The following is a 140,903-nucleotide window of genomic DNA, read 5'->3' as shown; positions in this document are numbered from 1 at the left end:
ACATCACTGAATGTAAAAACCTGACCGACTCTCATCATGCTCATTTCCCAAAAAATAATCCCATGTCTGTCTTGCAACTGAGAAAGTTGGTTCAACTTTAATACTCCGACTGCATTAATAAAAGGTCTGTGGATCACCAGCTGGGGGAAAAGTGGAGGAATGCCGAGGTAGTCTACCGTGTCTCGTCTCCCAAAAACAAGCCAGTGACTCAGAAATAGAGAGTCTCCGATCACTATGTCTTTGAGAATTAAATACTTATGTTCACATTGGAATCAGCTCAACGAGGAAAAACCTGAGGATAGTTAAAGAATGCTGGTCACACCAAAACCCCGCCTTGTCCTGCCCAGTCCTGAAGCAATTAGTGGTTGACTTTTGGTGGCTAAGCATCAGATGTAGTATTGCATTGGATGATGATGAATCAAGAAACACCATTAGAGTGAATCTAGTGTGAAGTTTCTTAGGTGAAGTAACCTAGGGCATGGGGAGGATAGTCAAGGGCATGACCACGGTGCAAATTACAGGGGAGCTCCCCTATAAGGAGAAAATAATGATCATTTGAGTATTGGTGATGTAGTCTATTGTTATTTTACCCTATTGAAGTTGATATTTGATCAGATGTATTTATCTGAAGCCTGTATGTGTTCATGTGTAAGCCTACCGGTGGTCAAAGTCAATTGTGATTAACATTGTAGTCTAGTAGGTTGACCCTTTGTGTTATTAGGGTGACCATATATCCTGTTTTTTCACAGGACAGTCCTGTTTTTCAGCCACTTTTCAGGTGTCCTGACTTAGTCACAAAAAATGTACATTTCTTCAGTTTTTCTAGTGGTGTAAAGTAAAAATACTTTAAAGACCTACTTAAGTATATTTTTTGTACTTTATACACCATACATTTTACCTGACACCCAAAAGTACGTGTTTCATTTTGAATGCTTAGGGCAGGAAAATGGTCCAATTCAAGCACTTATCAAAAGAACATCCCTGGTCATCCCTACTGCCTCAGATCTGGACTCACTAAACACAAATGCTTTGTTTGTAAATTATGTCGGTGTTAGAGTGTGCTCTTGGCTATCCATAATATGTATTACATTTTATTTAAATTGTGGAGGGTTTGGCCCGGCTGGGATGTCCTTGTCCCATCGTGCTCTAGCAAGTCCTTGTGGCGGGCCGGGCGCCTGCAAGCTGACTTCCGCCACCAGTTGTTTCCTCCGACACATTGGTGTGGCTGGCTTTTGGGTTAAGCGAGCAGTGTATCAAGAAGCAGTGCGGCTTGGCAGGGTCTTGTTTCAGAGGACGCATGGCTCTCGACTTTTGCCTCTCCCGAGTCCGCACGGGAGTTGCAGCGATGGGAAAGACTGTAACTACCAATTGGATATCACGAAAATGGTTTTGTCTGATTTGCTTAATAAGGAATTTGAAATGATTTATACTTTTACTTTTGATACGTTTTAGCAATTATATTTGATACTTAAATATCTTTAAAACCTTTAATACATTTTTTTACTCAAGTAGTATTTTACTGGGTGACTTTCACTTTAACTTGAGTCATTTTCTATTAAGGCATCTTTACTTTTACTCAAGTATGAAAATGTAGTACTTTTTCCACCACTGCGTATTTCAATTTAGAGTTCCCATTCATTTGATCAGAATTGACATTGATTGCATTCCAACCCGACAAAACGTAGGGTATAGGCTAGCGAGCCAATGTGTCATATCGTCAACCAATCACATTGGGTCAAATTCTGCTGGGCCCAGTTCCAGCGAGCTTCTAATGGAGAGCTACAAAAGTAAGTTAATATATAACTATTTCAGTCCAATAGTTAGTCTAAGGTATTTTGGCAAACTTGTGTAACTTTGGCAAACAGTTACATTCTCCTGACGTCAACCAGGAATGTTTCCATGGCCAAATATTCCCAGATTATTATAATTTAGCTTGCCCGGTGTGACGGAGGGGGACTTTTTTGGGGGGAGGGGAATTTTTGGGGGGTGTTGTACATCTAGAAAAACATACCAGATCATGTATTTTTCCATAAAGCAAGCATTATCTGAATATATACACAGATAATTCCCTAGACCAAGACGGGAAGACAAGTTTTATACTACAGATCAATATTCAATATCAAGGGTCAAAGGTCAAAGTGTGTGGAGGGGTCAATTAAAGGGGGGTTGAGGAAGGCACATCCCCTCTTCTCCCTCAGGGTAGAGAAACTGTATATCATCCAGGGGCTCCAAGTGCTTACTGTGACAAATAGAAAGAAGAAGAAACATTTGACATAAATACACAGTGTATCAAGACTGGTGCATGACAGACCAGACAGACAAAAGTTACACAAGTAAGTAGGCATCTATTCACCAGCAAAAAAAAAACCTTACAGGTTCAGGTTAGACTCTGTTACACTACACACACAAAGGAAAATGTTGCTTGCTAATATCTTAGAGAAGTGACTACAGGAGGCGACTGTAGTAAAGCTCTGTACCTGTCAGGTGGTTCTACTGCATCTGCATCCTAAGCAGCCGTCGCTTGCCCTGAAGACAGACGGTGAGATCACATTAGATCACAATACTATGACTAGCACTGAAGTGACAGTATCCTATTAACCTAGATTTCTAAATGTGAGATACAACTCCCAGTACTGCCGCCACGGCTGTTGCATCATCATCATTCGTGATTTTGTAATTGAAAATGATCTATTTGAACAAAATATACAACAATCTGTGCATTTATAGACAGTGTTAGTCCTATTTTTCATCTACTATTCCAACTAATCAAACATTCTATTGATCAGTTGCATGCTGTTAGTTGTCAAATTACCTTTTACCTCAGCAGCAGGGGCCTCATCATCGTCTGGAGATGGGATGATCCTGCCGGTCATGGGGCCGACCCCCAGGACTTTGGGCCTCTTATCAGTCTTGGCTGCTCCCTCCAGCACCACTACAATGTACTCCTTCTTGGGCGCCTCCACAGGTGCCACCACCACAACTGGGGCAGCCTCCACTGCAGCTGGGGTCTCTTCCATCGCAGCCTCTTCTACGGGTGGGGACTCTTCTACGGATGGGGCAGCTGGGGCCTCCTCCACTGCATCTGGGGCCTCCTCCACTGCAGCCTCCTCCACCTCAGGTGGGGTCTCTTCTATGGTTGGGGCCTCTTCTACGGGTGTGGCCTCAAGTGGGGCAGCTGGGGCCTCCTCCACTGTAGCCTCCTCCACTGCAGCTGGGTCCTCCTTCACTGCAGCCTCTTCAATGAGTTCAGCCTCAAGTGGGGCAGCCGGGGCCTCTTCCACTGCAGCCGGGGCCTCTTCCACTGCAGCCGGGGCCTCTTCCACTGCAGCCGGGGCCTCCTCCACTGCAGCCGGGGCCTCCTCCACTGCAGCCGGGGCCTCTTCTACAGGTGCAGCCTCAAGTTGAGCAGCTGTTGCCTCCTCCACTGCAGCTGGGGCCTCTTCTACAGGTGCAGCTGGGGCCTCTTCTACAGGTGCAGCTGGGGCCTCCTCCACTGCAGCTGGGGCCTCCTCCACTGCAGCTGGGGCCTCCTCCACTGCAGCTGGGGCCTCCTCCACTGCAGCTGGGGCCTCCTCCACTGCAGCCTCCTCCACTGCAGCCTCCTCCACTGCAGCTGTGGCCTCCTCCACTGCAGCTGTGGCCTCCTCCACTGCAGCTGTGGCCTCCTCCACTGCAGCTGGGGCCTCCTCCACTGCAGCTGGGGACTCCACTGGGGCGGCCTCCTCGACTTCTTCTACAATAGGCACAACCACTTCTTTGACCACTTCAGCGACTATCGTCACCTCCAAAGCAGAGGCTGCTGCCAGAATGACTGGTTCCACTGCAAGACAGAACCCAGCCCCCAAACATCACTCACACTCATGTTACAAAAAGACTGACTCACAATTTATCTCCAACTCAAATCAACATAGCACATATGCACCCAGTGTGACAGAAGAAAGGAGATCCAGGAAAACAGAGTGAGTTAGACATGCCAACGTGAACATTGTAGAAGTCTGTGCACAATTCCCAAGAGATGGTGAAAGACGCATTCTTGTTTAAATAGTACAGTTTGACCAAAACCCTTACGGTCTCAGCCCACTGTGTGGGTTAGGGAGAATACACAGACCAACACGTAGCCATTAGCCAGACAGAGGTCACGGGGAGAAGACCGACAAGGCAGCCTGCCATGTAAAAACGGGACATTAGTTAGAAAAAAATGACGATTTGTACAGACATAGGTGTTAGCTTGTGCTTCTTCAGATAGAAAGGCAATCCGAATGTGTTGAGACAACTTTTAGGTCACCCGTGCATTTTTGTTGCGTTTGCATCAACATTGTACAGATCAAAGTGTACTTTAACCATGCATTGACCTCTATTGCATGCATCACTTGCTCCCCAAAAGTCCCATTTCTAAAAGTTCAGCTGGACCAGTCATTAAAACCTCTATTTGTTGCACATGTTGGTGAATGATGCAAAGCAGAAATGCATTGGACCAATGCAGACTGTCAGGCTATGGCAAGAATGTACCCGCCAGAGCATTGAGTGACCGCAAATTAATGGGTGGTTTCGAGAGAGTTAGGATGGAGCCTACTGTTGCAGAACTTCAGCATACAGGGTAGCAGTGGCATGGGTGTAGATGGCATCGAAATAAAGGTGCGGTGACAGGAAAAGCATTGAATGGAAGAGGGCACAGGAAGCAGTAGAAGTAATGAAGGAACAGTGTGTGGAATAGCAGTTAACTGTACATGACCATTCCCCATATGGTGCACGTATGCAACACAACATGCCTTTTAAGTGTGAAGAAGTAATTTCTAATGTGAATAGAAGACATTCCAAAATAAGTCCTCAGAACATACAGCAAAGACAGTACTTTTGCATGTTGTCCACCATCCTTCATAAAAAAAAGAGGCCACCTCAAATAAAATAAAATGCCTTCCTGAAAAATATCACAAAGGAACACACACCAAATGGGATAATGGTTTGATATCAAACATTTGTCTTGAACTAGGGAGCTTTTCTGATATGTGTCCTGGGCTAAAGTAAATTGTTTGTTGACTCATGGGGTAACAGTGCAGAGGTGAATGAACTCTAGTGTCAGTGTGGTGGATTTATCCCTAGGTTCTTCATGGTACAACCCGCATAATATTAGATCGGAAGTGTATTGTCTTGTCATTTGTCCTCGTGATGGAAGCCATTGCTGCTTTGGAAAGACCTTGCAGGACACCCGAAAACCCTACAAGCATAGCGTATTAGCACAAGCAAACCAAACCCAGACAAACTCAACACGGGAGGGGATCTTTCCAGTCATTTTATTGTATGGCTCGATGAATTCCCTGAATCACTTACACGACGACTCACTACGTTAGCTGGTTAAAAAAAAGAGAAAATCTGAATGACCACACATGGTTGATTTCCTCACATTTTAACCTTGCGAGGTCATTCCCTCCAAGTTCCACTTTTACAGTTAAGAATGAAAACACACGGCAACCGTTTGTTTTGTTACAGCTACAGAGCTCGCACAGGTTTCAGCGTTGTCTGTGCGAGCAGAAGCCATCACGCGGCTACAGCGGGTTTAGTTAAACAAAGTTAAAGTTACATCGGCATGTACCAACTCCGTGATATCTGGCTTATTAAGAGGCTTAGAAATGTACAGTTATCCATGTAATATCTCCGCAAAAAAGCCTGAGTATTAGTGGTTGGTTGGCCGTGGACTGGTCTTACGCATTACAAAACAAAATAAGGTAATCAAATGGCGCATTTGAGGTGTTTCCCTGTTTGTGTTTGCATGCGGCATCGGGCCTTTGAGGGAAGGCAGGGGAGAGGTTAAAGGGCATTGATACGTGGGGTCAGTGGAGCTTTGTAAACAGTGTTTGAGAGGGAGAGAGGGAAGGGGTGAATAAAGGTAGTTTGGAGCGGGAAAGGGGAAATAAGCAGGTTTTGCGTCACATTTCACTATTGGGGGGAGGGGGCACAGTGATTTGCACTATTGTGTATTTCCATCCTTACTGTGATATGAGGTTGAGATGGATGACATCACTGCCACTTTCTAAAAAGGTCTCACAGCGGTGATCTGCTGTTCTGGCTGAATTCACTTGTAAAAGCTGTTTCAGCACTTTTACCATCTGCTGGACTCACAACAAATATACTGTACATAGTCAGGAGATTTTGAAATACAGAAAATCAAACCCCACACAAAAACCGTGAAGCTTCTGTCTTCTAGCTTTAAACACTTTCACTTACAAAACCAGCCATACCATTATTTACTCTCTGCCCTCTAAGTAAACTCTAATAAACTAGTAAATAAAGTGTTCTCTTCGAGAGAATAACCTTCACGGCAGAGGAGTCTAGCTCTACAGTGGTTTTAGAACCAGGTGAGATCAGTGTTAGACGCTGTAGTGGTACTCTATGGTGTAGGAACAGTGTACACATAATCTCCCTGTTGTTGCTGGCCTATCGGAGTGAGTGTTCGGGCTGGTGGTGAAGGACAGCGTGTGCCTCCCTGTGGTGTGTGTGCGTTACTCAGCAGCAACAGCAGCCTTTGGGACTGCCTTTTCCTCTGGGCCCGTACCGTTGATCTCCTCCTCCGGCTCTTCCACGGCAACTGCCTCCTCAGCAGCCTCCACTTCATTTGCCACCTCGATGACCTCTTCTGCGACCTCAGCAACAGCCTCTGCAATCTCCTCCACCACAGTCTCCGCTTCCGCTGGTGCCACCTCTGCCTCTACTGCCGCTGCCTCCACAGCAGGTTCTTCAGAGACTGCCTCGGCCGCTGCTTCTGCCTCGACTGAGGCCTCTTCCGCGGGTTCTGCTCCGTTTTCCGCCGCTACAGCCTCCTCAACTGCAGCCTCCACTCCAGCCTCCTCTGCTGCTGCCTCCTCCTCTCCTCCCTCCTCAGCCGCCTCCTCTGCTTCCTCCTCTCCTCCCCAGGCTGCTGCTTCCTCACCTGAAATAAATTTAAAAAAGAGAGAGAGACAGAAAAATATATGAATCAGTAAAGATGGCATGGGCCTTTGAAACACTGCCTGAGTAAGCTTTACAACACGAAATAAGTAAGAGTATATAAGAGTATTCGCAGGGCATGTGAATTACACTACTCACGCCTACATAACACTAGCCTGTAATATAACAGAATATTCCGATAAAGTACTACTTCTATGTTTTTATCTTAAATCATATTTACATTCATTACTTATCATTTAGATGCCGTGTACACAACCACACACTGAAACAATCACACACGCCCATGCCACTCATCTTACCACACCTCCGGCTCATACCACACTCCACAGAAGAGAATTCACTCCACTACAGAAGAGAATTCACTGCAGAACCACATGCAAAGCCCAACGAGACAAGAGAGAAAAGGAGGGGAGAAAGGGAGAAAAACAACAAAAGGAGAGGAGCAAAATGAAAGTGACATAGGGGAGGTATACAGGATCAAGGGTTAGAGGTCAGAGGGTGGACTAAGGAGTGAGGGGATAAAGATGGTGAATCTTACCATCCCATCAAAGCAACCAATACCTGGAAATTCCAACATTAACAGAAAAGCCAGATGATTTGTGTGCATTTAATTTTAAATTGAGCCAGTCTGTCTGTTTACACATTTATCCATCAACACGATTCCATCCTGGAAGACGCCACAAAAACAGTTCATCAAATAAATACAAAATTGGGGCAATACATAGAACGAAGTGTCCAGAGGAGAAACGTTCAGAAACAGACAGAAGTTGAATGTATGGGACATAAGCAGGACTTGTTCGGTCATACAGGAGAAGGAGGAAAGTAGGAGATTTCCCCCTTTTCAGATTCATCCAAAGAGTCCAGCAGGCTATAAAGTCCCCTGACGTATAGCCAATTTAGTTTTACACTGAAAAGAGTAAAAATAGGAGAGCGTTAGCGCAAAAAGGAGGAAGAGAACCTTTAACCCAAAAAAGGACTTAAAATCAGATTACAATTTCACCATTATCAAATACGCAAATTTAACATCAAAGACTATGATCATCAAATCCCTACAGGCTTATCTCATCAAAATGACTGATAATGCCAACAGTGAATTAGCATTCTAGGTGTAAAGGGGCACTAAGATGACATCACCTGTTTCAGTTTGACGAGTGGCGTCAGTGTGGACATGAGTTTGATAGGGAATAAAGACTCTTTAATAAAGAGGTACGGGTTTACGAGAGGTTGGGGGGGTTAACAGTGAGAGAAGAGGGTTTGAAGGGTGGGCACGTTTTGGGGTGGATCGTACAGTAGGAAAGGAGTAGTGTCAAGGAGGGGAGCCCCCTGTTCTGATTAACAGGTATTTCAGCCAATAGGATCAGGTTAGGGTCAGACGGGAGAAGCTGGGTGGGGTGGGGCCAGAAAGGAGAGGCTGAGTTTTCTAGTTTCAGAATCACTCCGATAAAAATGTCTATATCAAAGTCATCAACAGGAGTAGGCCATCTAGAGTTTACCATCTAGAGAAACCAAGACATTGTGTACAGGGAACAGGTCCTCCCAAATATTACCGTCAACAGAAAGTGTTCCATCAACTACATGCTTTGGGTCCCCTAACAATATTTTTTCTGCCAATGACAGAAAGCTAAGGCATTGGGTTGTGAAACTTCCAAAACTAAGTCCAGAAAATCAGATAAATGGTATTCTGTCTCAGACCGTTATGCCAGTTCTACTATATGTAAATAGAAAGCATTTAAGGCCAGAAGGTTGGAAGCACTCATTGCTGATAAATTGGCTGAATTGTTTTGCAGATGAGACAAATGGCTCAGGCAGTTATTAACCAGAACAGGGAGATCTCAGAGTGGGCGTAAGAAGCTATGTGATTGGTGCTCTGCAGTGACTAACCAATGAGGATTTAGGAACCCTACAATGATTGGAGACATCACTACTAACTATACTGTAGATTATCATCATGGCATTTCACAGCATTTGGCTCAATCATTGAAATAAAATACATGAAGACTCCACTCATTTCAGAGCCCATGAATCCACTCCTTTTCCCCAACATTGGTCCTCAGAATTCTGTGAAATGCAGTTTTGTGGATGTATCTAGAGAAAAATCTAGGTGTGAGTGCACCAATAGAGAAACATACATTTCAAGGCAATCAGTGAGAGAATAATCAAATCCATGCCAAGGTACCCTTAGTCTAAGACAAAGTTTCATTGGTCATTCAGAAAGAGTCATTTAACAGGCTGTGAGTTATTATAAAAGTGAAAGACATTAGCCAGTAGAGCCACACATAGGCACTCACCCTCCTCTTCCTCATCCCTGCCTGAAAACAGACACAGAGAAGCACAGTGTCACAGATTTACAGGGTTTTATATGGATTATATACTGAACAAAAATATAAACGCAACATGTAATGTGTTGGTCCCATGTGTCATGAGCTGAAATAAAATAATCCAGAAATATATATGCACAAAAAGCTTATTTCTCTCAAATTTGTTTATATCCCTGTTAGTGAGCATTTCTCTTTTGCCAAGATAATCCATCCACTTGACAGGTGTGGCATATCAAGAAGGTGATTAAACAGCATGATCATTACACAGGTGCACCTTGTGCTGGGGACAATAAAAGGCCTTGCTCCCCAGTGGGTGGGACTACGCCCTCCCAGGCCCACCCATGGCTGCACCCCTGCCCAGCCATGTGCAATCCATAGATTTGGGCCTAATAAATTTATTTCAACTGACTGATTTCCTTATATGAACTGTAACTCAGTGAAATCGTTGAAATTGATGCATGTTGCGTTTAGATTTTTGTTCAGTGTAATATAGGCTATGGAGTATATGGATGAGAGATCTACACAATGATACTGCTGCATGTAAAATCAGCAAAAAAAGAAATGTCCCTTTTTCAGGACCCTGTCTTTCAAAGATAATTCGTAAAAATCCAAATAACATCAGAGATCTTCATTGTAAAGGGTTTAAATTCTATTTCCCATGCTTGTTCAATGAACCATAAACAATTAATGAACATGCACCTGTGGAACGGTCGTTAAGACACTAACAACTTACAGACGGTAGGCAATTAAGGTCACAGTTATGACAACTTACGATACTAAAGAGGCCTTTGTACGGACTCTGAAAAACACCAAAAGAAAGATGCCCAGGATCCCTGCTTATCTGCTTGAACGTGCCATAGACATGCTGCAAGGAGGCATGAGGACTGCAGATGTGGCCAGGGCAATAAATTGCTATGTCCGTACTGTGAGACGCCTAAGACATCGCTACAGGGAGACAGCTGATCGTCCTCGCAGTGGCAGACCACGTGTAACAACACCTGCACAGGATCTGTACATCTGAACATCACACCTGCGGGACAGGTACAGGATGGCAACAACAACTCCCCGAGTTACACCAGGAACGCACAATCCCTCCATCAGTGCTCAGACTGTCCGAAATGTGCTGAGAGAGGCTGGACTAATGGCTTGTAGGCCTGTTGTAAGGCAGGTCCTCACCAGACATCACTGGCAACAACGTCGCCCATGGGCACAAACCTACCGTCCCTGGACCAGAAAGGACTGACAAAACGTGCTCTTCACTGACGAGTCGCGGTTTTGTCTCACCAGGGGTGATGGTCGGATTCGTGTTTATCGTCGAAGGAATGAGCGTTACACCGAGGCCTGTACTCTGGAGCGGGATCGATTTGGAGGTGGAGGGTCAGGTCTGGGGCGGTGTGTCACAGCATCATAGGACTGAGCTTGTTGTCATTGCAGGCAATCTCAACGCTGTGCATTATAGGGAAGACATCCTCCTCCCTCATGTACCCTTCCTGCAGGCTCATCCTGACATGACCATCCAGCATGACAATGTCACCAGCCATACTGCTCGTTCTGTGCGTGATTTCCTGCAAGACAGGAATGTCAGTGTTCTGCCATGTCCAGCGAAGAGCCCGGATCTCAATCCCATTGAGCACGTCTGGGACCTGTTGGATCGGAGGGTGAGGGCTAGGGCCATTCCCCCCAGAAATGTCCGGGAACTTGCAGGTGCCTTGGTGGAAGACTGGGGTAAAATCTCACAGCAAGACCTGGTAAATCTGGTGCAGTCCATGAGGAGGAGATGCACTGCAGTACTTAATGCAGCTGGTGGCCACACCAGATACTGACTGTTACTTTTGATCCCCCCCTTTGTTCAGGGACACATTATTCCATTTATGTTAGTCACATGTCTGTGGAATTTGTTCAGTTTATGTCTCAGTTGTGGAATCTTGTTATGTTCATACAAATATTTACACATGTTAAGTTTGCTGAAAATAAACGCAGTTGACAGTGAGAGGAGTTTTTCTTTTTTTGCTGAGTTTATATGAATGAGGTTGCCGTAGTATATCTGTCTGATCTGTACTCAGTTATGATATTGGCATGGTGTTTTATTGTCCCCCACAATGAAATCAGGGAGGGGACTGTGGATCTGTCTCCATACGTCCTTTTGTTCGTCATTCACATGTGATATCTCAGACAGCACTGGGCCGATTTGGACAAAAGTTGGGTGAATGATGAGTCTTGCCATAGAGATCAGTCATTTACAAAATTACACTGATTGGCCCAAGTCGGGAGCTATAGCAATTAACTGGAATGTGTTAGTCACATGCAATCTCAGTTGGCCCCATGGGGGGGGGGGGGGGGGCGCTGCATCATTCGTGTTGCCTTGTTTATCTTTTCACACGTGCATGAGCGTTTATGGGTGAGATAGCCGTGCGCTTGTGTGATGATATCTGTGTAGTTGAAGTTTAGCGTCACGGTGAAGTCTGCCAAAATAAACATCCATTACAAGTGGACAATAAAAGCTAGTTGTATATCTAATCTCATGTTTATACAGCACCAGTAGAACGATATGGTCCTCCCCCAGTGTCAATAAATAACCAACTCCCTAGCCACTGTTGGATGACATAATAGCTGCAAGCATAAATAGAATAGTCTTGGACGGGAGAGTGTTTTTGTTAGCAGGAAGTGATTTTGGCAGAGACGAAAAGGAGTGATAGTGGGATACGCAGGTCTCCGACAGCTGCCTGGACACTGAATAGCAATGACTTGGTTCGGCCAGAGAATGTGAGGGGGGCTGGCCTGCTTGGCTAGAAGTTCATTGTGGTCTGGCCAAAACTGCTGACCACTTGTTATTTCCACACACACACTGATGTGTTCTCCTGTAGATCGGGCTGGGCTGTCCTGACCCGCGGGCTGGCCTGTCTGTGTCAGAGTTAATAATACATCATGACAGGAGACACCCTCAGTGTGTGTGTGTGTCTATTCTAATGAACTCAGCAGGATTTCCACTGCAGAAGGAAGGCTCTCCCAGAGGAGAAAATAGGGCACACACACACACTGAATAGCCATGCTACGGCTTTAGGCACAGGAGCGTGTGTGTGTGGTCCTTCAGTGACATTCCTCGGACATGGTGAAATAAGTCAAGGATTATCCAGGCCTCCTGTCCCACAATCTCTAGCGTGGATCACATCCCTCTTTCTCTCACACACAGACAGGACAGAGCTACTGTGCCAACCATGACTCACGAATGGAGGGCTTAGGCCACTGTACTGAGAGGGGGGTTATGGGGTGGGTTGGCAGCTGGTGGGAGTGTAGCAGGTTTCTATTTTTTATGCGCCAATTGAGAATGCATTGCAACAGTGGACAATGAATAGTTACAATTGAAGTCAGAAGTTTACATACACTTAGGTTGGAGTCATTAAAACTTGTTTTTCGACCACTCCACAAATATCTTGTTTACAAACTGTAGTTTCGGTAAGTCGGTTAGGACATCTGCTTTGTGCATGACACAAGTAATTTTTCCGACAATTGTTTACAGACAGATTATTTCACTTATAATTTACTGTATCACAATTCCAGTGGGTCAGAAGTATACATACACTAAATTGACTATGCCTTTAAACAGCTTGGAAAATTCCAGAAAATTTTGTCATGGCTTTAGAAGCTTCTGATAGGCTAATTGACACAATTTGTGTCAATTGGAGGTGTACCTGAGGATGTATTTCAAGGCCTACCTTCAAACTCAGTGACTCTTTGGTTGACATCATGGGAAAATCAAAGGAAATCAGCCAAGACCTCAGAAAACAAATTGTAGACCTCCACAAGTCTGGTTCATCCTTGGGAGCAATTTCCATCTGTACAAAACAATAGTACGCAAGTATAAACACCATGGGACAATGCAGCCGTCATACCGCTCAGGAAGGAGATGCGTTCTGTCTCCTAGAGATGAACGTACTTTGGTGCGAAAAGTGCAAATCAATCCCAGAACAACAGCAAAGGACCTTGTGAAGATGCTGGAGGAAACAGGTACAAAAGTATCTATATACAAAGTAAAATGAGTCCTATATCAACATAACCTGAAAGGCCGCTCAGCAAGGAAGAAGTCACTGCTCCAAAACCACCATAAAAAAGCCAGACTACGGTTTGCAATTGCACATGGGGACAAAGATCATACTTTTTGGAGAAATCTCCTCTACTCTGATGAAACAAAAATAGAACTGTTTGCCCATAATGACCATCGTTATGTTTGGAGGATAAAGGGGGAGGCTTGCAAGCCAAAGAACACCATCCCAACCATGAAGCACGGGGGTGGCAGCATCATGTTGTGGGGGTGCTTTGCTGCAGGAGGGACTGGTGCACTTCACAAAATAGATGGCATCATGTGGAATGAAAATTATGTGGATATATTGAAGCAACATCTCAAGACATCAGTCAGGAAGTTAAAGCTTGGTCACAAATGGGTCTTCCAATTGGACAATGACCCCAAGCATACTTCCAAAGTTGTGGAAAATGGCTTAAGGACAACAAAGTCAAGGTATTGGAGTGGCCATCACAAAGCCCTGACCTCATCTTATAGAAAATGTATGGGCAGAACTGAAAAAGCGTGTGCAAGCAAGGAGGCCTAAAAACCTGACTCAGTTACACCAGCTCTGTCAGGAGGAATGGGCCAAAATTCACTCAACTTATTGTGGGAAGCTTGTGGAAGGCTCACCGAAACGTTTGGTCCAAGTTAAACAATTTAAAGGCAATGCTAACAAATACTAAATGAGTGTATGCAAACTTCTGACCCATTGAGAATGTGATGAAAGAAATAAAAGCTGAAAGAAATCATTCTCTACTATTACTCTGACATTTAACACTCTTAAAATAAAGTAGTGATCCTAACTGACCTAAGACCGGGAATTTTTACTTGGATTAAATGTCAGGAATTGTGAAAACTGAGTTTAAATGTATTTGGCTGAGGTGTATGTAAACTTCCGACTCCAACTGTATTTACAGTGAGTGTGTCACAGTCCTTAGTGTCAGGACCAAACCCAAACCGTGTCTTATTCAACAACCTGTCATGACATGATGGGTTAGTTGAGATTGGGAGGTAATATTGTGGGTGAGATTGTGAGGTAAGATGCTGGGTGAGGTTGTGCGGTAAGATGGTAGGTGAAGTTGTGAGGTAAGATGGTGGGTGAAGTTGTGAGGTAAGATGGTGGGTGAAGTTGTGCGGTAAGATGGTGGGTGAGGTTGTGCGTTAAGATGGTGGGTGAGGTTGTGCGGTAAGACGGTGGGTGAGGTTGTGCGGTAAGACGGTGGGTGAGGTTGTGCGGTAGACGGTGGGTGAGGTTGTGCGGTAAGACGGTGGGTGAGGTTGTGCGGTAAGATGGTGGGTGAGGTTGTGCGATAAGACGGTGGGTGAGGTTGTGCGGTAAGATGGTGGTTGAGGTTATGCAGTAAGATGGTGGGTGAGCTGAGACTGACTCTTGGGAGGCCATGGTTTGGGCGACCACACAGTCTTGGGACGAGCGTTGATATCCGCTACACGGTCATTGAATCTGGCGTGGTCTGTGGTCACAGTGCTGTATGTCTGTTGGAAGAAACACAAAGAACATTTTAAACGCTCAAAATAGTAATATCTTCACCTCCACCAGAGAAATCTATAAAATTATTTTGGAGGGCAACTTTAGCCATGTTGACCCAGCCCGGCTGCGACCGGGAGACCCATGGGGCAGCGCACAATTGGCGCAGCGTCGCCCGGGTTAGGGGAGGGTTTTGCCAGCAGGGATGTCCTTGTCCCATCGCGCACTAGCGACTCCTGTGGCGGGCTGGGCGCAGCGCACGCTGACACAGTCACCAGGTGCACAGTGTTTCCTCCGACACATTGGTGTGGCTGGCTTCCGGGTTAAGTGACTGCGGCTTGGTTGTGTTTCGGAGGACGCACGGCTCTCGACCTTCGCCTCTCCTGAGTCCGTACAGGAGTTTCAGCGATGAGACAAGACAGTAACTACCAATTGGATACCATGAAATTGGGGAGAAAAACAATTTGAAAAAATTAAAAGACCTAAAATAATAATAATAACTTTAGCCATGTCACATAATAAAACAGAGCACATTCTAGAGTTGTAAAGGTTTATGAAATCAGCCAGTCTGGTATTATAGTTTATCTCTAAACTACGTCATCTGAACTCAGGCAGATCAAATTAAAATGGCCAGGCGTAGACTCACGTATGCGATGGCTCCAGCGAAGGCCCCGCCACACAGCAGGGCGTAGACGATGTTATCACCAGTACCACCGGGGACTGATGACATTTGTCGTCGTGGCAACACTACAAAAAAAAAAAAGGTCATAGCACAACTCACCCGGCCTTCAGAGTGGTCATCAGTGAGAAGGAAACATGGTAGATGTAAACAGGATATTCGACATTTGATCTTGATCCCGCTCTATAACCCTGACTCCCTATTAGATTGACGTAGACCTAATGCATCAAAACAATCCTCAGAAAGAGCGAGACAGAAGCGTGAGGACAGAGGCTTTGTTGAAGCACAATCCCTGGCTGTTTATTGGATTGGGTGGAATGCGTTTAGGTGTCCAGGAATGTGCCTGTCAGAGCTCATTTGCCTCCAACTGAAATAGACTTCAGTGATCCTCTGGTAGACCTTCAACCAGAGTAACACTGGGCAGCTTTTTTAAATAGTCTATTGTAAAATAAAATAAAGTCAAATACAAATTGAATCAAATTCTACTTAAAGTAATTTTCCTAGCAGGTCAGCGCAATAGCAACATTCAAAAGCAGGTGAAATGACCCACCACTAATATTCAAGTAAAAAAAATAAAAATAATTAAACACTCTCTCCAGACGCATATTTTTTTTTGATGATACTCCGCACAAGGTGGTGTTGTGTCATTTGACGTAGTTCTTTCACTTTTATTGTGTTTTGCCTGAGTGCCATTACATCAGCAGGAGAACACTGCAGCCAGGCACTTTGTTTACAACTTCAAGACTTCGGCCATAGTCACAGATTCCTGCTAATGCTGTTGTAGGTTTGTGCCATGCCCTCACTGCAGACAGGCACACAAAAACTAGACATCTTCACAACACACAAAGACGGACACAATCGTACGCACACACTTACCACACAACAAGCATGCAAGTTTAGAACACAGACAGGATTCAAACACACAAAAATTCACGAAGACAGAAATCTACCGTACAGACAGACTGTCACAGAAACGGACTTCCGGCTTTGCCACAGTACAAATAAATCTGTCAAGTAGCTACAGTGGAGAAAACTACCACGAATCACAATTGTCCAGTTTCACTTGTACAGTAAACAAGCAGTCTAAACTAACAGGAGAGCCTGCATGCCTTTCACAATCCGTGTGCAAAGTGGGGGACCAGTTATTTTAGGCCCAAATAAAGTTGACAATTAAATGGGGGAAAAGGCAATAGGATTTTATTTTAGACATAACTAGTCCCCGTTGGTGTCAATTTCCTCTTGATCCTGATAATTAGGAAATAACAGTGTCGCTGATTATAAATGGGTTCTAACTACATAGTACGTGAGTTTCTCCATTCAAAACATCAACATAGGGATTGTCACTGTACCCTGTTATTTATACCAACTAATCTGTTAAAAACCCTCACAGGAGTTGCAGGGTTAAGGTGGTGTGGGATTGAGAGAGTATGAGGGGTTGTGGGTCATAAGATTAAACTATGATACTCTGTGTGCCTAAGTACTGGTCAAGGGAGGAGAGTGGGCAGGGAGGGCCCCACTGCCATGAGAAGAGGCCCCTTCTTGCATGTAGATGTAGAAATGTATCAAATATTTTTTTATTTTTATATAACTAACCCAAAATAGACCACAGCCTGTTGTTTCCAAAGGGAGCAAATGGATAATAGTGGGCAGAACAAGCAAGGGGGTGGGGCAGAGCCAAGCATGAGCTAGCGAGATCCTATTGGCATGTTCTAGTATGTATCTGTATATTTCTGTTAGGGAACTGAAGTGTGTGTGTGTAATAACTAAATTCGCCCTTGCAATCCTAAACATCGCACTTTTAAAAAAAAAACTTTGGCAAAGGGTAAAGTCTACATTACTTAATCCACCTTGTTTGTAACAGATTCTAGTTTTGGGAACAAACAACTATTGAGATCAAATGTTTCATCGGTAAGAAAATTAACAGAATGTCAGCCAAAATACATCTTGCTCCATCTTCTCCCACTCCCGGCCACTGGGCTTCATCTCATCACTAATTTGGTGGCAAATATAAATGGCAACCGGATGCTTCATAGTTACACATCCGATGAAACATCTGGCTCATTGTTCCATCTGTGGTTGTATACTGCACAGACGCAAAGCAGGGGCCGGTGTTGTTGCGTAATCTCATAAGAGGCCACCAATGGTGTCTGACAGCAGGACACCGGACAAGCTCGACTTTGAGTGTGTGTGGCAATGGAGAGAACGCTGTGCCAAAAGCTCACGGCACGTCATGTTGCTATCGTTGCCTAGCCCTTGGGCATTTGTCTAAGAGCAGTAAAACCACGTTCTGCAGGGGCTACAGCAAATTACGAGCAATACCATGTAAGCAAAAGGTGTGGACATTCTACTAAAATGTGAAGGCACATAGTGTAAGGTAAAGCTTTTGACAATTTAATAAAGGTCCAAATATTAAAATGGACCTTCTCAGAAGCTGACGTTATGTCAGCCTAAATATATGTGTGAGTACAGCATATGGTTGCCTGAACTACTGAACTATGCCCATGGTAAATATTTAAAATTAATGCTGACTCCGGCTTTGAAACACTGATTAGGTCAACCATTTTTTTGTTCAGAGAATGCAAGTTCATTGGTGCGCGCTCCCGTGGAGGCAGCTGTATGGCGAGAAACGCGTGCCTCTGTCCGCAGTCTATACATTGAGACCATGATCACACCACGTGAGCAAAAGCATGAACCCTATTTCTATGCCATCTTTGACATAATGAAGGTCACATATTATTAGTGTTTAAAACCACAGACGTTATGTAACGAGCTTCAATTAATTGATACATTCCCTTTCAAATTGCGTGTTTCGTAACTGGTTAAAATGGATCATGTGAACACCTAGGCCGTGCAATCGCCCTTAATACGAAGTGACAAGCTGCCATAATCTAATGATTGGAGAGGATTTCAACGATTTATTGGCACAGTAGGCCATCGCTGAGTCTGTATAGTAACACCGAATTCATTTCGGAACAAAATTGTTAGGATACTTTGAGCATGAGATTACTTGAACATGGAGAAAACAGGACTTTCCCTTTAAAATGTAGCAATGCTCCAATAAAATGATCAACATAAATACAATGAAAAGATTCAGAGCATCATTGGTCAACATTCCAATTGACCTTCACTTCCCTTGTCCTGTAACACCGGTGCCATCTTTCATATGTGGGATGCGACTGTTTCAAAAGCCAAAACACATGAGAACAAAATGTTCTCTTCTGAAATGCATGCATATTCTTCTGCCCGTAGCCTATCCTACAGAGGAATGAAAAACCAACAGGCATACACATTTGCCATCTTGTATCATGTATAAATGTAATTTAATTAGATCTCTCCATATTTTGAACCCATCATGTAAATACTCACCATCTCTAGATAACTGTTGGGCTACCTTCCTTGCCAAAGGCCCATATCTTTGCCAAGCCGCTCTGCAGAGAAACATCGCCGCTCGCTATCCAAAAACTACGGTAGGAATGCAGCGTGTGCCGGAGCAAGGGAGGGCAGAATGAATGGCGTAAGCTGGTCGTGTGTGCGAGGAGCGAAGGAGAGCCCTATCTAGCTTGCGCTCAGCGCTGGATGTGTGTCTTCTCAAACGGTTCTTCACCTCCCCCTTTTCTCACGCACAAGGGAAACGGTCAAACGTCAAGCACGTGGAACCTAAACATAAACATATATTTTGTTTTATCGGTGTGTCTTTCATTTTTGGAATGTCTTTCCTGTACGTTTGTTATGAGTGCATCCATTTTACGAGTTCAGTGTACGCACCCAAACCCCTTAGTCGATTGACACACCGTTACATCAACCTAAGTAACATAATTTTAAAACTCCCGATCAAAATCCGTCAATTTCAAGTAGAGATACCGTATCTGACAGGACGGAAATTGATTCAGAGGAGCAAGAGGAGGCGAGCCTGATAAGGTCTCACCCCATTCATGTACAAAGGACCGAAGACAGCCTTTTAACAAAGTTACTTTTTAACATGTTTTTCATGTCTTAAAAATGTTTTACTTTTGTTAAATAATTTATACACATTTTAAATGGCTTTTACAGAATTGGATGTTTTATATAAAAAAATACTTTTATTTATGGTTGTTTTTATTGGTTTTAACATGTAATTTTTAACAAACTTAATTGTAATATTCAAATGCTGTTTTTATGCTTTTATGCCGTTTTTATATGTAAAAAATTAGGTACATAATATGTTTTAGCTGTTTTAAAGGAAATGCGATAATAAAACTTTTCCAGAAGAAAAAAAATCTGTTTTTTTTGCATTGGATACGTCTTAATCTTTCGATGTCGTACTTTCATATCGGCGGTGAAAGGCGACAGAACTTGAGCGGTGTTTGTCAAACCATGAGTCATCCCGAAAATGGGTTTTCTCACAAAAACGTCTGTAGCTTTCGAACGGTTTGACCAACAAATTCTTATGACCACTCTATGGAAAGGGGAGACTCTCACAAGTAGTGTCACATGACTCGTCTGACTTAAAAAAAAAAAATCGAAGTATGAAGGAAGTTTTCCTTAACTGTCTTATATCTTATAGGACAAAAACTTTAAAACCTTTGATGTATTTTTTACTCTATTTTTTTGCCATTTATGAATGTGTTATTCAATGCTTTCCTCTGGGCTATTGTAGTAAAGGTCAAATTAAATGTTTATACCTAAAGCGGTCCTAAAATTCAAAATCAAATATCTCAATGGTCCATAGTATGAACATCTTAACCTTCCTGTTGTGTTCCGGTCGAATTGGACTGATTTACAAGTTTTCTTTCTGAAAAATGTCGTTCATTTAATCTGATTGTCATAGGGCTCCATGACATGTTGATGATTTTCATTACATTTTGGGTGTTTTATTTAACTTTTGTGTTCCTGTGGTGTTCATGGTCAAAAATGACCGGCCATTAGAAATTAATGGGTGAGACTACAATTAGTGTATGAAATTGAGTTCAGGCACATGCCCATTCATCAGATGGACACACTTCCTCTCCCAGACACCCACATGCATGTGTGTTTGAGCACACACACACACCTCACTCCCCTTCTTGGCTTCCATGTCAACCCCCACGGGAACCTTTCCCCCAATATAATCTTTCCCCCACGGGAACCACACCTGTTGGCATTCTCACAAACAATCGCAACATTGTTTCAATAATATATAGAACTTTTCTCGCTAATCTGGTATATAAAGCTTTTTTTGAGGCCTTGTTAATAATTCATTATGTGGCAGCACAATAACCAAACGATATACTGTTTGTGAGGCTCTTGGTCATATCTTTGATCATGACACCGGTGAGGAGGAAAGAGGCCAGGAAACGGACAGTGAAGTAGTCTGTGACAAATAGCACAATATGTTTAATCTGAGTATGTGTTATAGTCAAAATAATCCATACATTATGCTTTTTTGCTTAAAAACGAGTTGTATGAGCTCAGATTAATGAAGCCCACAGGCCATAAATAGCAAATAGAAGTTAAAAACTTGTAATTTTCACAAGAACTTAAATTGATAGAAAAAGATCTAACACAACATTAGGTGATAATATATGTATTGTTATGGATTTATAATCAGCTATAATGGGGCGGTCATTTAGGACCGGGAACACGTAATTAATTAACAAGAAACAAACACAACAGGAGGGTTAAAACAATTCCATGTCAGTTTAGAACCCCACTTTAAACCAATTTAGGCAGACACTCTGTTCAGGTATTTGGGCATTGCATTACACATTGCCAGGGGCGCCGTATGGGGGAAGCTAGGACGATTCTAAGGGCCTGTGACTGACAGGGGCCCTAAAAAATATTAGAACATTAGGTACATTTTTTTCAATATTAAATTATTAACCTATCATCATTAATATAATATTTTATTTACAACGTACTAATACAACTAACGTTGTATTTCTTGTTTTCTTGGCTAAAAGTAAGCATCCAGAGAGCCCCCCCCCCCTCCCCCCTCTATTTACATGAAATGGTTCGGTCCTACCCCCAAACCAGGCCCGAACGATACTTTTCAGCAGTGAATTGCGTGCGAGTGAGGAGTGCCAGTGGAGCATCATGTCTCAGCTTCCTAAAGAGAAATCTGTATTCAAAAAACAAAAAGAAAGAAAAGATAGAGAGAAGTGATAAAAGAAAATGCGAAGGTATGTCACCCAATTTTTCACAAAGGAAGGTGGGTGTAGTCTGTTAGTGGTGGAAATGAACCTGTTAGCTTAGTCCATAGTGAAATAGGCTACTTTTGCTCCCCTAACATGAGTTACTTAATATCTTCACAGACAATTCTGAGTGTTTACATTTCGCTCCTCTTTTTGCCGACATTTAATCAATGAAGGCAAACGTTTAGCAAGCTATTGATACTAAATCAGTTGTCCCTGCCCCTGCCTGGTGCCAGGCCCAACAGATGCAGCTTCAGGCATAGCAGCCCTGTCTCCCCATCCCCATCCCCCTGAACCAGCCCTGTCTCCCCATCCCCATACCCCTGAACCAGTCCTGTCTCCCCATACCCCTGAACCAGCCCTGTCTCCCCATCCCCATACCCCTGAACCAGCCCTGTCTCCCCATCCCCATACCCCTGAACCAGCCCTGTCTCCCCATCCCCATAACCCTGAACCAGCCCTACTCCCAACTGAAGAAGGAGGTGAGCAGCATTGTGTTGAATGACATGTCGGTTGGCATAATTGCAGGTACTGCAATGCATTGAGGACAGGAATGTGATTGTCCAGTCAGGAAAAATGTCTCATGACACAGAGGCAGTCAATATCAGCCTTAAATGAAGAGATGCAGGCTCTTAGAGAAGGATGGGAGTCTCTCCTGTCTGAGGCAACACTGATTGCTACACAAATGGATGTTGCACCTCAATTTAGCAAGGAACACAGCCACCAGAGGAAAGGGAAGAGATTCCATGGTGAGACCTCTCAAGAGGAGACAGCTCAGCAACGGTGTTTCAGAACACAGTGTTTTTTACTGCTATAGACAACATCATAAGTGACTTGGACACTAAGTTCCACACCAATGCAACAATTGTAGAAGAATTTTCTGCTGTTCTGAAAGTTGGGCAGATTAGTGAGGGTAAAGTCCCTTCTGTGTACCATCCACTGATCATTAAGTATTCCAGAGATCTTACACCTGAGTTTCAAAATGAAGTAAGACTCCTGAACACTGTATATGCTGCCACTTTCCCCCCTAACTTGTCCCATCTTGGTCTACTGAAGGCAATTAGTAAGATGCAGCTGCAGAGCATTTTTGGAGAAGTGTGCATTGCTTTACGTATATTTTGCACACTGCCTTTGACTGTTGCTGGTGGCAAGAGAGCTTTCAGTAAGCTAAAACTGATAGAAAAAAAAAACATTTGAGGTCCACTATGTCCCAGGACAGGCTTTGCAGTCTTGCCATGCTGTCCATTGAAAGTCGGTTAGCTAGAAAGCTGGACTTGAAAGACTTGATCAGTGACTTTGTTAGCAGGAAGGCTCAGAGCTGGGCTCTTGGTGAGTAAGGCTGAGCAAGGGCCAGTGATAACTGTTAAATGGCATGGCTATGGATATCAGATCACTACACACATGATGCCTACAGGCTGAGAACAAGACTGAGAACAAGATATATCTCAAGGTAATGGCTGGATTACCATAAAATTGGTTGTGCACAATCAAGACCCCAAGTGGAAGAAACCTATTGATTTGATGACCTCTTGACCTTTCCTCTAGCGCCACCATCAGGCCTTTTCATTTCCATTTTGTTTTTCATTTCCACTTTTACAGCTGCTTATTTTCTAGTTGGTATTTGTACTTAGTTCAAAAATCTGCTACTGATTTTATTATTTTGTTTGTTATATCATTCTATAAATGATTATGTTAATTTATTTTAATTTAAGAGGTTAATGTATATTTAAGTAATATTTATTTTAAGTTATACATTGATGTTAAGAGAATTTTCCATTCAAGAATTTGACCATTAAAATGACATTTAGACTGTAAAAGATGGCCTTTAGCACATTTCTTATAGAGGGTGTCAGTCTTGCATCAAATAGTGAATTCCTGTGCAGAGATGCTGCATGCATGTCTGCACAGTGTTATATCTTCACAGCTCACTGTCAGTGAATATTGTACAGTAAATATTGGACTACAAGAGAGTTGAAAGCCTGCAAAGGTAGAGATATTTAAAGTTTTGAATGGGTCGATTGGGTTCTGGAGGTGCGTGGTTACAGCAATTGCGCGGGGTTGGTGTGGCCTGTGTTGGTGGGGCCCAATGTGATGTCTTTTCATGGGGACCAAAATTCCTGGCGGCGCCCCTGCACATAGCCTACCATTGGCAAACATGTCTCAATAACGTATAGCCTAGGCAATTTACGGTAGTCTTTTTAATGACATTTTTCAACATTATCTGAAGGGGAGTTTGTTCACCACGTGCGCAATGCGCGTTCCACAATCGATCGATTCCTCCATGTGCGCAGATTACCCCAAGAAAGGGTTAAGGTAGGAAATGGGGTGCCAAACCCCAGTGGGTTAAATATGATCCACAGAGAAGTATCAACTCATTTACCGTTAGAATTGGTCTAGCAGTGGTCTTTTATATATGTTCAAAGCTGTCAATTTGATTTATAGAGGATGGGCAGGTGGCTTTTCATAAACCACGGGCTATGCTACAGTTCCTTAATTGCTGGAATGTTCTAGAAATGTCCGAAGACAGGCGCGTACTGGGACTAGAAATCGTCTCTGGTATTTCTAACACACTGACACATTTTTCCCCTTGAGGCCCCCATTATTAGCCAGATAATTATCGTTTTACATTTAATTATATTTTACAGGTGTAAATATTGGACTATAAATTGTGCCTTCCTATGTTATACTTATGCCATTTTTTTTATTCCATTCTACTGAGCCATTTGCTATATGTTCATATTCTTACCTTTTATTTCTTATTGTTGTTTCATTGTCGAGAAGGAACCTGCAAGTAAGCATTTAGTTGGACGGTGTATACTGTATGTATGTATCCTGCACCTACGACATAAAAGCTTGGGACTTGTTTTGCACAACAACAAAAAACTAGTTTTGCAGGCCCACAGTGGTGGAAAAAGTACTCATAATCATACTTGAGCAAAAATAAAAAATACCGTAATGGAATATGACTGAAGTAAACGTGACAGTAAAATACTATCCGAGTAAAAGTCTAAAAGTATATGGTTTTAAATGTACTTATGTACAGTGGTGGAAAAAGTATTCAATTACCAGTAAAAGTACAAAGTAAATTCTATAAATGTAATTTCTTATATTAAGCAAACCAGACGCATGATTTTCTTGTAAAAAAAATGTTTTAACGGACAGCCAGGGGCACACTCTTAATACTCTGACATCATTTACAAATGCAGTATTTGTGTTTAGAGTCCACTAGATCAGATGCGGTAGGGATGACAACACATTATATTGATAAGTGTGTAAATTGGACCATATTACTGCCCTGACTGAGCATTCGAAATGTAATGAGTACTTTTAGGTGTCAGGGAAAATGTAAAAAAGTACATGTTTTCTTTAGGAATGTAGTGGAGTCAAAGTAAAAGTATTCAAAAACATAAATACTCAAGTAAAGTACAGATACCCCAAAAATCTACTTAAGTAGTACTTCAAAGTATTTTTATTTAGTAACTTTACACCACTGCAGGCCCACTCAGGTAAAAATGGACCAGCCCATCTGGCATTTGCCCGAAATGCCTGATGGCCAGTCTGGCCCTGTCCAAAGGTCATTGTCATAGCCTATGAGATGATATCTTAACATGAGGGGGGAAAACTCAGGGGGGGGGCGTTGACTGTCAAAATTGACCACAATTTTACAAATTAGTTTTATTGGCAAATAAAGGTGAACGTATATCATGTCCTGGCTATCAGACACACAGTAGAGTTCCATAATATAAGGGACAAATATCTGCAGTGCCACTGGAGAGCACAACATTAGCTAGCATTCTCTGTAATCAAATTAACGAATGATGCAATGCTGAAGATCTGTTTACAACAGGGAGGTATGGGGACTGGCTTTTCTCTCCCTCCACATCGTTATCTGGCAAGTGTCTGAACTAGAGGTGCCTAGACCAGTGGCGGAAAAAGTACCCAATTGTCAGATACCTTAATAGAAAGTTACTCAAGTAAAAGTCAGCCAGTAAAATACGACTTGAGTAAAAGTAATTGGTTTTAAATATACTTTCACCTTTATTTAACCAGGTAAGCTAGTTGAGAACAAGTTCTCATTTACAACTAAGACCTGGCCAAGATAAAGCAAAGCAGTACGACACAAACAACAACACAGAGTTACACATGGAATAAACAAGCGTACAGTCAATAACACAATAGAAAAAAAAGAAAGTCTATATACAGTGTGTGCAAATGGCGTGAGGAGGTAGGCAATAAATAGGCCATAGTAGCGGAGTAATTACAATTTAGCGAATTAACACTGGAGCGATAAATGAGCAGATGATGATGTGCAAGTAAAGATACTGGTGTGCAAAAGAGCAGAAAAGTAAATAAAAACAATATGGGGATGAGGTAGGTAGATTGGGTGGACTATGTACAGCTGCAGCGATCTGTTAGCTGCTCAGATATCTGATGTTTAAAGTTAGTGAGGGAAATGTAAGTTTCCAGCTTGGGGGATGACCAGTGAGATATACCTGCTGGAGCGAGTGCTATGGGTGGGTGTTGTTATCGTGACCAGTGAGCTGAGATAAGGCAGAGCTTTACCTAGCATAGACTTATAGATGACTTGGAGCCAGTGGGTCTGGCGACGAATATGTAGCAAGGGCCAGCAGACTAGAGCATACAGGTCGCAGTGGTGGGTGGTATAAGGGGCTTTGGTAACAAAACGGATGGCACTGTGATGACTGCATCCTGTTTGCTGAGTAGAGTATTGGAAGCTATTTTGCAGATGACATCGCCAAAGTCGAGGATCGGTAGGATAGTCAGTTTTACTAGGTTAAGTTTGGCGGCATGAGTGAAGGAGGCTTTGTTGCAAAATAGAAAGCTGATACTAGATTTGATTTTGGATTGGAGGTGTTTAATATGAGTCTGGAAGGAGAGTTTACAGTCTAGCCAGACACCTAGGTATTTGTAGTTGTCCACATATTCTAGGTCAGAACCGTCCAGGGTCGTGATGCTAGTCGGGCGGGCGGATGCGGGCAGCGAATGGTTGAAAAGCATGCATTTGGTTTTACTAGCATTTAAGAGCAGTTGGAGGCCATGGAAGGAGAGTTGTGTGGCATCGAAGCTCGTTTGGAGGTTAGTTAACACAGTGTCCAAAGAAGGGCCAGAAGTGGATCAGGGAATCACCCGCAGCAAGAGCGACATCATTGATATATACAGAGAAAAGAGTTGGCCCGAGAATTGAACCCTGTGGTACCCCCATAGTATGAAAAGTAAATGTGATTGCTAAAATATACTTAAGTATCAAAAGTAAAAGTAGAAATAATGATGATAATAACTCCAACACATTATTTACAAAAGATGAATTTGTGTTTACCGAGTCCGCCAGGCCAGAGGCAGTAGGGATGACCACATGTTCTCTTGATAAGTGCGTGAATTTGACAATTTTCCTGTCCTGTTAAGCATTCAAAATGTAATGAGCACTTTGTGTGTCAGGGAAAATGTATGGAGTAAAAAGTACAATATTTTCTTTAGGACTGTAGTGAAGTAAAAGTTTTCCAAAATTTAAATAGTAAAGTACAGATACTCCAAAAAACGACTTAAGTAGTACTCTATAGTATTTTTACTTAAGTACTTTACACCACTGGCCTAGACACCGTCTACTGATGTGAGACACATGCATGCAAGCATCCGCACCATGAATACAGCAGGTTTTACAGAGCTGCCATCTACAGTATTCTCGAGCACCATATCAATAAGGCATCTATTTCCTGTATTTCAATGATCACCCTGATGGTGTACGTATCTGTGTATTGGTCTCCAGCCAGAGGTGGCAGGTAGCCTAGTGGTTAGAGCATTGGACTAGTAACCGAAAGGTTGCAAGATCGAATCCGAGCTGACAAGGTAAAAGCTGTCATTCTGCCCCTGAACAAGGCAGTTAACCCACTGTTCCTAGACCGTCATTGAAAATAAGAATTTGTTCTTAACTGACTTGCCTAGTTAAATAAAGGTAAAATACAAATCAATTGGTATCCAGCCAGAGACCAGCCAGTGGTTGAACATCTCTAGAGACATTAACTGAGAGAAAATAACTGTAGCAATGCTCCCCATCCAATCTGACAGAGCTTGAGAGGATCTGCAGAGAAGAATGGGAAAAACTCCCCAAATACATGTGTGCCATGCATGTAGCATCATACTCAAGAAGACTTGAGGCTGAGATGGCTGCCAAAGGTGCTTCAACAAAGTACTGTGTAAAGGGTCTGAATACTTAGGAAAATGTGGGCTTTCAGTTTATTTTTAATAAATTAGCAAAACCTTTCTAAAAACCTGTTTTTTCTTTGTCATGGTAGTGTGTAGATTGATGAGGGGGAAAAAACAATTTAATTTTAGAACAAGGCTGTAACATAAAAACATTTTGGAAAAAGTTGAGGGGTCTGAATACTTTCCCTGTGTATTGGTATGTACTATATCTTAAAAATAGTATGGTGTAAGGGAAAATATCGACCCCCTTCTTCAATTGTGTATCAGGGAGTGGGATATGCAAAAAACACATTTCCAAGTCACAAATGCATATTAATACACACGTGTGAAATAGGAGAAATAAGCACCCACCAAATTATTAAAATATGGGTTTATATAAAAGGACACATGTAAATACAGTAATCTCTTTATTACACATAGAACTAGATATTATGCCCAGGACATGGGATCATTAAAACAAAATAAAAATACAGAAGGAAAAAAAAGTGTGAAGACATATTCAGATCACCCTGATGGATCCACGAAATAGTCCTGCAAAGCATAATAATGAATCACAAAAACATTAGGCTGTCATGTTTTTCTTTTGTAATATAATAAATCGAAAGAACAACAATCTGAATTCAAACAGCAGACATTTTTACAAGTGTTAGAACATCACAACATCCTAATTCTTGAAAGTCCCACATGCATTACCTTTGAAATTACTAAACTGAGGGAGACTTGAAGAGGGTAAGACTCACATGTTGTCATAGCGATTCATTCCAGGCCATTCCTCACTTTGTACTCATGCACATCAGTGCTGTGTTGTTTGAAGAGCTGCAGATGAAAAAAATAACCTCTATAGTTTGGCATTCATCCTGGACTGCATTCAAAAATCCAAACAATGTTCTGCAGTATTGTGAAAGGAAATCAGGGGACAAATTTACAAATATCAGTAGGCTAACTAAGTAATCTTATGTTTTGTGTGTAACCCCCAATAGAGGAGGTGAGCAGTCATTACCAGGCCCCAGAGGAAAGCGGACGTCCCGAACGCTAGGCCCACACGCAGCCAGTTGGGGTTGGTGTGATCTGGCTTTGCTGCGGTAAACGCAGACCGACTCCCAACTGCAAGATAAAAGGACAATGAGATTAATAATCAGCATTTGACTGACTGGCAATTCAACATAAATAGTTGTGAGGTTGTAATGCTTCAGTTGTTACTGTATGAGTCTGTTCTTGCTGACTCCCAATAGAGACCCCACAAGTGTCAAGTTAGTCACAAATTGTGCATACATTATTGTAGACTACACCAATACTAGGTTGACAGATTTGTCTCTCTTTATCTCCATAATACAATCATTCGTGAGGTAATTATCGTGCACGAAAATTCTGTGTTTGGACTAATGATTACATCCCAGGTAGCTAATAATACCTAATTAACTAGTAGACTACTAGTAACCTAACGTCACTTAGCTACTATACCTAGATAGCACATTCAACCATCTGAATACAGCTACTTTGTGTTTTCATGTCAATTGCAGTGTTATTAAATTGTGAATGGCTATGAATGTTGCCATATAACTTAGTACTTCACTTAGTCAAGACAGTTACGCTAACCTTGCTAAAATAACGTTAGCTATTGACATTGGCTAATGTTAGCTAGCTAAGCTAAGGTCAGGCCTCAAAACAGCCCGATAGCCAGTCTTCTCGCAAGGTTAACGTTTTTTTTTAAGTATATATATATATATAAAGGATTATTACACAAATTATACACCTGTTTCCTTTTTATTTACTTACTCTTGCTGGCGCTTGCTGCCCGTAGTAATAAACGATTTAGTGTCATTTTAGCCACAGAATTTGTTCCCTCATCCGAAATCGGTTCGTGACGAGCTGTGATCGACTATGTGCCCTGTCCAGTGGAGTAGAATTTGAAATGATCACAGAATAATAGATTTTAAAAAAGAGGGATGATTTTATTTAGAGATGAAAGGCTCAGTGTTCCTAAAATAAAGTACACACTCGAACCATTTACAGTAAAATTTTGCAATAACATATTCACTTCTATATGTCATGTTTTTACGACTATGATGCAAATGTAATGTTTTTACGTCTATAATGCAAACCACATAACAGTTATGACAATGCTGCAATGATGGCTAATTGCTACGGAAATGGACTGTAATCTTATCTAATTCATATATTTTTTAAAATTATTTCTGTCTGGGGCTGGGCACGGTGCCATGTAGCTAGCTCTGGAGAACCCAAGATTGGAATTATGAGAACAGAGAAAAATATATTTCACATCACGTCTATTGCAGAACCGAAGTGATGCACTATAACACGTCCCCTTCCATAATTGTCTTTTGTTGATTGATTACATTTCTGACTTTTCAGTTTGACAATTTTGCACGGTACAGCAGCAGAACGCACACAGACCCAGAGAGCAGCTTGACCCGGAGGAGAAGGCGGCCATTTTGGTCTGAAGGGGGCCTTGGCTGTCACCACGTGAGAAAGAAGAGCCCGAAAGAGAGCGAGACAATTCCGGGAGCTTTGACTCGAAGAGACCGAGAGGGGAGAGAGAGAGAGGAAACTTCGATTCTGATTCATGCGCGAAGCTACAGAAGAGTAGCCAGATTACAGAATGCCCTCAATTACTCTACCGCCGAAGGAGAATGCTCTATTCAAGAGAATATTGGTAAGTACCTAGCTGCCGCTAGCTAGTTACGTTAGCTAACTTGCTAAATATAGCAAGCTAGCTAACTTGCGCACGTTACAGTAGCTACTCTACATGACCAGTAGCTAGCTAGCGTTGATTCGATTTGAAATAAAACAGCATGTATTCATGTTGTATCGTTAGTTGACATATGTTGTTCCTTCCATCACTCTCTCAACGATTGTAACGTTATAGCTAACTCGTGGGCTAGTATGTGGCGAGGCACTCGGAATGGCCTGATTGTCATCATTAGCTTGTTAGTTAGCGATTTCAGTTTTACACCGTTTACTAACTAGCTAGTTACAATGAAAGATGGCTAACAAGCGAGTAAACTCAATAACTTGTTATATGTTGTATCAGTTTGTTGTAGCGGACTGGTTCAAAATAAACGCATGACTTTGCTCCAGAACATGATTCGCAAGGAACGTTTGCTAGCTACGGCTAGATAAGTTGGCTAACGTAGGAAGCTAGCTCGCTGCACGCTCATTCTACACCAACCGCACAGGTACTTCATCATTACTCAGCATTTTAGCAACAAGAGAAACTATAACAAGCTATGAAGCTAGATAGGCGTTACATTTAACATGCTCAACGTATGTGCAGTGTTGTCCCCAAAGATATTACTGCAAACAGCGGTATGTTAAGTATTGCAATCCTTTACCACAGATTGCAGTTAGCTAACACAACCTAGCTACCCAGCCAGCTAGCTGTCACTCACGCTTTACTGAATCACATATCATATGGGAACTAATTATAAACAATTAGCTTCCTATCATACCAGCTAAAGTGCACACGTTTAGTCTACTTTGCTGAATATTGAGCACCATTCACACAACCATTTCCTATTTCTGGACATGGTGTTTAACAATGTTGGTGTTATTGGCGAAGTTAGGTTGTGTCAATAGCTCGGCATTTCTCTAGGCCTGCAAATACAAGTAAGCCACATCTACAGTGTTGGATATAAACTTTCAGATTAGTTGCCAACATATGTTTATTCATAAGTATACTCATATATTTTTGAGCAATTATGTATATTGAGGAAAGTACATTACTGAATATATTTCTACAGGGTTGGTTCTCTGCAGAAGAAAAAATCCACTCTGATGCAAGGCAAACATTTCTTTACCTTAGTTCCTTGCATTACTTTACTCTGCAAATATAATAGTAATTCATTGGCCAATGCTGTTTGAGTAGAGCTCGCAAGGTTGTAAATGCTTACCACAAGTGTGTTTTGTGTAGATGTGAATTGTCTGTTTCCACTCAGAGCCTCTAACGTTCTGTACAACATTCTGAAAACGTTTGTTTTAGTTGCTGTGTTGAATGCTCCTCAGTTTCCTTGGAGCCCCTGCCTTCTCCCTATGCCAGTGTGGATTCCCGGGTATTAGCGTTATGCGGGGAATTGGCAGGCTGATCACTGAGGTGCTAGGCCACACTGTGCTGACCCAGGCAGATAGGAATCTACGTCTGACTGGTTCTCTAATCACTGCATCTCATCACCCACCTGACCGACCACACATTCACACAAAGCTAGATGTTTTTTCAGACCCAATCAATCAAGATAATACTTACTGTATTGGGTTGTGGTGAGCTACTGTCCCTGCTTGCTGGCAGGGTGGTATCACCAGACAACCTACCCAAAAGTGTTATTTGTAACTATGTATTTGGGTGATTCATCAGATCTGAACTCTAAGAACAGGCTTTGCAAAAACCTTGATGACAACACACCTCTCCCCTGTTGCAGAGATGCTATGAGCACAAGCAGTACAGAAATGGACTCAAGTTCTGCAAACAGATCCTCTCCAACCCAAAGTTCGCCGAGCATGGAGGTAAGGCCTGCTTCAACAGCCACTACTCACTTATCTTTCGGTGGTTGGAACATCAGTGTTGGTAATTCATTTCTTGGCCTAATTAAGTGTTTTGGCTGTGACTTGACACTAGTTCCTTTTCTCCCTCATCTGTCCCTCAGAGACGCTGGCGATGAAGGGACTGACCCTGAACTGTCTGGGGAAAAAGGAGGATGCGTACGAGCTGGTGAGACGAGGCCTGCGCAACGACCTCAAGAGCCATGTCTGTATCCTTTTATACTAGGGCTAATGAGGTGAGGGTTCACATGAACCTCCTAGTCGGAGGCGGGAAGACATTCACCAAAAGCTCGACATCATAATAAGCCCAAACCTTTGACTCCATCCCACAAGCCCTTACTACGCCATGTCTACTGCACATAATCCAGGCAGGGAATGGGAGCGTGCTAGATAGGCTCTGACTGTTACTGTGACATCTAATAATATAGGCTTGGTTGCATTAATACAGGGTTCACTGTTTTCATTTGTCACCATGAGTATTAGCTTTCTTTTTTGCTTTGAAATGTAGTTATGTGTTTTTAGTAGTCCTCCAAATGGGGTGTTTTAGCGAGGGATTTAATTTCTGAGGTTTGTATATATTTTTTTTTATTAGGCAAGTCAGTTAATAAGAAGAAAATCTTATTTACAATGATGGCCTACCCCTGGTTTAGTGTGTGTGTAGTCTGTTGTTTTGCCTCCTTAACCTTTGCTCTCCCAGGCTGGCATGTGTACGGTCTGCTGCAGCGGTCGGATAAGAAGTACGACGAGGCCATCAAATGCTACCGCAATGCTCTGAAGTGGGACAAGGACAACCTGCAGATCCTCAGGGACCTTTCTCTTCTCCAAATCCAGATGAGAGACCTGGAGGGCTACAGGGTGAGGACCCAGAGACGGACCGTGTGCGCACGCATGTCTCCACTCATAAGTATGAGCTCCTGCTGTGTATAATAATTATTCTGTTACGCTCTCTCTCTCTGCAGGAGACCCGCTATCAGCTCCTGCAGCTGCGTCCCGCGCAGAGGGCCTCATGGATCGGCTACGCCGTGGCCTACCACCTGCTGGAGGACTTTGAGATGGCCGCCAAGATCGTTGAAGAGTTTCGCAAAACGCAACAGGTGAGCTTGACCTCTTTGACCTCTGTGTTTTTGAGTCGAATAATTCTCATTGGGTGCTCTGTAGAGTTCCTGTATCACTCATCTGTATACATTTTTCTGATTGGTCACCCTGCATGGATCAGTACACCCGATTGGTCACTGCCTGTGTCAGTAAATGTGGTGGGTGGTGCTGTGTTTCAGACGTCACCAGACAAAGTGGACTATGAGTACAGTGAGCTGCTGCTGTACCAGAACCAGGTGCTCAGGGAGGCGGGGCTGTTCAAGGAAGCACTGGAGCACCTCACCACCTATGAGAAACAGATCTGTGACAAGCTTGCTGTGGAGGAGACACGAGGTGTGTGTGTGTGAGCGAGAGAAGGGGTGAAAGTGCATGTGAAAGTGTGTATTGGGTGTTTTAATCCTAAAGTGTGTGAGAGTGTAGGGTTGTGTTTGTAGATCTATGTATAACATGTGATTCATGTGAACCTATTTATTGCTTAGGAGAGCTGCTACTGCAGCTAGACCGCTCGGAGGAGGCCACTGAGGTCTACCGACAACTCCAGGAGAGGAACCCTGAGAACTGGGCCTACTACCAGGGTCTGGAGAAAGCACTGAAACCAGGTATCCTTTAAACCCTCACTGCTACCCACCCCATTCCCACTGGACCCTCTCTGGTCCCCTCTTTAGCATGGGTCCTCTCACTACATGTGTTTGGTAGATTCTCTGACCAGATTTGAATCTCCGTATGAATGGCATGCTCTGACTGTTGGCTTCTTGTGTTCCCAGCTTGCATAGAGGAGAGGCAGAAGCTCTATGAGGAGGCGTGGGTGAAGTATCCCAAAGGACTTGTTCCCCGGAGGCTGCCTCTCACCTTCCTAACAGGTACATAAATAAGCCATTATCACTACTATTACTGTTTAACATTGAAACGTGGTCTGTGGAACACCGGAGGATGGGGTGTTGAGGAGCTCCATTCACTTCTTGTTTTCTTTTCAGGTGAGAAGTTCCGTGAATGTCTGGACTGCTATCTGAGGATGAACTTCAGTAAAGGCTGTCCGCCCGTCTTCACCACTCTGAAGTCCCTGTATCACGACAAGGAGAAGGTGAGGGAGAACTACTGCCATTCCGTAGGCTCCAGCAAGTCACTGAAGTAACATGCCTGGACTGAGATGTCAGGGTGATCTTGTGTTTGCTTGTTCCTCTCCGTGTAGTTGTCCATCATTGAAGAATTAGTGGTTGGATATGAGACGTGTTTGAAAAGCTGTCGAAAGTTCAATCAAAGTGGTGAGTGCGATCAGATTTTCATGTTTTATGAAATCTAAAAGGAACCATATTAGAATCTCTAATTATGGTGTGTGTATTAGATGACGGTAAGGAGGAGCCCCCCACCACTCTGCTGTGGGTCCAGTATTTCCTGGCTCAGCACTTTGACCACGTGGGCCAGCAGACGCTAGCCCTGGACTACATCAACACAGCAATCGAGAGCACACCCACGCTCATAGAACTGTTCCTCATCAAGGCCAAAATATACAAGGTAACCCACACACAGCCGTTGAGAGCACCCCCGCATCCGTAGAATTGTTCCTCAAGGCACACATTTTCTAGACATGTCATTATAGTGAAGTGTAACAGTGTAACACTCTCTCTCTCTATATTTGTCTCTAGCATGCAGGTAACATAAAGGAAGCAGCCAGGTGGATGGATGAGGCCCAGGCTCTGGACACTGCTGACCGCTTCATCAACTCAAAGTGTGCCAAGTACATGTTGAAGGCCGGCCTGGTCAAAGAGGCAGAGGAGATGTGCTCCAAGTTCACAAGGGTCAGTCAGTGTTTGTGTGTTAAGCTGTCAATGTGTAGACTGTACATTGTGTGTTGCCTTAAAACCCTTTGTGTGTGTGTGTGGTGGTAACTGTGGGTATCGGTGTGTTTCAGGAGGGTGCATCAGCGGTAGAGAATCTGAATGAGATGCAGTGTATGTGGTACCAGACAGAATGTGCTCTGGCCTACAAGTCCATGAACAAGTTTGGAGACGCACTCAAGAAGTGCCACGAGATCGAGAGGGTAAGTTTTCTAACTGGGTGGCAGATTCCCTAACGGGGGTTAAACCTGTATAGATGGCCCAGTGGTAGTACAGGTCTGGTCAGTGGTTGGATTGCCTCATCATATCCATGTGTCCCATTAGCATTTTGTGGAGATCACAGACGACCAGTTCGACTTCCACACGTACTGCATGAGGAAAATGACGCTGCGATCCTATGTGGACCTGCTCAAGCTGGAGGACGTGCTGCGCATGCACCCCTTCTATTACAAAGCTGCCCGCACCGCCATTCAGATCTACCTCGGCCTGCACGACAACCCACTCACCGACGACAACAAGGAACACCAGGCGGACGCCGGTACGTATTGTGTGTGTGTGAGAGTGCAAGACCCCAAACTGACGCTTGTTTGATGATTGATTTACACACTGGTTTTTGGTTTGGTGTAGTGCAAAGTTCCCTCTAATGTTTTTTAGCACTGAGCAAATTCCAGTTCTGCTGAGCACAAACTTGAACTTTGTGAAAATTCTGTTCAACTTCCAGCGTGCGTTTGCTGTGAAGAGACTGTACCCGCTTTAAGTTAGAAAATCTGACACGACAGGTGGATTAACAAAAAGCTAAGCTGTGTTTTGCTATATTGCACTTGTGATTTCATGAATATAAATATTTGTAGTAATATTATTTGAATGTGGCGCTCTGCAATTCCCACTAACGGGATGGTTTGCGTCAATAAGTTAAATAAAGGTAACTTTTTTTCACTTACATTTTTTTTTTTACAAATCCTGTCTCAAAATTAAACACTGCCCCTTTAAGAGGAAAAAAAGCTCTTTACCTGACTTGCTTTTCACAGATGTCTAGAAATGTATACTTTTTTTTGTGCTCTTGTAAGAAGCAATCCCTCACCAAGAGCCCAGTTATAGATAATTTGTAGTCAGCAAATGACTCGAACTAGCAAAGGATATGAACAAGATGTGCACACGTGGCTACATGCTGCTCTCGCTTTGATCTCAAAACAAGCTCATCTATTCATGACTGCTCATGCTGGAAACAGTCCAGTTCAAGGTAAATGGCACAGATCCACATATGGCAATGATCTATTTGCGTATAGGCCTACTGTACCGCTGTTTAAATAGACCAGTGTAGCATAGAGTACATGCTGAGTAGTGCGTCAATGCAATAGAATCCTACTCGGATGCATTCTGCCTACAACAAAATCTCTTGTTTTGATTTAATCACAATTGCCACAGTAAAGCAAAACTCTACCTCTTGGAACTACCCATCCCGGATCTGGGAGATTTGTCATCAACTACACTAATTAGCATAGCGCAACGGTCAAAAAATATTACTAGAAAATATTCATATTCATGAAATCACAAGTGAAATATAGTGAAACACAGCTTAGCCTTTTGTTAATCACCCTGTCATCTCAGATTTTGAAATGATGCTTTACAGCCAAAGCAAGACAAGCGTTGGTGTAAGTTTATCGATAGCCTAGCATATCATTATGTCCAGCTAGCAGCAGGAAGCTTGGTCACAAATCAGAAAAGCAATCAAATTAATCGTTTACCTTTTGATCTTCAGATGTTTTCACTCACAAGACTCCCAGTTAGAAAGCAAATGTTCCTTTTGTTCCATAAAGATTATTTTTATACCCAAAATACCTCAGTTTGTTGGTCACGTTATGTTGAGAAATCCACCGGAAATACGACAAATTATATCCATAATATTGACAGAAACATGGCAAATGTTTTTATAATCAATCCTCAAGGTGTTTTTCAAATATCTATTCGATAATACACTGCTCCAAAAAATTAAGGGGACACTAAAATAACACATCCTAGATCTGAATGAATGAAATATTCTTATTAAATACTTTTTTCTTTACATAGTTGAATGTGCTGACAACAAAATCACACACAAATTATCAATGGAAATCAAATGTATCAACCCATGGAGGTCTGGATTTGGAGTCACACTCAAAATTAAAGTGGAAAACCACACTACAGGCTGATCCAACTTTGATGTAATGTCCTTAAAACAAGTCAAAATGAGGCTCAGTAGTGTGTGTGGCCTCCACGTGCCTGTATGACCTCCCTACAACGCCTGGGCATGCTCCTGATGAGGTGGCGGATGGTCTCCTGAGGGATCTCCCAGACCTGGACTAAAGCATCTGCCAACTCCTGGACAGTCTGTGGTGCAACGTGGCGTTGGTGGATGATGTCCCAGATGTGCTCAATTGGATTCAGGTCTGGGGAACGGGCGGGCCAGTCCATAGCATCAATGCCTTCCTCTTTCAGGAACTGCTGACACACTCCAGCCACATGAGGTCTAGCATTGTCTTGCATTAGGAGGAACCCAGGGCCAACCGCACCAGCATATGGTCTCACAAGAGGTCTGAGGATCTCATCTCGGTACCTAATGGCAGTCAGGCTACCTCTGGCGAGCACATGGAGGGCTGTGCGGCCCCCCAAAGAAATGCCACCCCACACCATGACTGACCCACCGCCAAACCGGTCATGCTGGAGGATGTTGCAGGCAGCAGAATGTTCTCCACGGCGTCTCCAGACTGTCACGTGCTCAGTGTGAACCTGCTTTAATCTGTGAAGAGCACAGGGCGCCAGTGGCGAATTTGCCAATCTTGGTGTTCTCTGGCAAATGAGAAACATCCTGCACGGTGTTGGGCTGTATGCACAACCCCCACCTGTGGACGTCGGGCCCTCATACCACCCTCATGGAGTCTGTTTCTTACCGTTTGAGCAGACACATGCACATTTGTGGCCTGCTGGAGGTCATTTTGCAGGGCTCTGGCAGTGCTCCTCCTGCTCCTCCTTGCACAAAGGCGGAGGTAGCGGTCCTGCTGCTGGGTTGTTGCCCTCCTACGGCCTCCTCCACGTCTCCTGATGTACTGGCCTGTCTCCTGGTAGCGCCTCCATGCTCTGGACACTACGCTGACAGACACAGCAAACCTTCTCGCCACAGCTCGCATTGATGTGCCATCCTGGATGAGCTGCACTACCTGAGCCACTTGCGTGGGTTGTAGATTCCGTCTCATGCTACCAAAGCATCGCCAGCATTCAAAAGTGACCAAAACATCAGCCAGGAAGCATAGGAACTGAGAAGTGGTCTGTGGTCCCCACCTGCAGAACCACTCCTTTATTGGGGGTGTCTTGCTAATTGCCTATAATTTCCACCTGTTGTCAATTCCATTTGCACAACAGCATGTGAAATTTATTGTCAATCGGTGTTGCTTCCTAAGTGGACAGTTTGATTTCACAGAAGTGTGATTGACTTGGAGTTACATTGTGTTGTTTAAGTGTTATCTTTATTTTTTTGAGCAGTGTATATCAACTGGGACAATTGGCTTTTCAGTAGGAGAGAGGAAGTATGAGTAGGAGAGAGGAAAAATGACTACCTCTGTCTTTTAAGCAAGAATCACAGAGCCCTCAGCTGGCCACTTACGCAATGTAGTCGTTTAGGCTCATTCTTCAACATAAAGGCGGGAAACTACGTCAAAATGCTGTAGACACCCTAGGGAATACGTAGAAAAGGGAATCTGGTTGATATCCCTTTCAGTGGCCAATAGGGGTGCATAGGAACACAACGGTTTCAAAACATGAGTCACTTCCTGATTGGATTTTTCTTAGGCTTTCGCCTGCAATATCAGTTCTGTTATACTAAAAGACAATATTTTTACCGTTTTGGAAACTTTAGAATGTTTTCTATCCTAAGCTGTCAATTATATGCATATTCTAGCATCTGGTTCTGAGAAATAGGCCGTTTACTTTGGGAACGTTATTTTTCCAAAAATTAAAATAGTGTCTCCTAGCTTCAAGAGGTTATTAACAGGGAAACCTGAAGAACAGTGGTCACCAATCTTTTCTGAGTCTGCCAATGCATTGTTGGTCGGGCCATTTTTGAAAAATTATGTACAACATTTTGAGGTAGGCTATATGATCACACCGGTAATAGATATTATTTGTGAGACACTGCTGATTGAACATGCATTTAAATAGTTCGCTTTTTATTTTCATTTTACCGGGCTGATGGCGTCAGCATCTGATGGTCAGTCAGAGAGCAGCCGACTAAGGGTCCGCCTCTCAACATCCCTCCACTGACACTGACCAAAAAGGGACACCGTCTTCCAGCTGATGGCGAATCTCGAGTAGCACCGCAGTATTTCTGCCTCATGCACAAATTCATGTTACTCCTATGAAGTCGCTAATACTAAAGCAAGCCTAGAGTTGCACTTTCCTACTCTTTATTTACTGCTGCAGTGCTTGTTGTAGCGCTGTGTGGGAATAGGACGAACTTGGATTTAATAGCTTATAAAAGTGTTGACAGTGCTGAGTAAGAACTCTCATAAAAACAGCATCTCTTTGCTGTATTCGTTGAGTCTCTAGTCATGGTTTTAAATGTTAAGAAATCTCACCGTATCAACTTTCCTGTAGCTTTCTTTTATGCCTACTATGTTACTGCAGACACGGTAATCTGAGCCATTCGATTGGCCAGCGGTAGGCCTATAGTGCACCTGATTTGCTCTCCGGGCCTGCCGGGAAGGCAGAGTTTGTACATTCAGACACATGAAATGGTTCAAAATGGCAAGCTTGCCTGCCCGGCGCGCAGGGCAGCTGAATCTGGTGCACTTAACGCCAACAACCGGAGATGGAAAAAAAAATAATAGGAACAAGGCTTTCATTCGTTTTTTTTATGATCGATTAGGAATGCCTTGGAGATCGACTAGTTGATCTCAATCAACCGGTTGGTGACTACTGCTCTAGAAAGTGAACATCACTCAAATCTCTTGTAACTCTGAGTGCTGACATTTCTTCTGCGAAGCAGTCTTGGGCTACTGTGTGCCCACGCGCAGCTTAGAGGGAACATTGGTGTAGTGTCTTGATTTGTAAATGATCCCAGTGTCTGAGAGAAATGACACTGGCCCGTCTGTCCCTGTGCTGGTGCTTGTCCCACAGAGAACCTGAATGACAAGGAGCTAAAGAAGCTTAGGAACAAGCAGAGACGAGCCCAGAAGAAAGCCCAACTAGAGGAGGAGAAGAAGAACGCAGAGAAGGAGAAGCAGCTGAAGAACCAGAAGAAGAAGAAAGAAGATGACGACGAGGAGATCGGAGGACCAAAGGAGGAGCTCATACCAGACAAACTGGCCAAGGTGTGTGTAGCCTGTAAAAGATGAAGGAATGACTGAGGCCTATCCCGACAGACTCCTCACAGTGAGCCCTAGTCGTTGGAAATGCCTCAAAGAACAAACCTGTGGTTTCGCTTTACCCTCATGGCTACTGCCATTAGCCCTGTGGGATATCACTGCAGAACATGGTGAAATTACACTAAGGAGACTGAACAGTTTTTTGGGGGGATAAGACCCATGACATTGTTTTCTTCCCCCTGTAGGTGGAGAACCCACTAGAGGAGGCAGTGAAGTTTTTAACCCCCCTGAAAAACCTGGTGAAGAACAAGATTGAGACTCACCTCCTGGCCTTCGAGATCTACTTCAGGAAAGGTAAAGGAACGAGAAGCTGATTGACGTTCTGACACGAAGAATCTGGTACTTTAGTAAAAAAAAAATGTAAACCGATCTGTTGCTTTCCCTCTCGTAGAGAAGTACCTGCTGATGTTGCAGTCGGTGAAGAGAGCATTCTCCATGGAGCCCTCTCACCCCTGGCTGCACCAGTGTCTAGTGCGCTTCTTCAAAGGAGGTACAGTTTAGTAGGGCTTCTGCCACCTGTCATTTGGCCAGGCTGTTGGGCCTTGTCATCATCCAAACTCCATGGATTTAAGATACCCTCACCGCCATCTGTCTCTGAACCCTATGTTGATTGTTGCTGGAATAGTTGTCTGTGTTTTGGTACAAATAACTCTACCATGTTCTGATTCTGTGTGTATTCCTCAGTGTCTGACAGTAAGGACCTACCGGAGGCTGTGCGGACTGTTTTGAAGCAGGAAATCTCACGGCTGTTTGGGGAGAGCAACCCCCAGAACTTTAACAAGAACTACCTGAGCCAACACTCCAACTCTATACCACACCGCGTGGCTGGTACGTACCCGCATTACCTGACTCAACAGTCCACATGAGACTTCACCATAACTACACACACACTGTCAACTTGTAACTGAAAAGTTCCACGTTGTCCCCCTGCAGCTGCTAAGATGATGTTTTATCTGGACCCGTCCTCTGACAAGATGGCCTCTGAGCTGGCTACAGCGCCAGATGAGTCCCTCACTGGGAGAAGCATCACGGTGAGCGCTTACTCACTGCACTAATTCTTGCACAACATTGTTATATTTAAATGTACCTTTGGCACAGTAGTCCCACACCTGAACCAGAAACAACATTAGGGAAAAAGGCAAGGAATAATGTCAATTGTCTGTGTGACCCAAGTCTAAGACACCTTATCTTTCCTGTCAGATATGCACAGATGTGCTGGAGGCGCTGCGTGAGGGCAATCTCGGCGATGGGCAGCAGAAGGCAGCGGAGGCGTACCGCGCCGCGTGTAACAAGCTGTACCCCCACACCTTGGCCTTCATGCCCCCTGGCTACGAGGACAACGCCACCTCCACCATCAGCGCCAACGGAGACCTGTCAGCAGGCGAGCACGACGACATGGCCAACGACATGTGAGAGGGGAGCGAGGGATGGGATGGGAGGGGAGGAGCATAGAAGCTGCCAGCCGCTAGTCTGCCAACAACACCCCAGCTACGGTTGTTTGTGAATGCCCCCTGCAGTGCACTGACCTGGACTGAGAGAGCTGCGAAGAGGAGGGAAAAACAAATGCGCATTTTACTATTTTTTTTTTTTTAAACCCTGTTGACATCTCTTCTTTAACTGAACAAAATAAAACTGTATAAGAAAAGAAAAGTGTTAGGGTGGCTGCCGTTAAGTCAGGTTTTTACTCCTGTGTTTTCACGCCTGTGTTTCTCCTGTATGTGCATCTGCTTCTCACGTTTTTAAAGGTAATTTATATATTAAAAACAAAGAATTTAAAACATTTGCAAAAATTGAAAGATTATAAATTGTGGTGGTGATGGAGGATTGTGGTTTTACCTGTGAGCTGGCAAGTGCCAAAAATGAAAAGGTGGAACTTTTTAAAAGGAGACATCACTTGTTTCCCAGGGGAGGCGTAGCAGCGATGCACTCAGTTAATCAGCTACTGAGCTCAAGCAGTCCTCTGCTCTGCCACAAGGTGGTGCAGCGGTAGAGGTCCCGGCGTGGCCTCCAGGAGGGAACAGGACACGACTGATCTGAATGCAGAGACACAGAGCTCAATGCTCACCTGGAGTGCTGTATGACTGACAAATGTGCAGATTTCTGTTTTCCTTTTCCGCTCTGTATTTTCCTTCCTAGTTTTACCCATGTGAAAGTCCCATGAAACCACTTCCTGATAAAGCAAAAACACACTGACACTCTACAGTTAGTGGGGTTTGTTTTGGGGTTTTATTTCTGTTTATTGGTCAAATGTTATAGGCTCATCCAATGTTACCAATCCATCTTTTATTCTTTTGAGAAAGGCGTTTGTCAATCATACTGAGTTCTGCACACAGACCACTCCTAACACACAGAGGACTTATCAATAACTAAAGTTGAATAAAAAGCTATTTCCTGATGCCATTTTTCCTGCAGAAGTTTGTATTTTATTCAAGGATTCCGGATCAGTATTGTCAAGAAACACTCAAAATTATTTGAAGGGTCTTGAAGAGGAACACTTTTGCTCACGTTGCCTCACATGCTCACCGTAGGTACTATGAGGGGTGTAAATACCATGCTATGTTGGAAAGGGATTTCAGAGTTTTGGTCTGGGCACGCCCCCTGCAGCCCCACCCTCATGCCTTTTGGCTTGAGAGCTGAGGAAGGTGTGGTCCAGGTTGAGGTAGGTGGTGAGGAACTCTGGGAAATCTCTCTTCTGGACAACCTCCAGGAACATGGCTGCAGCTGTCAACAACCTCTGCTCCTCCCTAGAGGAGGGGGGGAAGAGTCAGGAGAGAACGGCAGAATAATGTCCTAGAAGGGTGGAAGAATTGGAGGCTCAAAGGAGAGGGAAGAGTGCAGAGACAAAGGAAACTTCTAGAAATGCAGAATGTTTGAGTTCTGAGTTATCTTGGAAACCTTGTGCTCTTATCCAACTCCTCCTACCTGACAGTGTGACAGCGTGTGACGACCTTCAGCTCCCCCATGACCTCCTGGGTCAGCTCTGTCACCAGACCCCGGGTGACCACCCTGCTATCATCCTCCAGCTGTGTCTGATGGCGGATCCACTGCCACACCTGGACACAAAACCCCACACAGACATCTCTCATGAAATGGGTCCTGGACTCATGTGTTTTTGCAATGGGAAGTGCGGCACAGGATGACCTAAACTAAAGTGAACCTACCTGGGATCTGGAGATTTCTGCAGTTGCAGAATCCTCCACCTGTCCCCTGTAGAAGAAGTGACCTTTGCCTAGGGGAGACCCATGGAGCATTACATCAACATTACTCAATCACATATCCATCCCAAACCTTATAAGGATGCTGGTTCATTATGATGCATACTCTTGAATTCTCACCTTTGAGCCAAGCATCTATGAACAGGATTCCTACAGCGATGTTATACTTCAAGCCGTACAGGGTTACTCCACCCTAGAAGAACGTTTAGAGCAGTTCAGTACACGAGACGTGGAATGGTATTCCAGAGAGATGCATAGTGTAGTATACATATACAGTAGCACAACGTTATTGAGTAACTGACCGCTGGCATACAGAGCAGGTCGTCGGGGGTAACCGTGAGGTCATCTCTAAGCTGGTGCATCTGGTTGTCACCCTGAGAATGCAGCTGGAAGAGCTGAGAAGAGAGTGATACAGAAAAGTGGGGAGAGTGACAAATCCAATTGTATTTGTCACCTTCTTCGTAAACAACAGGTGTAGACTAACAGTGAAATGCTTACTGAGAAGACAACAGTTCCTTGAAAGGTATAGCTCAACAATTCCTACATTAAGGACTTACTTTCTGCATGGGCTCTATCAAGCCCAGGTCATACACCATGAAGCCATCAACACCAGCTTTGATCTCCAGTAACTTCAGTCTGAAATATGAGAAAGGGAGAAACAAAATTTTTGCTGAATGGTGCAATTGGAGCCCAGTGAAATCATAATCGAGCAATCAGTCGTCACTGCTGTTGTGTAATATGACCAAAAACACAGAACAGATCAGGATCAAATAGGCAAGAAATTGATACAGTACCAGTCAAAAATGTGGACACATTCATGGGTTTTTCTTTATTTTTACTATTTTCAACCTTGCAGAATAATAGTGAAGACATCAAAACTATGAAAAAACACATGGAATCATGTAGTAACCAAAAAAGTGTTAAACAAATCAAAATATATTTTAGATTTTAGATTCTTCAAAGTAGCCACCCTTTGCATTGATGACAGCTTTGCACACTCTTGGAATTCTCTCAACCAGCTTCCCCTGGAATGCTTTTCCAACAGTTTCCAAGAGTTCCCACATATGCTGAGCACTTGTTGGCTGCTTTTCCTTCACTCTGAGGTCCAACTCATCCCAAACCATCTCAATTGGGTTGAGGTCAGGTGATTGTGGAGGTTAGGTCATCTGATGCAGCACTCCATCACTCTCCTTCTTGGTCAAATATCCCTTACACAGCCTGGAGGTGTGTTTTGGGTCATTGTCTTGTTGAAAAACAACTGATAATCCTACTAAGCGCATACTAGATGGGATGGCGTATCGCTGCAGAATGATGTGGTAGCCATGCTGGTTAAGTGTGCCTTGAATTCTAAATAAATCACTGAAAGTGTCAACAGAAAAGCACCCTCACACCTCCTCCTCCATGTTTCACGGTGGGAACCACACACGGCGGTCATCCGTTCACCTACTCTGCGTCTCATAAAGACACGGCGGTTGAAACCAAAAATCTACAATTTGGACTCATCAGACCAAAGGACACATTTCCACCGGTCTAATGTCCATTGCCCTTGTTTCTTGGCCCAATCAAGTCTCTTATTATTAGTGTCCTATAGTAGTGGTTTCTTTGCAGCAACTCGGCCACGAAGGCCTGATTCACGCAGTCTCCTCTGAACAGTTGATGTTGAGATGTGTCTGTTACTTGAACTCTGTGAAGCATTTATTTGGGCTGACATTTCTGAGGTGCAGTTTATTTCTGATTTCTGAGGCTGGTAACTAACTTATCCTCTGCATCAGAGGTAACTCTGGGTCTTCCTTTCCTGTGGCAGTCCTCATGAGAGCCTGTTTCATCATAGCGCTTGATGGTTTTTGTGACTGCACTTGAAGAAACTTGGAGTCCTTGAAATTTTCCAGATTGACAGACCTTCATGTCTTAAAGTAATGATGGACTGTCGTTTCTCTTTGCTTATTTGAGCTGTTCTCACCATAATATGGACTTGGTGTTTTACCAAATAGGGCTATCTTCTGTATACCACTGCTAGCTTGTCACAACACAACTGATTTGCTCAAACACATTAAGAAGGAAAGAAATTCCACAAATTAACAAGGCACAACTATTAATTGAAATGCATTCCAGGTGGCTACCTCATGAAGCTGGTTGAGAGAATGCCAAGACTGCAAAGCTGTCATCAAGGCAAAGGGTGGCTACTTTGAAGAATCTCAAATATAAATTATATTTTGATATGTTTAACACTTTTTGGTTACTACATTATTCCATTTGTGTTATTTAATTGGTTTGATGATTTCACTATTATTCTACAATGCAGAAAATAGTTTTTAAAAAATAGTAAAAATAAAGAAAACCCATGGAAGGAGTCGGTGTGCCCAAACTTTTAACAGGTACTGTACATAAAGTGTACATATCAGATGACGTATAGATGACTGTGTAGAATATGTCCTTCACCTGGTGACGTTGGCCAAGGCTGCTCTATAGGGGGCACTGTCCCTGTCCTGAGGCAGCAGCAGGGCTGCCATACCTCCAGTAGCCAGGGCTCCTCTACGGTGACATGTCTGGACCAGCAGGTCCATGTAGCTCCGCAGGAACAGCTTCTCCATGTTGACATACTTACTGCGGTCAGGGAGCAGGAAGGCCCCTCGGTGACCTGTCAGGCAATCATATGAATTTAAGATGACCTTTTGTAAACTAGTAGTCCAGTGATGTATCAAGATATACCCAGGGATTACCCATGTTTAGACAGCTGCTGCATTCAGTTTTATAATAAGCTTAAACTGAGCTGTTTGGGACAGAATGGTCCCAATCTAAAAAACAACATGGTTGAAAGTTGAAAGCTGTCTTCTCCAACATTGCCAGAATAGAGACATTTTGTAGACCCATGAAAACCCTTAGTTTCTATGGAAAAGACAGGATATGACTGAGTGATTGAAGTCACTCACCAAACTTGTTGACAAAGGAGGCGGAATAATCCCAGATCCCACAGTTGAGTCCAGCGGAGTGATCCTTAAGCTCATACAGAATCTCCTCCATCTCAAATGCTGACAGCACATTCTCTATCAGCACGGTTGCCTTTATGCTGCCCACAGGCAGGCCCAGCTAGAGGATACAACACACACACACACACACACACACACACACACACACACACACACACACACACACACACACACACACACACACACACACACACACACACACACACACACACACACACACACTTGTATTCAATGTTACTTATGATCAGTAATTTACTGTATATCAGAGAAGCAATCAAATAGCAAGTATGCTGTTCTAAAGTGTTTCACACCTTTACCATATTGGCATGCTACAAACCTTCTGCTCTGTCCAGAGGAATATGTTGTTCCAAAGTCTCGCCTCCATGTAGCTCTCGACCTAACATGCATCGATGGTGGTGAGGAAAAGAGAGAGAGAGCAGTGGAGAGTTTGTTTTTTTATACCAGATCGTGTCAATCCTATTTGCTATTCTAACAGCACAGCTATCTACCATAGCCTTACTTTGGAAAGGTAGAAAAATGGCCCACTCTCGCTGTCGAACAACAGCTTGCCACAGTGGAACATGAGGAAGCCGAAATCACACAGCGGCCCCGGCACCTCTTTGCCTTTAACCTGCATACACACAAATGAATCAGCGCTGCTGAAATATCATCCACACAAAAATAAGGTGATGGTCAGGGGCTAACATTCACTGGGAATGGGGGGGGGCATGTCCCCCCCAGTTTTATCATTGGAATGTGATACAAAGGGTGCAAGGGTGTGCTTTAGGACCATGCGGATGCCTCTGAGCTATCGGGTAGGCTTTTCTGAGTATTTTTCTTACTATATAAATATATATATATTTTTTTTGTGTATGTCCCCACCACTTCTAAAACCAAAGTTGCACCCCAGATGATGGTTGTAGACATAACATGATCATTTGGATGGCTCTACACTTTCAGCCAATCCAGATGTTGTATGCATGTAAACTGGGGTATTGAGATGAATTTGGACATCAGAGTGTTGAAGTTGGAACTCAATACCATCATGTTGTGTTCCACCATGTTCCAGGCTCTAGGGCGGAGCATCAGAACAGGAGCCTGGGATATCTTGGGGGCATCTGTTGGAGGACAGTAACAGTTGGGCGTATACGTGAATAATAATAATGTAGGTCTTCATACAATATTCTGACCTGTAGGTCTACTTAAACATGGTGGAAAGTTATAAAGTCGACTAATGCAGGGTTTGTCATTAAAATATAAGATATTATAAAGTCCAGTTAAACAATCAAGATAGACTGTATAAGTTTAGATTCAGATGATATGTGCCAACAAAATGCTTCCTGCCCTGGACCGAGCCCACCGTGCGTAATGGGTAATAGAGTGGATATAAACTCACTGGGAAATTGATTGTGCACCGCCCGGTAAACATTATAAATGCCTTTTATCTGGTTGTGGTACGTTGGGCAGTTTCCATCATCAAAATCAACCTGTAAGAGAAAAACAACACAGTCGTCTACATAGTGAAGAGGGCTTTTTTGGAATGCTCTGCCCACCAACAGATCCAGAATCACCTGATTTATACGTATTTTAACTTGTATATCAAAGCCTCCTGATATCCAACATCCCTTGCCTTGTTGCAACATTCTAGACTGGGTACATACGTGACTGTTTCTGCATTCAACAATGTTACTTGTATGTTACATTCAACAACGTGTCAAACAAGGCTAATTGGCTAAATCTGACCCCTGAATATCCTTTACCTGTAAGCCCCATTGTGTACCTGTAGGCCCTGTGCAGGGGAACTGAGGGCCTGAATGAAGCGCTGGGTGTCACAGGGGGCCAGGTCCCCCACATCCACATGTCTCCTCTGCAGCCTCTGGGGGACTGGACGGACCCTCCAGCTAGGGTCGCTTCTTACGGGGGCTGTGACCTCACAGAACCCAGGTAGGTCACCTGACAGGTCCAGGTGGGTCTTCCTGGAGATTCTAAGCCTCAGGATCTTATACGATAGAAAGACACATACTGTATTAGACTAGGTTGATATACTGTATATTTTTTCGTGATCACTGATCACTTAGTTTGTCAACAAGTAGGCCTAGAGAAAACAAAAATATTTGGAACAATGTATTAGTGCTTTTTTTGACCTACCTTGTCGACCTCTTCATCAAATGCTGAGACCAGTTCCTGTAGGAAGACCAGGGAGCCTGCGGTAAAGATGGTTCGATACTCAGCCTCCAACCCTGGGGGAGAGGGCTCTAGCTCCATGGTTATAGGATCCTGTGGGCCATAGAGTTATTACAATTGCAATAACATGCCTCAACTCTATGCAAAGAAATCATCAATCAACTGGGACATGACCGTTTTCATGAAGTACTGTACGCTGTACATGAATATGTCTAGTTGGTTACTGACTGTCTATAGATAAGAATGTTACAAACACAAGTTTACATGGATCAAAAAAGCACTGCAGCTTAACTTCCATAAAACTAGCAGGACAGAGCGGAAATGTGTGAACTTTCACCCCTCATGACAATAAAGATAATGTTACAACATTTTAACAAACAACATTTGAACAAATTGTAATAGGGGGGAATTAGTACTCACGGACATGTTGATGCCTTTTTACACTACTGAAGTGGACTTTGGTAAGGTGCACCACTAACCGTTGTTTGTTTTAGGTAAAGGTTAAAATCCACTTTCTAAAACGTTAACAGGATTTTAAAGTGCTGACACACGTTCGAGATATTATCAAAAGTCTGAATACCTATTCCTATTTGATTCAAATTGTATTTGGAAGAGATTTAGTACTGCAGTTCACTTCTGTGATATTCCCATGTAATGCTTATTTTAGTGTTTTGACTGGGCTCGGTAGGGAGCTGGGACGCGGGCTGCAGTTGTAAGCAACGACCCTCGTGTCGAATCTGATCCAATCCACAGCGTCTTTCATTTTCTTGGTTACCTCTCGCGAGAGTTGTGTTTTCTGTCGATGTTGTACGTGGCTTCAAATGTAATGCAGGGCGGGGAAGGAGTTAGAAGGATGCTTAAAGTAGCAACCTGAGAATGTTATTCCAAAACTAATGCATGGTCATATGTTTATATTTGGAGGTTACAGATTTGTCACGAATGTCTAATTCCATTTGTATTGGGCGAGATTGCTTGTCTCATTTTGACAGCTCATCCAGCTAGCATTGGCGGAGACGCGGTTTTGCAAGCCGTAACAGCTCTGGGTTAACGTTAGCTAGGCAGCTACTGTAGTTTGCTAGCATATCCTCGATAATCAATAACCAAACAATATGGCAAGTGTGGAGTCGTCGACGGAATTCACTAGTTCGCTGACTGTCTCGTCTCATCTTCCGCCACCACGGACGCGGATTTTCAAGATCATCGTGATTGGGGACTCCGGTGTGGGCAAGACATGCCTAACCTACCAATTCTGTGCGGGCAAGTTTCCGGAGAAAACCGAGGCCACGATCGGGGTGGACTTTCGGGAGAAACTTATCGAGATTGACGGCGAAAAAATCAAGGTGAATAGATAGATTACATAAAACAAGTGAAATGATTGTTTGGGTTGTTCCAAAACAACACAACCTGGAAACAATTGACATATAAATGCAGTCTACCTCATCCACGTTGGAGTTGTTGTGGCATCAATTTCAAACGTCTCTTGTCTTTGATCATCTCAAGGGCAGTGGCAGAAGAGAAAACTATCTGTCTGGTGCGCTGACTGCCCTCTGCAGAATCATACATATTACAGTTCAGTTCATCCTCTGGCAAACTCACAGTGAATATAAGGTCTATCTAGGTACTGTATTTCATTTCCTTGGAGACTGACAACATTCCATAAAGAAGCTGTTCAGAGTGTGTTCATTTGACTTTTCCCTCCAGGTTCAGCTATGGGACACGGCAGGCCAGGAGCGTTTCCGTAAGAGCATGGTGCAGCACTACTACCGCAACGTGCACGCTGTGGTGTTCGTGTACGACGTGACCAGTGCCGCCAGCTTCCGCAGCCTCCCGGCCTGGATCGAGGAGTGTAAGCAGCACGCTCTGGGCCAGGAAGTCCCGAGGATCCTGGTTGGGAACAAGTGTGACCTGCAGAACTCTGTCCAGGTGGGCACAGACTTGGCCCAGCAGTTTGCTGACGCCCACTCCATGCCCTTGTTCGAGACATCTGCCAAGAACCCCAGCAGCAATGGCCATGGTGACGGTAGCCATGGTAACAGTGATCACGTGGAGGCCATTTTCATGACGGTAGCCCACAAGCTGAAGTCCCAGAAGCCACTGATACTGAGCCAGCCGCCCGGGGGGGACACGGTGACCCTGACGAGGGGAAGGGACGAGGGCGAGGAGAAGGCGAGCTGGGCCTGCATGTGCTGAGATAGAGTATTGGGGGGAGCAAGAGAAGAAGGTTGTGGGGAGATATAGGAATCAGGGTAGATTCCTCTACTTCCAATATCAGGGTAGATCCCCCCCCCCCTAACAGTTAAGCACCTTTTTATTATTTAAGTGGATGTGTGGCCACCTGAGAGATGGGGTGATGTCATCATATTACAAGAGTTTAGGTGCCCTCAGTCTTTGTCAACACATATTTCACTCACCTCCTGTGCTCCACCTTGACTGTGTGTTACCACACACATGTTCTGTGTTAGGAGGTAGTCCTGACGGTGTTAGCACTGTCATCATATGGTAAACATCTCAGTGACCTGGGAAAGCTAAGGATAAAAAGGAACTTGTTTGAAGTGAATCTTGTTGACGGGTTCCACTGAACTGTGTTTGAGCTAGAAAACTGTTGGCCAGATTGATGTACAACATATTCAATTTACACACACACACACCTCAGAGTATACAGCGGGCAATATCAATACACCTCACTCAGGCGTTTCTGTACCAGAATACCCATCCATCGGGTTTATAATTGTGCCCCTACGCAAGTCCCACAATATACAAAAGTTTTCTTAAGCTAAGTTATGATCTTCTGTAGCATGTCTTGCATAAGTAACTTCTATAAAACAACTATTACAATATACAAAAAAATACCAATGTATCTTAAATCTGTTCTAACTGTAACATGTTTTCTACCCTATGATGTCATCCCAAAGGCCTTCACTATCGTCACCATTGCTTTGTGCGTTTGGATCACAGCTGGTCCTGTGGTGCATCGTTTTACGTGTGTTTGTGAGAAGGATGTGTGGCACAACATTAGATCAGATCAGTTCAGTACTGTGAGTGCAGCACAGTGTGATGCTGCACGAACCACTCCGCCTGATGAGATCACTGTTGATGTGGGGCAAGACTCGTCATCATTCCCTCTTCATAATCTGCTTTGGCAAAGTCATGATGACAACTGCTATCAATGCATGGGTATCTTTATCTTTACAACAAGCCTGTAAAATGTGTCAAAAGTAGTGGTGAGGAGATTGATTACCTGTATTGTTGCCGTTGAACCTTAGCTAAGAGACCTGCTTCTTTGAACATGGGACAGTTGCAAAGAAACCCCCCACCAGTGAAATGACCCTCTAATGAAGACAGTTGGTGTTTATGTACTGTATGTCAGATAACCTGGAAGTCTTGTCGTATAATTACCGTTTTTAGCCAGCAGAGAACAGATGCCACCCCACAGTATGTCAACACAACAATTAGCTGCGCTAAAGTACTGTGGGCTTAGATAGCCTTTTCTCAGGATACAGTTCAAGTAAAAGATATTCACTCTCTGACCTGTTGCCCTTAGATTGGTCTATAGAACTAGGCAGGGGGGGGGGAAATGGTAGGCTTTATCAATTGCCTTGCACTCTTGTTTTGCTTACATGTGCTTTAAATATTTGTGTTTTTGATGTGTTCTGTTAGTGCTCTGTGTCGTTAATTTGTCATTTCAGGTTAATCAATTATTTTTTTTCTGTTCATTTTATTTGGGCTATTTGATACAAAGGTATGTCTGTTTGAGAAAGACACTGTTTATTTTAACGAGACTGATCACTTCAGGAAATAATTCCTGCAATGGTTTATGGATTACATTAGAAATGTTATGTGTAACCTTGCAATAAAGCATCCTGAACATTTCAGCGCAATGTATGTCATTTCAGGTCGACATGTTCTTTTATCTGTGGGATGGGGGAGTTAAAGAGTTCAACTATTGTTGTGTTGATCGTTTGTGGGAGCTGTCAGGGTATTACCACTTCAGGGTTGTTGTGATGGTGGAACACCTCGTTGTCATTCTCGCCATTGGTCAACGTTAGGCATGCCTAGCCTGACACCATCACCATGGAAACACAGGAGCGCACTAAGGCAGGATAAACCTGGCGAGGGTCAAACCATGCTATTAGATGATTGAACATTCTGTCACCTTTGGCATTCAGTCAGACAATTGTAGCCTCAAGCCACCCACCTTGATCACTTACCAATACTGTGTTTTTCCTTTGGGAAGCAAAGAGTCACCACAAAATTAAACAAATCAAGTGTTGTACTCTATATTTGACAAATCATTTAAATTGTTTAGATGAAAGAACACTCATATTGTTCACCAAACCAGTCCACACAGGTGCTCGAGTTTCACTGAGGTTGGTGTTTTTGTGTAAAAAACACGTCAATGAACCCACACACAACGCCGCACAGGCCAACTGCAGCATGCCCAGAACAACGACCCTGCGCTGGTTTAATAAGGATCGGACCCTTTTTTTTCAATTTTCGCCTAAAATGACAACCAAATCTAACTGCCTGTAACAGAAACAGCAGCAGTTCAAACTTTAGAACCAATTTCCTACATTTGAATATAACAATTATTTTATCAAACAAAACTATGCTACATTTTATCTATGGAACCCTCATGATGACAAATCAGAGCAAGATTACTGTTTGTAAGTACATTATTTACCTTCAGACGTGAATGTAATCAAACCCGTTGTCATGAAAAGTTTTTTGTTGTTGTGCCCTTTCCTCAAACAATAGCATGGTATTTTTTCACTGTAAAAGCTATTGTAAATTGGACAGTGCAGTTAGATTAACAACAATTGAAGCTTCCTGTCCATATAAGACATGCCTATGTCCTGGGAAATGTTCTTGTTACTTACAACGTCATGCTAATCACATTAGCACACGTTAGCTCAACTGTCCTGGTGGAGGGACACCGATCCCGTAGAGGTTTTTAACCCCTTCTCTGCCGGACACAAATAGCCATCGTTGTACTTCCTTCTCCTGTGACGTTGTCCTTCGTGTGCAAATGCTAAGAAGCGTTTTTAAATACCCTGTGACCACTCAACTATTGTCAACAAAGGTCAATTAATTACATTCATAATTTCATGTATTTGAACACACAGGGTGAATTCTTAAAAAGTGTGATGTCATAAACTAGGACAGCTTAATCCTGACAAGTTAATTTCTTACTAGACCGTTGCAGAGAAACCACATGATCAAAATCACATCACTTCATTGGTGTCACATCATTTAGTGGGTTAAAGCAAGCTTTAAACAGGAAGCTCACCCGTAAGCACATGGTCAGTGACAGCTATTTTTCTGTTTCGAAGTTAAGATGATAAAACTCATAAATAATGCACTGTTTTGCTTTACCAAACATAACTAGCTAAAGTAGAACAACATGGAGCAACTAAAGTAGGACAGCATGGAGCATTTGTGTCTTCCTAAGGCTTGTAGTTCCTGGAGGTGTTGTGTGTGTGTGTGTGTGTGTGTGTGTGTGTGTGTGTGTGTGTGTGTGTGTGTGTGTGTGTGTGTGTGTGTGTGTGTGTGTGTGTGTGTGTGTGTGTGTGTGTGTGTGTGTGTGTGTGTATGGTGGCTCGACAAATGTATTTCAATGGATACGTCTTTTACACTAAAACAAGGCAGGTTTGTCTGAAAAGGTGAACATGGTTTAGTCTGTACTGTATTCTGCCCTTCTTAAAGACCTGGCAACAAAGGAAGTATTTTTTAAACCTCCTGCTTTGGGCTGGATGTGTTAATGTGTAGTTCATACATACATAATCCATGAGCAGAATTACTCTCTTACCCCAATTAGCCATGACATCTCTAGTTTGAAAGTGACTGTTGTCTTGGAGCTGTGCCACGGCATTTTTCCTACATTTCCGCCCATGTGGGCCAGCCCACTAGCAATTTTAGTTCTAGCAAATGAGAGTCAGCCCCTCGCATTTGAGTGTGTGGTGGTTCATTTCTGTATTATCAAAAATGATGAGAGACAAACTTATCACACAAGTCAGAGTTATACTTAAACTAAATATTTATTCACTTATTAAAGGAGAGCAGGTCACACACACACACAAGTGAATGATGTGAGTGCTCTGCAACAACGATGGCTGGTCGACAAACCACCCTTAGATGATTCATGGAGAGCACCGACACAAAGGATACAAAGATCTTTTATAGTCTACATGACAACAGATGTGTGGAATGGGTCATAAGGTTGGGATTTGTATGAAATAAATGAATAATTCACAGGAAACAAGATCTGCTGTAAAGACTGTTCTCATTGTGTGGAAACCAGGGTCTGGGCCCCAAAACAAGGTTCCTCTCATAATTATAGAAAACAGAAAGGAAAACGCAGCACACTGCTGCTCATGGTCCCAGGTGATATTTATTTACAACGTTTCAACCCTTAGGTTAGGCATTAGGCATCCATATCCCAGGGGGCTGGAAGGGTCGAAACATCGAAACGTTATTATAAATAAATATAACCTAGGAGAATGAGAAACAGTGTGCAACGTTTTCTTTCTGTTTTCCATGAGTTTGTCTACAACTCCAGCACCTGTGGAAAGTACCTGGATGTGCATATGTTCTTCAGCTTTTGTCCTCTCATAATTATCCGAGCAATCTGAACCCTGGTACCTTCCAGTACACAAACACCAACTCATGCTATGGAATGCGGTCTTTAGGTTTTATCACCAAAGGCATTGTAAATCCACTGTCAGCATTAAACCCCAGAGGCCCAACTCAGAAGACAACGCACAGATGAGTGTTCTAAGAACCCTATTCTATTCCATAAAACAACCATTTTATGCAATAACAGTATTATAACATCATTTTGCTCTCACAAGTGACAGCTAGAAGAGACCTGTCCAGCGTTCTCCAATGAGGTTGCAGGGCGGGCCCAACGGCTCAGTGGACACAGCAGAGAGAGAGAGAGAGAGAGCAATGACATGGTGCGCATATCTGCTCATATGTGATGTAGTAGGCAATTTTCAGAACTATTGGCTAAAAAGTATACAAAAGTACCAGAGAATCTGTAATGAATAGCTAGCTACATTATCTTACTCGGCTTGTCTGTGCTGAGAACCATCCATATTCTCCATTCTCCAAAATGGTTTCTATGATGAAAAAGCATTAGGAAAATATATTAACAAATGTATGGAGAAAATGCTATGGTGGTAGCATTTCTGTTTTGTGGTATACCTCTGTGCAACTCCAAAATATAATAGGAATCTTTCAAAAAGCTTTTGACCACGCTTTTACGTGTCTTAACTGTCTACAACAAAATGCAATGTCGTTGACCAGCTGCAGCATTGTTTCAAAGGGGCTCGCAATAATGGCCACAATCAATGCCATAAATACATTAGTATCTCCTGTAGATAAAGTATGGCTCTGGTTACAATAATCAGTCTTACACCACCCTCTAGCGGACACACGAGGAGCATCTCACGAAGGAGGCGCTTGACACCTAAATTACCTTGAACAGCTGCTGGCAGGATTGTATAATTTTTTTCGGACGTTTTCCCATTTCAGCACCACATTGCATATTTATTTTTTAGGGCTTTGAGGGTAAGTAAATTTGAATATTTTCTGTCAATTTCGACGTGTGTTGTTTTAATGGTTTTGTAGAAAGTGTTGTTATGGGTAGCAAATAAGACAGGCCAGTCAGGGTTTGTTTCGCCAGCTGGCCTCTGTCGGCATAGCTAGCAAGATTAGCTACACAGTCTGCTAACTTTGGTGATATTTTTTTGGCCAGGACACTGGTAGAATAACAATTTATACCCGATTCGTAAGTCAAAGTGTGTAATAATAATGTTAGATTTTGGGTGGACGAGTGTTTCTAGGTTGTGATTGCGGGCAGACAATTTAGATTATTTTTTTTAGCTAACGTTAGCTAGCTGGTTAAATTACATAGGATGCTAAATCTATGCTCAACTAGGGTTAGAGTAATAATCTTGTCAGCCAGTGTATCTGTTTAAAAAAAAATAAGGAGAAATTGCGATTTAAACAACAAAGCAGAACCCCGCCACTGTTTTATTAAAAAGCTGCACTGGGTCTAGAGAAATGTAACCACTCTCACATTCAGACCGAGCTATGCAAGGGATGACCATCAGATTAAGGACTGACCATCCAATAATGAATGGGTATAGCTATATCATTAATAAAAGTCAAAATGGATGTAGCAATTCTAGATTGCTCCTTTTTTAAAGTAGCTGAAATGAAATTTAAACAAATTTATTCACAATGGAAGTGTACCACTTGGCTGCGAATTGAATGGAGCAGCGGTAACAAATGTAAGTCTACCATTAGAGACCGTTGCATTGATTGTATTGCATAATTTACAGCAAGTCAGTCAATCCTGCTTCTACACCTGCATTGCTTGCTGTTTGGCGTTTTAGTACTACACAGGTGCACCTTGTGCTGGGGACAATAGAAGGCCACTCTAAAATGTCCAGTCTTGTCACAACACAATGCCACAGAGGTTTTGAGGGAGTGTGCAATTCGCATTGCTGAACGTTGTGAACAGAGTGCCCCATGGTGGGGGTGGTGTTATGGTATGGGCAGGCATAAGCCACGGACAACAAACACAATTGCATTTTATGTCAATTTGAATGCACAGAGATGCGTGACGAGATCCTGAGGTCCATTGTTAGGCCATTCATCCACCGCCATCACCTCATGTTTCAGCATGATAATGCACAGCCCCATGTTGCAAGGATCTGTACACAATTCCTGAAAGCTGAAAATGTCAGTTATTTCATGGCCTGCATACTCAGACATGTCACCCACTGAGCATGTTCGGGATGCTCTGGATCGACGTGTACGACAGAGTGTTCCAGTTCCCGCCAATATCCAGCAACTTCGCACAACCAATGAAGAGGAGTGGGATAACTTTCCACAGGCCACAATCAACAGCCTGATCAACTCTATTTGAAGGAGATGTGTTGCACTGCACGAGGCAAATGGTGGTCACACCAGATACTCACTGGTTTTCTGATCCACAGATGCATATCTGTGGATATCTGTGGATATCTGCATATTTGTGGATATCTGCATATCTGTGGATATCTGCATATCTGTGGATATCTGCATATCTGTATTCCCAGTCATGTGAAATCCATAGATTAGGACCTAATTTATTTATTTCAATTGACTTATTTCAATTGACTGATTTCCTTATGAACTGTAAAATCTTTGAAATTGTTGCGTTTTTATATTTTTATTCAGTATACATAAGAGTTGAACAGGTCAGTCGGGGGCCATTGACCCTTGCCTAAGATCCTATTCCTTCTAAATGTTTGTCCCCTTCCAGTGTCCCTGTAAGTTGCAGCCCTGCATTCCAAAAAGGAAGACGAGTACTTCGCCATGAGCTCCGACGGGGATGGTAAGAGCCCAAGGCTTGCTTCACATACTTCTGGGAAATGTGCAATGTCAACAGCATTTGTTTCCCGTGGACATGTTTGTAATAGAATGCGTTATGTGTGTTGTAGGTGACATGGAGAATCAGGCTGAGCTGGAGGAAAAGACTAGGCTTATAAACCAGGTGTTGGAGCTTCAGCACACTCTAGAAGGTGAGACAGCTGGATGTTTGCAGACCGATGAAAGCAGCGGTAAATTATGTTAGTTTTTGCAATACCTTAAATCATTGTTGTTGTCAGACCTGTCGTCGCGTGTGGATGCGGTGAAGGAGGAGAACCTGAAGTTGAAGTCTGAGAACCAGGTTCTGGGTCAGTACATTGAGAACCTTATGTCTGCCTCCAGCGTGTTCCAGACCACCGACACCAAGAGCAAACGAAAATAAGGGACCAGACAAGAACCGCCACTGCCCTCCAAAACCAACCCCCCTCTACCTTCAGCCCTCCTAACCCAATTACCAGCCAATAACCCCCCTGAACTACAGCTGGTAGAGTTTATGCCTTTGTCGTCATGACATCCATAGCCCTAGACCCTCCCCTCACTTCGCCACCTTTAAGATTTCTACAGTGAAGCTCAATTGTTTACATTGGGTTACTTTTTAACTTTTCTATTTATGTTACAGTATTATTGCCATTGTTACACAGTTGTTGTATCCGACTTTGTTATTTCTGGGTGTATATGTTTCTTTTACTACACATAACCTCGCCTGAAGGAAGAGACGAGGGAACCGTGTCATTTCAGATTGCCTAGTAGTCTAAATAGGCTTGCAAAATTACGGTAACTTTCCCCAAAAGTCTGTTTTTCTAGAAATCTCAAGACTATTCCCAGATTTCCTGCTTATCCACTTCTAATTGCAGGAATCTTCCAACCAGGATTTCTGGAAAACCCAGAAATTGGAATTTGGAGAAAGTTACTGGAATTATGCAACCCTAAGGGCTCTCTCTATTCAATCCGCATCGCGAAGTTCAGCTTAACAGCGTGATTCAAATTTAAAGGCAATGTTCCGGCTTTAGCAGAGACCTCATTCACGGTAAACGCTGCATATGTCGGCTCAAAGGGAAATTATCTTTACATTTCTATCGCAGAATCTGTAACACTTCCGCTTTACAGCTTGAATAGAGCCCTAAGGTCATCATGGTTTAATATTGTATGTTTTAATATTGTTTGTCATATTATTAGACTGTGCTTTTAGGTCTAGGCTTAATTGGAATGCTGACTCTCTCCACTGACACACAAACACACAAGATGTTAAATCAGAGTTCAGACCTTTTTGTTTCTAAAATGAATTGCTATTGTATGAACAATTTGGGGCTTGCGCATGTGCATCAATGGTAGAGAAAGTTGCTTCGTTGCATTTGTCAGCCAGTGGAAGTCACCCTAAACCTTGGTGTGTAGCCGTTGTGTACATTTGACCATTTATGTTCTTTTTAAATGCATTTGTTTTAATAAAAGTGTTTGATTTGCCTTTTGAGTGTATGTGGTGGTATTCCTCTCCTGTCTCCACATTGTCCTCTCTAAACCACATCTCCAGCTTCCACATGGGCTATAAGGGTGCCCGGAAAGACAAATGAGGAACAGCCAGCATTGAGTTTTGGCGTTCTGCATCTCACTGAGGTCATGCTGTAAATTGATCTGTTGACATGTCGAGGCATTATACTGTATGTCCTAGAGAGGAACCAGGCTATGAGGGGTGGCCAGTCCTATTCTGGCTGTGCCGGGTGGAGAGTATAACAGTACATGGCCAAGATGTTCAAACGCTCATAGATGACCAGCAGGGTCAAATAATAATCAGTGGTTGTAGAGGGTGCAACAGGAGTAAATGCTAGTTGGCTTTTCATAGCCGATCATTTAGTTAGAGAGATCAGGTGCGGTAGAGCGAGAGGGTCGAAACAGCAGGCACGGAACAAGGTAGCACGTCAAATCCATTGAATTAGAAACGGAATTTCTCAGGGAGATTCTCAATTAGACCAAAGTCTGTCCTCGAGTCCTCTGACCTGGAAACCAATAATTACGTAGCAGTGTCAATTTGTTAAGGTGGACGGAGGAGTTTACTTCTCTCCCCGATTTCCTCTGCCGGCCTAGGATACACAAATGTATTCTCCCGGCAACAAATATTTTGTTTTAATATCCGGAGTGATTGTTGAGTTGACCCAGCTGCAAGACTTGTGCAGTATTAGTGCCCCCTGCTGGGGAACATTAGCTGTGACTGTCTGCAAGTCGAAGTAAACTCGAGACCAAACTTGGGGAGAAATTGAGCTAACAATACTACTTACTCATCAACTATAATATCTGTAGATATTGTAAAGTCAGACAATTATAGTCTAGTTTGTAGAGTAGAGAGAACCTGTATTTTCTACCTATGAAATATGGAACACATACAGATACTTATCACAGGAGGTTGGTGGCAACATAATTGGGGAGGATGGGCTCGAGGTAATGACTGGAGCGGAATTGGTGGAATGGTATCAAATACATCAAACATGTTTTACATGTGTTTGATGCCATTCCATTTACTCTGTTCCAGCCATTATTATGAGCCGTCCTCGCCTCCACTGCTACTTATACGTTAAAGGTTGGGAAAAAAATCAAGAGAATTTGTCAAGCCGTTAAATTGCTATCCACAATCAAGAATGCCTTCATGTTCTTTCTTTATATACAGCACATAGTACCTACATGTGGAGTGACTGATCCCCATTGAAACTAGTAGACTTGCAGTTCAGTACCAGGGAAATGCACCTATGGCAAAATACTAACTTGTGGAATGAACCTGATTGACAGGATTTTGGCCAGAGACATGAACTTGCGCAAACAATGTAACTAACACTCAATAATACAACCATACAATCATTGCATCAGTCCACATCTTTTTCTCTCTCTCACGCACACGCACACACACACACACACACACACACACATTGCATTCATTACTGGCGGAGTGTATCAATCAAATCATCTCTCGCTGAATTGTCGTTGTTATACTCTAACATAGCCCTGTACACGTTAAATCATGTTTTCCCTCTAGAGAACGGAGACTAAAACCGCAGCTGAAAGCTGGTGTCCAGTATAAAGTCTTCCACAACCGTGGAAATGCTCAAATTGATTGACAAACTAATTTAGGAACACACAAATTGAAACTGTCTCTTCCAGATTCACATTATAGTCATGGGTTGAAAAACTATCCGAAGGGTGAAGAGAACATCCACAGTGTGTGTGTACTTCCATTCAGTAGCAGGTGAGACGGTTAGAGAAACTGCATTGACTATCCATGTCCAATAGAGGTCGCTGTTGGTCCAGGTGTGGAGTGTAACAGGTAGGGAGGCAGCGCGGGCCCTCAGGTTTCTCCTGTTTCTTCCCGTCATCAAAGTTTAATAAATATCTGACAGACAGGGACAAGCATGAGCATTAACCAAAGCTGTAATCCGACACAGAAACACACTCTCTCTAATGCCCCCCATAATTAATCAAGAGTAATTAACACAATGCTTAGCATATTGCTGCTTTCTCTTTCTGTAACACACATGATTTCCAGGGCTCTATTTGTGACACTCGTTTGTCCACGGGTTGATGGTCACCACACTTGTAACTGAATGTTAGGGATTGTTCTCATATCGCTTGATCGTGATTGACACCAGAGCTACCGAAGGTACCAAGACACACTGATGGTTATTGTAAATAAGTTCACAGAGTTCCCTCTAAGTTAAGAGAGGGAACTATGTAGGAATGTGACTTAGGGCTCTGTTCAATAGAAATTGAAAGGTCATTTCCTATTGAGCTGACATATACGCCATTTACCATGAATGCAGTCTTCCCTAACGCAGGAATGTTGCCTTTAAATTTCAATCACACCGTTAATGCTGAACTTCTGCGATACGGACTGCAGAGAGCCCTTGTCATTCTCGTGAAACAAATCCACTTCCTCTTTCAGGACACAGCACCTACAAGCTGTTTGGACACACCTTTAAATCTAGAGAACCATTGACTGACTAATAAAACACTAAATTCCTTTCACTTCCTCATTCGCGCACAAAGCTCACCTCACTGAGCAGAACCCACACGTCAGAGTCGCTGTGTACCAGCAGACGTAAAGCAGAGATGGGCTGCATCTGTGCGTCTATCTGTCCCTCAGCCATCCCATCCACAAAGGAACCTACAAACATAAGACAAACATTCAATAATATATTAGTAACCTGAATGTAGCATTATTCTGAAAACCCTGGGCAGAATATACAGTCTATTATAACCGCAATCGACTCTATAACCAGTCATGTACAAAACATCCCACAGTGGGCTATAACCTTTTAACAATTGGAGTTTCATATGAGACTATTGTCTATGAGGAATTCTGTTGGTTATGTATGAATGGATTGGACTCAGACATCAATGGAAGGCTTCTAAGGTGTGTCCCTTTCTTTGTTCTCCTCTGCTGTTTTGGTACTGTAGGTCTCTCTCTCTCTCTCTCCTCCTTTCTCGCTCCCCTTCTCACTGGTTTCCACTAGTTACCACAGCCACAAAATTGTCTATATCATAAAAAGTCATATAAACAAAAATGTATTTTTGGTCTTAAGTTAAGGTTAAGGTTAGGCATATGGTTAGCAGTGTGGTTAAGTTTAAATCACATTTTAAGAAGATAAATTGAAGAAATATGTTGGGTTTATGACAACTATTGACGATCCTTCTCACTTACAGCAGTGATACGACTAGCACGCTAGCTTCGCCCTCATGTCGGTGTTAGCAAGCAGTTTAGGTCGTGCTTGGTATCAACAGCCAATCCAGTAGGGGCTGGAAACTATATAGTGAGCTTTGATTGGTCAACAGCAATGCAACATCGCAGAGTATGCAACAAAAGTTCCACTTTCCCCAACTTTGGTCCCGCCTTGTTCACGCTCCCTCGCCCATGTTTATGTCATCCAACGAATGGGACTCCGGTATTTCATCTCCCCCCCAAAGTGCTGGATGAATTTCTGCCATTAAGGGGAACATTGACTTTACATTTCAATCCCGCTTTAAAAGCTCAATGTTATTATTCTTTTTTCTCCCTTTTTTAAATCACCAAGAGAATCCGTAATTAATCCCAGTCCTACTGCTGTTGCCGCCCTAGGTCTAGTATTTCAAGACTACTTCTCGCTCTCGGTCTCCTTGTAACTCTATATCCGTCTCCCTTAGCTTTCCCTTCTTCTGGCTCTTCAACAATTGGGTCTTATATCAGGTGTGTACCAGCTAATTAATATAGAGTCGATGTCCACCCCCCGTGTAAATGTCATTAGTATAATAATAAAAATCCCTGCCATAATCCATCTGTTTAAACGGACAATTGGTCTTCTCACATATCTATACCTATATGACCCCAACATCAAAAGGTGAGACTCATGAACACATACAGTACCTTTGGAATGTATTCAGACCCCTTGACTTTTTCCACATGTTGTTACATTACATCCCTATTCTAAAATGTATTAAATCATAAAAATTAAAATTCTTCTACACACAATACCCCATCATGACTAAGCCAAAACAGGTTTTTAGAAATGTTTGCAAATGTATTAAAAATACATAGGTATTTAGACCCTTTGCTACGAGACTCGAAATTGAGCTCAGGTGCATCCTGTTTCCATTGATCATCCTTGAGATGTTTCTACAACTTGATTGGAGTCCACCTGTGGTAAATTCAATTGTTTGGACCTAATTTGGAAAGGCACACACATGTCTATGTAAGGTCCCACAGTTGACAGTGCATGTCAGAGCAAAAACCAAGCCATGAGGTTGAAGGAATTGTGCGTGTCAGGATTGTGTAGGGGAACAAATCTGGGAAACGGTACCAAAACATTTCTGCAGCATTGAAGATCTTCAAGAACACAGTGGCCTCCATCATTCTTAAATGGAAGAAGTTTGGAACCACCAAAACTCTTCCTAGAGCTGGCCCCCCAGCCAAACTGAGCAATCGGGGGAGAAGGGCCTTGGTCAGGGAGGTGACTAAGAACCCGATGGACACTCTGACAGAGCTCTAGAGTTCCTCTGTGGAGATGGGAGAACCACCATCTCTGCAGCACTCCACCAATCAGGCCTTTATGGTAGAGTGGCCAGACGGAAGCCACTCCTCAGTAAAAGCCACATGACAGCCCGCTTGGAGTTTGCCAAAAGGCATCTAAAGGACTGAGAAACAAGATTCTCTGGTTTGATGAAGTATGGTGGTGGCAGCATCATGCTGTGGGGATGTTTTTCAGCGGCAGGGATTGGGAGACTAGTCAGGATTTGGCAAAGATGAACGGAGGAAGGTACAGAGAGATCCTTGATGAAAACCTGCTCCAGAGCGCTCAGGACCTCATACTTGGGCGAAGGTTCACCGTCCAACAGGACAACAACCTTAAGCACACAGCCAAGACAACGCAGGAGTGGCTTTGGGACAAGTCTCTGAATGTCCTTGCGTGGGCCAACCAGAGCCCGGACTCGAAACCGATCAAGCATTTCTGGAGAGACCTGAAAATAGCTGTACAGCAATGCTCCCCATTCAACCTGACAGACATTGAGAGGATCTGCAGAGAATAATGTGAGAAACTCTCCAAATACAGGTGTGCCAAGCTTGTACCGTCATACCGAAGAAGACTCAAGACTGTAATCGCCGCCAAAGGTGCTTCAACAAAGTACTGAGTAAAGAATCTGAATACTTAAGTAAATGTAATATTTCAGATTTATATTTTTAATTAAATGTGCAACTATTTCTAAAAAACTGTTTTTGCTTTGTCATTATAGGGTATTGTGTGTAGCTTGATGAGGGGGAATTTAAAAAAAAATACATTTTAGAATAAGGCTGTGACGTAACAAGTCAAGGGGTCTGAATACTTACCCAATGCACTGTATATGGTCAGTGTTATACTCTATGACCCCCACAAGCTTCACAGGCTTCGTCTGGTGTCAGTATCACCAATGTATTAACTTCTGTCTGTAGCGTCCTAACAGTTTGGCCTACAAACTAATATGACCTCGCCATAGAAATCTGAGACTCTCACAAACGTGTACATGTCAGTTGTTTTGCTCTACGACGCCCACAAGCCTCACAAGACGGAAGGTAACCCGGTAGCAGTTTTTAAAAAGTGAATGATATGGAAGTACTCTAGTGCCCAAAAAAAGGGGTTAAATATGGGTCAATTTGGGGGTGGGGGGGGGGGGGGTGTAATTTCCTGGGCTTTGTCAGATCTCTTAGACATAGGACAGACACTTCAAAACATAATTCATTTTTTATTTTTTTTATTTTTTATGAATATGTTATTCAATGTTTTTCTATGGGCTAATACTGTAGCAGTAAGGCTAAATTCAATGTTTCATCAAATGACTATTGTAGCTGGAACAGCTGAACCATCACTCCTGTGTTCCAATGGCACATTGTGCTAGCTAATCCAAGTTTATACTTTTAAAAGGCTAATTGATCATTAGAAAACCCTTTTGCAATTATGTTAGCACAGCTGAAAATTGTTGTTCTAATAAAAGAAGCAATAAAACTGGCCTTCTTTAGACTAGTTGAATATCTGGAGAATCAGCATTTCTGGGTTCCATTACAGGCCTAAAATGGCCAGAAACAAAGTACTTTCTTCTGAAACTCGTCAGTCTATTCTTGTTCTGAGAAATTAAGGCTATTCCATGCGAGAAATTGCCAAAAAACTGAAGATCTCGTACAACGCTGTGTACTACTCCCTTCACAGAACAGCGCAAACTGGCACTAACCAGAATAGAAAGTGCAGTGGGAGGCCCCGGTGCACAACTGAGCAAGAGGACAAGTACATTAGAGTGTCTAGTTTGAGAAACAGGCGCCTTATAAGTCCTCAACTGGCATCAAAGTTAAAACCATATCTCTGGCCAGTGTCTGTTCTTTTGCCAATCTTAATCGTTTCTTTTTATTAGCCAGTCTGAGATATGTTTTTTTCTTTGAAACTCTGCCTAGTAGGCCAGAATCCCGGAGACGCCTCTTCCTTGTTGACGTTGAGACTGGTGTTTTGCGGTCATATTAGTTTGTAGGCCAAACTGTTAGGACACTACAGACAGAAGTTGACACATTAGCGATACCGACTTCAGACGAGGCCCGTGAAGCATATGGGGAATGTAAATGTAAAACACTGAACATGTAAAAATCTGCTGTTTCCTGCTACAATAATTTACAATATTAACAATATTATACACTGTATTTCTGATCAGTTTGATGTTATTTTAAATGGACAAAAAAATGCTTTTCTTTCAAAAACAAGAACATTTCTAAGTGATCCAAAACTTTTGAACGGTAGTGTTTATATATATATATATTTTTTTTTTTTTTCTTCATTAGGAAGTTGTGTAAATGTCAGCTGTTTCTTGATTGATGTGGTGCTATTGTATATCATACCTTTTGAAACGTCTGTTTCTCAGCTTTCAAAATATGTATCATGTTTTTGACACCAGCAAATGATGCTCATTAATGCACACGAAGGTCATGGTCTCAGAAAATTCAGGAATTCCTAAACTCAACTATCGATGATGCAATAATGCCAATATAGCGATTTACAGTTACAATTAGCTGGATTTCTAAAGCCTAGTGTTTCCATTCCCCTTTGAGGTGATTTATGATTCAGCAAAGCTTAGTCATTCCTTCTCTCTCTATTTGCGCTATCTCAATCACAGAAGGCATTAAGAGGGTCAAAGGTACACTTATACAGACAACCAACCGCCACCACACAAACACTACCAGGGTAGAGTCCGATAGCTATTCTAGTTAACAACAGAACAACACCTTGATGGAGGTGTGTCTGCCCGTCTTACCCTGGCAAGTGTTTGTGTCTATAAGGCCAGAGATGACAGAGAAACTACTAGCAATAAAAGGAGATCAGAGCTTTTCCCGACCACTTCACCTGACCAGGAATAAGAATATTAAAACTCATGTACCAATCACTATGAAGCCTCCGTAAGATCCTTCGTATTGAGGAGACTGGCCACCCACCAGTCTGTCACTCACCGAGCTCTGGAGAGGAAAAACACATGTTAAACTGGGTTAAAATGGACCTATGTTTTCACTATCTCAGGTCGCATTCAGCAAAGCTGTATATCACAACATCTATGTCCATAGTCATTGCACTATGACGATGGTTCTGCTCCACAGAACTATATAAATAGAGTTATATTTGAATAGTTCTACGAAACACAGCCATAAGGTAACTGAAGGTCTATGGAGTACAGTCATTCAAATGAGTATCATTTTAAATAGCCACACAACCACGATATGAGCAGAAGTCTATGGACCACTTCCACTATAACACTAGAACTAGAATGGGAATGTTTAAGATACATAACGTTCATAGTCATTTAAGAGTAATTAACACATACTGTAGCTTAGCATATTTATGTTTCCCCATCTGTAATACACTCGATTTCCAGTGTTCTATTGTGTGAGACTCACAAGTCACCAGACTAGTTACTGAATGTCAGGGATTGTGCTCATATCGTTTGATAGTGATTGACGTCAGAGCTACTGAAGGTACCAGGACACACTGATGATTATATTGATGACATTATGAACAATGTGTGATTCTTTCATTTTTTACTTTGTATAAGACTGTAGTGGAGTATGGACAGGAGTGAAAGTTTCATATTTTGTGTTGATTTATCTCAAACACACACACACACACACAGAGATAGGCCATCAGCGTGTTAGCAGATAGCATGTGGTGGTTGGTGTTTCCTGTCATCTTGTTACATAGTCCCCAGGATCTGACACCTGAGAGTCACATCAGTCTCTTAGACCAGCTCCATGACACTGCAGTCACCAGAGATCTCTCTCCCTCTCTCTCTCTCAGTCACTCAGTCACTCACTCACTCACTCACATCACTAGGGAGCACCTCCACGGTGGTGTTATAAAACTTGTCTCCGTTGATCTCAATGTTTCCGCTGCGAAACAGGTACCTGGAGAGACAAGATTGGATCATCGGAGTCATTACCTACTGTAGAATTGCAACAGTTGGGCTGACTGGTCAAAATAGAATACACCACTGTCATATATCCCTCTCATACCATAAATGACCACGATCAACAAGTGTCAACTAACTCAATACCTACAATGTATTTGCTCATAACTCGTAATTTCCTTTAACTCCATTCTAGTTGCTTTGAGACATTCCCTGTGTGTCTAATCACAGTGTGGTATTAAATCAAATAACATGTTCTTGATCGCATACACATATTTAGCGGATGTTGCGGATGTAGCAAAATGCTTGCATCAGGGCATGGCAAACATGACCTATTGGAGTCCATTGTGAGAGAGGGTGTGACAAGTGGAAGACAAAGTCCTGTTCCACAACCTTTATACAGGCAAGCAGACAGAGGGAATGGGAGTCAGTGTCGGGAAGGCCATTTTTTAAATGTGACCTGTGGTTGAAGTTCAAATAAAAGTGTGTGTGTGTGTGTGAGATGAAACAGCTAGCTCACTAGTCTTTACTTGATTTGAATTTGTTCTGCTGCAGACAAACAACCGGACTACACGTGCCCCTATCCCGTCCCTGACCGTGAGAAGACACATGCTAGCAACTCCAAAGTCATTTATCAGTTCGTTACATTTAAAGCTACAATAGAGAAACAAGTCTGAAAATAAAAAGTTATTAATGAAAGAAAATCTTTAAGGGTTCTTTTGTCACAGGAGGACAAAGGGCTACCGATATCTGTTCACATGCCTGGTGTTCACGTTCACGTGCCTGGTGTAGGCTACTGTGGGAGTGTGTGTGTGTCCACTGACCCGGTGACAGTGAGTGGCTGCGGGAAGCTGAGCAGGATGAAGTCTTCAGCGTTAGGGGTCAGGCCCCAGAAGAAGTCCTGGCCCTCGTAGGCCCTCTCCAGGGTGTGCTGCTGGTAGTGCTTCAGACTACTGCTCAGCTCTGCCCGGGGGTTACTGTGGGCAGCAAACAGTGGCGCCTTCCCAAAGTCCTTATCCTGCTCAAACACAATGGAGAGAGAGAGACATTTGAATTATAACTGCCACTAACTGAGTTTATATTGCACAAACACACCAGAGAGAGATAATCTTACTTTCAGTTTCTGTACTTTCCCAGGCAGAGAGGAGTGAAGGCCTACATGTTGAAACAGAGAGGGTTTATATCTCAGCTTGAGCAGGCCCTTCTGCAGGTTGCAGTCTTTCTGGACGGGACAGAACAAGATGAAAAGCCCATCAACTCTCCATCCAATAAAGGAATTGTTCACTCACAAGGTTTGTGAGATGCGTGGACTCTACATTAGATCATCGTTTGCATCTCATCCTCTTGAACAGAATACTTTATTTTGCTGAGCACAACTCACCGCATCTTTTTCTGGGTTGCAAGCCTTCACCCACAGAATGTGGTCCAACAGCCAATCAATGGGCTTGTCTTTGTGGAACATCAGAAAGAACTCTGCTATCATTGGTAGATCACGGGCTCGGAACATCTTGCCTGATGCAGACACAAACACACACACAAACCCATAAATGAAATTAAAATGACTTTATGACAAGGAAGAAGAGTCATGAGTGTATTGTACCTACCAGTGGAGGCTGGTGAGGGGAGGACGGCTCATAATAATGGCTGGAATGGAGTAAATGGAATGGTATCAAACACATGGTATCCATTCACTCCATTCCAGCCATTATTATGAGCCGTCCTCCCCTCACCAGCCTCCACTGGTACATATCCACATCTGTGAGTGTAAATAACCTCATTAACAAAAGGTAATAAATAAACTGCATGTGTTCACCTGCTTTCGTTTCCACCGTTGTCGTACAGTAGAAACAAGTGTTAATCTAAAAACGATCAACTACGACCTCCTTTTCCAGACACACACACACGAGCACAGACTCACCGATGAAGCCGAGCTGAGAGAACTCCAGCAACATCCAGTCATCCGAGGCCAGTGATCTGACGTATGTTTTCATGGCCTGAGAGTATCCAGGCTTAGCCACAATGTCATCTTCCAACTGAGAACACATATTTTTTCCAATGAGGATGTGTTCATAAAAATATGATTTCAATTCACTTTCTAAATTCACATTTAAATGGTACAACTCACATGCAGTTACACAGACAGACTGACTGACTGACCAATCAGAGAAGTTGAACTCTTCCCCCCCCCACCTGTACATAGTAGGTTCCCTTCTCATGTGCGTAGAGCATCAGGAAGCTGTAGTCCAAGTTCTGCTTGGTGCGCCATCTGAAAACAACCACAATACAAACCACTTACTGCGGGTATAGATGATGTGTTAGACTTTTTTATTTTCATGGTTTTAAGACCACACATCTGTATGGGTTGGGTTGTCTTAGGTTGGGTTGTGTTGTGTTTGGTTGTGCATGCGTCCGTTTCTCACTTGACTCTATCCTTGGAGTCTCCAAAGGTTTCCCTGAGTCTGCGGAAGTTGGGGTAGAAGTACTGAGAAGGGGACACTACCTCCAACAGGCCTGAGTGCACATCCTTAGGAAAACTACAGCCACACACAACAGGCAAACACACAGGTAAACTACAAAACACATTGAAGAAAGACTAACAAAAAGAAAAACAGCCAAAACAGTCCAACTAAAATCCCAAACAACCAAAATGTCTCACTTATGCTTTATGAGTTCTGCTACGGTGTTGACGTATCCTGCATCCGTCTGAAATAAAGAGACAGAGAGAAGGGGAAATGAATGAGAAGGGGGAATCCAGTGAAAGTTTAAACATGAGGTCATATTACTAAGAGTGGTGTGTTCGTGTGCAATAGAATCAGTGTAGATGAAACATGAGAGGTACAATATACTGAAGGTGTCTTGTGTCTTGACTCCTGTGTGTGATCATATCCTCAGACACACAACCACTACGCAACCACTACGCAACCACTACACAACCACTACGCAAAGTTACCATCAATTGGGCAAACCTTTGAGTTGGAATGCAAACATGCAAAGCAGTTGCAGGGTAGTTGTGACGCGAGTGATCACAGTTGAACATTAGGAGCTGAAACGGCCTTAGGTCTTGAAATCAAGAACAGGAAATTCCCGTTACGTGCCCGTCAGTTTCTGTAGTTCAAGTCTAGTGTTAAAGCATACACACCTCAGGTCCTGAAAGGCAGGGTCACACATTCAATAGGTTTAGCAGGTCTTTTGTTAGAAACGAATCACTTTCTTTTTCTCATTCTAATCCCTCAATTTTCTGCTTTAATAATAATAAGTCGGTCGGTTTGACCCTAGGGAGAGACCTGGCCAAAGTCTGGGTCCCCAACCCACATTTATTAAATTTTTATTCAGCTAGGCAAGTCAGTTAAGAAAAAAATATTATTTACAATGACAGCCTACATCGGCCAAAACCTAACCCGGGTTTATGGAACTCCCAATCACAGCCAGTTGTGATACAGCCTGGAATCGAACCAGGGTCTGTAGTGACGCCTCTAGCAAGGAGATGCAGTGCCTTAGACCGCTGCGCTACTCGGGAGCACGCGTTACCCCATCTACAAAGTCCCTTCCTCTTATGCTTAACATCTAGAAAGACACTTCTAAATGACCTGATGGGGCCCCAATTGTCATTGACTTTAAGTGAGGTTTGATTGGCAAAGACTGTCACGTGTGTCCATGTGCCTCTATCAGGGTACGTGAGCAAGTTACCTCGGCAACAAAGACGATGATGACGGTGTCTTCTCGTTCAGAAGGTGAAAGGTCGTAGAGGAGGGAGTTCAGGGTGCTAACCAAGTAGCTCTGCTTCTGACGCTTCACCGTAGGGATCCCCAATACCAGGGACACTGACGCATACACACACAGGGAGGGAAGGAAGGAAAGAACACAGTAAATAGCCTTATCTGCTGCAGATTTCAAATTTCCAGAGCTATTGATAACACAGGTGACGTTCTGGTGAAGAAGGAGTAAAGTCCACACAGAGCAGGGAGGGTGAGGTGGGTGGATAGAGGTTACAGGGTGAAATCCACACCAGGTTGTGTAGCCTCTCACTTTAACACAAGCCCTCCTGTTTGTCAAAGAGAACATGTTTACGCAGACACATTTTTACATGTAATACATTTCTACACACACACACACACACACACACACACACACACACACGCACGCACGCACGCACACACACACACACACGCACCAGGGATTAAGACAGAAGGAAGAGTCTTTCACCTCCAGTCCGGCCCTGTCCCAGGACGACGTTAGGATTCAGGCTGTCTGCGTGGTCCCGTAGGTGGGGCAGGTAGAGGTAGGCATTGGGCAGTCTGGAGGAAAGCAGACCGAGTCTTCTCTTTATCAGTCCTTCTACACTCCACACCACCAGAAACCAAACCAAACACACAATGAACGGTCAGACATAAAAAACACTTAATCCTTTATTATTACAGCAGCAAATGACCTGTGAGAGGTCATTGGATTAGCATTGTTGGCAATGTTTAAAAGGCTTATCTTGGATTTCACAAAAGTAAACAAACTTGGGAGGAGAGAGAGATGCAAATAAGGAAAGAGAAAGAAAGAAAGAAAGAATGAAAGAAAGAAAGAAAGAGAAAGAAAGAAAGAAAGAAAGAGAAAGAAAGAAAGGAGAGAAAGGAGAAAAAGGAGAGAAAGAAAGAGAGAGGGAAAACACTGCCATGGACCAAATACATGTTGATTCAGGAGGGGTAGTTTGATTTCTGCCCGTCTGTGACCAGCACTGAACATGAATTGAAAGTAAAGGATCGTCCTCAAACTGGATCCACAAAGTACAACGAGCCTTTACATAGATGACAACATGACTGTCCTGTCACCTATGATCTAAATGTATACTGATGATAACTTGGCTCTGTCACCTCACCTGTGACATTAGTGGAGGAGTTGTTGTTCGGTATGGTGAGGTTCCTCAGGCTGGTCAGCAGACTGCTGAGCTCCCTGTACACCAGCTCCCCCCTGGACTCTGCAGCCAGCAGACGTTCATACAGCTGGATCATCTTAGGGTCGTAGGGGGGTTCACCCTTGTCTACCCACACACACACAAACACGCACCCACATATGCATGACAGAAAGAGTCGGGAGGAGAGATAGAAACGTTAAGAGAGTGGATAACAGTTACAAGTCTATGTTTAATGCATGGATTTGAAAAAACTTCAGTGACATCACATTTTTCTGAAGTATTGAGTAGTTGGGTGCAGGATAACAAAAGGTATAGCTCAGCAAACTGCATGTACAGTAGAATAACCACACACACAAACACACACACGCTTTACTCCTCCCCAAAAAATGAATTAAGATAATCCTCCCATAGCCCCATTCCACTGCCGGAATTTCCATGACAACCCCATTCATACAACATAGTTCCTCAAAGGACACTCCTGGTGTTTTAGTTGCCGGGTTAAAGCAGGAAAGGGGCAAGTGGAATGGTGTGTACATTTTCCAGAAAACAAAGGAATTCACACTTTAGCAGTCTTTCTTTAAGTCATTGAAGTATTACATCATGTAAAAGTGGTACCATGGTATAACGTCACCATTACTTTTACTCTGTGTGTGCATGTGTGTGTGTGAGAGAGAGAGGGGAGAGAGAGAGCGCGAGAAGAGAGAGAGGAGCTAGAATCAAATTGATGTTTGTCGCACCTGGTGTACATTTCTGATTGTAAGAACAGATTGAGTGATCTGGTGTTGCAGAATCATGAAAATAGGCCTAACTCCAGATTGGAACCATTGGAGGGTATATACAGTTGAAGTCAGAAGTTTACATACATTTAGGTTGGAGTCATTAAAACTCGTTTTTCAACCACTCCACAAGTTTCTTGTTAACAAATTATAGTTTTGGCAAGTCGGTTAGGACATCTACTTTGTGCATGACACAAGTCATTTTTCCAACAATTGTTTACAGACAGATTATTTCACTTATAATTCACTGTATCACAATTCCAGTGGGTCAGAGGTTTACATACACTAAGTTGACTGTGCCTTTAAACAGCTTGGAAAACTCCAGAAAATTATGTCATGGCTTTAGAAGCCTCTGATAGGCTAATTGACATTATTTGAGTCAATTGGAGATGTACCTATGGATGTATTTCAAGGCCTACCTTCAAACTCAGTGCCTCTTTGATTGACATCATGGGAAAATCAAAAGAAATCAGCGAAGACCACTGAAAAAAGATTGTAAACCTCCACAAGTCTGGTTCATTCTTGAGAGAAATTTCCAAACGCCTGAAAGTATCACATTCATCTGTACAAACAATAGTACGCAAGTATAAACACCATGGGATCACGCAGCCGTCATACCGCTCAGGAAGGAGATGCGTTCTGTCTCCTAGAGATGAATGTACTTTGGTGCGAAAAGTGCAAATCAATCCCAGAACAACAGCAAAGGACCTTGTGAAGGTGGGGACAAAGATTGTACTTTTTGGAGAAATCTCCTCTGGTCTGATGAAACAAAAATAGAACCGTTTGCCCATATTGACCATCGTTATGTTTGGAGGATAAAGGGGGAGGCTTGCAAGCCGAAGAACACCACCCCAACCGTGAAGCATGGGGTGGCAGCATCATGTTGTAGGGGTGCTTTGCTGCAGGAGGGACTGGTGCACTTCACAAAATAGATGGCATCATGAGGAAACAAAATTATGTGGAAATATTGAAGCAACATCTCAAGACATCAGTAAGGAAGTTAAAACTTGGTCGCAAATGGGTCTTCCAAATGGACAATGACCCCAAGCATGCTTCCAAAGTTGTGGCAAAATGGCTTAAGGACAACAAAGTCAAGGTATTGGAGTGGCCATCACAAAGCCCTGACCTCAATCCTATAGAACATTTGTGGGCAGAACTGAAAAAGCGTGTGCGAGCAAGGAGACCTACACACCTGACTCAGTTACACCAGCTCTGTCAGGAGGAATGGCCCAAAATGTACTCAACTTATTGTGGGAAGCTTGTGGAAGGCTACCCAAAACATTTGACCCAAGTTAAACAATTTAAAGGCAATGCTACCAAATACTAATTGAGTGTATGTAAACTTCTGCCCCACTGGGAATGTGATGAAAGAAATAAAAGCTGAATTAAAACATTCTCTCTACTATTATTCTGACATTTCACATTCTTAAAAGTAAGTGGTGATCCTAACTGACCTAAAACAGAGAATTTTTACCAGGATTAAATGTCAGGAATTGGAAAAACTGAGTTTAAATGTATTTGGCTAAATCAATATATAAAATATACTGAACAAAAATATAAACGCAACATGTAAAGTATTAGTCCCATGTTTCATGAGCTGATATAAAATATCCCAGAAATGTTCCATATGCACAAAAAAGCTTATTTGTCTCAAATGCTGTGCACAAATTTGTTTACATTCCTGTTAGTGAGCATTTATCCTTTGGGAAGATAATCCATCCACCTGACAGGTATGGCATATCAAGAAGCTGATTAAACAGCATGATCATTACACAGGTGCACCCTGTGCTGGGGACAATAAAAGACCACTCTAAAATATGCAGTGTTGTCACACAACACAATGCCACATATGCAACCAATTTTGAGGGAGCATGCAATTGGCATGCTGACTGCAGGAATGTCCACCTGAGATGTTGCCAGAGAATTTAATGTTAATTTCTCGACCATGTTGTTTTAGAGAATTTGGCAGTACATCCAATCGGCCTCACAACCGAAGACCATGTGTAACCACGCCAGCCCAGGACCTCTACATCTGGCTTCTACACCTGTGGGATTGTCTGAGCACAGCCACCCTGACAGCTGATGAAGCAGTAGTATTTATGTCTGTAATAAAGCCCTTTTTGGGGGGGGAAATATATTCCTATTGGCTGGGCCTGGCTCCTCAGTGGGTGGGCCTATGCACTCCCAGGCCCACCCATGGCTGCGCCCCTGCCCAGTCATGTTAAATCCATAGATTAGAGCCTAATGAATTTATTTAAATTGACTGATTTCCTTATATGAACTGTAACTCAGTAAAATCGTTGAAACTGTTGCATGTTTCGTTTATATTTTTGTTCAGTGTATTTATCTTTAAATATTACCATTCGAAAACAATAGAAAACTGATACAACAGTTCTGCACAAGCGTTTCACCTTTTGAAAGTTTGTAGCCTAATAACTAGTGTTACACGTGCGACATTTTACCATTTCCATTATAAGCGGTGAACCAGGTTAGAGAGAGAAAAACAGAAGCCAGAAGACATCCAAATTTGACATGAGTGAGCCTCATCTCATCTCTCAAACTGTCAATAGAAATATTCCGTCTGATTTTGGTCTATGACGAATACAGCGCTGCCGTTGCGTTCAAATGATAATCCACGCAGGTTACTCTCGCTCCTGTCATGACACTGCAAACTATGTAGCCCCAGGTTAGTCGTCAGAAAGTCCGTGCCTAGACAGTGTGCACTGATGAAAGCCTGAAAGTCACTCCCTTAAATCTACATATAGTTTGACATACAACGACAACCCCTGGCTAGCCAACTAACTCAGGACGTGTGACATTTTCCTGGAAAAGTGATGACACTTGAGCTGCACAGTCTTTCAATTGTGTTCTCAACCCCATCTGCTGGGCATATTTGGAACTGCGGGATTTTTATTCCAGAGTGGTTCGTTTTTCTACCAAGTCCTACCGAGAAAAAACAACACCTTGAAATGTCAATAGATGGATTCTCACTTCTCTCCGTATTGCTCAGTTTGGCCTGCCAGCAAACTCTAGGAATTGTCAGGGTGGTTCCAAACTTCTTCCATTTAAGAATGATGGAAGGCCACTGTGTTCTTGGGGATCTTCAATGCTGCAGATATATAAATGTAAAGATATATAAATGTATGCACGATAGCACACGATCGCAGCCGGCTTGTGTTCCGTGCCACTCTTGCCAGGCTGGGAAGGGATGTGTAGTTGTTTTTTAAATATATTTCTGTAGGTAGGAAAATTAACCCAATCAAAACGGAAAGCTCCTTGAAAGAGATAATATGCCAGTGTAACAGTGTAACTTTATTGTGATTACCAGGACGTGTACTCAGATTTTATTTGATTTGATGATTGTTAAGCCAATGGGTTTTTTGTTTTAGTTTCATCTTGCCTTCACCTACTCAACATGGCATCTTATTGGCTGATTTGCGTAGCTTGCTTACGAGGGAGGATGTTTCATTAGAATCGTCCCAGTGAACAAGCACCAAACCAGCGGTAAATTGTTGGTTGCAAAGCACTGTTCGTCAAATGATTTTGATACTCCCAAGTGATGATTTAAATGTACAATTTATATCAATTTGTTTGTAAATGTTATTAGAACGTCACACATAAGATGCAGCGTTTTTTTGGTGCATATTTGTTTTGCATTTTGTTGTAGAGAATTCCAGTTTATACTAGCTAGCAACTGACTGTGTCTGGTGGGGAGGGTTCGTATATTTTGTACAGTGCGTGAGTTGGATGGTGAACTGTGCATTGCATGACGTGCAATTTTGTGCTGTTTCTATCAGAGGTACATTGTTCAAAGTATTATATTGTATATTGTAATTGTTATATTATTTTGTTAACTACATTGCCCAGTGAACAAGTGTAACAGTATAACTTTAGACCGTTCCCGTTCCCTCGCCCAAACCCGGACCCTCTGCACACATCAACAACAGTCCCCCACGAAGCATCGTTACCCATCGCTCCACAAAAGCCGCGGCCCTTGCAGTGCAAGGGGAACTACTACTTCAAGGTCTCAGAGCAAGTGACGTCACCGATTGAAACGCTATTTAGCGCGAACACCGCTAACTAGCTAGCCATTTCACATCCGTTACACAAGCACCAAACCAGCATGCGTGAGTGCACAGTTGAATGGTGAGCTGTGCATTGCAGGATATGCAATTTTGTGCTGTTTCTATCAGAATAAATCTCCATGACTGGTGCCACAAGTCGGAGCTCGTGTCGATGATTGATTGTACACAACGCAAGAAGAGTACTGTTACACCAGGCCTATTGGACGAAAGTCAATGGTGGCCTATTGTATAGATAATAGAACGAAAATGAACGAAAGTTTTAGGAGATCTGATTTTTAGTTTATAAATACTTTGCTACAATGACAGACTTAGCTACCCATATTGTTCCTTTCTGTTAGCATGTGCACTTAGTAAGTACACCATCATGCTTTCGAGATACCTGTCTTTTCAGATTCCACAATGAATATGTAGTTGTGGACACTACTTGACCGCAGTCCCTCTCTTGCTCTTGGTCCTCCTCATCTTCGTAAGTCACCTTGATTTTTCACCTGTGTGTTTTATAATTTCTTTATGAAAATATTTAGCATACTAGATGACAGTAGCTAACGCAAGGGGCTATAGCAGCACACAAGTAGACTACAAATGCATGCTGGGGCGGGCATGCCCTGAGCTCATGAAGTGAGCGCTACTGGAGTGAAATTGGAGCTGGCGAGAAGGCCAGCTCACTCCACGCTCCAGTCAAATTGGACACGCTCCTCGGCTCCAGCTCCGCTCTGCTCACCTACTCTGTGTTTTGAAACCCACCTGATGGGTATTTTTGGAACGGCGTGTTTTTTATTCCAGTGTGGTTACTTTTTCTACACAATTGATTTGATATTTGATATAACGAGGTACTACAGACAAAAACATAGAAATGTCAATAGGTTATGAATGAAAGATGGTGAGAAACACAGGCTTCATACAAACAGGCTGATTTTCTGCTAGATCTTGTGTCAAATGAGTGGCAGGCAGTTATACTAATGTTTGAGTCTGAGTGAGTGAGACACAACCCATAACAGCGCAGATTTCACCATTCATAGTAAAAAATAAAATAAAAACTAGCAAAATATTTCAGTCAGTTTTATTTCTCTCCTAACAATATCTCCTGTGAACATGATTATAGCTCCAGTTTTCCATATTCCAGCTCTTAGTTTTATTTGGTCTCATTCTTCTTTGTCTCGGGGCAAAACTCTGCAGAGAGAAGACAATGAAGGAAAGAAAGATTTAGATTTGGATCACAATGTCAATGTTGCAACGTTATTTCATCTGTAGACATTGTACCTGCAACGCCATCATAGATGAACTGTGCAGGCTGAGGGAACTTGAGGCACTCGGCTTGTTTTCTGATTGGCTCCAGCTCTGATTCATGCAGTTTGCCAGTCTTTCCTGGAAAAGGGAAAATAAAATGGCTTTTTAAACATAGCAATCGGGTAAATTCTGACAAAGATAAACACCCACAAACACCCCACTCCCACTTCACCTACACAACCACCTACTCAAAAGCACACACACACACCTACCAAAGATATAGAAAGATCGGACCATTCGGATGGGCACTCCTGCTACGGTAATGGTGTTACTGAAGTGCATGACGAGACAGTCAGGGCAGGCTTGCAGGAAGTGTGCCTTGGAAATTCCATTATCCTCTATGTAAAAAAATAATAATACACACACAGTAACTCTCAGCATAATTTCTATTTGATAATCTGCCATTAGCATAGGATGAATTGAAGCAGCCTGTTAACCACTTCTGGTCTGGGATAGCTACATATTTAGCTACAGTACAGTATTTCACTAACACTTGAAAGGGAAAGGTACGACGGATCTGACTTACTTAACTGCTGTATGGTGTTCTCTACAATGGACATATTCATTATGGAGTAATTAACACAGGTGTCATCACTGAAAGATAAGAGGATATGTTCTATTAGATTCAGAGATTGCCTCATGTCTCAACTGTCAGTGGTCCAGATGTGTTCATCAAACCTATGACAAAGCAGTAGAGTAAGGAACCACTCACATCATGTTTCCCTGTTTGAAAAGCACACTCTTGTCGCTTGATGTTGCTCGTAGTTCCACCTTGGAGCTTTTTCCCATTTTCAGTTTTTCGGCATAACCTTCATCATCTGAAAACGCCTCGATGAGAATCCATTCACCAAAGACCTGTAGGGAAACATACATCACACTGGCATTCACTTTTTCAGTTGAGAACTTGCTACATAGACATTACATATTATAAGCATGATATAAACACATAACGGCTCATAGATTTTTATAATAACTAATACAGCATCATAACTGCCAGCTTTAAGTAAAGTGTTACCAAAGACTATATACAATATGCAAGATCAAGGTGAAGGCAAGCGTCATGGGTAGTCTAGTGGTGATGCTACAGCCTCTGGCATCCATGTCTTCAGTGTCAGCATGGATATGAATCTCTCCTACTGCCCTTTGACACAACCCCTTCCATCCTTTCGCAGTATGCATTCAATCAAATCAGAAAATATAAATTCCCACTCCTTAAAAAAAGTATAGGTCTGACACCCACCGTGTTGAGCTTGTCGGCAGGGAGTGGTTTGACCATTTTACCACAGTCCTCCTCAGTCAGTGGCTCAGTCGGTGGTGCCGCGGTCACCCTGCTCACTGCCAGCAGAGCCAGGAGAGCCACACCGTAGTAGTACACAACACACATGGTGGAAACTGGAACCTTATCGGAGCCACAGAACCACCCTCTAATATAGCTACAGCCTGTGGTTTGACTTTGTCCTGAGTGTGTTACAGGGTGATCCGGGTTGCGTACGAAATGGCACTCTATTCCCTATATAGAGCACTACCTTTGACCAGGGTAGTGCCGTTAAAGGGGAATAACGGCACATTTCTAAACTGTGTCTATGTTCCTAAATCCCTCTGACTTGTTGGACTGTCTGTCAAAGTGCGCACCTCTCACGCAGGGAGAGCGAGCTACAGTATGTCACAGGGTTACGAGGTCCCCCACATAGAACTTTGTTGAAAAATGCAAATGTACGAAATATAGAAACATTCTGACACAGCAAAAACACCCCATTGTGAGATATAGCTAATACATTTTGTGATATATTTGGTCGCGGTTTCACAGTTTTACCTTTTCTGAGATCTCTGCTTATAGAGGAGACAGCAGCCAGCTCATGCAACAACACACACGAGGAGGCTACTCATAAACACAACACACCGGAAGGTTTCAAACTTGTCAACCTCAGACTTGAACGCATCACCCAACACAACACACAACTTTTACTATTGTCACAGACGCATCATCAGACCTCGGCAGTAGCCTATTTCATTTCTCTCTTTCCATGCTCTGGAAACTAAGCAGATCACACTGTGCTCTAATGATGGCATCGTAGCCACACTAATACACTAGAATATAATTGTCGATCTGATGTTCAAAACTGTGTTCACAACCTTAATCTCCTAAATGATGTTTCTGGTGTATTTTGTTTGAATTTTCAAATATATTGCGCATTAGGATAAGGTTTTTACCTGGCGCGAGTCCACCCTGGCTCGAGTCCGATGCACAAATCAACACACATAACGAGCTCGAGAATTGTATACCGAAGCAATGTTTCACCCATATTTTATAAGAAATTATAAACTCGGTGGTTCGAGCCCTGAATGCTGATTGGCTGACATCCGTGGTATATGAGACCGTATACCAAGGGTATGACAACATTTTTACTGTTCTAATTACGTTGGAAACCAGTCGCTTGTGTCGTCCTTAGCCGTGGTATATTGGCCATATAACACACCTCCTCGGGCCTTATTGCTTAATTATAAACTGGTTTGAGCCCTGAATTCTGATTGGCTGACAGCCGTTGTATATCAGATCGTATACCACGGTATGACAATACATTTATTTTTACTGCTCTAAATACGTTGGTAACCAGTTTATAATAGCAATAAGTCACCTTTGGGGTTTGTAGTATATGGCCAATATACTACGGCTAAGGCTTGTGTCCAGGCACTCCGCGATGCGTCATGCATAAGTTCACCCCTTAGCCATGGTATATTGGCCATATACCACACCCCCTCGTGCCATATCGCTTAAATATCCACCTACCTTTGTCATGTCAACCATCCATCCAAATCAAATAATTCCAGGTGTCAGTCTTCTGTCTTTCTAAACTTTCACGTAGCCTATTCCCATGAAATGGCTGTTGATTGCCGTTATCATTAATCAATACATGACTTTCAAGGACTAGGGTATTTGATGCAAACTGACTATAAGAATACTTAAAAAAATATATACAATATATATATCCTACATTATCACATTCTCTTGCTCACTCGAGAAAGAGAGTTTGGCCATGGCTTGCAAACCAAATTTGGTAAATGATTGTCATTATTCTACCAATTTGAAAATGTAAATATAGGCTAATAATAAATGTAATAATAGCATATTTGATCTACCCCAATGAAAACTTGGACAGTGAGCATAAATCGCATTTCGATAGATGCGTGCATCAGTACCCGCAACTTAAATTAATTTACAAGAATATGTTTGCTTATAAGGGCCCAAGGCGAGACCCAAATGCAGACAAATGGTTGAGCTCCAATATTTATTATAGCAAAAGGGGTAGGCAAAAGGCAGGTCGGGTACAGGCGAGAGTTCATAAACCAGGTCAGAGTCCAAACGGTGCAAGACGATAGGCAGGCTCGAGGTCAGGGGCAGGTGGAGTGGTCAGGCAGGCGGGCTCCGAGTCAGGACAGGCAAGGGTAAAACCCAGGGGGGTGAGAAAAGAGAGACTGGAAAAAGCAGGTGCTGAGACACAAAAACGCTGGTTGACTTGACAAACAAGACGAACTGGCACAGAGAGACAGGAAACACAGGGATAAATACACCAGGGATAATAAGCGGCACCTGGAGGGGGTGGAGACAAGCACAAGGACAGGTGAAACAGATCAGGGCGTGACATCGCTGTCAGCTGGCTACTGTAGCCAAGTTACAATCTAATGAAACATTTGTTACATAAATTAATATTTTAGCCCATATGTGTCATCCAATGAAGTGGCCGTTATGTTGCATTTACTAGTCTTTCCCTCACATTTTAGTGGATATATTTAGCCGTAATGTCTGATCACACCATGCAACGAGGGATGTATACATTTCAATTTTTTGTTTTTTGATTTTGTTTTCAATGAGGGATGTAGCCTACAGTCAGGGAGGGAAGATGGACAATGTTGATGGGCAGGTGAAATTATGTCCAATTGTGTTGCAAGATAAAAGTGGATGGCAGGATTAGGTCAGCCTCTTTCCTCCTTGCTTGGCAGAGATCTCAGGTAAATGGTGAACCCACAACTCAAATTTATCACAAATGTATGCCATATCTCACAATCGCTTGGACTTCACAAATGTAGTATTTTCGCTGTGACACAGGTGGATTGGCCATCTGGCAATTCTGGCAAATGCCAGATGGGGTGGACCATTTTTACTTGAATGGGCTGGTTGAAAAATAATGAAATAGTGACATGACATGGCCGGTGGCTGTTCATATTTTTGCACAATTTCTGTGTTGTTCTAATCTATAATGAGCCTTTAGCTGATCAGTGGGCAACGGTTGGCCCCAAATGTATTTATATGTATTTGGAAACCATGTGTTTGATGCCATTCCAGTTGCGCCGCGCCGGCCATTATTTTCAGCCGTTCTCCCCTCAGCAGCCTCCACTGTTGGTGGCACACGCAGTAATCTGGGCTGGTGTGGATAAAATGCCAAGGCCGAATTCTTGTCCCAGTCTGCCCCTACTGTGACAGAATGTTGATATTCTTCATAGATTTGCTTATTCCACAAAGTTCTATCTAGCGCTGCAGTGAGTGAGGGGCTGGATAACTCTGTGACATACTGTAGCTCGCGCTCTAGCTCTACCTCGCTCTCCCTGAATGAGAGAGGTACGCACTTTGACAGAAAGTCCAACAACGAGTCAGACAGGTTTAGGAACATAGACACATTTTTGAAATGTTCCGTTATTCCCCTTTAAGTTGAATAGAGTTGATCCTGGGGCTATGGATTCCACCATGGGTACCGTGACAGCGTTCAGGAACTCAGAAATGCTTTGGTAACTTTGATAATGATTAATGCATTTTGTGTTTATTTAATCCTAGAGCTGCTGTCTTCTGTGTGTTTGGTTTTGGTAATGGACCATAGTACAAGGTTATGCATGGAAATGTAGCTTTGTGTTTGGCCTTAATGTGAATCCCATTTTCTAATGAACAACCTCACTGTGTACAAACTACTGCCTGCCTGCCTGCCTGCCTGCCCGCCCGCCTGCCCGCCCGCCCGCCTTCCCTGGAAAGAGGAAAATAAACTAGTTGATTCCATGACTTGATTGACTTGGGTTCCTGGTTTTCAAAAGCTTTTGGGTAAATGTTTGGGTAATATTTGGCCATTCGAGACGTCTCAATAGCACATGTGCGCACACACACCTACCAAAGATATAGAGAGATCAGATATGCACTCCGGCCATGGTACTACTGCTGTGCATGGCGAGACAGTCAGGGCAGGTTTGCAGTAAATGTCCTGCGGAAGTCACATTATTCTCTATGTAAGAAAACACACAGCAACTCTTGGAGTAATTTAACAGCCTCTTTTCTATCTGAAATCTGGTATAGGATGTTGACAGAGGAGTTTTCCATCATTGTCAAAGGAAATGAGATGATCATTAGATAGCTACACTTTAATAGGCTTATCTGAGAGCTGTATGTCTCTTCACATAGCCACTGTGTCTAACAATACATTACACAAGGGATTGGAAACAAAGCTGTAGAGAGTTACTATAAACTTACATCAAGTCTCCCTGGAGGAGGAGGACTATCTTGTTGTGGGAACTGGGAAAGAATTCAATCCAGCAGCTGTTGGTCTTTCTCAGTATGGCATTGAACATCTCATGGTCCAGGAAACCCTTGATGAAGACCCACTTCCCGAAGATCTGTGGTGAAATGTATTGGTCTGTTATTTAATTTCATACATTTCTATTTGTGTGGTGAGCATAGTGCCGGAGGGCAGAGGTTGTATTCTGCCTATAAACACGGGTCAATAAATTGGAGTCAAATGCCTTTTAAACTCCTTTAGATTCAGTTTACAAATTGGAAATCATCACTATTTCTAACATACCACAACACCACTATGGCTTAGGCCCACTTTATAGATATACAGTTGAAGTCGGAAGTTAACATACACTGAGGTTGGAGTCATCACTCCACAAATTTCTTGTTAAACTATAGTTTTGGCAAGTCAGTTAGGACATCTACTTTGTACATGACACAAGTCATTTTTCCAACAATTGTTTACAGACAGATTATTTCACTTATAATTCACTGTATCACAATTCCATTGGGTCAGAAGTTTACATACACTAAGCTGACTGTGCCTTTAAACAGCTTGGAAAATTCCGAAAAGGATTTCATGGCTTCAGAAGTTTCCGATAGGCTAATTGATATCATTTGAGTCAATTGGAGGTGTACCTGTGGATGTATTTTAAGACCTACCTTCAAACTCGGTGCCTCTTTGCTTGACATCATGGGAAAATCAAAAGAAATCAGCCAAGACCTCAGAAAAAATAGGACCGTGTACTATGGGACCACGCAGCCGTCATACCGCTCAGGAAGGAGACTCGTTCTGTCTCCTAGAGATGAATGTACTTTGGTGCGAAAAGTGCAAATCAATCCCAGAACAACAGCAAATGACCTTGTGAAGATGCTGGAAACAGGTGCAAAAGTATCTATATCCACAGTAAAACGAGTCCTATATCGACATAACCTGAAAGGCTGCTCAGCAAGGAAGAAGCCACTGCTCAAAAACCGCCATCAAAAAGCCAGACTACGGTTTGCAACTGCACATGGGGACAAAGATCGTACTTTTTGGAGAAATGTCCTCTGGTCTGATGAAACACAAATAGAACTGTTTGCCCATAACGACCATTGTTATGTTTGGAGGAAAAAGGGGGAAGCTTGCAAGCCGAAGAACACCATTCTAACCGCGAAGCATAGGGGTGGCAGCATCCTGTTGTGGGTGTGCTTTGCTGCAGGAGGGACTGATGCACTTCACAAAATTGATAGCATCACGAAGAAAGGAAAATTATGTGGATATATTGAAGCAACATCTCAAGACATCAGTCAGGTAGTTAAAGCTTGGTCGCAAATGAGTCTTCCAAATGATCAATGACCCCAAGCATACTTCCCAAGTTGTGGCAAAATGGCTTAAGGACACATCTTAGGGCTAGGGGGCAGTGTTCGGAAGTTCGGATGAATGACGTGCCCAAAGTAAACTGCCTGTTACTCAGGCCCAGAAGCTAGGATCTGCATATAAGCATTGGTAGCATTGGATGGAAAACACTCTGAAGTTTCTAAAACTGTTAAAATAATGTCTGTGAGTATAACAGAACTGATATGGCAGGCAAAACCCCAAAGAAAATCTATCTGGAAACATTCCACATTCTTAAAATAAGGTGGTGATCCTAACTGACCTAAGACAGGGAATTTTTTACTAGGATTAAATGTCAGGAATTGTGAAAAACTGAGTTTAAATGTATTTGGCTGAGATGTATGTAAACTTCCGACTCACAGTATGCTGGTCTTCCGGTGCGAGCGGTTTGACCAGATGTCCACCATCCTCTGGGGCCGGTGCTGCTGTTCCCACAGACAACAGAGCAAGGAGCAGGGCCACGTAGAGGACACACATTGTGTAAATCAAGATAAACTGAGCCCGCAGAGAAGTAAGTCTTAGCAAGAAGGAAGTGTTGGTTGTCAATGAGCTGAATCACCTTCAATGTATACTGAGGGAAGACTGGTGTGTTTCAAGAGAATGTTTCTCCCCATGTTACGCAATACCGCAGTTACCCAAATCAGCCTGTGGGGCCAAGGCTCCTACTGATCCCCAAGGTCAATTTACATGTGGTTGAACTCTAGGGTGCAGTGACATCATGATTAAACCATTGGACCTCTACAACTATCAATTATTTATTGTTTGTTTGGTTTGGTCAGGGGCTCTATAGGGCAACACCCCAAGAGACATGTTTTGACGGTGAACTATAAACCAAACATTGACTTACTCTTATTGCTTTTAGTATCAAATATAAATTAGACATCTGCACACTGAAGACAATGTTTTATTTTATTTCGTTAGATAACATTTTCTGAAATTGGCCATAATTACACAATCATTGAGATTTGGCTATACAACAAGGTGCAAAGGGATACATTTCACAGATAGACAGAGACGGATTCAAATATCCAAATGTCCAGGACAAACATTCCTCCTTTAGTGTGGAGGGACTTCGTCGTTGTGTCCAAAATTCCCAACTTCCCCTAACCCGTAACCCCTATACCACAGCCCTAAGTGTAGGTATGTGGAATGGATTGTAAGGGTGAATGGAAAACTTTGTCATAGAGGAAGGTGCGAAAGGGCCTAGCACCATTGACAACGGCAGCCACAACCTCTGGCTTGCCTGAATGGGGTGAGAGGAGGAGGCCATTGTAGTTATGGGACGTAGCCATGCGATAGAAGGGGATGAGAGGTGGGAGGCCATCGTAGAGTATTGGGACGTAGCCATGGGACAGACGGGGTTGAGAGGGGGGAGGCCATCGTAGAATATTTTGGCGTAGCCCAACATCACACGGTTATCAGTGGGAAGAGAGTCAATAGCAGGGCACTTATGAACGATGTCACACTCGTGCTGCCTCCTGTTGCTCCATTCAAGCAAGAGCATGGCCAGTTCTCCAGTCCCTCTCTCTCTATGTCTCTGTGTCTGTCCAGGCCCTTCCTCTGGCCTCCCCTCTCTTCTCTCCCCCTCTCGCGGAGCTCCTGCCGTCCAGTAGGGGGATGCAGCGAGAGCGATAGGTCGTCTAGGACAGGTGCGGAGGGGTGAGGGCAGTCCAACCAATCGGTGGCCAGGGATCGGGGATATCCTGCCTCCAGGGCAGAGCCTGGGTAAGGGAACTTCCAATAGGAATCTCCTTTGAAGAGGTAGACGGAGCCTGAGGAAGTGGTATAGGAGGGGGCTTAATGTCTGTTGATATAAACAGACTCACACATGTATTGTACATTACGTGTGGTGTCTCTCACGCATATAATCTTTCATAGTGTCACTCTCATAGAATCTCAGTCTGTTCTCCTCGTTCATCTCTCACTCACTTTCTCTCTCATGCACTCTCTCTTTCTCCCTCTATTTCTTCCTCGCACACTCACCGTCTCTCTCAGTGGTAATCCCATTCACTCCTCCTCTGATAAGGTCAGCCCAGGTGTTACTCTCCTCTTCCTCTCCTCCTCCTGCTTCTCCCTCTCCAATCTCCCCCCACACGGGTCCTTCCTTTGGATCCCACATCAGGCCCTGCTCCACCTCTTCTTCCTCTCCTCCTCCCTTTCCTTCTGTCTCTCCCCATTTCCTCAGAGCTGAGAGGGGGCGGGGGTAGCCCTCCTGGAGAGAGAGGTCATTGAACAGCCAAAACTGGGACTCTACAAAACAAAATGGAAAGAGGCAATGAAGAGTGTCCTCAAGGTTGTGTCTGGTTTATAATTGATTCACATAGAGTATATGATGAGAAACTAGAATCAAGAGCATAGTTTAGTCTGTTGAACAGCACTAATTCTCCTCTGTTGTTAAAGGTCCAATGCAGTGTTTTTTTTCTCAATATCAAATCACTTCTGGGTAACAATTACTGTGATTGTTTTAAATTAAAATGGGATTCAAGCAAGAATTTTGCTTCGACTGTCTGGTAGAGGGGAGGGTAAAACTGAAAATGCGGTCTTTATTGGTAGAGAGGTTTGGAACTGTCTTTCTTATTGGTCTATTAACTAATTTACCACATGAAGATGTCACCAGGCAGGCCAAAACTCCATCCCATCAAAACAGGCAGAAATTTCAGGTGTTTTTTTTCAAACAGCTCATACTATGAAAATGGTCTTATTATAGTTTTCACAATTTCACAGTATTTTCCAACATCGTAGTGTGTGCTGTGACTGGAGTCAGAGGTTACCTACCAGTGATGAATATGATGGCATGGTCTGAGTGTCTCTCCAACACAGCCTGCAGGGGGGGCAGGTTAGGGGGCAGACCCCCCCATAGCCTCCTCACCGAGGCCCCCCGGCCCGACACCAGCCCCCCAGTACTGACCCTCCAAATACTCAGCCCTGCCAGAGAGGGGGGCGGGGGGAATAGAGAGGAATAAGGCAGGATAGTCAGGGGAGTATTGGGTGAAGGACAGATACAGATAAAGAGATGTGAAGTGAGACAGAGAGGAATTCAATACAAAGTCCTGCAGTTGTGGGTACATCCACCAGGGGGCGATCATGCCCGTAGTTTAAAACAAGAGGCTAGGGGAAATAGTCCAACCAATAGGGAGACTACCTACACCACACTCACCTTTAAAGAAGAACGTCTCTCCCCTAATCTTGGCCACTGCATCAAAGCTAGTGTTACAGCGGTCTACAGAATGGCTGAAAGAGAAGGAGAGAGCAACAGAGAGGATGAGAGGGAGGGACAGATGCAGAGATGGAAGAGATAGTTATTGGTTGAATGGCTGCCACTTATCCACTTTTGTTAACCTGTCAGTACCTGTGTTTGTAGTGTGTCAATAATACCTGTGTCGGTGTCGGTGTCCATGTCCATCGCGATGCTGTAGCTGAGGTTCAGGAACCAACCGAGGAACGTCTGTGACCATGAGTTGATTTCTATTACCTGTCAAAACACCTTCCTTTCAGAACTCAGTACAACAACAGGAGGACACACACCCAAATGAAGTGGACAAGTGATAATAAACACAAATACACAGACTGACCATAGAGCCTGGTGATGAGCTCCAGGTCGTTGGGGCCCAGGCGGTAGTTTAGAGGGTCTCCTACGGGGCCCTGGTAGTAAGGTCTCATCACAGAGCGCCTGGCAGACGAGTGGGACAAACCCAGGGCGTGGCCAAATTCATGCACCAGCACGGTGAACAAGTCCGTTCCCTGAGAGGCTGGGGAGGTGTAGAGTTTCAGTTTAGGGGGAATGTTAGTAGTGTCTTGTCTGTGTACATAATATTCAAAAAATGTGTGTCAATAATATTTTCCAAATTGAACCCCTTACTATTGTAAACCTCGGGATGATTAAACAGTGGAGAGTTGATCATAAAATCTACCTAACTTACCAGAGGGCTGCACAGAACTATCACAGTAATGCAAATACTTGCTTTAAACGTTCAGATCTACAGGAAGTTCCTAGGGATAAGGGCTAGTGTTTGGTTTGGTATTGGGCTCTTGAACCCCCAGTAGCTCTTTTTTCTGTCTCTTGGTCTTCTGGCTGTCACTCACCTGGCTGGCGGAACACCCACTCCTCCTCGGCATCTAGGTGTACACCGCCCGCTCTGGCGAGGTCAGAAGGGAAGAAGGCGTGGCCAACAGCTCCTCCTGCACCATCGAAGGGGTAGCCGTCACCATGGAAACCGTGGAGGAAGTCCACCTGCAGATCCGCCCCTTCTGGGCCTCCCACCTGGCAACAGGAGAAACAGGCAGTGAGGTCAGAGGGGGAGGGGAGAGAAAGAGAGTGCAAGAGGGGTAATCTTTGTATTCAACTATCACAAAAAGGAACATCTTGGGAAAGAGACTGACCTCGTGGAACTCCAGCGGGGTTGGCTCTGCCCACACCCTCAGGGCGTAGAACACCAGAGAGCGAATCGTCTCGCGGGAGAGGGAGGAAGAGGTGGGGTATGAACGCAACCTAGGGACATTTATTTGAGAGAAAGAAAGAGAGCGAGGTAGGGAGAGAGAGAGAGAGAGAGAGAGAGAAAATGAGAGAAGCATTACTAGGGAGGATGAGAGAGCTGTAGGGATGACAATTGAGGGATAAGTTGATGAATAAGAGGGTATGTTGGAGGGATAATGAGCAGAAGTCTAAGGAACCTCCAGTTGATGTTCCTTCTTGTCCATGTTGTCACAGCCCTCTTTCTCCTCAGGCCCTGCCCCTCCTGGAGCTGATTGGCCAGTGGTTTGGGCTCCTCCCCTTTGTCTGGCAGTGAACATCGCGGGGCTCGCATCAGAGCTAGCGTCTGCTTATCTGAGAGAGAGAAAGAGAGAGAGAGAAAGGATGGATACAATCACCATCATTTCTCCAACCCCAACCCTCTTATTTTCTCACCTGCAACTCCTGTCTCCTCTAGGCCTGCAAACCTTTGCATGGCGCTAACAGCATGAGTGACAGCTGTCCAGGCTTGTAGCTGTCCAGTGGAGGAGTCCGAGGGCGGGAGGTAGCCATACCTCGTCAGCCAATCCTGGGACAAGACACCAAAATATTGCATTGAGAAGCATCATGTAGTTAGGACTCAGTTGTAAACTACCGAGTTGTGGGTTCATTGTGACAATGTGACAACGTCATGAGCAGCAGAGGTGGTGGTTTTGAGTGGGTAAAGAGAAATCACAGGTTAAGTGGAAATCAGATAAGTAAAAAGCAGGGGTTGACTCGACAGCTCTTCAAAGTGTCTACATAAAGCGTCTAACTCAATAGACCAATCCTGTGAAGGTCCATGACCATATGCACGTGAGCCCAGTTAAGCTTGCTCATCAAGGCAGCTCTAAATGAGTCAAAACCAGATCAAGGCATGTGATGTATTACCTTTGCTAGTGGATTGGTATTCCCTATTTTCTCTATTCACTTTGACTATTTTCACTAGGCCGTAAATAACAACTTGCTGAAATAAATAATTAATTCTGCATGAATAATAAAAACGTCCTTGTTAAAGACCTATACGCCTCTGCATTGTCCCTCACCACCATTCCAGTAGTCTCGTCGTCCGTGGGGGTAACAGGAGCAGAGAATGTGGAAGCTGTTGTGTCCGTTGGGGCAACTGCTGAGCCTTGGACCCCGGCCACGGACACGGTTTGCATGCGCTCGCACACGTACAGGAGGAGAAAACTCCACGCCGCTGCCTTCATCCTGCTGATGTTCACATATTCCAATCAAACTCGGGGAAACAAAGTTGGAGTGAACATTTATCGCCTCCGGACAGTTCAGCCATGCAACTGGTCAAGGTCTATGAGGTGTCATCCGTCCTTCATGGTCGGGTTGACGGTGAAGAGTGAAGGTAAGCCGTGACGTCTCAGAACTTTTTGCCACTGCTCGTGAAACCAGTCAAACGCTCTGGGAATGGGAGGGAGAAACCACCGGTTTACATTGTTGGTTTTATGCTATTGTTGCCAAAGAAAACATTGACACAGTTTATGTTAAAGGCTTTAAATGACTACGAAGCTTGGCTTTGCACCATATGGCACAAATATTTCAAACATGCAAGAAGAACTGCCCCTGCCTACCTTCAAGCTATGCTCAAACCCTACACCCCAACCCGAGCAGTCCGTTCTACCACCTCTGGTCTCTTGGTCCTCTCACCCCTACGGGAGAGCAGCTCCCGCTCAGGCCAGTCCAAGCTTTCCTCGATCCTGGCACCCCAATGGTGGAACCAGCTTCCCCCTGAAGCTAGGACAGCAGAGTCCCTGCCAATCTTCTGAAAACACCGGAAACCATACCTCTTCAAAGAGTATATTTTTTTGCAACAAAGCATCCTTCACTCATGCTGCAGAACATACCCTCGTAAAACTGACTATCCTGACAATCCTCGACTTCGGCGATGTCATTTACAAAATAGCTTGCAGCACTCTACTCAGCAAATTGGATGCAGTCTATCACAGTGCCATCCGTTTTGTCACCAAAGCCACATATACTACCCACCACTGCGACCTGTACGCTCTCGTTGGCTGGCCCTCGCTTCATATTTGTCGCCAAACCCACTGACTCCAGGTCATCTATAAGTCTTTGCTAGGTAAAGCCCCGCCTTATCTCAGCTCACTGGTCACCATGGCAGCACCCACCCATAGCACGCGCCCCAGCAGGTATATTTCACTGGTCACCCCCAAAGCCAATTCCTCATTTGGCCGCCTTTCCTTACAGTTCTCTGCTGCCAATGACTGGAACCAATTGCAAAAATCACTGAAGCCGGAGACCCAAATCTCTCTCACTAACTTTATTAAGCACCAGCTATCAGAGCAGCTTACCGATCACTGCACCTGTACAAAGCCCATCTGTAAATAGCCCATCCAACTACCTCCTCTCCATACTGTTATTTTTTTTTTGCTCCTTTGCACCCCAGTATCACTGTTGTACATTCATCTTCTGCACATCTATCACTCCAGTGATTCATTGCTAAATTGTAATTATTTCGCCACTATGGCCTATTTATTGCCTTACATCTCTTATCTTACCTCATTTGCACACACTGTATATAGACTTTATTTCTCTATTGTGTTATTGACTGTATGTTTGTTAATTCCATGTGTAACTCTGTGTTGTTGTTTGTGTCGCACTACTTTGCTTTATCTTGGCCAGGTCGCAGTTGTAAATGAGAACTTCTTCACAACTAGCCTACCTAGTTAAATAAAGCTGAAATATATATATATATTTTTTTAATCTGAACTAATCGCCCTCCTTGACCCCCACTCGCCCCAAAAATGATATATGTGTTGGTTCAAGATATATATATACAGTATATATATATATCAATATACACTACATGATAAAAAGTATGTGGACCCTGCTCCTGCTCGTGGGCATCAATATGGAGTTGGTCCCCCCTTTGCGGCTAAAACAGCCTCTACTCTTCTGGGAAGGCTTTCCAGTAGATGTTGGAACAGTGCTGCGGGGACTCGCTTCCATTCAGCCACAAGAGCATTAGTGAGGTCGGGCACTGATGTTGGGCGAGTAGGCCTGGCTCTCAGTCATCGTTCCAATTCATCCCAAAGGTGTTCGATTGGGTTGAGGTCAGGGCTCTGTGCAGGCCAGTCAAGTTCTTCCACACCAATCTTGACAAAACATTTCTGTATGGATCTCGCTTTGTGCACGGGGGCATTATCATGCTGAAACAGAAAGGGCCTTCCCAAACTGTTACCACAAAGTTGGAAGCACAGAATTGTCTAGAATGTCATTGTATGCTGTAGTGTTAAGATTTCCCTTCACTGGAACTAAGGGGCCTAGCCCGAACCATGAAAAACAGCTCCAGACCATTATTCCTCCTCCACCAAACTTTACAGTTGGCAGTCTGCATTTGGGCAGAAAGTGTTTTCCTGGCATCCGCCAAACCCAGATTTGTCCGTCGGACTGCTAAATGGTGAAGTGTCATCACTCATCACTCCAGAGAACAGGTTTTCACTGCTCCAGAGTCCAATGGCGGTGAGCTTTACACCACTCCAGCCAACACTTGGCATTGCGCATGGTTTTCTTAGGTTTGTGTGCGGCTGCTCGGCCATGGAAACACATTTTATGAAGCTCCGTTATGTGCTGACGTTGCTTCCAGAGGCAGTTTGGAACTTGGTAGTGAGTGTTTTGCAACTGAGGACAGACGATTTTTACGGGCTTCAGCACTCTGCGGTTCTGTGAGCATGTGTGGCCTACCACTTCGCGGCTGAGCAATTGTTGCTCCTAGACGTTTCCACTTCACGATAACAACACTTACAGTTGACACAGGCAGTTCTAGCAGGGTCAAAATTTGACAAACTGACTTGTTGGAAAGGTAGCATCCTATGACAGTGCCACGTTGAAAGTCACTGAGCTCTTCAGTAAGACCATTCTACTGTCAATGTTTGTCTGTGGAGATTGCATGGCGGTGTGCTTGATTTTATACACCTGTCAGCAACGGGTGTGGCTGAAATAGCCAAATCCACTAATTTTAAGGGGTGTCCATATACTTTTGTATGTATAGTGTATATAATTATTTAGTTTGTGGGGCCGTTAGAAATGTTTTGGTTACAGTTAGGTGGCCTACAGTGCGTATATATTGAAAAGGAGACACTGGTCTCAATTGAGCTTCCCCGATTAAATAAAAGTTAATAAAAATTTGAAATTCACAACTGGCACGCATATCTTTAGAAATGGTAGGATCAATTGTAAATTGGCAATCCACATGTGCTGACCACGTCAGCACGTCATAAACTATATGAAGCCACCCTTGCGGAACAGCGCATAGGGGGATACAGTGTACCATGACAGTGTCATTGTCTCGTTGCGCTGCATTCAGAAATGTTCCTCATGTGTGCGCCCAGCTCATTTTTTTATTTGCATTATTCACCAGAGGAGGGAAACATTCTGCGAATATTTTGACATTGTATTATCAAGGCGTCTCGGAGAATATTGAAACATTCTCTATCAACAAGGCAGCTCCGAGAATATTGATTGCAACATAGTAGCCAACGAAGGGGCAGCATCTTTCCATGGGCCAGCTTGTCTGATATTATTATGTTGCCTACGCAGTAATTGCACTATCTGGGTGGTTATTATTAAAAAAAAATGTTTTAACTACATCCACACTGAATAACTTAGCACTATTTAATGACGTTAAGCTAGCAAGATTGATCTGTAAGAATATGTGATTGTAATTGAGCAAGATGGACAAGCAAGACTGATAGAGTGAGAGGTGGAAATGCATTATACCAGAGGCAGGTGGGCTACAGGATGCAGGCAGAGGATGATGAAGAAGTAGGCCTACAACTAAATCATTATTGATTTGCATGATCTCAATTATCATTCTGTCACTGTATGACAATGTACATGTTTTATATCCGAAAGGTCACCAAAAAGGAGGGCTCCCTCACCTCCCAATTCCCAATACAATTAACCCCTGGCTATCAGATTACAACAAGGTTTACACGGCCGAGTTCAAATGCCGACATTAAATTCAAAGCAATCGGCCTACTGCCTAAACCGCGTGCTGGCAAAGCAAGCTGACACGGTCTCTGCTTTCTAAAAGTGAGAGAAAGGGGCGCAAACTGGCAGCTGCCCCCCGAGCGACGCTCCACATGGTCCTAAATCCAGCCTTGGAATACCTTAAACAGCTGTTGCGTTTTAACCGGGATTGGAATGATTACTTTACACTTTACATTTTTGGTCTTGAGCTAGCTAGAGTATGGCGACCCAACTGACGCCTCTACTGTATACCCTCGTTTTTACTCGGCATAAAAATGAGTAAATCTACTTCTTTCTCATTGAGACATTTTAAATAAAATGTATATAATGCAGAGATACAATATTATATTCATACTGACAATAATGATGAATGAAAATGTCGATGAAGATGGACAGGACATGTAGGCATGTTCAATAAGAGACGAACCAAGAAATATCTAATCAGGAGATTGAAGAACATTTGCATAAAGTAAATAAGGGAGGATATGGAAGGGTGTGTACAATAAGATTTCATTTCAAAGAGGGAAAGTGTGTGTGGGATGGAGGTGGGAGTAAGCGGGGCTGAGAAGGATGTGGTGGTTTAATTAAATTAGCGGGTGTCATTTAGTTAAAGAAGAGGGGGGGGGGGCAAAAAGGGAGGGATGGAAGGATGGATGAAAGGATACAGGGATCATGGAGGACAGTTGTAAAGTAATGGGATTAAAGTGGAATGGGGGTTCAGTCCTTTTCTCAAGGGACAGATAGAAGGAGAAAGGGGGAAATAAAAGACAAGTGGTGCCCCCGTCTCCCTTTCAAGGATAAAAGGAGAGAGTAAAGGGGAGACTAGGAGAGAGAGGAGGTAGGCTACAGAAAGAAAGAAAGAAAGAAAGAAAGGGAGGGAGGGAGGGAGGTATACAGTATGATGGGTGAAGGGTGGCATGTGGTGGTTGAGTAATGAAAGTGCCAGCGGGTGTTAATGAAGGAATTCTTTAATTATGCTGGGTTCCAAACACACACTCTTGACTTGGGCCCTCCATCTGGTTCAGTGCATGTTGGCGTTCTAAAGCCCTCATCACGCACAAATGGTTCTAACACCCTCTGTCAGACAATATGGCAAAGAAACACATTAGCTAAAAAGCATACTGCAAATGAAAAATATATTGTGTTTAATAGCTACTACAATGCATCTGTACACCCATACTGGAAACAAAGTGCAACATTCCTTTTTACTGCATACACACAAACTCAAAAACAGTGCATACTCACACAAGTTGATTCTCATGATCGACAGTTAGACAAAAATTGATAAAAAGGTGCAGTTTATCCAATGCTTACCTTACCCTTCGTCCCTGACTTCGAACTCTCTCTCTCTCGCTCTCTCCTCTCACTCACTCTGAACAGATGTGTCCCTTTCCCAACCGCTAACCCACTCACTCCGCCTTCACTCCCTCAAACTCTATACCCCCCCCCCCCCCCCCCCCCCCCCCCATGTTGCTGAGCTCTCACAATAGTCTCCTCAATACTACCACTAAAACAAATCTGTGTGCGTGTCACTCAAACCACACATATGGCTATCCATCCTTTCCAACTCCAAATTAATTGTAATATTTATACACAGTATATATGTATATTTATACACAGTATATATCTGTATACTGTATGTAAACTATAACACATTTTTAAATAAAACAATTAGGCTCAGAATCGTGTTTGGCACGGCGTATAAAAATACATTTGATGTGTAATTTAAGATTCTCTCTGTGGAATTAGTGAGAGTGAGACAGCACATATAGTGTGTTTGTTTGTGTCTCTGTGTGTGTGAGTGTCCACGGTTGACTGTGTGTAGTAAGGAAGTGGGGTTAGTAAGATTTTGATTAAATCCTCTTAACGAAAGGATTAAAAAAATGTAAGATAAAGATTTGAACAGATCTCGCTCGCTAACTGTCTCTCTATTTCTCTCTCGCTCCCACTCTCTATCTGCAGGGGTATTATTCTATCCTACTGACCTCCTTCTGGAAATAATACTGATTAATAAAGCCAATTACCATTTTTTTTCCAACTAGGCAAGTCAGTTATGAACAAATTATTATTTACAATGACAGCCTACTGGGGAACAGTGGGTTAACTGCCTTGTTCAGGGGTAGAACGACAGATTTTTACATTGTCGGCTCGGGAATTTGATTCAGCAACCCTTCAGTTACTGGCCCAATGCTCTAACCTCTAGGCTACCTGCCACCCCAAACAGAGGAGACAGAGAGAGATACAGAGACAAAAATAAGCAGATTTGAGCGACAATGCAGGATAACTATAACACCACCTGTTGAAACTTTATATCGACAGAGAGAGAGAGAGAGAGAAAGAGAGAGAGAGAGAGAGAGAGAGAGAGAACAGATGCTTTTCCAGATGCACCAGTATAGATGCACCCCTCTTTCTCCTCCTCCATTCTCTCTCTCCCTGGGGGGTGAAAGGTTTGATTGAAAAAGGACGTTAGGACTCCCTGTTTTTACAAGAAAACTTGATCCCCTGATCTGCACCACCACTTCGCTCATTTAAAGCCCTCACTCTGAACCTCAACTCATCACAACTTCGCCAACTGTGATATTTTTCTTTTCGCTGGGCTTTTTCCCCCCACCCTAGAATGCCTACCCTAATTTGTAGTAAACTTCTACTGCTACTTACAGCTATTTCACTCTATTCACATCTACGGTACCTGTAGTTAAATACTTATACATATATTCCTCATTTCCTCTTTCTTCAAGTGCTGTATTTTCACCCACCAATCCACCATTCATTCTGATCTGAACTCCAAACCTCCAATGTCCACAGATTAACCCATCTTTCCCAGTATAGTGCCATTTTATTTTGCAATACATCCTTGTAGCAAATACTTTATATAACAGCTTACATTGAAACAAACGGATTGATGTGTCAATTGTTGTTTTTTATGTCAGTTCATAGACCTAATGCCAAGGTATTGGGACATCAAAACCCTGTTTGCAACTGTGGTTTAACACCATTGGCTATATTAGAATTCCTTGAATCTGTAGTTGGCTGCCAACTAGGTGGAGAAAATAGAAAATAGTTTCCCCTGTTGTCTTGACGACGGGGCCAACCCACATGAATGTATGTGGTGGTTGGGCAGGGTCAAAGGTGATGTGCTGGAGGGGGAGATGGTTAACGCATGGAGGCTGTATTTTGTACTCCTGAAACAGGGAATGGGGAATAGGCTTGAATATGTGAATGGGCTTGTGTGTCTGGGAATCTGCAAATGCCCCAATTGTGGGGCTGAACTTGTGGTTCCCCAGGCAACTGAGGCACTTTTTTTAGGAACTCTACATTGCATGGGGTCTTTGTTGTTCACTCCGCATGTGGCATACCTCACAACTGACATCTTTCAGATGTCCTGTTTTTTTTTACACTCTGCGACATTAAGGATATAAGAGTTCTTACTGGGTTAATTGTCCTGTCGCATACTCCTAGAAGGAACCCATTGGGCACAGACATCGATTCAACGTCTATTCCACGTTGGTTCAACGTCATTTCACTGAAATGACATGGAAACCATGCTGATTCAACCAGTGTGCCCAGTGGGAAGGGTGTTCATTGCCTGATGCCAGTCTGCTCGAATGACAAGAACCGGGTTGGGAAGGTTGTTGAAATGACCAGATCATCAAATGACACTATCTGATTATTTTACATTTTTCACTGTAGATAATCTTTAGTTAAACTAAAACTAATATGACAGGCATTTCAGTGCTGAAACAGACTGGCATCCTCTTTAGGACAACTGGCATTAGACTTACAGTAACTGACATCAAGTGAGGCCAACTCCATAAGGAACATCACTTGGAGGAGAATGCAGAGCCATACTGTGACTGTAGGCCTGCTGTTAGCTGGGTATTCAAATCGAATCGAATCAAATTGTATTTGTCACATGCTCAGAATACAACAGGTACAATACATTCACCTTACCGTGAATGTAAATAGACCGGGTGGCCATTTGATTAATTGTTCAGCTGTCTTATGGCTTGGGGGTAAAAGCTGTTAAGGAGCCTTTTGGACCAAAGACTTGGCACTGCCGTACCGCTTGCCGTGCGGTAGCAGAGAGAACAGTCTATGACTAGGGTGACTGGAGTCTTTGTACATTTTTTGTAGTCCACAGTGTCCCTATTGTGCCTCTATCTTTCCCCTGTTAACTAGATGTCTAGTTAGGGAAGCAAAAACCTCTGATGTTGCACAGACGACTGCTAGAGTTGAAATGCTAGAGTTGAAATGCTAGAGTTGACTGCTAGATGCTAGACTTGAAATGCTAGAGTTGACTGCATATGCTAGAGTTGAAATGCTAGAGTTGACTGCTAGATGCTAGAGTTGACTGCTAGATGCTAGACTTGAAATGCTAGAGTTGACTGCATATGCTAGAGTTGAAATGCTAGAGTTGACTGCTAGATGCTAGAGTTGAAATGCTAGAGTTGACTGCATATGCTAGAGTTGAAATGCTAGAGTTGACTGCTAGATGCTAGAGTTGAAATGCTAGAGTTGACTGCTAGATGCTAAAGTTGACTGCTAGATGCTAGAGTTGACTGCTAGATGATAGAGTTGACTGCTAGATGCTAGAGTTGAAATGCTAGAGTTGACTGCTAAATGCTAGAGTTGACTGCTAGATGCTAGAGTTGACTGCTAGATGCTAGAGTTGACTGCTAGATGCTAGAGTTGACTGCTAGATGCTAGAGTTGAAATGCTAGAGTTGACTGCTAGATGCTAGAGTTGACTTGTAGATGCTAGAGTTGACTGCTAGATGCTAGAGTTGAAATGCTAGAGTTGACTGCTAGATGCTAGGGTTGACTGCTAGATGCCTGAGTTGAATGGCTTGCATCACTGCTTGGTATAGCAATAGCACGGCCCTCGATCGCATGGCACTACAGAGGGTGGTGTGGACAGCCCAGTACATCACTGAGGCTGAGCTCCCTTCCATCCAGGACCTCTATATCAGGTGGTGTGAAAGGAAGGCCCGGCAAAACGTTAAAAACTCCAACCACCCAAGCCATAGACCGTTCTCTCTGCACGACGAGAGGTACCAGTGCATCAAGCCTGACACCAACAGGCTCCTGAACAGCTTCTATCCCCAAGCCATAATACTGCTAAATAGCTAACAAAATGGCTACATGGACTGTCTGAGTTGACCTTTGCATTTTATTCTTATTTCTGCACTTCCTCAATGAACACTCACAGGACCCTACACACTATGCACACTGATACTCCAACACACACACACACACACACACACACACACACACACACACACACACACACACACACACACACACACACACACACAAACACTCACTCCATCATTTGCTCACTCACACATAATATGCACATACATTTATACTGACTCTATACACCCGTACGTACACCCACTCACAAACAATCATCATTAAAGCTGCTGCTACTCTGTTTATCATATATCCTGATGCCTAGTCCCCTTACCCTATACATATCTACCTCTATCGATCCAGTATCCCTGCAAATTGTAAATATAGTAGGGGAGAGCAAGGTAAGTTGTCACACGGGTAAGTTGTCAAACTGTTCATACCTCCAACACTAGAGGCGCTATCTCAAAAATCAAATAGCTAATTTGTGCGACTACATGTTCTATTTTCAACTTCCTGTTCACGTGTGGTCAAGGTCACTCTAATCTGAGGTGAGCACAAGTTTCTTTTTTCCCCCTTCAAAAGTAAAAAATTGTCACTTTACATTTTATTCAATAAAACTTTGTTAGGTATGAATGTTCAAAATGATAATTTTGCACTGAAGAGGAGACAATAACGTGTCTTTTGATACTTTAGCTGCAGTCCTATGTTGAGCTAACCTTGAGATTTAGCCAACATTAGCACACATGTCAGTTTGGGGCAAGTTGTCTCAATGACCTTGGGGCAAGTCTTCACATGTGACAACTTGCCCCAGTATACATAGACACATAGAACATGCTCAAAAACATTGTGATATCAGCTCTGATAATAGTATTAAATGTTACTGTAAATTGATTATTATATATACGTATAGTTTAGAGCAGCAGACTGGACTACACAAGACAGGCTCTGGCGTGTGTGTGTGTCTACTAACACACTACATGCCTACTGTATGAGACAGTATATACACACACACTACTTCATACAGTGTCATGAATTTAGTGTGGTGTAATGAATTGCATTGTGGGAACAAGGATAGTAGACAGGAAGGTGGGCGTAGTAAGTCTGTAATGAATATGCAATTGCAATGAGGAAATGTGTTTTGGAAGGAAGGAAGGATGGAAGGGAAGGAAGGAAGGAAAGATGGGTAGAAATTATAAAAGAAAGACAGAGAATGGCAGCACACCACCTGGCATAATGTTAAAGGCAGTGAGGCAGGTGAAGTTCCAGAACAAATCAATCAGGAGTACAGTGAAGGATTTTGACATAAATTACCGTACTCTGACTCGGTATTGTCAAAATGTTGCCAGAGAAGAAGTTGAAAGTCAGACAGCCATGCCAACAACAGTGGTTGGCTATACAAAGCCACGGCAGGTTTTTTCACCTGATCTGGAGATGCAGCTTGTTCAGTATGTCACTAGGTCAGCTGACATTTATTTTGGTCTGTCGCCAAGTGAGGTCAGAACTCTCGCCTACCTGTTTGCTTTGGCACACCAGCTTAAGTTCGCGGCAATGTGGGCAGAAAAAGAAAAGGCCAGCTCGGAGTGGTTTACAGGCTTCTTAAAGCGGCACCCAACGATGTCACTGAGAAAGCCAGAGGCAACTAGCCTTGCCAGGGCAAGTAGCTTCAACAGAGAAAATGTTAACTCTTTCTTCGACAATGTAGCAGAAGTGCTACAGAGATATCAATTTGGACCAGGAGACATATGGAATGTCGATGAAACTGGGTGACCATAAACCTGACAAAGTGGTGGGCAGATGTGGATTCAAACAAGTAGGGTCACTGACATCCGCTGAAAGGGGAACCCTTGTCACACTGGCCTGTGCTTTCTCAGCCACAGGGAATAGTATACCTCCATATTTTATATTCCCCCGTGTCAACTTCCGCAATCATTTCCTGATCAATGGGCCACCTGGCAGCAAAGGAGGGCAAATCCCTCTGGGTGGATGAAATATGAGCACTTTGTTGACTTCCTGAAACATTCTGTCGAGCATACGAAGTGTTTACTCCTTTTGGACAACCAAGTCTCATCTGTCCTTTGATGGACTCAATTATGCCAAAGAAAATGGCATAATTATGCTGTCATTATGCTGTCATCCCATTGCTCTGATCGGCTTCATCCCTTAGACAGGTCTGTCTACGGGCCGCTAAAGAGGCACATCAACACCGCGTGTGATGCCTGGATGAGGAACAATCCCGGGAGGACAATGTCAATTTATGACATTCCTGGGATTGTGACAATCGCCTATCCTCTGGCTGCAACCCCCTTGAACATTCAGGCTGGCTTTAGGGTGGCTGGGGTACAACCTTACAACAGGGATGTATTTCTGGAAACCGAGTTTGCGCCATCCTACAGATCGCCCCATTTAGAACCCAACCCTACCAGGCCCCAGCACCAACCCTGCCCTGCCAGGCACCAGCACCAACCCTGCCCTGCCAGGCCCCAGCACCAACCCTGCCCTGCCAGGCCCCAGCAACATTCCAGTCCTGCCAGGCCCCAGTACTATTCCAGCCCTACCAGGCCCCAGCACCAACCACCAGGCCCCAGCACCATTTCAGCCCTGCCAGGCCCCAGCACAAACCTGCCAGGCCTCAGCACCATTCCAGCCCTGCCTAGCATGAGCTCAGACACAGACCTGCCCAGTTCTTATGCTAGCACCAGCTCACCCATGCCCAACAATGCCATTGCTGACAGCACACTACCAACTCCAGAGGACATCCGGCCAAATCCAAAAGCTGGCCCCCGAAAACCAGCTTGCAAAGGAAGAAAACGGCGCCAAACAATTCTGACACACCAGTGAAGCAGGCACTAGAAAGGGGAAAGAATAAGGCACAATCTAGCAAAAAGCTGTTTCCAAAGAAAGGGAAGCAAGGGGGAGTCAAAGTCTGAATCTGCAAAGAACAAGAAGGCAGCTAAAAAAAGAGAAATCGTAGAAGAGTCATCATCAGATGAAGAGGAGTGCTTCTGCCTCGTCTGTGTGAAGCCATTTTCAAATCCTTCCAAAGGAGACTTGGGTGAAGTGTGTGAGATACAACAAATGGGCCCATGATGCTTCCACCTCAGGCCAGGCAATTTATGTGTGCCAGAACTGTGACTCTGAAGATGAGTCTGATTAGTCAGATACGGATGTAAGTCGTATAGGCTGTTAAAAAACTGTGCATTAGTGTGTTTAAACACCACGTCTGTTTTGTTAAGACTTTAAACATTTAAGCAAGTTATCTGCAGCATTACATTCCATTCCGATTCCAACAATTACCGTGGATCTATGTGCACGCCAGAGAATGTTTGATTTCAAAGTTCATAGTAAAGTGGCCGTGCCACTTAATTATCGTGTGCTCTGCCAGATATTATTGTTTTGATTGAAAGGCATGACTTGCCAGATTCTCTAAGCATGATTGTTTTTATTTTTAGTTCTTTGATGAAGTTGAATTTGGTTTTGAATTTGAAATTAAAATCAATATTCACAATGAATTAGTTGTGTTCTTATTTCTTGATAATCCAATGTGACAATTTACCCGACTTCCAGTAGTGTGACAATTTAACAATATATAAAAAATAAAAAATAAAAAAACAATATATACAGGGGGGTGCTGGTACAGAGTCAATGTACGGGGTCACCGGTTAGTTGAGGTAGTATGTACATGTAGGTAGAGTTAATTAAAGTGACTATGAATAGATGACAACAAAGAGAGGTGTGGAGAGAGGGGGGGGGGGGGGGGGGCAATGCAAATAGGCTGGGTAGAAGCCTCTTGGACCTAGACTTGGCACTCCGGTACAAGCGGTAGCTGAGAGAACAGTCTATGACTAGTGTGGCTGGAGTCTTTGACAATTTTTAGGGCCTTCCTCTGACACCGCCTGGTATAGAGGTCCTGGATGGCAGGAAGCTTGGCCCCAGTGATGTACTGGGCTGTTCACACTACCCTCTGTAGTGCCTTGCGGTCGGAGGCCGAGCAGTTGCCATACCAGGCAGTGATGCAACCAGCTCTCAATGGTGCAGCTGTAGAACCTTTTGAGGATCTGAGGACCCATGCCCAATCTTTTCAGTCTCCTGAGGGGGAATAGGTTTTGTCGTTTCCGCTTCACGACTGTCATGGTGTGCTTGGACTATGTTAGTTTGTTGGTGATGTGGACACCAGGGAACTTGAAGCTCTCAACCTGCTCCACTGCAGCCCCGTTGATGAGAATGGGGACATGCTCTGGCCTCTTTTTCCTGTAGTCCACAATCATCTCCTTTGTCTTGATCACGTTGAGGGAGAGGTTGTTGTCCTGGCACCACACGGCTAGGTCTCTGACCTCCTCCCTATAAACTGTATATAGTATGCTTACTTACTTAATCATGTTCTTCTCATTTCTTAATTTGATATATCCTGTGATATATACCTTGTTATTTTTACTTCTAGATAGTTATTGATTACTGTATTGTTTGGTTAGATCTTGCAAGAAAGACATTTCACTGTACTTGTGCATGTGACATTAAAACTTAAAACGTGTGTGTGTGTTTGTGTGTGTGTGTTAGGCTAAAATGGGGTATACTATTACCGACAAACTACAAGCGTAACCTAACCACTAGCAGGCATGTTCATGCCTTCAGAGAGACATTATAAACAATAAAATATAGCAAGTTTCACATTAAAGCATTCTCAGTGAGCACTGCAGAAAGCTGACTATTCAGCATCAGAATGTCTGTTGACATTTATTCACAAATCCTCTTTCACTTAGCTTAATAACATAATTAATTTATTAAGTCAATGCCATTTATATTTTTTATTGTCTTGACTTGGGTCACTGAGAACATAGATTACAAATAATACTGCCAAATGATTTCACAAAATCCCCAAAATGAATGCATCAACAAATTGGGGGAATGGTGGTCCTCAAATCCTAAAAAAACTAAAGCTCTTCTTATTCTCTACATATTCTTATTTTTGTTGAAATAAAGTAAAATAGTTGCCAGAAAACAGATCTTGATCAAAAGGAGTGGAGATGCCGGGGATTGAACCCGGGGCCTCATACATGCAAAGCATGCGCTCTACCACTGAGCTACATCCCCTACTGAAATCAACGTATAAATTCACCCTATACATACTGAGATATCAAATTTGTTCAAATAAAAGTTGATAGTGTAGAAGTGTGAAACTACTTGCAACTTTCTGTTGTGCGGAACCTTTGTTCATTCCATGTCTTACTGCTAAACACGATTATTGCACTGTATCTGGCATGTACATCTCACGGCGCTCTGTTAAACACCAATGTAAATCTACTGCCACCGTGCGGTACGTGGAGGTATATCCTCGGGTTCTCGGCTTCCGGTCTTTGAGGAAGCGTTAGCATAGTCTTCTAGTCTCTGGCATTAGATGCGACACCATGGCCGACAAAGCACAGATACAAGAGGCGATTAAAACACAAGGAGAAGTCGTGCGGAAACTAAAGGCAGAAAAAGCAAGCAAAGAACAGGTCAGTATTCAACGCCTAGCACGACGATGTTCCAAAAGGTTGTACGTACAGCGGGACTGTGATGGGATGAACAGACACGCGTGCTACATATGTCATGAACGAAGCTAGCGTTAGCTGGCTACTCATGCCAAAATACGGGCCTTGCCGGTTCACAGTCTGTTAACTAACTGACTAGATAAATTATCTAGTCAGTTCAATTAGAAGTGGAATTTCATGCCTATTTCAAAGTAAATCATTAATTCTATTTTTCTTATGCACGTTAGTTAATAATAGTGCTTCAAATTATACAGCTAGTTATCAATCCAAACTGATGCAATCCCCTTAGGATAGTTGTCACTGTGCATGGGCTGGTCATTCATTGTGTAAATTCATGGTTCCTTTTAATGGCTGAATGTTGAGCTTCTCCGACCGTCTCTCCCCACCTTTAACTAACTACACAGGTGAGGATAGAGATTATCTGTATGCGTTTTCATTTACTTGGTTGGTTTGATTCTTGGCTGTGATAGGTTGGTTTGATTGACCCCTGCCTCATGTTTTGTCCTCCATGTTGTGATGATGCGTCATGCCCGCCCGTCTCCCTAGTGATAGGGTTGCTCACCACTTTTCTCCTGTTCTTCCTGCTCGATGCCAACAACCCTGCTGTGGTCATACCTTCATCTCCGTCCGTCATCTACTTCCTCTACCTCACACGCCACCATTTGGAATCCAAACACTCCGACTGGATATTCCTGGATAACACTGCGTTTGGATTGGATAACCCTGCCGTCACCTGGCATTCACGGACTGTGGTTATTGGACAACATGGCTTGGTGGACTTTGCCATTGGACTGTATTGCTGCTCTGATGCGGCACTCCTGAACGGCCATTTTGGTTGTTTTTCGTTTGATTTTGTTTTGCTTTCCCCTGCTGGGATGATTAACCTGGGTATGGCATCCCTGCGTCTTTATGCGGGGTTGGTGGGCTGTCGGTCTGGATTTTGTGCCCGCTCTCTACGCACCCTCTCTGGGATGACGGTGTCTCAGGTAGGACCCTGACTCTGGAGGGTGGGATGGGGGAGGATCTGTTCCAAGGTTCGGAGGAACATTGAACTGTGTTTGTGTCTTTCTTTCCTAGATTGATGAGGAAGTGGCCAAACTGCTAGAGCTGAAGGTTCAGCTTGGAGGAGATGAAGGCAGACACCAATTCACGCTCAAGACCGCAAAGGTAAATACTGCCACCATGGAGAGTGCTCCTCACAGGCAGCGGGTGATCATGAAGAGAACTTGCTGCATAACATGTTTACTACTAGTCTTTTATTGAAAATCCAAATCAGCAGGTGATGTCTTGCTTATGCACTCTTTCTCTCCCTCCATCTCTCTCAGGGAACCAGGGACTATAACCCTAAGCAGATGGCCATCAGAGAGAAAGTCTTCAACACCATCATCAGCTGTTTTAAACGCCACGGAGCCGAGAACATCGACACACCCGTCTTTGAGCTGAAGGTGTGTGGGAGGCACACAGAGAGACACACACTGTTGACAATGAATAGAACGTTGTAAACTAGCCGGTGGATTTGTAATAAATCGGGATTTTGTGCTTATGTTGACAATTTGTAGGAAACGTTGACAGGAAAGTATGGTGAGGATTCTAAGCTCATCTACGACCTGAAGGACCAAGGAGGAGAGCTGCTGTCCCTTAGATACGATCTCACTGTATCCTTGTATTAGTCCTGATGCGTACATTGCTAAGTGGGCTAGCCTGCAAGCTGGTCAGGTAATTCCCTATGTTTTTCATGGTCATGCCTCGAAAGCAAACCAACTGGTGGATTTTAACAAGGTTAGGAGCCAATCGGGTGTCTACTAGTCCTTGACCCCACCCCCTCCCAGGTGCCTTTCGCCCGTTACCTGGCCATGAACAAGGTCACCAACATCAAGCGCTACCACATTGCCAAGGTCTATCGCCGTGACAACCCCGCCATGACCCGTGGTCGCTACAGAGAGTTCTATCAGTGTGTAAGCGTCAGAGCGAACCCTGGTTCGACCGTTCATATCAGCCATAACACTGGAATCATTTTTGCTTTCTGCTACATCCATATCTTTGTGGATACGCATGACCCATTTTCTTGCTAAGTGTGTGTTTCTCCGCCTCCCAGGATTTTGACATTGCAGGCCAGTACGACCCCATGATCCCAGACGCTGAGTGCCTGAAGATCGTCCACGAGATCCTGAGTGAGCTGGAGCTGGGAGACTTCCGCATCAAGGTAGGTCAGAGACACACAGCACCCGTGGTAAAACATCCTGTGACGCGATATGAGGCAAGGAATACACAGAAGATCTGTATGTATGGCCAGACTCGGCCTAACTCCCCTCCCCGCCGTAATATCCTCTCTGTGCAGGTGAACGACAGACGTATTCTAGATGGGATGTTTGCAGTGTGTGGAGTTCCGGATGACAAGTTCCGCACCATCTGCTCCACAGTGGACAAACTGGACAAGGTAAACCCACTGCACCCAACCCAAACCTTATGTGGTTAAGGAAATGGAATGCTAAATGGTAAACATGAACAATGTTTTAATATGCAAACCAACTAAATAAAGGATTATTTTCTCCGCCTTTTCTATGCTGCTCCCTGCTTTTCTCTCCCACCTTTGTTCTCTCTTCACCCCACCCCCCAGATGTCTTGGGAGGATGTGAGGAGTGAAATGGTGAAGGAGAAGGGTCTGTCTGAGGAAGCAGCCGATCAGATCGGACAGTATGTCAGCTTGCAGGGTGAGGACAGGTCACACACACACACAGAGACTGACCTTTGACCTTTCCCCTGGTCTGACCCTGTTCGTGATTGGTGTGTGTTCCAGGGGGGATGGACCTAGCTGAGCGCCTGCTGCAGGATGCTAAGATGTCACAGAGCAAGCAGGCGTGTGCCGGCCTCACAGACATGAAGCAGCTCTTCAGCTACCTGCAGCTCTTCCAGGTTACAGACAAGGTGAGGGGTCAGAGGTGACAGGTTATCTGGTGACCAAGGTGATATGACCGGTAATCCGTGTATAGAAATCTGTCCATCAACAGCCTACTCCGTAGAGGCATTTAGTTCTCATTGAACAGTAATTGTTTTTTTGGGGGTCAGGGGTTAGATCAGGGGTGTCAAAGTCAAATGGACGGAGGGCCAAATAAAAAAATCAGCTACAAGACGAGGGCCGGACTGTTCGAATGTTCATTGAAAATTTTTTAAATGACGCATATAGTCTAGTGAACCTAATTGAACCTACTGAAAACCTAACAAATATATTACAATATGATCAGATAAATAAAGCAATATTTTCTTATGGCTCTGTCAGTAATCTTTAATTTTCAACAGACACAAAAGACAAATTTCCTTTATATAAATATCCCCATAACATGAACATTAAATGAAAGAAACCGGTATTCAAGGCACCATCAGTAGACTATATTTTCTATTTTAGCAAAAGTGGGCTAAATTTACTTCAAAGAAAAAACAATAATAGCAATTTTCTATCATCCACTCAACTGAAATATTTTTAAAATATAATTGGATTGAAATACAAAAAAATAAAGTGCAAAAATCTATTAATCAAAAACAACACTTTGTTTAAGGAGAAGTAACATGCAGTGAAAACAAATATTACATTTTAACTTTTAAACTTGAACTGAGTAAAAACTCTAAATATGTGATTGCACAGTAATGTTCACTTGTTTGAGGTTGAGGGTGATACTTGGTGGTGTCCCATCTTTTCCACAAGTTCATCAATGTTCGGGGTAAGGCTCTGAGCTGAAGAAATCCTCAGAATTGAGTGGAGGTGTTCAGCAGTAAGTCGACTTCTGTGTGATGTTTTGTTCAGGTTCATCAAAGAAAACAGTTGTTCACACAGGTATGTGCTGCCAAACATAGACAACGTTTGAGCAGCCTGGATGCGCAGCTGGGGCATTGTGCCGGGGAGGAAACGGGCGAACTCCGCAGCACCCACTGCCGCATATTTTGCCCTCAGTGCATCATTGCATTGGAGGTCAATCAACTCCATTTGGAGGTTTGGTGGTGAGCTTTCCACGTCAACAGCAAATGGGTTACCGAGCAGTTCCAACCTGCTTTTTTGTGCTTCAAAGTCAGCAAATCGGCGTCGAAAGTCAGCGGCAAGCATACCTATTTTATCAGCCAACTGTGTGCTCGGGAACGCACTGGTAGAGAGCTTCTCTTTCATGGTCTGGCAGCTGGGAAAGTGGCTCAAATTTTCTTTCCGCATCTGCGTCTCCCACAGAGTCAGTTTGGTTTTAAATGCCTTCACTGTACTGTACATATCAGAGATGACACGATCCCGACCCTGCAGCTGCAAGTTTATTGCATTCAGATGACTCGTAATGTCACACAGAAAAGCCATTTCACACAGAAACATTTCGTCTCGGAGTTGTGTTGTGTCTTTCCCTTTGCTGTCCAAGAACAGACAAATCTCCTCACGAAGCTCGAAACATCTTTGAAGCACCTTTCCCTGGCTTAGCCATCGCACCTCTGTGTGATAAGGCAAATCACCATGCTCCGTTTCTAACTCCGTCAGAAATGCCTTGAACTGGCGGTGATTCAAACCTTTGGCTCTGATAAAGTTAACTGTGCGCGTGATGATGCTCATTACATGCTCCATTTTCAAGGCTTTACCGCACAACGCTTCCTGGTGTATGATACAATGATAAGCTGTCAGCTCACCTGTCGCGTTTTCCTCTTGCATCTTTTCCCGTATCTTCGCCACCAGTCCGCTCCTGTGTCCACACATCGCAGGTGCTCCGTCGGTTGTCAAACCCACGAGTTTTTCCCAAGGCAGCTCCATCTCATTTACACATCTTGACACCTCTTCATACAAATCATGCCCCGTAGTTGTGCCATGCATAGGACGTAAAGCCAAAAACTCCTCTGTCACGCTTAGGTTGGAGTCCACTCCGCGGATGAAAATTGACAACTGGGCAATGTCAGAAATGTCGGTGCTCTCATCCACAGCCAAGGAATATGCAATAAAATCTTTTCCCTTTTTCACAAGCTGCTCTTTTAGATTGATGGACAACTGGTCTACTCTCTCGGCAATGGTGTTTCTGCTCAGACTCACATTTAAAAAGAGTTGCCTTTTTTCTGGGCAAACTTCGTCACAAACTTTAATCATGCAGTTTTTGATGAAATCCCCCTCCGTAAATGGCCGGGCTGATTTAGCGATCTCTTCTGCCAAAATAAAACTGGCCTTGACAGCAGCCTGGCCTTGTGATTTGGCTTTTTTGAACAGAGCCTGTCGAGATTTGAGGCCTCGTTTTAATTCCTCTGCCTTTTGTAGCCTTTGTTCCATGTCCATATTCTTGTTTTTGTCCGCGTGTTTCGTTTCATAATGTCGTCTCAGATTATACTCTTTCAGTACCGCCACACTTTCTCCACACAGAAGACACACAGGTTTTCCAGCTACCTTCGTGAACATATACTCCGACTCCCACCTTGTTTGAAACCCCCGGTTCTCAGTATCCACCTTCCGTTTTGCCATTTTTGATGGGTATCTGAAAGTTAATTTTACTGTGATGCTGACGACTGCTGTGCCAATAAATATTGAAATGAAGCAGCCTACTGCTCGGTGCGTCACCTTTGCATTGTGGGAAATGTAGTATTGGTGCGTGTAAAAGATCTGCGGGCTGCCGGCTTGCTGCGGGCCGGTTCTAATAATAAATCAAGATCATCCCAGGGGCCGTAAAAAACCTTCTTGCGGGCCGGATGTGGCCCGCGGGCCTTGACTCTGACATATGTGGGTTAGATAGATGTCATGATATGATCAGCTGAAATAAGTCTGAGGATGCAGTCCTTTTTTCCAAATCCCTCACCTCGTGTTCCTTCCTACTGTCACCTTTTAATCTGTCCTTTCCCTCCCTTCTCTCTTCCCCCTCTCCCAGGTGGTGTTTGACCTGAGTCTGGCCCGTGGGTTGGACTACTACACAGGTGTGATTTATGAGGCCATTCTGACCCAGACCGGCCCGGTCCCAGTGGCGGCAGCCCAGAACGGGGCGGGCGAGAAGGCTGAGGAAGGTGTGAGCGTGGGCAGCGTGGCGGGCGGTGGGCGCTACGACGGCCTGGTGGGCATGTTCGACCCCAAGGGCAGGAAGGTGCCGTGTGTGGGGGTCAGCATCGGCATCGAGAGGGTCTTCTCCATCATGGAGCAGAAGGCTGAGGTAAGGAAGGGGGACGGGGCATTGTCAACAGCCAGCTCTCCCCACAGGCTAGTCTGTTCATGAATGTGTCAGAGAGAAACTCTGTGTGTGGCTGACTGGTGTGTTGGGGTCTGGCTCCCCCAGGCATCGGCGGAGAAGGTGCGAACCACAGAGACTCAAGTCATGGTGGCCTCGGCACAGAAAAACCTTCTGGAGGAGAGACTCCGACTGACCGCTGAACTGTGGAACGCTGGGATCAAGGTGTGTGTGTGTGTGTGTGTTCGATTTGAGATTGACACGGTGAGTAGAGTTGATTTCCACTGGTGAAACGGCTGAGTGTGAGCTGTGGCTATTCATAAGAGGAACCTTTATATAACTGTGTGTGTTGTCAGGCAGAGGTGATGTATAAGAAGAACCCCAAGCTGCTGAGCCAGCTGCAGCACTGTGAGGACTCTGGGATCCCCCTGGTGGCGATCCTGGGGGAGCAGGAGCTCAAGGACGGGGTGGTGAAGCTCCGAACGGTCCACAGCCGAGAGGAGGTGAGATTCTCATATACACACAGCATCTCTGCCAGTTAAACACACACACACTCTTAGATAAAACACCATGTTTTTTTCTCAGATTGACGTGTCCAGAGCCAAACTAGTGGAGGAGATCAAGAGAAGGACCTCGGACGTCTAAGTCGTGGTTTTGCCTGACAACACCCCGCCTCATCATCCGATTGGCTCAAGAAGTTGTTTACCACAGGTCTCACCGCTGACCACACAAAGCCCTCAACATGCCCACCAAGACATCACGTCTCAACTGCAGAAGATTTCCCAATAGTTTCATTTGTCCAGGCTTTGCATATTAGTGGTCTCAAAAGGCAGTGGTTTCATGCCGACTACCCAGACACCTGCGTACCCTCAAGGACGAGGAGCTTTGATAATGTACATAAGACAATAGTATGACATGGGTAACATTTCAATAGTCACTGTATTAGTCTTAGCCCTAAAGGTTAATCTGCCTATATAGGAAAAATTTAAATGCCTGTCTTATCAGCATACCAATAAACTGATATTTACCTCCACCTTAAGAGATTGATTTACAACCGGTGTATTCAACAGCAGGTTACAATTTAATGTGGTCTGTCGTGTTTTAGAAAACCTACTTGAATAACTAAAACGAGAAACTGTCAAATTACAATAGTAAAAACATTGGCCTGCAATAAATTCTACACTGTCCGAGAGTGTTGGATATTCCCAAAACAATATAGGACATTTACCCCCTGTGAATTCTTCCTGTGTTTTACTAAAAGGGAATGCTGTTAAGTGGTTTGCAGCATCCTGAAAAGATGCCGTATGTAAATGCTTACTAAATGTACATTTGTTCAGCTGAACTATCAAGCTGTTGAGTGTTCATTGTTGACGGATTTAACCCTAGTCTGTTGAGTGTTCATTGTTGACGGATTTAACCCTAGTCTGTTGAGTGTTCATTGTTGACGGATTTAACCCTAGTCTGTTGAGTGTTCATTGTTGACGGATTTAACCCTAGTCTGTTGAGTGTTCATTGTTGACGGATTTAACCCTAGTCTGTTGCTTCCTCCAGGATGCTCCCAACCACCATCAGCATTCCCTAATACTATACAAGGGTTACATCCAGTCCTTGTGAAAAGACCTCAAATGTACATTTATGGAATCCATGTGGGATATTTCAGATGTATAATACCTACCACCCTAAACTCCATATTAGACAGCCAAACAACTGACATTTATTACAAATATTTTTATTCAAATTAGAAAACTGGCAAAAGTAAAATCACGCATCTACTCACGATTTACTACATTTAAAAGAGTGCAAGACAAGTATTTTCACAATTAAAACGTGAAGTACAGTAGCGGCTCTGGGTGATATCAGGCCCCGCGCTGAGGACCTGCTGGGCTGTAGCTCTGCGAGCCTCCTGTATAGCTCCAGGGTTGGGGCCGGGCAGAGTCTGCACCATCCCTGTGAAGGGTGTGTCCAGCCCCGGTAGCTGAAGCACAGGAACCCATGTGGCGGTACTGCAGGTCGTTGAGGAGCTGCCCGTACACCTCACACACACCCTGGAGCAGAGCTGCTGCGTCCACAGGAGGCACCTTAGACATCCTCCTGGGGGAAACAGGAGCTGTGTGCACCATGGGAGAGCCCCCCCACAGCCCAGCAGAACGCAGGGGAGATCGGGGGCTGTCGAGGAGGAAGCGGCAGGGAGAGGTGGGGGGGTCTGGAAGGCTTGTCGTGCTTGGGCCTGTCACTTCACAATGATGGCCAGTCTGAAGCGCTTCTTAACGGCTGCAGAAATAGGGAGAGGGGACAGGGGATGATTGACGGAGAGATGCGAGCATTTCAAATGTAAACGAGATGATAACAGAAAGCGGTGTATACTCTGATCATTGGAGATTGGTTCTAAAAATCATGGTTCTAGTTCAATTTAAGAGTTTTAAACGATGAGCGGGTTGGGAGCCCAATGGGCCTGCCGGCTCACCGAGAAAAAAACACAATGTCATCACTATTTGATGAAAGACATGTGCGTCTTGCAATAGACTAGCCAAAACACCAGCCAATTAGCTGCTTTTGTAAACAGCCTCGGAGAAAAAAAAGTTTCAAACATTTTGCGCCCTTCATAATATAAACAGAGACACTTTGGGTGATGCTGACAAATAAGTAAGTTAAGGATGTTGAAGTGTATGTGCACTTGTTTTCGGTGAAAAAAGAAACTGTCACGCGCAAAATGCATTGCACACCATTGTCCAGTGTGCGTGCATCATATTACGCGAATGCCAGCAAAACCAGTGAACTGCATCAGAAACACGTGGATGTTATGTCAATCGACAATGCTTAAAAACAATAACGGTATAAGTCATTTTAGTTTACCCGGCTTGAGCGGTCCTCCATCATCCCAACTCTCGAAAAAGTAACGTTAGCCTTCAATTGCAGATTCCCAACGGAGATATACCGTGCCATCAGGTAAAAAGCGATTACATCGCTGATGTTGTCGGGGGAGGGGGCAAACGGTTGTAAAGTTGCTCACGTTTGAAGGCCAGGGCGACTGACAATACATCTGTGGTGTCGGAAAGGCCATTTGCAGCAAGACAAATGTTGAAAATCATCCGGAGAAGAAACCTCAAGTATTTTAACTGCACCGGGTCCCAGAGAGGTAGTCCTAGGTGAATTTCTAACAGGTGCATCCTCCAGCCAGCGTTATTTCAGAGCTGTATCATTTTAATCTTTGAATGAAAAAATTAATAAAGGGAAACAGGATTCTACAAGGATGACGGTGGTCCCCTATTTGGAGGGATGCAACTACACTTTTCTCTCACAAGATGTCAGCATCTCACCAGGTCTGTTGTAAGTAGGCTTATAGTCATCATCATCAAACTCTCAATAGGATCTTGAGCTTCTCAGCACATCCTCAAACACATAGTCTGCGCGCTGCCAGTATTTCTGGGTTGTGTGTAACAGTATTGTATCCATCCCTCAACCAGGGCTCAAACCAGGGACCCTCTACACAAATTGACAACAGTCACCCATGAAGCATCTGTACCTATCGCTCCACAGAAGTCATGGTCTTTTCAAAGCAAGGGAAACAATTACTCCAAGGTCTCAGAGCAAGTGACGCTAACTAGCTAGCCATTTCACACCGGTTACACTCACCACCCCCCTTTGACCACCTCCTCTATAGCAACCCCAGCTGCTGGGCAGAGCCCAACTGAGTGAACCAGGTCACGGCACCAATATAACAGTATTGCTTCCTTCCCTCGACCCAGGGTCCCTCTGCACACACCGCCCCTGCAGAGCAAGGGAAACAACTACTCCAAGGTCTCAGAGCGAGTGACGCTAACTAGCTAGCTATTTCACACCAGTTGCATGTGCGCAATGGTGTTTCCCCCCCACAGTTGTGTTGGTACTCACCTGTATGGCATGTAATGGGGTTACCTGAAGTGAGGGTGTATGGGATTTTGTAGTGTATATGCGGCTGGATGTGGTTTGATGGGGACACAGGGTTAGAATTGCTTGACTGTTTGGTGTGGTTTTGCTTTTGTAGTGTGACGTAGCCAGGCATCACTACAGATGTCTCTGTGTCTGAGTCTGGCATTAAAGGAGTGTGTCATTCCCGCTGCTAGCCATTCTCCCTCACATCTGCATATCAAGGTCTGCTATCTCTCTCTCTATCTCTCTCTCTGTGTGTGTAACACATACATCCTGTAAAACATGTTTTAAAGACCAACCGTGTGAGGGTGGTTGGGTCGGGTGGGTGGTCTGTGTTGTGGTGCTGGTGTGTGTGTGTGTGTGTTACCGTTGGTAATTAGATGTGTTCATTTGAGTCTGAGGGGAATAAGAATAGGCTTTGAACTTGCTTGCTCTGTGATCCACTATGCGATAGCAGGGGCTGTCTGTCTGGGTCCAAAACAACACAGTGGGGGTGGTGGGTAAACCGTGTTTGGAGAATTGACTACTGTGGAGTAGTTTGGCCATGTCTTTGCAGGGGTGCACTGCACCTTCGGATGACTTTTATGGATTTCTGATAATGGCTTTCGGAGCAGCTTGTTAATTTCCCTCTGCCAAAAAAAAAGAAGAGATGGAAAGTTGGAGAGAAAGAGAGGGACACACTGTTTCCTCTTAGACTGTTCCCAGTAGAGTGCTTTATCTGAAGTGTCTCTATGAAACAAAGTGAATTACTGTATCTAGACTGGTCAGATAAGAGCCCGGCTTCAAGCTAATGAGATTTACATCAAGGTCCTGAACATTTTTATTGACCATGGCTTCTGGACTTGATGCTGAGGTGGATATAGATGAATGGGTTTCCCCCTGTGTGCTTGTTTGAAGGTTTCCTCCCTTCTCTCTACACCATCCTGTGCGTGTCTGTGTGCCTTTCCATGATTGGGTGAGTGACTGTGCAATATAAAGTGTTGACGTGTGCGGCAAAGGAACACACACCCCCATTACACACAACAGCACAGGGCCACTGAGTGGTTACACGGCACTGTGTCACGCGTAAATGTGTTTATTAGTCTACACAAAACCAACTAGATTATTTAGTGCTGCAAGTTGTTACATCATTGGTAGCATAACTGCTGCATGCCATATTGGCCCTGGTTAGGAGACAGATACGGTACATGACAGTAGCAGGGAGCCACAGGGGACAGTCTTCCCATTGAAAATCCGTTTTATTACTGTGAAGTTGTGAGCAACTGTGTTGGTGAAGAAATATAATGTCTTCGTAATTGAACAAATATTTCAAACTGAGTTGGCTTCTGCTATTTTATGCTACTGCCTTTGGGTAATTTTCAGCTTTTGTATCTCTTAATTTTAAAAACTAGGAGGTACATTTTAAGTAGAGGTGACGGTTCCAGAATATCTACTCCTGTCAGAGTCAAATTAGTCTCTGAGACTGTGTCACTCTGTTGCTAAGAAGTGTCAGCTGCATAGCGACAGCAGATTCTGAGCCGTAGGGCCTTGGGATGCTCTCACACACACACACACACACACACACACACACACACACACACACACACACACACACAGCTGTGTCCCCGCCTCTCTCACCTAAACATCAGGGACAGGGAGAGATCTCTTTCCCCAGTCTAACCTGAGGGCGTGCCCTGGGCAGCGTCAATCTGTTTCCTGTCACCCTGCATCTGCCGTTACACAACTCCCAATAAGTCTTCAAGACTTTGAAACAGACTTTAATAATCTGAGTGTGTGAGTTTCGACATCAGCATCGTACACTGTGTAGAAAACTTTAGGAACACCTACTCTTTCCATGACATAAACTGCCCAGGTGAATCCAGCTGAAAGCTATGATGCCTTATTGAGGTCACTTGTTAAATCCACTTCAATCAGTGTAGATGAAGGGGAGGAGACCGTTTTAAAGAAGGGTTTTTAAACCTTGAGACAGTTGAGACATGGATGTGTGTGCCATTCAGAGGGTGCACGAGCAAGAAAAAATATTGAAGTGCATTAAATGGGGTATGGTCTTAGGAGCCCGGCACACCAGTTTGTCAAGAGCTGCAACGCGGCTGAGTATTTTCACGCTCAACAGTTTCCCGACCATCAAGAATGGTCTACCATCCCAAAGGACATCCAGCCAACTTGACACAACTGTGGGAAGCATTGGAATCAACATGGGTCAGCATCCCTGTGGAACGCTTTCAACACATTGTAGAGTCCTTGCCCTGACGAAGTGAGGCTGTTCCGAGGGCGAACGGTGTTCCTAATATTTTGTACACTCAGTGTATTTGCTTGGTTATGAGAAGGACCTTGATGTTGGCTTCTGAATTGCTGAGGGCTAGCAGGGCTTTTTCTTACTCAGGACTTTGTTCATGTATTTTTTAAACGGTGACCTCGGCAGCATTCAGAATATGTATCAGCATTTTATTTATGCAGTATGTTTTGGAGTTGGTCTTTCTTGAAAATAACTATAGATACTGTGAAAAAGAAGCCACTTGTTGGTCAATAAAATGTGTTGTTTTTATGGTACCTGTGTATAGAGCCAGATTACTAGATTCAATTATATTTAAAAGTAGGATTTACTGTGTTCTGTCATGTTTTTTATGGTGTGTGTGTGTGTGTGTGTGTGTGTGTGTGTGTGTGTGTATGTCGCTCAGTTGGGCCAGCAAGCAAAGCGCTGCTGGTTTGAATCCCTGGTGGAAAAATCTGCCATTCTGCCCTTGTGCAAGGCAATTAACCCCAGACAACAACTGCTCCCCGGGCTCTGATGACGTGGATGTCGATTTAAGGCATCCCCCGCACCTCTCTTATTAAGAGGGGCTGGGTGAAATGCGGAAGACACATTTCAGTTGAATGCATTCAGTTGTGTAACTGACTAGGTTTCCATCTTTCCCAGTTGTGAAAAATCTCTCGGTCTCTCTCCCTCCCTCTCTCTCTCTCTCTCTCTCTCTCCCTCCCAGTAGATGTGTGTCTGGGCACGGCTGATCAGTGGCAGACGGGCCTAATTCAACCAGGTGATAACATGTGTCCTTTGTGCGGGGGTCAGTACTGTAGCTAATTTGTATTGCTGTGTGTAGTTGAGCGTGTTGGTCAATATTAGCTCTGGAGGCTCTTTCTCAAAGGGATGTGTTTGCTCTCCTTTTCTCCCTCCCTCATACCTCCCAACCCCCGCCCCCTGATGCTCCTGATAGTGATACGCGTGGAGTCGAGCAGTCACTCACCAGGAGAGACGTGTCTATGTACTGTGACAACATTAAAACACAGCCACCAGCAGATGTTTAATAAGGAAGTGTGTGGAGCAGCGTGTGTTGAGGCAGTAGAACTGAGCTTAAATTTGACCTGACCATCCCAGTGTGACTGTAATATAAAGGAGATTTTCAATTAAACCTACATGGAAACTTTTTGCATACATTTGTATGTTTATTTATTTCACCAGGGAAGTTGACTGAGAACACATTCTCATTTACAGCAACGGCCAGGGAAATGGATACGGGGAGAGGAGGGGGGATGAATGAGCCAATTGGAAGCTGGGGATGATTAGGTGACCATGATGGTATGAGGGCCAGATTGGGGAATTTAGCCAGGAAAAGCCAGCAGTGGGGATGCAGGGTGGTATGCTGCTGGCATCATTGGATGTGTGTCTGTGTTTGTGCGTGTTTGTGGGTGCACATGAATGTGTCGTTGTGAACAGTGCCTTCAGTGCCAACTTTTTCCACATTTTGTTACGTTTCAGCCTTATTCTAAAATGGATTATATATTTTTTTCCCTCATCAATCTACACACAATACCCCATAATGACAAAGCAAAAATATGTTTTTAGCAATTTTTGTACATTTATTACAAATAAAAAACAGAAATACCTTATTTACATAAGTATTCAGGCCCTTTGGTACGAGACTCGAAATTGAGTTCATGTGCATCCTGTTTCCATTGATCATCCTTGAGATGTTTCTACAACTTGATTGGAGTTCACCTGTGGTAAATTTAATTGATTGGACATGATTTAGAAAAGCACACACCTGTCTATACAAGGTCCTGCAGTTGACTGCATGTCAGAGCAAAAACCAAGCCATGAGGTTGAAGGAATTGTCCGTGGAGCTCCGAAACAGGATTGTATTGAGGCACAGATCTGGGGAAGGTTACTAACAAATGTCTGCAGCATTGAAGGTCCCCAAGAACACAGTGGTTTCCATCATTCTAAAAATGAAAGAGGTTTGGAACCACCAAGACTCTTTCTAGAACTGGCCGCCCGGCCAAACTGAGCAATTGGGAGAGAAAGGCCTTAGTCAGGGAGGTGACCAAGAACCCGATGGAGTTCCTCTGTGGAGATGGGAGAACCATCCACAAGGACAACTGTCTCTGCAGCACTCCACCAATCAGGCCTTTATGGTAGAGTGGCCAGATGGAAGCCACTCCTCAGTAAAAGGCACATGACAGCCCGCTTGGAGTATGCCAAAAGGCACCTAAAGGACTCTCAGACCATGAGAAACAAGATTCTCTGGTCTGATAAATACCAAGATTTGGCCTGAATGCCAAGCGTCACATCTGGAGGAAACCTAGCACCATCCCTACGGTGAAGCATGGTGGTGGTAGCATCATGCTGTGGAGATGTTTTTCAGCAGCAGGGACTGGAAGACTAGTCGGGATCGAGGGAAAGATGAACGGAGCAAAGTACAGAGCGATCCTTTATGTAAACCTGCTCAAGAGCACTCAGGACCTCAGACTGGGACAACAGTTCAATGACCGTAAGCACACAGCTAAGACAATGCAGGAGTGGCTTTGGGACAAGTCTCTGAATGTCCTTGAGTGGCCTAGCCAGATCCCAGACTTGAACCCGATCGGACATCTCTGGAGATACCTGAAAATAGCTGTGCAGCGATGCTTCCCATCCAACCTGATAGAGCTTGAGAGGATCTGCAGAGAATAATGGGAGAAATCAATCAAATCTATTTATAAAGCCCTTCTTACATCAGCTGATGTCACAAAGTCTGTACAGAAACCCAGCCTAAAACCTCCAACAGCAAGCAATGCAGGTGTAGAAGCACGGTGGCTAGGAAAAACTCCCTAGAATGACCGAAACCTAGTACGAAACCTAGCGAGGAACCAGGCTATGAGGGGTGGCCAGTCCTCTTCTGGCTGTGCCGGGTGGAGATTATAACAGAACATGGCCAAGATATTCAAATGTTCATAGATGACCAGCATGGTCAAATAATAATAATCACAGTTGTTGTAGAGGGTGCAACAGGTCAGCACCTCAGGAGAAAATGTCAGTTAGCTTTTCATAGCCGAGTTAGCTTTTCATTCAGAGTATCTCTACCGCTCCTGCTGTCTCTAGAGAGTTGAAAACAGCAGGTCTGGGGCAAGGTAGCACGTCCGGTGAACAGGTCAGGGTTCCATAGCCGCAGGCAGAACAGTTGAAACTGGAGCAGCAGCATGGCCAGGTGGACTGGGAACAGCGAGGGGTCATCAGGCCAGGTAGTCCTGAGGCATGATCCTAGGGTTCAGGTCCTCCAAGAGAGAGAGGAGAGAGAATACTTAAATTCACACAGGACACCGGATAGAACAGGAGAAATACTCCAGATATAACAGACTGACCCTAGCCCACGGACACAAACTGTTGCAGCATAAATACTGGAGACCGAGACAGGAGGGGTCGGGAGACACTGTGGACCCGTCCAACGATACCCCCAGACAGGGCCAAACAGGCAGGATATAACACCAGCCACTTTGCCAAAGCACAGCCCCCACACCATTAGAGGGATATCTTCAACCACCAACTTACTATCTTGAGACCAGGCCGAGTATAGCCCACAAAGATCTCCCCTACGGCACGAACCCAGCAGGGGTCGCCAACCCGGATAGGAAGATCACATCAGTGACGCACCCCTCGCACCCCGGCATGGAAGAGCACCAGAAAGCCAGTGATGGCATGGAAGAGCACCAGAAAGCCAGTGATGGCATGGAAGAGCACCAGCAAGCCAGTGACTCAGACCCTGTAATAGGGTTTGAGGCAGAGAATCCCAGTGGAGAGAGGGGAACCGGCCAGGCAGAGACAGCAAGGGCGGTTTGTTGCTCCAGAGCCTTTCCGTTTACATTCACACTCCTAGGCCAGACTACACTCAATCATAGGACCTACTGAAGAGATGAGTCTTCAATCAAGACTTGAAGGTCGAGACCGAGTCTGCGTCTCTCACATGGATAGGCAGACCATTCCTTAAAAATGGAGCTCTATAGGAGAAAGCCCTGACTCCAGTTGTTTACTTAGAAATTCTAGGGACAGCAAGGAGGCCTGCGTCTTGTGACCGTAGTGTATGTGTAGGTACGTACGGCAGGACCAAATCGGAAAGCTAGGTAGGAGAAAATCACCAAATAAAGGTGTGCCAAGCTTGTATCGTCATACCCAAAAAGACTCAAGGCTGTTATCGCAGGGGTAGAAGCTGTTTAGAAGCCTCTTGGACCTAGACTTGGCACTCCGGTACCGCTTGCCATGTGGTAGCAGAGAGAACAGTCTTTGACCAGGGTGGCTGGAGTCTTTCACAATTGTTAGGGCCTTCCTCTGACACCGCCTGGTATAGAGGTCCTAGATGGCAGGAAGCTTGGCCCCGGTGATGTACTGGGCCGTACGCACTACCCTCTGTAGTGCCTTGCGGTCGGAGGCCAAGCAGTTGCCATACCAGGCAGTGATGCAACCCGTCAGGATGCTCTCGATGGTGCAGCTGTAGAACCTTCTGAGGACCAATGCCAAATATTTTCAGTCTCCTGAGGGGGAATAGGTTTTGTCATGCTCTCTTCACTACTGTCTTGGTGTGCTTGGACCAAGTTAATTTGTTGGTGATGTGGACGCCAAGGAACTTGAAGCTCTCAACCTGCTCCACTATAGCCTCATCGATGAGAATGGGAGGCATGCTCGGTCCTCCTTTTCCTGTAGTCCACAATCATCTCCTTTGTCTTGATCGCGTTGAGGGAGAGGTTGTTGTCCTTGCACCACATGGTCAGGTTTCTGTCCTCCCTATAGGCTGTCTTGTCATTGTTGGTGGTCAGGCCTACCACTTTTGTGTCATCGGCAAACTTAATGATGGTGTTGAAGTCATGCCTGGCCGTGCAGTCATGAGTGAACAGGGAGTACAGGAGGGTACTGAGCACGCACCCCTGAGGGGCCCCCTTGTTGAGGATCAGCGTGGCGGATGTGTGTTACCTACCCTTACCACCTGGGGGCGGCTCGTCAGGAAGTCCAGGATCCAGTTTGCAGAGGGAGGTGTTTAGTCCCAGGGTCCTTAGCTTAGTGATGAGCTTTGAGGGCACTATGGTGTTGAATGCTGAGCTGTAGTCAATGAATAGCATTCTCACATAGGTGTTCCTTTTGTCCAGGTGTGAAAGGACAGTGTGGCTGCAATAGAGATTGCATCATCTGTGGATCTGTTGAGGCGGTATGCAAATTGGAGTGGGTTTAGGGTTTCTGGGAAAATGGTGTTGATGTGAGCCATGACCAACCTTTCAAAGCACTTCATGGCTACAGACGTTAGTGCTACGGCTCGGTAGTCATTTAGGCAGGTTACCTTAGTGTTCTTGGGCACAGGGACTATGGTGGTCTTGCTTGAAACATGTTGGTATTACAGAATCAGACAGTGAGAGGTTGAAAATGTCAGTGAAGACACTTGCCAGTTGGTCAGCGCATGCTCGGAGTACAAGTCCTGGTAATCCATCTGGCCCTGCGGCCTTGTGAATGTTGACGTGTTTAAAGGTCTTACTCACATCGGCTGCGGAGAGTGTGGAACAGCCAACAACTGTAACGATCTATTTGAGAGACAACAAGTCCTCATTGTACACATTTATTTATGTTTTTAATCAACATTGGAGACAAAATATTGTTTACATGTTGTCAACAATCTAAGTTTTGTTGCGAAACAACCAACACGTCTATAGGTCTTTATGAATGTGCTAATAGCATGACTTTCCACTGACACGTCTATTGTTTTAACGGACTTCATCAGGAGAAAGGGGACATTTCTGTGGAATGGTAATGCTGGATCTGCAGAATGCAGATTCTCTACAAGTAAAAAGCCCTTGGTTTTAACAGCAGGACAATTAACTGGGTTGAGTCCCATTTAACAGGTAGAGACCAAATGGTGGATTTAATGGAAAACTTTCTTGTGGAAAGGGGATTAGTTGTGGGGTCCCGCAGGGGAGCATTCTTAGCCCACTTCTCTTTCTATGGAGACATGGTACTACAACTCCAGATGCTCTCTCTTCATCGAACTATGTTTTCTCTCATAGCCTGAGAGCATCTGGTCGTCACAGTGGTGGCACAGGGCTACTAATTTCTCCTAAGTGGAAATGTCCTCTTTTCTCCCTCTCGCACCTGTCCATCTCCTCATTTGAATTCCATGCTTTCACTTTTACTTCTCCACTCAAGCTTAACATTATTGTCATCTATTTCCCACCAGGTTCCCTTCGAGAGTTCCTCAATTACTTGACACATTGATAAGCTAATTTCCTGACGGTGGCTCACCGCTCTTCGTACTTTGCAACTTCAACCTCCCGACGTCTGCCTTCGATTCCTTTTCGTTCCCCTCCTTGCCTCTTTTGGCCTCCCCTCCCACTCACAAAGCACTTGAAATTAAGAATAATACACAGATTGCATATATCCCCAAATCGCAGACATGCTTTTAGCCCCACTTCCTCTTCCCCTCAGTGTCTTAAATGCAAAACTGATACAGGCACCCTAACACATTGTTTATGGTCATGTACCAAAATACAAAGATACTGGTCTGGTGCAAGAAATTGAAAAGATCCTAGGGGTTGATCTAGAATTGAACCCAGTTTCTTTACTGTTAGGTCTCCCTAGTAGGCATGTTACTTCTGTGGGTAAAAGGAGGCTTTACAACATCCTTACCTTCGCAGCGAGGAAAAACATAATTTCACAGTGGATTAGTGATAAGGTTCCTTCTATTAAAGATTGGCATAAGATACTATTTGAATGGGTGCCTCTGGAATATCTGACATGTACATTGCATTCTAAAACAGACCAGTTCTACAAAGTATGGGAACCTTATCTAAATGACCTAGAACCTGAGGTATCAGCTATTATGCTGCAAGGATTCTCTTAGAATGGAGGGGATCTATGTATTTCAGAACTACACTGTACGTTCCATGTGTGGAACCTAACCTCTTTGTGTAAACTGAGATTTTTTGTTTAATTTCTGTTCTTAAGTTTGTTTAAAATGTATGTATTGAGAGACGCAATGATGGGGATGGGGTGAGAGAAGCACCGAGCGGGAAGAGGAAAATGGTGTACGTATGTATGGGTGTGTGTGGTGTGTGTGTATGTGTGTGCGCACGCGTCTATATGTGTATATGCATGAGTGTATGTATATGTATGTGTGTTAATGTATGTATGTATGTATGTATATATATATATATATATATATATATATATATGTATATATATGCGTAGAGATGTGTAAGTGAGTGCTGTTTTTTTTGTGTTTTTTTTTATGTGCTTTGTCTCTGTTGTTGTATCTCTTAATATGGGTGAAAATTGTGAAATTCCAATAAAAATACTGTTACAAAGCACTTGACCTCATCTTTACTAGAGGATGTTCGCCTAATAATCTCACTTCAACCCCCCTCCAGGTCTCTGATCACTATGTTGTTTCTTTTTCTGTCCCCCTTTCCTCCAACCTTAAGCACTCAGCCCCTACACAGTTGGTCACGCGCCGTTGCAATCTTCGCTCTCTCTCTTCTACTACTCTATCCTCTTCCATCCTATCATCTCTCCTTTCTGCTATATCCTTCTGCCTCTTCAACCCTACTCTCCTCCCTTTCACACAGAACTACCGTATGCCTTGACCTCTTTTCCCCCTCTCTCCAGTTGAAATGCTGTGACTAGTGAGGTCCGGCCACAGACAACTTGCCCGCTCGACCCCATCCCCTCCTCACTTCTCCAGACCATCTCTGGAGACCTCCCATTCGTCAATTCCCTCATCAAGGCATCCCACTGACTTCAAAATGGCCCGAGGTGCTCCCCTCCTCAAGAAACCAACCGTTGACTCCTCTGACGTCCAAACCTACAGACCGGTGTCATGACGTTGGCCTGTGGGTAAGGTTTACATAATATACCAAGTTTATTATACACATTATGGGAGTTAAAGACAGGAATTATTGGTGCGTGTGTGCTCTGGAGAAATGCCTCCGTGTTGTGTTCTGACGTAGTCAGTGGGTAACGTAAGCGAATACATTTCTGTATGAGGGCTGATAAAGCTAATTATAGAAATCTGAGAAATAGAGCGTTTGGCCAAACGCAGGGCTATTTCTGCCTCGCGCGTTTCAGACGCGTGTAGGCTCGGTCATTATTAATTTCTCGAGAAAGGACAAAGAGCCAGCCGATTGACATTCAGGAGATATTAGCTTGACCAGCGATAATTATCTCTGTCGCGTTTCCACGCGAGGAAACCACGATGCTTTTCATTGTTTGCCGCGAGTTTCGGTTAAAACTCAGTTAAATTACTCCGCCTCGCGGAACGGAAGTCCCGCCCTTTTGTACTTCCGTTTGATTTCAGCGGGTACAATCTGTGACCGCTGAAGTGGGCCCTAGTATTTCATGAAGAATTATTCAGGTCACATTCAAGTCATTACTTATGATATACAGACGGATATCAATGTCTTATCCAATTGAACTAATAAGTGAAATTGCCAGATTTACATTCTTAAATGGATCTTTTAAATAATATCCAAATTGATGAGTTTTCTAAATAAGACATTGTAAACTTTTTCCAAACTAACCTAGATGAAGCAACTTCTCAGGTTAAATAAAGTGTAATTCCCAAATAGCCTATACAGGTCTGATTTATCATTAAATTGATCAATCAATAAAATCAATTATTTTGCAAACCATTCAGTAATCCAGTACGGACAGAAGTCCCGTTCCAGCGGGAATCCCATGTGGCTTCGGCCTTAGGGAGAAGTGTACCATAGTGGTGAATGTTCCCAACATTTGATCTACTGTTTACACTTATGATATCCAATCAATGGAGATTATCGTCTCATTCAATTTATTAAATTCAATTGTTGAACATAACTTAATGTTCTTCCAATCAAATGAGACACTTTTAAACTTCTCATATTAACCTGGGTGAAGCAACATCTCAGGTTAATTAAAGTTCAATACCCAGATAGCCTACCCAGGTAGGATTAATCATTGGCATTGATTAATTAATTCAATTTGCTTTTGCAAATTAATTCACGTCCAACTTCCACATTACTGGTACGGTTCTGATAGTTCTTCAACATCTATTAATAGATTAAACTTGTCTTTGCAGCTTCCAATGAATTCCAAACCCAAACTTTGAAAAAAAATAGGAACATTTTTCCTCTAAATATTTCTAATAATGTGCAAGCTATCAAAGGTGGTCACCACTCCTCCGCTAATTAGTGAACCTCCACCCATAAAAGGATTGATCTCAGACCTCAGCAGCGATACCAACCCTAATTATGCCATTAGCGAAAAAACAGACGAAATTGCGAACGCTCTCCAAAATCAACCATCAAACACAGGCTTTGTGACGGTTCTCCCCACTTTTGCACTTATGTATCGCCATAAAAATGTGGCATCAGTCCAATACCACAGTGCACAGCTGAAGCATGTGCCAGACATGGCTACCATGAGGGGACAGGTAGAGAGAACTGAGCAACTATTGACAAAAGCATGAAATGAAAACATTCTGCTAGTCGAGGAACTGCGTTTGAAATCTGAACAATTAAAAGTAATTGCATATGATGATGAACGAGCACAAACTCTCCAACAAAATTGTTGTCTCCAGGAACAACTCGATTTAGCCAAAACTAAATACGATGTAGTCCAGTCCAAACCAGATAAATCTGTTGAGTTATCTACAAACAGGAGCGCACAATTTGATAACATGCAGGCAGTTTTGTCAAACGTTACACAAGGTAACAATGTTCGACTCCAAATCCTGCAGACCAAAGACGATCAATCAGGGAACACAATGACTAAGTTGGATGACAAATCAGCAGAACTCATTGAAGTCGCTGACCAAATGAATGATGAGAGAACTCGGGTGATGAAGATAGAAATCTTGATTTCTAAGCAAGCGGAAGAAATCTCATCACAGAATCTCTCGCTCCGTACTCAAGACCTCTATCTGCAAACCATGACAGATAAGTTTGAGACCGAAAGGAGCAAGTGCGACACTCACATGTCCAAAATCAGTACTCTAAGCGCTCAAGTGGACTCTGCAATGCAGCAGAATACCACCCTTAGGTACCATCTGGAGGAAATCCAGAATGGTCACGCTCTTCAGCGTGACTACCCATCCAAGCAACCGCAGCCCTGTACTCAAAGGAGTGAAGACAATAGGTTTCAGACATTGGAAAACCAACCAGGTATGGTCACAGGCCACAGTGCCTTCTCCACTGACCACACTGTCTTCCTCTAATGCTAGCTGCAACGCAGTCATTCACAAGGGGTATCTGTCGAAAGCAACCCTTGGGAAAAAGATGTTTAGAAACCTCTTGGTGCAGAATCCGATCCAAAGAGATATTACGATATCTCGACACATTCCATCAGCCAATCTGATTGACCATTCTTGTCATGATTTTGAGCCAGCTGTCTCTGTGAATGAGCAACTTCCCTCCTCCTTGCAGTCGTGCAATATGGTAGTTGAGATTAACTTCTCTTGCCCTTCGTACACTTCCGCAAGCACTGCGGCCGTCTCAGCAAGAAAAACATTGATGCGCAGAGTATACTCTGCTTCCGATGATACACCTTCTGCTTTGTGGGGGACTGTCAACCCTTACAATGACACTAATGGCGTCAGTTCAGCAACTGACCCGATGACTCCCACTGGTGAAACACTTTGCGATATCACAGACCGATATCCTCGTCTCAGTTTGCAGGTACTGAAGAGGTTGCCACACGCGGACGAGGTGGTGACTGACAGACCTCGACCGCCACTAAGGGTGTTGAAGCACAAACACCAGGAGATTTGGTTGAAAGGTTACAGCCATTCTCATAATAATGTGGCCACTGACAACTCGTACATAGAGTCCGAACTTTTCGTTTGCGCCTCGGATACCAACACCACCCGCTGGTGGGGGGGTCCCGAGACACAAAGGGGGGGAATAGTAGCCCAGACCCATGATGAGCCTTAGTAGCCCAGACACTGTATGAGGCCACCAGAGCATAAATCAAATCTAGTTGTAAAATCCCCTTGGAGAACAGTGAGGAGCAAACAGGCCCTTAGACGGGGATTATCTTAGAACACATCTAAGGTAGTACTGAGGTGTACCACACTGGTCGTAAAGGAAGTCCAGTGGACTTGTCCACCTCCAAAACAAATGGCAACCATAATCATTCCTTGCCATGTGTAGTAGCCACTACAAGACAACTAGTAAAATGCTCTAATCATGTATTCCTGTAGGATAACATTTCAGAATAAATCGGTAGGACAACTGGACCCCTTGAGTACCAGTACCAATACGACAGTCAGTCCAGCAACACTCAGTGAGAGGATTAGTAACCTCACAAGTTAAATTGCTATTGATAATAGTGACATAGGAGTCACTCAGAGTGCAACACAGGGAAGGGAATCTCCATTGCACTCTTCCAATGGTTAACACATGCCACTAATAAATAGAACCCTCCGTTCAGGAGAAAAGTTATTAGAAGTCATGAACCACGATCACACCACGTACGACTGGTCTAATAGTTAAAGAGTACTTCCGTCATGAGGTTAGCTCCTCCGTGGCTAACATGGCTATGAAGTAGACTTCTTCATACCTACTGCCACTACAATAGTGGAAGACAGTGACTAGTAGTAAAACCACTACAGACTCCCTCGACACAAATTCTGACTGACCTCCAGGCATTGACCTGAAAATTACCTGGCTACGTCAGACTCATTTTGACCAAGTGGTAATCTGCCAGGACACTTGGTTTCCTTCCCTTGACATGTGCGCTTGCGTAAGCATAAACGCACATGCACAACGGAACATCCAATTAGGATTTTTGCTAGTATCACTTAAGGGTCCGAGCAAAATACCAGCCTTAGTGAAGTTTAACATTTATTTTGAGGCCTTTAACTCTACAGCTACAGCACTCACTAGTTTTCTTCTCAGAAGTCCATAGGTCATCCCTGTAGACTGCCCAAAACTAGTGCCTTACAGCTGTAGACTTATCATGTAGTTATCTTAGGATAGTGCCCTAAGCAACACCCCGCAAATTAGGAAAGCCCTAGAAATGACATTAGACAATGCCATGATAGGGTCATTTTGCCAAGAGCATGGACGTAGATAGAATACAGTCCAATTAGATGAATAAGGTGGCATAACTATATTTTGTTTTGTTTATGCTTTCATTCATTTTGTTTCATTTTCTTCGGCACGTAGAAAGTGATAGAGCCATAAACAACTTCCCCATACAACCATCAGTTAGTGCCACAACGCTGCTCATTTGGGAGGAAATGTAATGATATATTTTATGAGTGTGTGTGCGTTAACATCTGCCTAAGTTACTGCCCAGATCTTCCAGTCTGGACGACAAGACGACGGGTCTGGAACGGCAACGCCATCCGGACATCCGCTGCTCAGCCTTGGAGCGGACTTCTTCATTTGCAGACACCCTACCCGGGTCGACCACCAGAGGGGGGACTGCAACAGCGATCACCAACTGGACATATGCTGCCCAGCCATGGAGCGGACTTCTTCATTTGCAGACATCCTACCCGGGTCGACCACCAGAGGGGGGACTGCAACAGCGATCACCAACTGGACATATGCTGCCCAGCCTTGGAGCGGACCTCATTTGCATAAACCCTACCTTGGGTCGACCACCAGATGGGGACCACAACGATGGTCCACAACCAGGACAACCCACGGTCATTTTTATGTTGGTTTGCAACATGCAGGTTAATCGCAAGATTGAACCTAACATGGGGGGACTGTCATGATGTCGGCCTGGGGGTAAGGTTTATGACCCCCCCATAAATACCTTTCTCCCGTCCCTCTCTCTTGACTCTACAGAGGGACTCTAGAATAGCCTTTGTTAAACAGAGATTCTGGGAACATCAGAAGGTGGGGGGAAATGAACCATATTTTGGTAATCCAACCAGTTGAACATATGCATTGGTACTTAATGAATATGATGTCAGTTCGGTAGTCATCTGAGACATGCTCATCAATGATAGGATGACATAAACGGAACAGTGGAAAGTCTACACATTATAGTTATCAGATTCACATGGAATTGTTGTGCAAAGAACCTTGGCGAGACCCTGGATAACACCCCGTTGTTCTCTGCAAACATCAAAGCAGTGACTCGCTCCTGCAGGTTTATGCTCTACAACATACGACCCTACCTCACACAAGAAGTGGCACAGGTCCTAATCCAGGCACTTGTCATCTCCAGTCTGGACTACTGCAGCTCACTGTTGCCTGGGCTCCCCGCTTGTGCCATCAAACCCCTGCAACTTATCCATAACGCTGCAGCTTGCCTAGTGTTCAATCTTCCCAAGTTCTCCCATGTCACCCCACTCCTCCGCACACTCCACTGGTTCCCAGTCGAAGCTCGCATCCAATACAAGATCATGGTACTTGCCTATGGAGCAGCAAGAGGAACTGCCCTTCCCTACCTTCAGGTTATGCTCAAACCCTACAACCCAACCCCATCACTCCATTCTACCACCTCTGGTCTCTTGGTCCTCCCATCCCTAAGGGAGGGCAGCACCCACTCAGCCCAGTCCAAGCTCTTCTCTGTCCTGGCACCCTAATGGTGGAACCAGCTTCCCCCTGAAGCTAGGGCCAGCATCCCAATGGAACGCTTTCGACACTTTGTGGAGTCCATGCTCCAACGAATTGAGGCTGTTCTGAGGGCAAAAGGGGGTGCAACTCAATATCAGAAAGGTGTTCCAAATGTTTGGTATACTCAGTGTACACCGGCAAAGTTGAATGGAACAAACTACCACAGCAACTCAAAGCCATGCCGACAATAACCTCATGAATGTAAATAGCTGGCTAATGATCGAGCAATAGAAATCTATGTAATCTACGTCTGTATCTCTGTAATGTGTCTGTATCTATGTAATGTGTCTGTATCTCTGTAATGTGTCTGCATCTCTGTAATGTGTCTGCATCTCTGTAATGTGTCTGCATCTCTGTAATGTGTCTGCATCTCTGTAATGTGTCTGCATCTCTGTAATGTGTCTTCATCTCTGTAATATGTCTGCATCTCTGTAATGCGTCTGCATCTCTGTAATGCGTCTGCATCTCTGTAATGCGTCTGCATCTCTGTAATGCGTCTGCATCTCTGTAATGCGTCTGCATCTCTGTAATGCGTCTGCATCTCTGTAATGCGTCTGCATCTCTCTAATGCGTCTGCATCTCTCTAATGCGTCTGCATCTCTCTAATGCGTCTGCATCTCTAATGCGTCTGCATCTCTGTAATGCGTCTGCATCTCTGTAATGCGTCTGCATCTCTGTAATGCGTCTGCATCTATGTAATTTTCGTCTTTTTTTTGCACCGTGGAATTTGGGGACCACAACTGAAATAAGTCTATAGGATATAGGATCCCTGTCACGTTTTAAACGGTCAAATAAAATGTATCAATCAATCAATCACAGAGAGGAAGACACATTTCAGATGAATGCCTTCAGTATCCACTTCCCCCTGTATCGTGTAGATTTCACTGAATGTCTTGTTTGTTTTGTCTTCCTGGTGCTGTGAGCTGTTAAACTACCGTCTCACTGCCTTTGATTGTTTTGTCATTTGCCATATCAAGTGGAACTAAAAATAATATAAAACGGGCGAGAGAGTGAGAGAAATTGTGTGTGAAATTGTTTGTGAGATTTTGTAACAATATCTGGGCATTATATGCCTGTGTGGATATTCACCCTACTCCCCCCCCCACTGGGCACAAACTGGTTGAATCAACGTTGTTTCCACGTCATTTCAATGAAATTACATTGAACCAACATGGAATAGACGTTGAATTGACGTTTGTGCCAGTGGGTCATGTCTCTCCCCCTTTTCAAATGGATGTTGATGCACAGGCATAGTACACATTAATGAAAAGATAAGTCTATAAATCTGGTCTGATTTAGGATAATGGTATTAGTGTACAGTATGATATTATTGTAGTAGACAGCAGTTTTAGCAGGACTAGTGTGAGAGAGAACCGGGGAAGACGGAGAAGGTTGCGTTTGGGAGAAGCTGTTTGGAAACCTTGGTAAGGGTGGTCAAAGAGAGAATAGAGAGAGGGAGAGAGGTAGTTGAGAAGGAAGGTGGAACAGTAGTTCCAGCCAGATGGTGGTGAAGCTGTTACATTGTGTTGTCACAGTGTTGTCATAGTATTGTCCAGGATCTCTTCCCTGATTAGCTGAATGGATAGGTCCTGGTGATTACCCAGCAGGCTGTAGGGTTATACAACCTCTGGGGTGACAACACAAAGGCCTGTCATTTATTTGACTGGACAAGACCATAACATGTGGATGTCTGTGTGTGTCATCATTAAAATGACCCCACCGATGATTGCTGTTGGCAATTTGATGTTGAAAATAGCAAACAAGCAGTGAATACTGGATTGCGAATACCAGCAACAGCAGAAGTCATATAGGGTGTGTTTCTCTCTCTCTCTCATCGGTCTAAAATTTTGAAGTTGAATATTCTGAACATCGTTGTACAAGAAACCAGTAGGCCTAACACAGTAGGCTAATGTTTTTCATAAGCATCCCAATTGTTTTCTTGTTCCATTGTCTTATAATCAGTGACATCCTGACAGGTAGGCTTCATTAGCATGCAGATTCCAGCTCGTAAACTACACAGTTCTCAAGCCAGTGAGTTTGCCAATTATGAAATTGCGTGAATAATTTAAAGACTCATGATCCTCCTCTCATCGCTTCTGTCATGATTATTTATGGCTGCCCGGCCATAAACCTCCCTGAGCCTCTTCTCCACTTGCACATTAGGCTACACATCCACTTCAACACTCACCCCCTCAATAGAACAGAACAGAATAGACTGTAAAATAGATAGAATGGCATTGCATGGCAGCAACAGAATATACCGAATGGAAAAGTTTGTCAGTCAATATAAAGGGAGCGTTTGGCTTGACAATAAGCAATTGAGTTGGCAAGCCACAGACAGATCTGGGGCCATGATAGCATAGCCTGTGCACTAGCCAATATCTTTCACAACAGTGAGAGGTGTTGACAGGAAAGTCCGAAGGTCAATATTTACAAACACACCAGGGCATCATGTCATTAGTCTGAGGATAAGGGGACCTGCATTCAGACATGGCTGTTGTAATATGGTAGGCTACATGAAATTACAAACGTCCATGAAATCCTATTTAGTTTGAAACTATGAGGACACTCGAATATGTCCAGACTTAATATAGCCTGGTACACCCCTTACTATATGTCCCCCATCGTCGCATCTGAGAACTTCTTCTTCTGAGCCAATCATCAGGACGCAGCTGTGTATGGCATTTAACCCACTGTCGCACAGTGAACGGACGAGCGCGAGGAGGAGGGACCGCCGGTTAATAACCCAACTGCACTGCATCTGTCATCCTCATGGTCTCCCGACGTCTCCGGCAGCATGTAGACGGGCTCCTCTAGTGCCACTGCGGAGAGAGAAATGGCATTAGAAAAATATTCTGTAATTTTGACACTATCTATGGATGCAGAGTAACCTGATGTTCCACAGCTGTATTTGGGAGTCTTGGTTAATTGTGTTCAGTCTATCGGTGCACGCGCTACACGCTGCGCACTTTGGCGGTGGTGACAGTCAAACTATGTTAGCTGTTGTCTCAACCAGTGTAATCTAAGGAATTAATCGTTATACAGGACTATACACCAGCAACACGTACCCAGAACCGTGGAGCGTGACTCCCGCTGGATGTAACGTTGAGCGGAGTGACGCGGGTCGTGTGCGGGCGAATAGAGCCGTGGCGGAGCAAACGCACGAAGTCCAAATTCCATCTCCCTTTCCGTGTCCCCGTGCCTCTTCCCGCCCCATAACGGAGATGTTGTTCCTCGGAATACTGCTCAGCATCTTCATACAAGGTAAGATGCAGGAAGGTATCCAATGGTGTTACATCCATTTTTGTCGTCAGTCATTCTAGCCTATTATCTAGCCTTAAAATCACTTTTTTTTAGCAATATGATTGTATCGGCAATCATGACACCGTACTAATATCGTATTTAAAGTCTGAAGACGTAATAAGGCTAATTGCCCACAACGCCAATTATTTGATTTAACATTTTACATTCATGGCTCAAATGCGCGTTTTCAGTGAGCTTTGGATACAGGCATGGCTTCTAATTTTCCAAATAAATTTACTCTTTGCAAGGATTGTCTAGGCTGCTCTTAATAAAACCTTTATGACAGCAGGAATATTTGATGAAATTGATGAGACTTTAGGAAACAAATGGAATCGACTTGAATTTCAACTTTGTGATCTGATTACGGGAAATACTTAAGACATTTCCATTCCAGACTTTGAGCAAAGGTTGACGATCTCTTGTACAACCACTATTTTTGGATATTCGGAAGTTGGCATCCCCAAGCCTCCGCTCCCTCTGAGTTGCTGCCGACTAAGGCATAGGCTGCACGCATAATTCCCCCACGGATCGACAGTTTTATTTATTAGCCGAGTTAATTATTGTGTGTTTGATGTGCTGGTGTAGGCCTATTCGACAAGGGTCGCATCGTATATCAGCGCGGTGTCTTTTTCTCCCTCGTCCCGAGTGAGCGTGTTTTGATTAACGCGAACACCTTTTTGGCTTACAGGTCTCTTGATTTAAAAAAAATCTTAATACAAATTCACCTCACCTCCAACCGCACATCAGAATAAATTGTAAAGTTGTTGTTCAATGAGGAAGCGCATTCAACCGACACCGGTGTGCAAACAGCGGAATCGAGGTTGACGTCTTATCGGCACGCAGGTGCTTGTGGCCAGATGCGCGTCCAGGTGTGTTTGAATAGCCGCGGAGACAGACACCGGGACTGGGCGCCACACGGCGGGGTCGCGCACTATGTGTTGACTGCCTCCCGGGGCGCGCGCCCATCTCGTGTCACACACTCCGGTGACAGGTGTTCCAAAGTGTATTAGGCCTAGACTCCAGCCCACCTGATATCTCCGTCGGAGGGGATTTTACCGCATAGCGGGAGGCTGGGGTTTGAACAGCAGGGCTTTGGAAAATGTCATAAAGAGGTTCCATATGATTTGAATCACTTTCTCACTGCACCCCTTTTGATTTGAACCTTCCATACATGTTTGTCCATGGTGGAAGTGGTCAGAAAGTCACTTTTTGGACCTGAATACCAACACATTCAGGAGATAGAGGTGCTCAAAGTTGACCCATTTTGCATACCCCACCATACCATGAGACATGTTTTCATCCCTGAAAAAGATTAACGATTCAGTTTGATAAAATTTGAAAGCTTACAAACAGGATTGTGTTTGTGTTGAGCCCGTCATTGGTTGAGATACAGCTTACTTAAGCAATAAGGCCTGAGGGGGTAAGATGTATGGTCAATATCAAATCTAATCAAAGTTTATTTGTCACATGCACCGAATACAACAGGCCTTGCAGTGAAATGCAGGCCCTAACCAACAGGCCCTAACCAACAGTGCAATTTTTTATTTAAAAATAGGTATTAGTTGAACAATAGATAAGTACAACAGTAAAAAGACAGTGAAAAAAACAGTAGCGAGGCTATAAGAGTATTGAGGCTATATACAGGCACCGGTTAGTCTGTCTAATTGAGGTAGTATGTACTTGTAGGAATGGTTAAAGTGACTATGCGTATATGATAAATAGAGGGTAGCAGTAGCGTAAAAGAGGGGTTGGGGGGTGGCACAATGCAAATAGTCCACGGCAAAGAGCTGTTCTTACCCACGATGCAACACAGAGTGCCTTGACACTCCCCTGACACTACTACCCGTGGAATATTGGCCATATATCACAAGCTCCCGAGGTGCCTTATTGCTATTATAAACGGGTTACCTATGTAATTAGAGCAGTAACAATAGATTGTTGTCATACAACAGCTGTCAGCCAATCAGCATTTAAGACTGGAACCACCCAGTTTATCATATATAATATTTTTTACCTTCATTTAACTAGGCAAGTCAGTTAAGAACAAATTCTTATTTTCATTGACAGGAATCGTGGTTAACTGCCTTGTTCATGGGCAGAACAACATATTTTTACCTTATCAGCTCAGGGATTAGATCTTGCAACCTTTTGTGTACTAGTCCAATGCTCTAACCGCTAGGCTACCTGCCGCCCCACCCCGAATACTGCATGGGTGTCATGTTTTGGTTTATAAATGTACTATAATGTTGAAATTTCAACTTTCATATGGCACCACATGGATGGTTGGAGTTCCACACATCGTAGAATGTTGACTTGAGTGGGAATATTCATTGTTATAAATTAAACTATCTATCTTCCGTAGGAAACCTACTGAAATCACAGAACTATAGATAATAGAATAGACATTCCCAAGTTAACTTTCAACAGTGGGTGGACCGGTGGACATGTTTCTGGTAGTAATCGGAAGTTAAAGTTTCAATTCTATTTAAATGTCAATGGTGTACCAGCTAAATTGCAGGGGTCTGAAGGGATAGGTCCATTCTATGAGTTCCATTTCTATGGTTGAAATTACACCCACCCTGTATTCAAGACTATGGAGTGTCTCAACCAATGTTGGGCACAACACAAACACCTCGGATTATGTAAAATAGGGTCTAAAGTACAAAATTTCTGAAAATTATATTTTTGGGGGGAGTTTACACATTTTTAGATCATTTACATTCAAGATTAAAAAATAACATTTTTTTTCATTCAAACATTTTTTAAAGAAATCCTAGAATAGTTTGACAAACCTGTTTTTAAGCTTTCAAATGATATCAAACTGAACAGTTTATCTTTTTCAGTGGGGAAGACACAATCAGGTCCAAAAAGTCACTTGCTGACTACTTCCACCATGGGAAAACATGTATGAATGGTTTCGTTCAAATCAGAAAATGATTGAAATAATTTGGAACAACCTAGACGGAACTGTAAACTCCATTATGATTTCCTCATGAAGAGGGATGACGACAAGGGAAATAAAAAAACATGCTTTTCCAACAGTCTTGAAGGAGTTCCCACATATGCTGATCACGTTTTGGCTGCTTTTCCTTCACTCTGCAGTCCGACTCATCCCAAACCATCTCAATTTGGTTGAGGTCCGGGGATTGTGGAGGCCAGGTCATCTGATGCAGCACTCCGTCACTCTCCTTCTTGGTAAAATAGCCCTTACACAGCCTGGAGGTGTGTTGGGTCATTGTCCTGTTGAAAAACAAATGATAGTCCCACTAAGCCCAAACCAGATGGAATTGCGTATCGTTGCAGAATTCTGTGGTAGCCATGCTGGGTAAATGTGCCTTGAATTCTAAATAAATCACAGACGGTTTCACCAGCAAAACACCATCTTGAAGCTAGGGGGCACTCTTTTTATGTTTGGAAAAATAACGTTCCCAAAGTAAACAGACTATTTCTCAGGACCAGATGCTGGAATATGCATATAATTGACAGATTGGGATAGAAAACACTCTAAAGTTTCAAAAACGGTCAAAATTTTGTCTGTGAGTTAAACAGAACTGATATTGCAGGCTAAAACCTGAGGAAAATCCAATCAGGAAGTGCCCATGTTTTTGAAACCTCTCTGTTGTTATGCATCCCTATTGCCTATTTAAAGGGATATCAACCAGATTCCTTTTTCTATGGCTTCCCTAAGGTGTCAACAGCCTTTAGACATAGTTTCAGGCTTTTATTTTGAAGAATGAGCGTGAACGACCACATTGCGTAAGTGGATAGGTGGGGGCTCTCAGAGTGAGTTGTGCGCAAAAGAGAAAGGTGACCATTGTTACTCCCGGTCCTAGTGAAAAAGCCAACTGTCCCGGTTGATATATTATCGAATAGATATTTGAAAAACACCCTGAGGATTGATCATAAAAAACATTTGACATTTTTCTGTGGACATTATGGATATAATTTGGAATTTTTGTCTGCGTTGTCGTGACTGCTCTTTCCGGTGGATTCCTGGGCATAACGCACCAAACTAACGGAGGTATTTGGATATAAAAAATATCTTTATGGAACAAAATTATTTTTTTTTGTCTAACTGGGAGTCTCGTGAGTGAAAACATCCGAAGATCATCAAAGGTAAACAATTAATTGATTGCTTTTCTGATTTTTGTGACCAAGTTACCTGATGCTAAGTGTACTTATTGTTTTGTCGAGCGATCGATAAACTTACACAAACGCTTGTATTGCTTTCTCTGTAAAACATAATTTCAAAATCTGAGACAACAGGTGGATTAACAAAAGGCCAAGCTGTGTTTTGCAATATTGCACTTTCATGAACATGAATATTTTCTAGTAATATTATTTGACTGTGGCGCTATGCTATTCAGCGTTGCTGATGAATATTATACCGGGTCCGGGATGGGTGGTTGAGAGAGGTTAAGTATGCCTTGAATTCTAAATAAATCACAGACAGTGTCACCATCAAAGCACCCCCACAGCATAACACCTCCTCCTCCATGCTTTAAGGTGGGAAATACACATGCGGAGATCATCCGTTCACCTACACCGCGTCTCACAAAGACACGGCAGTTGGAACCAGAAATCTCCAATTTGGACTCCAGACCAGAGAACAAATTTTCACCGGTCTGATGTCCATTGCTTGTGTTTCTTGGCCATAGCAAGTCTCTTCTTATTATTGGTGTCCTTTAGTAGTGGTTTCTTTTAGAGGTCAACCGATTAATCGGCATGGCCTGCTTGGCAGGCTGACCACCTGTTACACGAGTGCAGCATCAAAAGGACCTGATGGCTGCAAGGAGCCAAGGTAAGTTGCTAGCTAGCATTAAACTTATCTTATAAAAACTATCAATCTTCACATAATCACTACTTAACTACACATGGTTGATGATATTACTAGGTTAACTAGCTTGTCCTGCGTTGCATATTATCAATGCGTTGCCTGTTAATTTATCATCGAATCACAGCCTACCTCAACTTCACCAAACGGGTGATGGTTTAACAAAAGCGCATTCGCGAAAAAGCACAATCGTTGCACAAATGTACCCAACCATAAACATCAATGCCTTTCTTAAAATCAATACACAGAAGTATTTTTTTTTTTAAACCTGCATA

General features: G+C 43.7%; 11 protein-coding genes, 1 long non-coding RNA gene and 2 other non-coding genes across 23 annotated transcripts in view; 6 read left to right on the top strand and 8 right to left on the bottom strand.

The window, feature by feature from the left end:
* LOC139390681 (fibrous sheath CABYR-binding protein-like) overlaps positions 1–19,057 on the bottom strand; it is a 19,784-nt gene extending 727 nt beyond the window's left edge. The window contains exons 1-8 of one of the 5 annotated variants that reach the window (XM_071137971.1): positions 18,852–19,057; positions 15,453–15,553; positions 14,709–14,814; positions 9,231–9,251; positions 6,551–6,925; positions 2,813–3,820; positions 2,478–2,526; positions 1–2,239 (exon numbers count right to left, since the gene is read on the bottom strand). The exon at positions 1–2,239 is cut by the window's left edge and continues 727 nt beyond it. In XM_071137971.1, coding sequence (XP_070994072.1) covers positions 2,507–2,526; positions 2,813–3,820; positions 6,551–6,925; positions 9,231–9,251; positions 14,709–14,814; positions 15,453–15,553; positions 18,852–18,927 — 1,707 coding nt within the window. In that variant the 5' untranslated portion in view covers positions 18,928–19,057 and the 3' untranslated portion in view covers positions 1–2,239; positions 2,478–2,506. Of the gene's footprint in view, positions 2,240–2,477; positions 2,527–2,812; positions 3,821–6,550; positions 6,926–7,535; positions 7,850–9,230; positions 9,252–14,708; positions 14,815–15,452; positions 15,554–18,851 lie in introns of those variants that run through there. The other 4 variants (XM_071137969.1, XM_071137973.1, XM_071137972.1 and 1 more) reach the window with 4 other exon arrangements.
* A 9,193-nt stretch (positions 19,058–28,250) lies between these two features.
* On the bottom strand, positions 28,251–29,852 carry LOC139390750 (NADH:ubiquinone oxidoreductase subunit C1). The gene is made up of 4 exons (XM_071138094.1): positions 29,633–29,852; positions 28,857–28,960; positions 28,597–28,672; positions 28,251–28,387 (listed from the first exon to the last, which is right to left on the bottom strand). The coding sequence occupies exons 1-3, from the start codon at positions 29,676–29,678 to the stop codon at positions 28,613–28,615; spliced, it is 210 nt and encodes a 69-aa protein (XP_070994195.1). The 5' UTR covers positions 29,679–29,852; the 3' UTR covers positions 28,251–28,387; positions 28,597–28,612.
* A 421-nt stretch (positions 29,853–30,273) lies between these two features.
* LOC139390590 (N-alpha-acetyltransferase 15, NatA auxiliary subunit-like) lies at positions 30,274–43,136 on the top strand. Its single transcript, XM_071137808.1, has 20 exons — positions 30,274–30,530; positions 32,290–32,374; positions 32,515–32,619; positions 33,108–33,265; positions 33,370–33,504; positions 33,685–33,838; positions 33,985–34,104; positions 34,270–34,365; positions 34,480–34,586; positions 34,695–34,767; positions 34,848–35,017; positions 35,149–35,301; positions 35,415–35,543; positions 35,665–35,878; positions 40,489–40,682; positions 40,922–41,030; positions 41,128–41,226; positions 41,421–41,564; positions 41,670–41,767; positions 41,937–43,136. Exons 1-20 carry the CDS (start codon positions 30,477–30,479, stop codon positions 42,147–42,149), a joined length of 2,610 nt encoding a protein of 869 aa, XP_070993909.1. The 5' UTR covers positions 30,274–30,476; the 3' UTR covers positions 42,150–43,136.
* On the top strand, positions 40,714–40,847 carry LOC139391262 (small nucleolar RNA SNORA18). Its single transcript, XR_011629578.1, has one exon. It is a non-coding gene; the product is annotated as a small nucleolar RNA SNORA18 (small nucleolar RNA).
* Positions 42,944–51,587, bottom strand: LOC139390591 (ureidoglycolate lyase). Of its 3 annotated transcripts, none has more exons than XM_071137810.1 (15): positions 51,534–51,587; positions 49,087–49,215; positions 48,719–48,937; positions 48,335–48,425; positions 47,980–48,056; positions 47,459–47,569; positions 47,276–47,335; positions 46,882–47,038; positions 46,391–46,589; positions 44,509–44,587; positions 44,254–44,346; positions 44,072–44,144; positions 43,898–43,965; positions 43,659–43,789; positions 42,944–43,480 (listed from the first exon to the last, which is right to left on the bottom strand). In XM_071137810.1, the coding sequence occupies exons 1-15, from the start codon at positions 51,570–51,572 to the stop codon at positions 43,309–43,311; spliced, it is 1,698 nt and encodes a 565-aa protein (XP_070993911.1). In that variant the 5' UTR covers positions 51,573–51,587; the 3' UTR covers positions 42,944–43,308. The 3 variants fall into 3 exon arrangements, with proteins under 3 accessions (XP_070993911.1, XP_070993913.1, XP_070993912.1); XM_071137812.1 differs by lacking the exon at positions 51,534–51,587 and adding an exon at positions 50,559–50,825; XM_071137811.1 differs by lacking the exon at positions 51,534–51,587 and adding an exon at positions 49,543–49,861.
* Positions 49,921–52,994, top strand: LOC139390592 (ras-related protein Rab-33B-like). The gene is made up of 2 exons (XM_071137813.1): positions 49,921–50,462; positions 50,824–52,994. The coding sequence occupies exons 1-2, from the start codon at positions 50,232–50,234 to the stop codon at positions 51,310–51,312; spliced, it is 720 nt and encodes a 239-aa protein (XP_070993914.1). The 5' UTR covers positions 49,921–50,231; the 3' UTR covers positions 51,313–52,994.
* Positions 52,995–56,552: 3,558 nt separating this feature from the next.
* Positions 56,553–60,003, top strand: LOC139390593 (short coiled-coil protein B-like). Its single transcript, XM_071137814.1, has 4 exons — positions 56,553–56,691; positions 58,436–58,507; positions 58,614–58,694; positions 58,782–60,003. Exons 2-4 carry the CDS (start codon positions 58,489–58,491, stop codon positions 58,922–58,924), a joined length of 243 nt encoding a protein of 80 aa, XP_070993915.1. The 5' UTR covers positions 56,553–56,691; positions 58,436–58,488; the 3' UTR covers positions 58,925–60,003.
* A 794-nt stretch (positions 60,004–60,797) lies between these two features.
* On the bottom strand, positions 60,798–76,854 carry LOC139390693 (alpha-1,3-mannosyl-glycoprotein 4-beta-N-acetylglucosaminyltransferase B-like). 2 transcript variants are annotated; one of them, XM_071137997.1, is made up of 15 exons: positions 76,599–76,854; positions 73,325–73,486; positions 72,664–72,795; positions 72,148–72,281; positions 71,117–71,163; positions 70,881–70,994; positions 70,651–70,726; positions 70,379–70,493; positions 69,842–69,972; positions 69,575–69,682; positions 69,285–69,478; positions 68,380–68,458; positions 67,444–67,519; positions 62,574–62,686; positions 60,798–61,915 (listed from the first exon to the last, which is right to left on the bottom strand). In XM_071137997.1, exons 1-15 carry the CDS (start codon positions 76,681–76,683, stop codon positions 61,898–61,900), a joined length of 1,584 nt encoding a protein of 527 aa, XP_070994098.1. In that variant the 5' UTR covers positions 76,684–76,854; the 3' UTR covers positions 60,798–61,897. The 2 variants fall into 2 exon arrangements, with proteins under 2 accessions (XP_070994098.1, XP_070994097.1); XM_071137996.1 differs by lacking the exon at positions 60,798–61,915 and having other exon boundaries at positions 62,553–62,686.
* Positions 76,855–79,267: 2,413 nt separating this feature from the next.
* On the bottom strand, positions 79,268–80,989 carry LOC139390743 (saxitoxin and tetrodotoxin-binding protein 1-like). The gene is made up of 6 exons (XM_071138083.1): positions 80,749–80,989; positions 80,221–80,363; positions 80,035–80,102; positions 79,721–79,846; positions 79,482–79,586; positions 79,268–79,391 (listed from the first exon to the last, which is right to left on the bottom strand). The coding sequence occupies exons 1-6, from the start codon at positions 80,890–80,892 to the stop codon at positions 79,354–79,356; spliced, it is 624 nt and encodes a 207-aa protein (XP_070994184.1). The 5' UTR covers positions 80,893–80,989; the 3' UTR covers positions 79,268–79,353.
* Positions 80,990–83,348: 2,359 nt separating this feature from the next.
* LOC139390742 (uncharacterized) lies at positions 83,349–86,405 on the bottom strand. Its single transcript, XR_011629534.1, has 3 exons — positions 85,720–86,405; positions 85,018–85,160; positions 83,349–84,751 (listed from the first exon to the last, which is right to left on the bottom strand). It is a non-coding gene; the product is annotated as an uncharacterized lncRNA (long non-coding RNA).
* Positions 86,406–87,322: 917 nt separating this feature from the next.
* On the bottom strand, positions 87,323–97,335 carry LOC139390741 (matrix metalloproteinase-17-like). 2 transcript variants are annotated; one of them, XM_071138081.1, is made up of 12 exons: positions 97,242–97,335; positions 91,970–92,339; positions 91,341–91,473; positions 91,106–91,259; positions 90,815–90,923; positions 90,518–90,695; positions 90,007–90,183; positions 89,810–89,906; positions 89,592–89,665; positions 89,210–89,359; positions 88,418–88,684; positions 87,323–88,206 (listed from the first exon to the last, which is right to left on the bottom strand). In XM_071138081.1, exons 2-12 carry the CDS (start codon positions 92,132–92,134, stop codon positions 87,842–87,844), a joined length of 1,869 nt encoding a protein of 622 aa, XP_070994182.1. In that variant the 5' UTR covers positions 92,135–92,339; positions 97,242–97,335; the 3' UTR covers positions 87,323–87,841. The 2 variants fall into 2 exon arrangements, with proteins under 2 accessions (XP_070994182.1, XP_070994183.1); XM_071138082.1 differs by lacking the exon at positions 97,242–97,335 and adding an exon at positions 92,510–92,700.
* An 8,740-nt stretch (positions 97,336–106,075) lies between these two features.
* trnaa-ugc (transfer RNA alanine (anticodon UGC)) lies at positions 106,076–106,147 on the bottom strand. The gene has a single exon. It is a non-coding gene; the product is annotated as a tRNA-Ala (tRNA).
* Positions 106,148–106,406: 259 nt separating this feature from the next.
* Positions 106,407–113,778, top strand: LOC139391037 (histidine--tRNA ligase). 2 transcript variants are annotated; one of them, XM_071138511.1, is made up of 14 exons: positions 106,438–106,551; positions 107,134–107,573; positions 107,665–107,754; positions 107,913–108,032; positions 108,147–108,242; positions 108,417–108,542; positions 108,683–108,790; positions 108,926–109,024; positions 109,205–109,298; positions 109,385–109,512; positions 112,455–112,730; positions 112,854–112,970; positions 113,102–113,248; positions 113,331–113,778. In XM_071138511.1, the coding sequence occupies exons 2-14, from the start codon at positions 107,463–107,465 to the stop codon at positions 113,388–113,390; spliced, it is 1,572 nt and encodes a 523-aa protein (XP_070994612.1). In that variant the 5' UTR covers positions 106,438–106,551; positions 107,134–107,462; the 3' UTR covers positions 113,391–113,778. The 2 variants fall into 2 exon arrangements, with proteins under 2 accessions (XP_070994613.1, XP_070994612.1); XM_071138512.1 differs by lacking the exon at positions 107,134–107,573 and having other exon boundaries at positions 106,407–106,551.
* Positions 113,779–135,293: 21,515 nt separating this feature from the next.
* The window catches only part of LOC139391137 (GDNF family receptor alpha-4-like), a 17,126-nt gene continuing 11,516 nt past the window's right edge, over positions 135,294–140,903 (top strand). Inside the window, exon 1 of the mRNA XM_071138687.1 lies at positions 135,294–135,755. Within this exon, the coding sequence (XP_070994788.1) occupies positions 135,716–135,755 (40 nt within the window). The 5' untranslated portion in view covers positions 135,294–135,715. The remainder of the gene's footprint in view (positions 135,756–140,903) is intronic.

The sequence above is a fragment of the Oncorhynchus clarkii genome, chromosome 31 (genome assembly GCF_045791955.1).
Source record: "Oncorhynchus clarkii lewisi isolate Uvic-CL-2024 chromosome 31, UVic_Ocla_1.0, whole genome shotgun sequence".
NCBI lineage: Eukaryota > Metazoa > Chordata > Actinopteri > Salmoniformes > Salmonidae > Oncorhynchus > Oncorhynchus clarkii.
This window is presented reverse-complemented; position numbering and strand designations above follow the sequence as displayed.

Excerpts from the sequence above, each read along its gene's own strand:
- LOC139390750 (XM_071138094.1), bottom strand. The coding sequence starts at position 29,678 with ATGACACTAAATCGTTTATTACTACGGGCAGCAAGCGCCAGCAAGA. Across the intron at positions 28,961-29,632 it reads GGCAGCAAGCGCCAGCAAGA|TTGGGAGTCGGTCTGCGTTT; the intron begins GTAAGTAAATAA and ends TTTATCTTGCAG. Across the intron at positions 28,673-28,856 it reads CCGCTTTCCTCTGGGGCCTG|CTCTTCAAACAACACAGCAC; the intron begins GTAATGACTGCT and ends TTTCATCTGCAG.
- LOC139390590 (XM_071137808.1), top strand. The coding sequence starts at position 30,477 with ATGCCCTCAATTACTCTACCGCCGAAGGAGAATGCTCTATTCAAGAGA. Across the intron at positions 33,266-33,369 it reads GAGACCTGGAGGGCTACAGG|GAGACCCGCTATCAGCTCCT; the intron begins GTGAGGACCCAG and ends CTCTCTCTGCAG. Across the intron at positions 33,839-33,984 it reads TGCTGTGGAGGAGACACGAG|GAGAGCTGCTACTGCAGCTA; the intron begins GTGTGTGTGTGT and ends TTTATTGCTTAG.
- LOC139390592 (XM_071137813.1), top strand. The coding sequence starts at position 50,232 with ATGGCAAGTGTGGAGTCGTCGACGGAATTCACTAGTTCGCTGACTGTC. Across the intron at positions 50,463-50,823 it reads TTGACGGCGAAAAAATCAAG|GTTCAGCTATGGGACACGGC; the intron begins GTGAATAGATAG and ends TTTTCCCTCCAG.
- LOC139390591 (XM_071137810.1), bottom strand. The coding sequence starts at position 51,572 with ATGTGTGTGGTAACACACAGTCAAGGTGGAGCACAGGAG. Across the intron at positions 43,966-44,071 it reads CATAGATGCTTGGCTCAAAG|GCAAAGGTCACTTCTTCTAC; the intron begins GTGAGAATTCAA and ends GGTCTCCCCTAG. Across the intron at positions 43,481-43,658 it reads ACACGCTGTCACACTGTCAG|GGAGGAGCAGAGGTTGTTGA; the intron begins GTAGGAGGAGTT and ends CCCCTCCTCTAG.
- LOC139390593 (XM_071137814.1), top strand. Across the intron at positions 58,695-58,781 it reads GCTTCAGCACACTCTAGAAG|ACCTGTCGTCGCGTGTGGAT; the intron begins GTGAGACAGCTG and ends TGTTGTTGTCAG.
- LOC139390693 (XM_071137996.1), bottom strand. The coding sequence starts at position 76,683 with ATGAGGCTCACTCATGTCAAATTTGGATGTCTTCTGGCTTCTGTTTTT. Across the intron at positions 72,282-72,663 it reads GGGACAGGGCCGGACTGGAG|TGTCCCTGGTATTGGGGATC; the intron begins GTGAAAGACTCT and ends TGTATGCGTCAG. Across the intron at positions 70,727-70,880 it reads GACTCCAAGGATAGAGTCAA|ATGGCGCACCAAGCAGAACT; the intron begins GTGAGAAACGGA and ends GGTTGTTTTCAG.
- LOC139390743 (XM_071138083.1), bottom strand. The coding sequence starts at position 80,892 with ATGTGTGTTGTGTACTACTACGGTGTGGCTCTCCTGGCTCTGCTGGCA. Across the intron at positions 79,847-80,034 it reads GAACACCATACAGCAGTTAA|AGGATAATGGAATTTCCAAG; the intron begins GTAAGTCAGATC and ends TTTTTTACATAG. Across the intron at positions 79,587-79,720 it reads CCGATCTTTCTATATCTTTG|GAAAGACTGGCAAACTGCAT; the intron begins GTAGGTGTGTGT and ends TCCCTTTTCCAG.
- LOC139390741 (XM_071138081.1), bottom strand. The coding sequence starts at position 92,134 with ATGAAGGCAGCGGCGTGGAGTTTTCTCCTCCTGTACGTGTGCGAGCGC. Across the intron at positions 91,260-91,340 it reads AGAGGAGACAGGAGTTGCAG|ATAAGCAGACGCTAGCTCTG; the intron begins GTGAGAAAATAA and ends TCTCTCTCTCAG. Across the intron at positions 90,696-90,814 it reads CCCCGCTGGAGTTCCACGAG|GTGGGAGGCCCAGAAGGGGC; the intron begins GTCAGTCTCTTT and ends TCCTGTTGCCAG.
- LOC139391037 (XM_071138511.1), top strand. The coding sequence starts at position 107,463 with ATGATTAACCTGGGTATGGCATCCCTGCGTCTTTATGCGGGGTTGGTG. Across the intron at positions 108,543-108,682 it reads ACAGAGAGTTCTATCAGTGT|GATTTTGACATTGCAGGCCA; the intron begins GTAAGCGTCAGA and ends TCCGCCTCCCAG. Across the intron at positions 112,971-113,101 it reads TGTGGAACGCTGGGATCAAG|GCAGAGGTGATGTATAAGAA; the intron begins GTGTGTGTGTGT and ends GTGTGTTGTCAG.